Genomic DNA, 144,179 nt, shown 5'->3' on the forward strand with positions numbered 1-144,179 from the left:
TTAAATCACATTTGTGTAGATAGATAGATAGATAGATAGATAGATAGATAGATAGATAGATACATACATACATACATACATAGATGGATGGATGAGTACAAATGCAACTTAAATATATATGTCTTGTTTTGTTTTTCAAGACAGGGTCTCTCTGTGTACATTGGCAGTCCCAGAACTAGCTCTGTAGACCAAGCTGACCTTGAACTCACAGAGATTCACCTGCCTCTGCTCCCCAAGTGCTGGAATTAAAGGCATGCACCACCACCACCTGGCCAAAATTGCATTTGTATCCCTTTTCATTTTTTAAGAAGCTTCTACAATAGTAGGTTTTCTTGTAGCTTTTCAAAGGACCTTTAGCCGGGCGGTGGTGGCGCACACCTTTAATCCCAGCACTCAGGAAGCAGAACCAGGCAGATCTCTGTGAGTTCAAGGCCAGCCTGGTCTAGAGAGTGAGATCCAGGACAGGCACCAAAACCAAAACTACACAGAGAAACCCTGTCTCGAAAAACAAAAAAAAACAAAACAAAAAAGGACCTTTAGTGCACACAAATTTTAAATAGAAGAGTGCTTACCTAGCATATGCACAGCCCAGGATTTGATCTTCAGGACTGTAACAACAAAATAAACCGACAATGTTAAATTGCCCAGTTGGTTCATGCCAATGAAGGAGTATTTGAGATTGGAAAACAGCATGGAGAAAGGAGCTGCCTACCACTTCAGCCCTCTTCCTCAGCGACCATATTCCTACACTCTTAGTCCAAGCCACAGCTGATTGACCCCAAAGTAAAGCCACAGACTGACAAGTCAGACCTAACAGAACAAATACTTTTCAGACTTGAAGATAAAAAGTATTTTACAGTCCAAAATTGGTCATAAGAACAAAATGAGGTGATTCTGGTTACCTCTGTAAGATTCTTTATTTTTAATTTAAAAACAAATAATTTTTATCCAAATGCATTGCATAAACTAGTCTTTATTTACTTTCTGGCATATCCCTCTTTTTTTCTTAGATAGGCTCTCCTGAGCTAACCCAGGTTGACTTTGACCCTCAGTCCTTCTGTCCCGGCCTCCCGAGTGCTGAGATGGCAAGTGTACATGCCACACCCAGCCAGTCCTTCTGTATTCTCCCCTTTCTGTTCCAGGCTTATTTCCCTTTTTTCTGGTTATAAATTAACCTGAAGTTGTTGTTACATTTCCAAGGACTAGAACTCAACTGACTAGAACTAAAATAAAAGTCTGGGATCAAAGTTACTTTAAGGGCTTGATTACACTAACATCTCTTTTCGTATTACAGCTCCAGTAAATGGGCTACAGGGAGATCCAGAGCACAGACTGACTGGGTCTGAATCCTGGGTTCCCTTTGCAGAAAGAAGCTAGAGTAACACAACCTCTCTAGGGCTCTGTTCCTCACCTGTAAGATAAGGGTTAGGATTCTTAGCTCAGAATCTGGCAGAATAATAATAATTGTTATTGTTTATTCTAACGTAACAGCCAACCCCACCCCTATTAAAGTTTTCCAGAGTGCTGTAGTGCCCAAGACCATGGAAGAAGCCTCCAGGCAGTCACTCTCTGGATTGGCAGTCATGCAAAGGCCAAATGAATAACATTTGGCCTTTGGTAAAAGCCAGGAGTTAGGCTCAGTTTTAAACTGTACTTTAGATGCAACATGATAAATAATAAGAGGCCAGGCACGGGGATAATGGGTAACCTTGACTGAGCACTCACCCTGTGTCACACTCTTTGAAGCATTTTATGAGCATCCTCTGTATGTATGTGCACAACAATCCCATAGGGTGTTATTATTGCCATCCTATATATCACACACACGATTGTTTACACAGGGTCTCATGTAGTCCAGGGTGGCCTTGAATTCACTAAGTAGCCAAAAATGACCCTGGACTCCTAATCCTCCTGCCTCTACCTCCAAGATGCTGGAAATGCAGAAGCGTGTCACCACACCCAGCTTTAGGTCTAACTCTTATTTAATAAGAAGGCTAGGGTCACCTGACTCCAGAGGAACACAGCCAAGACAAAAAAAACAGAACAAAACGAAACAAAAACACGAGGTGTTCTCACCAATAGCTTTTGAGCACTTTCTATATGGTAGGTATTACTCTGAGTGACACCAATACATATTAAGAAATGTGTTGCTCACAAGCCTGAGAAGTAGATGCTACTGATTGCAACTTCTATGGGTGGGGCTTAGAGCTGCTGAACTCACAGGATGGTAGAGCTGTTGGTGGTGGGGTAGAGTATCCAGTGTCTCCAGATGCCCAGTCCTAAGCCTTCTCCTTAGGAATGCAGTGATAATTAAATGCAGACGAGCCATCCTCAGTGCTCCACAGATATTTACATCTACTGATGTCAGACACAAAGTGGTCAGACGTGGTCCCTGCTCCAGGTGATGGAGACTACGTGGGAGAAAAGTGATTTACAGGACAAAGCAAGTAAATAGGACAGTGTAGCACATAATTAATGTATAATTGGCACCGCTCAGGAGCCCCTCAGACGTGTCTACTTGATTTGACAAATGTTGCTTACATTTGGTTACAAAAAAGTAATTTCATTTAAAAATTAAAGTGTCTCGTGTCATCTGTATTGTCCTTGAAGTTCAGGATCGGGATGGACATCTAGGAGTAATCATAGCAGTCGGCATGACTCAGGTTTGCAGCTTCCCTACCGTATAATCAAAATGGCAAGACTGGTTGCACAACAGCCCCGGCAAGTCATCAGCTTTTGCACAAATCTGCTCAGCGTATGAGTTAAGGCTCATGGTTTTAAACAAAGCATTTCTGATTTCATCAGAAAGGAAGCAGTAAAAGAAGAGAGGGTGTCCAGTTAGGAGGGAAGTGCCGACCACAGCCTTCCTTTTGCCAGGCAAGGTACCTGTTCCGGATTGCTGTTGACCAATTACACTTTCAGGGAGTGTGGAATTCATTGTCTTAATGGTTATTTTACCAGGTGTAATGGGCAGGCTGTTTGTATTATAAGATTTACCTCTCCTCATTGCAAATGTTTTAGTAAATGATTTAAGCTATTTGGGGGTTTGGGGTTTGTTTTGCTGTTTGTGCGTACACATGCACATGTATATAGAGGCAGAAGTCAGCCTCACATATCATGCTCAAGAACTATCAACCTTGTTCTTTGAGATAAGGTCTCTCACTGGGATCTGGAATTTGCAAATAGGCTAGGCTGGCTGGCCAGTGAGCCCTGGTGACCTGTGTCCACCTCCCCAGACCTGGGATTGCAAGCGTGTGCCCTCACATTTAGCTTTTCAGGTGGGTTATAAGGTCAAACTCGGCTCAACATGCTTGTGTGCTAAGCACTTTACTATCACTACAGCCTATTTCAGTATTTTGTTTGTTTGTTTGATTGTTGGTTTGGTTTGTTTTTTGTTGTTTTTGTTTTGCTTATTGTTGTGGTTTAAAAAAAAAAAAAAACATGTAGCTCAGACTGGCTACAAACTCACTATGCATCAGAGAATGACTTTGAACTCCTTGATCCTCTCCCCTCCACTTTTCAAGTGCTAGGGTTGCAGTGTGCCACCATGCTCTGATATATTATATATTATAATAATATAATATATTATATATATAATAAAAAAGCTACAAAGATGCATAAGCAAGCTAAAACGATAAAAAAAAATCAACTAATAAGCCGAGTTATCATGGTTGACTTTTGGCATGCATTCTCCTAATCATAATGTTGTATATCTGTGCATTGTTTCAAACTGACCTTGACTCTTCCAGGCATGGTGGCGCCCTCTTCTTACCACAGCACTTGAGACATTGCAGCAAGAGGATTGCTACCCTGGACCACAGCATGAGACCCTGTGTCAATAAACAAACAAAAGAACCCTTTCCCCCAAAAAAAGAACAAAAATAAATAAATAAAATGAAGCAGCCTGGAATCACATGACTTTCAAGTTTCTATTCACTTACTTCATGAGATAAAATATACCCCTCTCTATCGTTTCTAATAGTTGTGTAGCATTCTCGTGTTTTTAACCAGTTTCCCAGTGTGGCATATTAAGGCTGTTTTTTGACTGCTCACTAGTGTCAGTAACGCTGAAAAATGTACTTGGGTACATGTCGGTAATGCCAAAATACATTTCTGGATGTGCAGTGGGTGAACAGGATATATTTATATAGCTGTAACTATACATGGATATTTTTTTCACAAGAGTTTGCAGAAATGGTACAGAGGACCCCTTGTACGTTTACTTCCCACAGCCTCCTCAGAAATGGCCTCTTAGAGAACATCATAAACATGAGACAACTAACACTGGCACAGTATGAACAGCAGGGCTAGAGATTTGCTTGGGACTTAGCAGCCCAGTCATTGTCCACTATTGACAGAACAGTAAGATGCATGCCTGCCTAATTTTCTTCTTTCTGTTCTCACAGAAACTGCCTTCAAAGTTGCCTTCTAGTCTCCGGAGAAAACATGGATGTGCCTAGCAGGCTAGCCTACTGAAAATCAAGAGGAAGATTCTCACTGGAGGCAAAGATGGGCAAACTACTCTTCATGAAACGGAATGGACAGGTTCCCAAACGCCTCCAGTTACCCTCGGATCTCTGTTAGTCTCAAGGTGAGGAAGTCTTCCTTGCGCCACTCTTTCACACCCGACTTCACCAATAAACTCCAGTCTACAGCCAGTCTTCGGCGTCACGCTAGCACTTGCCAAGTCTCCCTTTTCAGCCGTAATTACACAAGCATTTACTCTCACCTGCAAATTATAGCAAGTGAATCCCTTTGCTCATTTGCAGAAGTATTTTCGAAGTTTCCTTTTGAGACATTTTTTTTTATCAGAAAAGTGATTTAATGTTTTTTTTTTTTTAACTATATTACTATGAGGAGAGGCACAAAAGTGGATGCAACTGTGAGAAGGGATGGGTACACTCATTAAAGTGTTCCAGTCGATAAAGAACTGGCTGGTCACACAGACCGCCATGTTCTTCCTTGAGGTTAATTTAGCAAAGAGTGAAAAGTCTTTGTTTTTTTTTTGTGTGTGTGTTTTTGTTTTTTAATGATATCTGCTTACAAAAAAAAGAGGAAAAAGAGGAGGAGGGGGAGAATCCTACATCTAGTAAGCACTTCTTGTATGCGTCAACAGACTCCTCGGAAGGAATCCTTGAGGTGGATCCCACCAGTAACATCAACTGATATGTAAGGAATCCAAGGACTAGAGGAATGAGTGGGCTATGTAGTACCTGGTGGAGCTGGGACTGAAATCAGGTTTACCCGACTCCTCGGTCATGCTCCTGACATGGATTCAAATTGCTTCTCATTACCCTTAAGGACCACAGGTCTTCCTGAGAACATTAATAATAACTCGTTGTCTTTGTCACAAGCTTGGACCACTTTCTTGCAGGTCTCATGATTGCAAAGGAATACCCTAAAATACACTCCTTACCTGAAAACATCCCCTGATGGGAGAAGAAATCCCTCAGGTAACTTCATTCCAGGCCTGCATCTTTCAAAAAAAGACAGGATGTCCAACAGGCAGCCAGACCTATGTGCTGCTGCCTGCTTTCACATCCACTGTTAGAGAGGTGCCCATTTTCTACATTCATTCTACTCCCTGAAGAGTTCCAAAAGTTCCAAAGAGTCACTGGGAAATCAAACCACGGGGGCTGGTTCAACATCAGGAAATAGCACAGCTATATTTAAATATTTTAATGCATATGCAAATTTATACTAGGCACTGAAGAAAGATTGAGAGGTGCAAGCCTCTACCAGAATGCAGAGAGAGCCAAGAGAGGGGTCCCTGTGTCACAGTTCTAACTCCAGAGAGCTAGAGTTCATGGGAACCCTTTTGATGAATTTAAGGATTTATTATGAATGATTAAGTTTATGGTAGCAATCCTGAGGATACAAACACTAAGAGCAGAAAATGAAAATGACTAACGTGGGTCAGTGAGATGGCCTCACCAGCAAAAGCTCTTGCTCCATGGGCCTGACCACCTGAATCTGCCCCCTGGACCACTTGGTGGAAGGAGGGAACTGACTCCTAGGGGTTGTCTTCTGATCCCCACATCTGTGTCATCACATGCACACACACACACACACACACACACACACACACACACACACACACACAGTATGGCATACCACTAAAATTATAATTTCAAAGTTACATCCAAAATAAGTGCACTTCTTTTGTGATATAATCTTCACATTGAAAGAAGTTCTTTTAATCTGAGAGAACAGCCAGTTCCTTGAAGGTAATTTACTCAGGGGCAGAAGTTAGAGACAGGCATTTTGTATGGAGCCCCCTGTCGATGAATATGATCAGATAACAGGGCTCATCCCAGGAACATCACCCTTGATCAGTAAAAGGAGAAGAGAGATGAGAGCTTTCTCCATTAGCTACCATCACTTAAGAAGACTCCTACTTCTGGATCAGGATTCTATGAGTGTGATCAGGTTTCCAAAGGTGACCCACATGGAACCATCAGAGAACATCTGGAAAGTTCTAGGAAGAAGTATGTATTTGGCAAGATCTTGAGACAAGACACTAAGTGGCACCTACCTGAATCTGGTGCAAATTCTTAGTTCAAGTAAAAGGTAGGCTTAGAGCATTCAATTTTGACTCCAAAGATGTGTCTGATACAATACAGGTTTGATGTACAATGGCCTAAATATGATTTTTTTGTTACAGTGTTTCAAGTTGGCCTTGAACTCACAATCTACTGCTTCAGCCCCTCAAGGGCTGGGATTACAAGCACAAGGCACTATGCCTGATTTCCAAACACAAGCATTTTAAAAGCATCATTCATTCATTCTCTCATGCATTCATTCTCCCAGTCACAAGTTCATTCTCATACATTTATTGAGCCTCAACTACATACCAGTCTCATACTTGGACAAGCAAATGCTTCCTTCCCTTCTGCTCCATTTGGGAGCATTGGACATGAAGTGGATGATTAAAGTACTAGGCTGCAATATGAAATCCTTTATGAAAAAGAAGATAGGATGACAAATCCATCACTCACAGAAATCAAGATCACTTCCCAGAAGAAGAAGGGGCATTTAGTTAAAGCTCAAAGTCACAGAGAATGTGAAATATAGGGAGAGAGAGAAAAGGAGAGACAGACAGAGAGACAGAGACAGGGACACACAGAGAGAGAGAGAGACAGAGAGAGTGTGTGTTAAGGGAGAATGGCAGTTCCTCTGGAATACAGACAGGATATGTTCACACAAGCTCAGGCAGATAAGCCAGATCCTACACGGTCTTACGGGCCAGAAGAAAGACTTGGATTTCAGCCTAAGGCCTGTAGGAAGGATGTTGAGTAGGGGAACCAAACGATCAGATCTGCCTACTTTTAGCATGCATTGACATGTAAATACACGCAGCATAAACTCATAAGCACTGTGCAGATATTAAACAAGTGGATAGCCTGGAATCGCCTTGTAAGGCATGCTGATGGTGTGAGTGTGATGTAGGGGGCCTGGAGTCTGGGAAGGAGGCAGAGTTCACCTTTTTGTTTGTTTTTTAGGAACTAGCTAGTTGTCTGATTTGATGCCAAGGTAGTGCTTGGGAAAGCCAGAATAAAATCCCCATCTAAATCCATCCCTGTCTTCCAACACTTCAAAAGAAAAGGTCTTTTTGAGACTACAGTCTCTGTGGGGGGTGTTAGGGACCACCTACAGGTGTGATTTGAGAGCCCCTCCACCCCCATCCCACCTCCACCACCCGCTCCCAGTCAGTGTAAACTTTCTCTGTCCTGTGCCAGTGCCCCAAAACCTACCATCCTCACTCTGTGGCTATGAATTTCCAACTGCCAACCGCACTAGAAAAGGGTAACTCACTGGTCTGCCCTGCCTTCTTAGAACCCAGTGGATGTGATTGAATTGTCTCAGGGATGGTGGACTCCAAAGAAATTTTGAGACCCCTGACTGTGCAGAAACAGGGAGGGGCTGTGAAATGGGGTACACTGAAGAAGGTGAGAGTCAAAGCACCCCGTTTCCTTTATTCTGATTTTCTCAGGTTGCTCCCAAAATCTGCTGATGGATACATGTGGTGGACTTTGTATGTAAAAGTGTACGGACTTATACAGTAAAGATACATGAATAGACTCATGGAACATACAGGGTTTTATAACATGAAAACTCGGGTTCAAGTCATATGTTTTATGGCTCTGGAAATGTTATATCACCTCCCACCTAGAGTGGCTTAAAGTTTTCTCACTGGTGTCTGGCATACATCAAGTTATCTGTAGCATTTCTGTTATTGTTTTACATAGTCCATGTTTACATATGCATGTTTCTTGTACAAGACCGTGTGTGCATGTAGGTGCAGGTGAAGGTATGTCAGGGAGATAGAACGTGTTTAAGAATCAGAGAAGGAAGGAACCTGTGAAACTCTGCTACAGAAGTGCTAGCATTGGCGTGTGCTTTCTAGAAGGCAAGGGGACTGTAGGGCCGTTCACAGAGGAGCCGAGTAGAAAGGAGGATGAAGAATCAGCAGAGCGCTTCAGACTGATCTCGTGGGCAGACACGGCAAAGCTGAATGGGATGGGATGCTGTTGGAGCTCAAAGTGGGGTTTGGAAAAAGAGTTCTCTGAAGTGGACACGTGTGGGAATGTCCTGAGACGTTACAGCCTGAGACCAGAAAAGAAGACTACCGCATGTGCTTCTTCCAGACATCTCCTTCATTCTGAGCTTCATACACGTTTGATTTTTTTTGAACTGACATGGAAGAACACAAGAAAGACAAATGCCTGAAGGCTTCTTGATTCCCTCTTAAGATTTCCCCAGGAGCTGTGTCTAAGTGATTTCCTGTGATAAAGAATTATTGTCAGGCGGTGGTGGTGCACTCCTTTAATCCCAGCACTCGGGAGGCAGAGGCAGGGTTCTGTGAGTTTGAGGATGCAGTGGTTCAGAAAGGAAAGTCCATTGTCTTAAGGCAGAAGTATGAGTCCCTAGGTTCAATCCCCTGCTCGACACTCCCCACCCGAAAGAATTGTTATCCCTATGCTTAAACGTAAAGGATTTAATAGACAGATAGACAGAAAGAGGATAGGGAACAAAAAGAAAAGAAAGGGAAATTGATTTGTATTTGGGGGTGGGGGACAGATTTTCACAATGCAGCCCAGGGTGACCTCAAAATCATGATCCTCCTGCCTCTGCTTTCCCAGTAAAGTAATGATTACAGGTGTGGACCACACACCCAGCCAGAAGATACCAGAAGGAGGAGGTTATGGTGATGGAGGAGGAAAGAAGGAGGAGGTGGTGGAGAAGTAGGGAAAGGAGGAGGAGGGAGAGGAGAGGAGGAAGAAAGAAGGAGGGAGAAAGAAAGAAGAAGATCCAGTTTCTAGTTGCAGCTTTACCCTCACTCACCAGGCAACTTGAGAGAATCTCTTGATCTCTCTGGGCACAGCTGTCTCATCTGCAAGGCATGCTGATTGGTCAATCTGAGTCATTATCTCCTGACTTCTTGCCATCCTTGACATCCCCGATGAGGTCAGGTGTCCTCAAACCCTCTCTTCTCTGAAAGCCTGCTCACTCCACGACACAGTAGTTAAGAGCACAGACCTCCCGGCTTCCGTCTGATGACACTGGTTGGTCGGATGACCTGCCTCCCATCCATCCCAGTGTCCTCATCTGGGCGGTTAAGGTAAACTGTAGTGGTGTCCTCAAGTCAGTGAAAGGGTCAAGCAGGCAAGTGCAGGTAAAGTGTTTAGAATAGTACTGACACACACACAGGGGGCCACCCTGCTGTTCTGCAATGTCATCACCTACCTGTTCAATTGGACTGCTTTGCAACTTCACATGAACACATCACTGATGAATTAAAAAACGGAGCTTTAGCATCATTTAAGGGGTGTGGAATGACTACAGGAACTAGCAAAGGAGATCTGGGATCATTCCTTTTGCCTTTTAAAAAGATCTTCCTGTGCTCCAATTTTCAAAGTATGTGCACGCACACCCCACTTTTCTTTTCTTCTTTTTTAATTGGAAGAAACCGAGCCAAAGATTACTGAAGCCTCTCTCATCTCAGCATTCAAGGAGTGATTATCACTTTTAAGACCGGTATTTTACAAGAGGCTACCTTATCTTTGAACCACAGCTATCATTAATATGTTTGACCTTCTCAGAACATCCTCATAAAAGTTTAAAAATAAGCATGACCCCTTGGCATGTTTCTTACTAAGCAGCTTTAAGCTGCTCGAATTGGGGGAGAAAATGGCGAAAGTGGGTCCACAAACTGTTCCGCTGCTTGGTCCTAGCTGCTGCGACATCCAGGATGGATCAGCCCCCGTGTGGGGGCTGGCAGGCAGCGGCTGGCAGTGACAGTGTTAACAGCCTTGGGTAAGGTGATCCCTTGAAACGGGAAGGACTTTGTGGAAGTTTTCAAAGCTTGGCAGCTCGACTGCCCAGCCCTTCGGAGGAAAAGAGGCTGGCCGGTTAGAAGGAGCAGCCCCCTTGAGCCCAGAAAGGGGCTAGCACATTGCAGCTGAAATTATAGGCACAAGGTTAGTGGTCCCATGCACCTCTCCAGCGCGCTGACATCTTTGGAGAAGAGGCCCCCACCCCCACCCCGACCCGGCACCGCCGCCCCAAGGCGCACTATCTCTGTTCAGTGCACCTCACTTCTGCTCTGCCAGCTGCTGGGGGCCACCGGCCCTCCTGCCAAGCCCACCCGGGTGTCGGCGGTCCAGAGCCTGGGCGTGGCTGACTTGTACCCGGGAGACTTCTCAAAACCGGAAACTTGGTTCTCGGGCATCCGAAATGAAACTGTTTATAAAGGCAGGATTGTTTTCGGACCACACACACACACACACACACACACACACACACACACACACACACACACCTGCCCGTTCACGTTGTTTCCTCTGGGTTTCTGTAGGCTGTGACCACAAGCCTGAATTCCTTTCTGCTGCAGCTGAAAGCCGGCCAGTACAATTGTCAAAGCAGCTAAACAGGCCACAGGACTTCACCTGGTAGGAGGAAGAATGTCTCTGGCGCGACACTAATCTGGGGCGGAGGAAGGCATGGAGGGAGAAGGGAGAGGGACAGGGAGACAGAGTTAAGGCAAAACAATATTGGGGAGTAGGGATTTTTTCTTGTATATTGCTCGAACAAAATAGTGGAGGAAAAGCTACTGGGGGAGAGAAGTCTACATCTGCATGTGAGTCGATAAACACTTCCCTAAGCTCATTTGCTGTGCTGCAGATACAAGGAAAACAAGACGATCTGGCGGGGAGGTAGGGAGGTAGGTGGATATCCTCACAGAAACTGTATTGTCAGGGCCTTAGCCTAAGTTAAGATTGACTGTGTTCCAGGCAGGAGAAAGCACCCCGCCAGTCCTTCCAGCAGAGAAGTAGCTCCCGCCTCAGCTGGCTGGGTTTTCTCTCCTTGCTAGGGCCCTCCACTCAGAGGCAATGAGCATTCAGTCACTGTGCAGAACTAACTCCCTCTGATCCCTGCAACAGGCACAAGTCTTCTATCCTGCAAGACTGAATCAGAATGAGTCACTTGAAGCTCCCGGAACAAAGTACTTGCAGCTGCCTCTCAAGACACTGCCTCCATGTAGGTGGGACACACCTCTCAGGGCAGTCACATTTTTTTTTCCTCCTTCCTTCAAACAGGCAGGAAATTCTGATGCTCCCAAAAGACTGGCTCTACCCGCTCAGCTCTCAGCTGCCCCTACAATGTGAATCCTGCTTCTCCAGCTCGGGACTCGAGTTTTAAAATAAAATGGATGATTTGACGTTACTTGATCTCCTGGAGTGCCCTGTGTGCTTTGAAAAGCTCGATGTCACAGCCAAAGTCCTGCCCTGCCAGCACACCTTCTGCAAACCATGTCTACAGAGGATTTTCAAGGCCCACAAGGAGCTGAGGTGCCCGGAATGCAGGACTCTGGTATTCTGCAGCATCGAGGCTCTGCCCGCCAACCTGTTGCTGGTTCGTCTGCTGGATGGTGTGCGCTCGGGACAGAACTCCTGGAAAGGGGGCTCCTTTCGCAGGCCTCGCATACTGACCTTGCAAGACCACAGGAAAACCAAGACCAGCCCCAGAAGTCTACAGGCCAGCCCTTTCCGGCTGGTGCCCAGTGTCAGGATCCACATGGATGGGGTAAGAGAAAAGTTGCTTGCTATTACCTTGTGCAATTTGGAAGTTGGTTATGTGTATTCTGAGAGCTAGGGAACAGACTTCCTTCATGTAGACAGACTTCCAGCAGAGTGCAAGAGATGATTCCCCAGAAATCAGTTTACTGAGACACAATGGGAGCTCCGAGCCTATCTAATCCATCCGACAGTTCATCTCAGAACTTTTAACACTTGCTGGATTCTCTTTAGTTTTTGTCCTGAGGGAGTTTAAGTGCTTGTAGATAATCCTTTTCTGGTCTTTCACATCTGCGGCTAAGGAACCAGACCAGTGTATGGGAAATGCCCTGGGGGTGAGGAATAAAGAAAATAAATTCAACTACAGGTTGCTTTTGAGATTTCGGAGAGGTTTCCCTACATCAGGTGTTGATTGAATTTTACCTAAGTCTGTCTTCCCATCCCTTGCATAAAGTGCCATTGTGATGATGATCATTCATAATCTGTTTGAAGCTATAAGAGATACTTGACACCCAAAATCACACAAGAGGGAATTGTCTCTGTGAGTGGACTGATGGATGGTAAAGGCTACAATACATAATAGAATAGATGTGTATAGGAACATTGCCAATGTGTCTCTACAAAGTGAAGAGAACACACAAAATGCCTCCTGGGCAAGGGCTACAGTACAGACCCAGTCAAATGCGTATGTACTTTTGGATTACTGATTAAAGTTCCCCAAGTTCCTCTGTCTATCCCTGATAGCACACCCCGAGGACTTGATCTGGGCTGCTATGTAGGAGCACACCTCAGGAGGAGGACGAAGTCCTGTGAGTCCAGAGGGGTTGTTTGCATTGTCATCCCTGGACTCCCAGGACCAGAATGGACACAAAGCTATGGCTTAGATTGTTGGCATACTTAGGCAATCAAAGACTCATTCTTTGAAGTCCTGCCTAAAGCAAGCTTTAATGCTGGCAGCAGGGTCCCAAGCCTGCTCTGAAGAGTGGCAGTGGGTGGGAGCGTTTGGCACTGGGCTCCCTCCTCACACGGAAGCCTTGCAGTGTGCATTCACATCTGTTTCCTAAGGTTTTCTTCGGAGAGTTCAGTCTCTTGGAGTTCACTGCACCTTTAAGCCACGCATGTGGTAGGGTTGTGTGTGAATATTCAAAAAAAACGAGAGCGGGAAGTTGATGTGGTTTCTTCAAGAAGGTTTTTTTTTTTTTTATTGCTGTTGTGTTTTCTGTAGGAGAACACATTCCAGAAAAGGGATGGGTGCTCACTCCTCTGTAGGTCTCCTCAATCAATCAGAATCCACAGGCCTGCAAAGGTAGAGTAGGGAGGAGAACAAACTTTGTTCAAATCTCATTAAGAGAAAGGATGTCTGTCCCTGGGTTGGCAAATCCCCCTTGAATTCCCAACACCTAGAAACCTCTTCTCTCCCCTTCCCTATAAACATCTGTCTTGCCTTTCAGGAGGGGGGCATCATTCACTAAGGAAATGTTGCCTGGAGGAAGGCAGGACCCCTCTCAGCAGCTTTGCCTACTTCTGTCCAGGTGTTCATCTTCCCCATGTTGCTAAGGAAAGTGCATGCACAGTTGCCAGGGGGGTACAAGAGTCACAGAGTGCTTCTCCACAAGGGGGATCGAGAGCAGAAAATAGGAAGACATCAGGATAGTAGGTGTCCTTGAATCTCTTCGTGGGGACTTGGAACGTGGGGCGAAGGAGACAGTGATGGCTCTGTGCCTGGTCCCCAAGCTGCCCTGGACCTAGGCCTGTCATCAGGGCTAAAGCACAGACTCAAGTCCTTGAGGGCTCATGCTTTCAGAGAGAAGCCAAGTTAATAAACATGTTTTCCAAAGAGAGGAGCTGGCAGCCTACCACTATCGTCCCGTTCATTCATTTCTTTCTTTGAAGAGTTCATCTCATGCCTCTTGTCTCTTCATGGGGATATGAGCAAGCCCATTCCTGGATGTTAATACAATGTCATTCTACAACTTGTTTCTGCTTGTAAAAATATAACTAGCTTTCCTGTAAGTATGAAACCAGCATGCCTTCCAGTTAAGGCATGGATGGTGCACTCTGAGAGTGGACTTGCAATATCAGTCAAATCCCCTGGAGTTATTTGCCCTCTCTGCCTCAGTTTATCCAACTGAGCCAACATTCAATAATATTTGCTCCCCTCATCCCTTCTCTAAGACACTGTGAAATTATCTTTGCAACATGCTGTATCACCATGGAAAACATCTGCCAGGGAAATGCAAAGCACCATCATTATCATTAATTTAAACGCACAGTATGACTTTGGGCAAGCCACTTAAGCTGGCTGGGTCTCAATTTAAAATTCTGTAAAATGGGAAAATGTATTATAAAATCCTAGAGCCACCTTGATACCTAACTAATTAATGTTTGCAAAGCACTCTGAGAGCCTTAGATGAAAGGCATTGGAAGATTGTTATCATAGTAAGTATCACTATTGGCTGTTTATTGTGCCCTGCCATACATGAGGCATTCTGCAAAACACAGGAGTTATAGCCCTTGCAGGAAAGCGGAACAGGCATTGTTATTAAACATGAGTCTATGGTGAACCCAGACCGGAGTAATACTAACTCTAAGTACTCCCCTGAGCAGGGAAAATAATCTGTTGTTGTAGGGTACCATTTTGTAAAACACATCTTTCATAGGCCTCCTTCACAGCCTGGCACGCTGAAGGAGTTCATTTTACTTCCTACCCACAAGCTTTCTAAGCCCAAAGTCTGTTCTGCTCGCCCAGGCTCATCCACCAAACAAGCTCATCAAGATCTCCTTGTTGGCACAAAGAGGCCTGATGCCTGTTGTGCCAGCAAGTATGTTAGGGTGGAACCAATAGTCACACCTCATGCTGCCAGCCCAAGAGAGAGAAAAATTAGCCCATTGTGCCTACACATCTAAATCCCTCCCAAGCTGATTGTGTAAAAAGAAAACTTGAGAAGTGGCTGCAGGCTTTTATAGCATGCAATTATTCCACGCAGATGGGGAGCTCTGGTGGGCTCCTTATGGAAAACAAAAATCCCTCTGGTTCTTAGTCCAATGCAGCCAAGCCAAAGGAATTGGACAAGCCTTCAAAAGGATTGTGAGTTGCCAAAGAGTTTGTTTCTCTTCCTCTTCATTCTGTTTAATAATATTTCTGAATGAAGACAGGTAATAGAGGTTTTGAGAAATTAAGAATCCAAACCCTGAGTCTGCTCCTTCAATGGCTGTGTACTTTGACTGAGTCACTTAAACCTCGGGGCCTTCAATTCCCCATCAGCAAATTGAAGATAATAGTAGTACCTACCTCAGAGGGCTGTTGTGAGATATAAATGCAATGATTCATATCCATTAACTCTTAGTGCATTGACTGGCTTGCGTTGAATGCTCAATAAATATTAGCTGTGATTGTTGTTGAAGTGACTCAACACTTTCTACTCAAAATTACATGCCCTCTCTCACCCCCTTGTGAATTAGGTGCCACCCCAAAATGGTTCTTGGTGCCCTGATTATCTGGCTTGTATTGTTTTCTTCCAAATGATCTATGGCCCATAATTCAGGTATGTGACTTCCCAGCTTGTGCTGGCTTTGAAGCTCCATTCCAGAATAGTTTAAAAAAAAAAAAAAAAAAAAAAACTGATTAAGTGTTTAAAACCATGCACAGAAAGCAAGTATCTGGTTATAACCTCCCAAGTAACACTGGTTCTTTATTAGCTTGGCATTTTCTCTTTTCTCTGCCACTCTCTCTTCCCCATCAAAACTGTCACCACCCTGGGTCTCTCAGGGCTGGACTTTCTCCCTGCATTGTTAAGCATGGTGGCAATCACACCCCATATCAGCAAGAACACACCTGCTGTCACCACACAGAGACCAGGTGGCTTTGTCATAGAAACTTATTCAGCTGCTGTTGCAAGCAACTGAGGAGCAAAAATGAGGTCGAAAAAGCACCTAAGGGAGCTGAGGTCAGGCAGAAACCACAAGGTGGTGGAGCCCCTTTCTTGGGTCTCAGAAGTGTTCTAAGCGGCAATACAGATGGTGGGTTTTGCTGAATGTGCAAAGAGATTAAATCATTCCAGTCCCTAAAAGCAGCAGGCAGGTGACACCTGGGACGACCATATGTAGCAGGTAGAAAAATTCAGGTAGGTAGAGGCTGCCACTGAGAAATCAGGAGACACGGGTCAGTCTCCGGCTCTACTCATATTTATTTGCGAAGAACTTCGGGAAAACATTGGGTCCCAAATGTCACTGCTGTCATGCCCCCTCAATGCACCAATTCCTAGTTATAACCCACTCTCCCTTTCTTTGCCAACTGTGTTCAAGGATTGCTGCTCAAATGGAGCTAGCTGCCTTTGTGCTGGGGTTTAGTATTGGTCAGCCGTGAAGCCTTAGGCAGGTCACGTCACATCTGTCATCAGTTTCTGTACTGTAAAAGGGAGAGAATAACGGCGTGCATACAGCGTAAGGTCACGATGAAGTTAAAATGTGATGATGCACATTGGGAGCTTAGCACAAGGGCCTGGTACCCAACAGGTGCTAAGCCATGTTAGCCACAGCAAATCATAAAGCGCCACCATAGCAAAGTCTGCTGACAACAAGGCCCTCTAAAACAAGAAGGTGAAGCTTATGTGAGCTCACAGAGACTGGAGCAGAGAGCACAGGGTCTCCATGGGGCTGCACCAGGTTCCTCTGCAGATATACTAGAGCTTTCAGCTTAGTACTTTTTCAGGACTCCTGAATGTGTAAACAAGTGGGTCTCTGATTCTTGTGCCTTCTCTGGGGGCTCTTTTATTCTTCTGTTGGTTTGGCTTGTCTAACTTCGATACAATGGTTTTCATTTTATCTTATTTTGTTGTTGTTGTCGTTGTCATGTTTTGTTGTTATCTCCCAGAAACCTGTTCTTTTCTAATGAGAGACAGAAAGGGAGTAGATCCAGATGAGAGAGGAGATGAGGAGCAACTGGGAGGAGTAGAGGGAGGGGAAACTCCATTCAGATAAAAAAAAACAAAAATTAAAAATACATTAAAAAATAGAAAAGTCTGCTGGTACTGGGGGGGGGTGAGGTATATACATAAATATTGAAAAATTAAGTAAAGAGCACTTGGGGGGAATATCAAAAGGAAAAAGTGTTCTCAAAAAGTCAGAGCTATCAGGACAGCTTATCAGTAGATGCCAGGGCTTGTGGGCTGGGGGCAGGTGTGGCTGGGCCAGGGCAGCGTGAGGAATTCCGTGGCATGACACAATTACTCTGAGTCTTGATGGGGGTGGTAGTGCGATGTGTATGCACTAAAATCACAGAAATGAACACCAAGAAAATAGTCAACATACCATATGATAAATTTTCAAGGGATATTGAAAAGGGGGAGTGCGGTCTGCACACTGTTCTTGGCGCTGCCTGATTCCCACCAGGCCTCCTCTGATTTCCTCTCCCCTCCGTGCGCTCGGGACCAGTTCAGTGACGGGAAGGACTCTGCCATCGGCCTGATGATCAGAGTGATTTTTGCAGGGGGCTCCTCCCTGTTTTAGTGAGCCCAGTGTTGCGTGACCTGCAGTTGGCTAAAGGTGTCTGGCTCTCTCCCCATGGGTGGCCTCAGCTCTGAGGAAGGTGGGTGGGGCATAAAGTTCTCCTTAGTCAACATCAATTATCCACCACAAGGGAAACGCCACCTCAGGATTAGCATATGCATATTTTTGTGTTGCTTTACTTTCTGCTTATGAAAGGATGCTGCACACATGTCTCATCATACTATAGAGAGGTTCGGGAGAGAAAGTACTTGTGTAGCTCATGACCCATGAAGAGCAGCCTCAGCTGACCCATTCCAGGGTTCTGCTCAAACAGATGAAATACACGATCCTATCTTTTGCATTCTTCTCATTTTTGCTAACTCCAGAGACCAGCCTTTCACACCTGGGAACTGTAAATCCTCAGTGAATGTCCCCCAGAGCACCAGGTCAAACCTCAAAGCTAGAAAGTTCTTGTCAGAGTACTGTTGTGATTTCAAAAGACTAGGAATCTCTAAGTGGGAGATAGTCATAAAAACCAGTTCTCGAACAACTCTTCCCCCTCCTCCTCTTTGGTGCTGGAAATGGAACCAAAGGCCTCATACATGCCTAGCAACCCCCAATTACTGAGCTACATCCCCCAGCCTCTCTTGTTTGTTTTTTTACTTTAGGGGAAGGTTTTGATAAGTCACCCGGCTCGTTTTGAGTTTTGAGTTTACTCTGCCTCAGATGGGCCTTGAGCCTGTAGTCCCCGTCCCATCCCCCCCCCCCCGTCCCCCGTCCCCCGTCCCCCGTCCCCCGTCCCCCGTCCCCGTGTCCCCCCACCCCCACCCCTGGCCTCAGCCTCCCAGGCAGCCAGCGTTGCCGGCTTGGGGCACGCCGGCAAACTCATTTCCCAAATTTCAATGATACTAAATCGCTTTCTCCTCTCTTTCACCAGGACCTTAGTGATAGAACAAACTTGGAAAAGTGCTGCCCCAGAGTTCCTATGCTCGGTTACGGCACAGACCATAGTTTTAAACAACTCTGAAACCCACTATCTCCGTTCTCTGTGATATTTAGCTCCTACCGGTTTCCAGCCACAGGAGCTATGGTAACCTTCACCGCGGAGGAAGGATATCGGCTTCCCAGGGCTACCTCTCCAACTCTGACTGACTGGCTAGAAACCCAGCTGTCAGCATACAAGAACAAAGCTGTATATGACAGATGTGTGTGTGTATAAATCAGATATTGATTGTAAGGTGATATCTATTATAAGACATACTATCTGTGTACTTATAGCATACAGGGGGGGGAAGGACACATGGCCATAGCTACTCACAGTAACACACATCCGATTTTAGGAATGCTCGGGTGTGCTAAAAGCAGTCTTGCCTCGTTCCATTTATATAAAGTGAATGGTAATGATTTGGAGGTTAATGAAGATGTTTAGTGTAATTGTGTGTAAGTCTATCAAAATTCACCACCCTATATACTTAAACGGATACATCTTTATACATGTTATAATTCAATAAAGTTGATTAAGACAAAGAAGACTTGGACTCAAACTTACAGTCTGTGAGAATGTCAGGTAGTGAGGTAGAGCATTTTGAGGGGAGTGAAGCTTGGTCGATACAAGGAAACTCCCTACGAGATAGGTGTTTTTAAAGATTGAAGGAGGACGGGGTCAAGGGATGAAAAGGCGGGGTCTGACCTGCACATTCGGCTGTAAGGAAAGGCAGGACTGTGATGTACTGCATTAGAATGGAAGCTGGAAGAGAAGGAGGAAACAGACGGAGAGGAGGCACGGTGTCCTGCCTTCTTATCAGGGTGACTAGATACCACTTGAAAGGTGTATGTCAGTCACTCCCCGTATAAAATCTTTCCAATAGCCATGCCAAACTGGCTACATGTCAGCAAGTAGCCTTTCGGTTATATCGGCAGAGACTTGATAGATTTGATACAGCCAAGTGAGATACAGTTAAACAGTGCTCCAAGGTGGTGTTCCTCAGTGCCCGCCACAAACAGGCCCTGTCCTGACAAGTTGCGCTAGGAACTCTTGCTGAATCCATCTCAGATTTCTGTCAAGGCTCCAGCCTTTCTCCAAGACACCAAGAGAACACAGAACTCATCTGTCAACACTGTGCTCAGAGCCCCTAGCCTACAGCCTAACCCGTGGTAAGAACTCCAACGTGTTTACTGAAAGTTAGAGTAAATAAATAAATGAGTTCATGTCTCTGGTAGACTTCATGGAACCACGGGCTAGCTCCTTGCAGTGCAGAAATGAGCCCTTGATGAATTAAGCCATTACAGAGCTATGTGAGGAATGAGCTGCACACTATATTAGGTGCAAAGCACATGGTGCCTGAAATGCTCTTGACGTGAGTCACCTCTTTAAATACCTTTTTAGTGCTGAAAACACGGTGGGTCAGGTTCAGAATCACTTGGGTCATGAATTGCTAACCTGAAGACAGGAACTGCCACTCTGAATCACACACACACACACACTCCTTGGTTCTTGATAGGTGCACTTCATCAGAGTTAATTGGCAGTTAATCCCACAAGGGAATAGACTCCAAAATAATTTACCTGAGTCCCTTCCCCCAGCGCCTGGTGTGTGTGTGTGTGTGTGTGTGTGTGTGTGTGTGTGTGTGTGTGCACATCTGATTGTGTCTGTGTCTGTGTATGCCTGTGTGTCTGTGTCTGTATATTTCTGAAAGGGAACAGATGTCTTAGTAGCGTTTTAAAATACATATTCCAATTTTTTGGTTACTTCTGATTAGGCTTTCCCTAGGATAAGCAAACAAGACAGTGTTGTGGCGCCGAAGAAAGGCCCTGACATGTACTGGTTATGTGCTTCTGGGTAGGTTACTTAGCAACTCTGAGAATTGTTGGTATCAGATAGAAATAGCAGGGCACACCTCACAGAATGATTTGGAGAATTGTCAATGAGACCGTGTTTATAAAGTACCCACCCAATGGTCTGGCTCCTAGCAAGGTTAACTGTGGTTTTGCTCATCCAGGTAGCCTCATGTATCTATTAAAAATGCTATCCCACTTACCATCTAAATGGCTTTTCTGTGCTGTAAGCATGGAGGTAAGCGTGATCCTGAGGGCGGGGAATACTTTTCAAGTACAAAGACTAGAGTTCAATCCCCAGAACCCATGTCAAAATCCTATGCATGGTGGTGCACCAGGGAGCCAGAGGCGGGAGAATCCCCAGGGCTCACTGACCTAATTGGTGAGCTCCAGCCTAATGAGAGACCTTGTCTTTTATACATCTATATTTTTTTATTTTGTTTATTTTTATTTCATGTGCACCAGTGTTTTGCTTGCATGTATGTCTGTGTGAGGGTGTCAGATCCTCAGGAACTGGAGTTACGGACGACAATTGTGAGCTGCCATGTGGGTTCTGGGAATTGAATCTGGGTCCTCTAGAAGAGGAGCCATCACTCTTAACCACTGAGCCATCTCTCCAGCCCAAGAGAGCCTGTCTTAAAGGAAGTAGATGGCCTTCCTGGGAATGGCACCTGCGATTGTCCTCTGGCCGCCACACACATGCACAGGTACTCACCCACACACCCACACATTAAATAAAATAGTGATCCTGGTGCCACTTGAAGGCTAAACCAAGGAAAATTCAAGGGATTGTCTAGCACTGGGCCTTATATTAAGCTCTTGTAGGCATATGCCGCCTTTCTCTTTGACTTCAGTGAAGATGAAGGCAAATGAAATGTGACCCTTGTCCTGAACGAGCTGAATATGCTAACCATGGTGATGCAGTCAATAAATCCTAAAAGTAGCACAGCGTGCTAAGGTAACATGGGTGAGGATTGGTCCACTCTGCCAACACAGTCCGTGTAGAGTGGATGGCCTGCGTGTAATTCCTGGGGCAGAGCACTTCAACCCACAGACTCTCATTTCATGTGTTCTTAATTCATAAAAACGAATTCCTTGTTGTGCATACGGGTATTTTCCCTGCATGTATGTCTGTGCTCCAAGTGCACGATACAGTGCCCGCACAAGCCAAAAGAGGGAGTTAGAGGCCCTGGCACTGGAGCTACAGACAGTTGTGAGCCACCATGGAGGTGCTAGGAATTGAACCCAGGTCTGCTAGAGGAGCAACCAATGCTCTTAATCGCTGAGCCATCTCTCCAGCCCAAAGACTCTCACTTCATCTAGATGCAGCCATTGACGTGAATGCTACTGGAACCTCTTCTTTATCCACAGTAGTTCCAGGCTCAGCTGGTGCTGGTATTACTATTTTAATAGGAGAACATGACTGCAGATCAACTTTTAGCATCCCTGTACCAGCTATGGGAGAGTTCAGGGAAGTGATCAAGGTTGCAATTTTTTTAAACTAAATTTATTTCTTTTACATCCCAACCACAGTTTCCCCTCCCACGCCCTCCCCCATCTCCACTCTGCTCCCCTGCCCCCCCCCACAAATCCACTCCTCCTCTGTTTCTGTTCAGAAAGGGGCAGGCTCCCATGGCTATCAACAAAGCATGGCATATCAAGTTGCAATAGGACCAAGAACCTCCCCTTGTGTTAAGTCCAGGCAAGGCAATCCAGTATGAGGAATAGGTTCCCAAAAGCCAGCCAAAGCAGTAGGGTCAGCCCCCGCTCCTGCTGTTAGCAGTTGCACAAGTAGGTCAAGCTACACAACTGTCACATATATGTAGAAAGCCTAGATCAGTCCCATGCAGGCTCCTAGTTGTTGGTTCAGTCTCTGTGAGTTCTTATGAGCCATGGTTAGTTGTTTCTGTGGGTTTTCTTATGATGTCCTTGACCCTCTGGCTCGTACGATCCTTTCTCCTTCTCTTCAGCAAGATTCCCTGAGTTCAGTCTAATGTTCAGCTTGGGTCTCTGTATCCATATCCATCAGTTACTGGATGAAGCCTCTCTGATGATTACTGGGGATAGTCACCAATCTATGAGTATAGCAGAGTATCAGTAGGCATCATTACGTTGACATGTTTTTTCTCCAATTGTGTTTGGTTCTATCCTATGTCTCTGGACCATCTAACCTCTGGGTCCTAGCACTCCAGGCAGTGTCTTGGGTGGGCTCACTCTCATGGCATGGATCTCAGACTGGACCAGTCATTGGGTGGAGACACTCCTACAACCTCTGAGGTTGCACCTTTTTTTAACTCTCATGGTCTGGGTCACTAATTATCTAAGCTCTAATGGATGACATTGAGTCTACAAACTTCAGAATACACTGAAGCATATATGCTGAGTTTTGAGTCCTGGTCCCCTGGCCCCAAGGCTTGTGGTTTGAGAAAATGTGTCTTTGGGTACCATTCACATACATAAGCATTCGGGGTCAAGATAAAGTCTAAACAACTTAGAGCATTCAGTATAACCCTTCCCCCAAAGGGCTAACAAGAGGACACTTGCCTGGAGAAGGAGAAATAGAGCAGATAATCCCACAGATCTTGAAACAGACCACCCAAGCTGAGGGCATCCATCAAAGGGCCACGAATAGGAGGGCAAGAATGAGACATTCTGCAAATCAGGAAGTTGACCTCACGTGGCTGGGATCACTCAGGGGTCTGTGTAGCTTTCATTCCTCTGGGAGTCCAGTCCTCCATCTCACACCCCAGGTCAGTCTTATGCTCTTCATGAGATTCCTAGGGTCCCCTGTTGTTACCGACTCAGCGTCTACAGCCTGCACAATACTGTCTCTTTCCCACTGACCTTAAGCTCTATGGGTAAGAAAGCGACCTATCTCCCTCTGTATCTAGTGCAACCACTAACTGCAATCATCACTCACTAAGTAGTCATTGAATGCAAAATGTTTAACATACTGTAAGAAACCACAGTCAGATTCATCAGCCTCAAGGCTGAAGAATTCCTGTTCACTTCCCCCTGAGGCTAGCAGAAGGATATATAGCTCCCATTTTTTCTCCCAGAATCCCTACCAGCCACTGTCTGGTTGACAAGGGTGTTTCTTGACTTAGGTCCAGGTGTGCTAGAAATGGCATGTAAGTTCTTGCAGAGGATTCAAAGGTAATTGGATTTCCGAAGGTTTTAAAAAAAAGAAGTCAAACCAGAATGGAATGGAGCAGATTTGCAAGAACACCACCAGGTGACTAGCATGTCTTCTCAGTAAGTCATCCTGGTTTTCGCAGAATTAGGAATGATATCACCATACATATAAAAGTATTTTAATTGGTTACCAAGGCAATGCAACAGAATCACTGGGCACAGAACAGGAATAGAACTGTGCAGGGCCGTGTTCAGGAACGCTGTTTATCTGCAATATTAACAAGCTGCCTGGGTATGACAAAGCCAGGGTGACAATAAATCTTCTTTGGGACTTTTGCTTAATAAATAAGAAAAATGGATCAGGGAAAGAGAAAAACTCTCTTCCCTCTTCTCTCGAGAAGCAATAGAGGTGGTCTTCCAAAACTCAAGTGTCTTCTTGGAGTGGAGAATTCCCATGGATGGAGGAAATCCAAGGCAACTGGCTCTGTGCTTAAGGGAAGGTGGATCCAGGTGAGAGGATGGAAGGGACACCAGAGCTGCCTCCCTCCTGAGAGAGTAGATCAAGGTTACATTCAGGATGCAGGAACCAGCGAAGTCACAGAACAAAATTTTCCCATCCCTTCCTTCTTAGTTCCCTTTATATTAGAAAGAAAAATTCACATTAAACACCATTATCATCATCATCATCATCATCACCACCACCACCACCTTGGTTTTTCCTAAACAGGCTTTCTCTGTATAGCCCTGGTTGTCCTGGAACTTGCTCTGTAAACCAGGCTGACCTAGCTCAAAGACCTATATTACTTATAAACTGTATGGCCATGCAGACTTCTTGCTATCTAGTTCTTATACCTTAAATTAACCCATTTCTATTCATCTATACCTTGCCATGTGGCTCGTGGCTTACCAGTATCTTTACATGTTGCTTGTCATGGCAGCTGCTGGCAGCATCTCCTGACTCAGCCTTCTATTTCCCAGAATTCTCCTCTCTCTTTGTCCCACCTATACTTCCTGCCTGGCTACTGGCCACTCAGCACTGTATTTATTAACCAATCAGCACAACACATTCACAGCATACGGAACATCCCACAGCACTTCCCCTTTTCTTTTTTTCAAAAAAAGAAGGTTTTAACTTTCACATAGTAAAATTACATATAACAAAACAATTATCAAGCAAGAATTATAGTTATAATATCTAGTTTATTTGAATTTGGCAAAATTAAAGAAGATAACCTATCTATCCTATATTTGTGAGTCTAAGGTTCCATATCTAATTTATCTTTTATCATAACTAAGGAAAATTATAACTATCTAGTCTTCAAAGACCTCAGAAGGATATACTATTACCTGAGAAATGGGAGAAGGACACAAGCAACTTTCGGGAGTCTAGTGAAAGTAGACAGAGACAGCTGGCAGCCAGGACAGTTGTCCAAAGTTCCTCTGTAAAACTGGGGCATCTGTCTTCAGCCCACAGGCATAGAATTTCTCAGTTTCTTCTCTGTGTCCTGTAGAATGTCTGGCAGTTTCCTCTGAGAAGCAGGAACCTGAAGGACCATTTCACCAAGCAAAGTTCAGTGGTCACCTTCCTATGGGTCCTGCATGTCCAGTCGATCAAGCAGTTCTGGCAAGAACAGTTTCTTGCCCAAATGGCTATTTTTGCCAAGAAAATAAACTCCATATAAAGTGTCTTCAATGCCCATTCTCTCTGAAGTAAATCGGTGCTGCCAGGAGCAGACATGTCTCACTGTCCAGAAAATCTAAATTTTTAAAACATTTTAAATGCCATATTCTGTAGGTCTTTGAAGTGTTTGAAGATTACCTACCTAATTGAATTATATCTACATATACCTAGAAAACTTAACATGACTATAAGTTTGACTATCATAGAAGATAATTAATCTGTATTTTTAATTATCCATTACAATTTAAATAAGTTACATAAACATGATACCTCAAACAAGAGCAGAAATACATATACAGTATAACAAAATTAACTTCAAATTTGTATCAATAAACTAAAATCTACAGCAATGTAAAACATTTGTAAACAAGTTGTTCTTTAAAAGTAGGTTCATCAATCTACCGTTTTATTGTATCATATCTAAACAATTCCCTTTTCTTCTTTAGGAAGAGATTGCATTTATAATCAACCTGCTTTAAACGCGCAAAATAAACATAATTTCCTTTACTCCTCCACTATTCTTTGGAGGTCTGCAATATTTCTCATTTTTCAGATGAGAAAAACAGACTTGAACCTGATCTGCCTGAAGCTGAGGCTTAGGCACTGAGCAGGGCAACCAAAGGGACCAGGAACACAGGATGTTTTCCTGTGGAGCCTGCACAATCTGGCATTGCTGGTCGCTTCCTGCTGGCACCCATCTCTGAATTCTAATGCTTCTGAGAAGCTTCCAGAATGAAGCTTAATCCTTGGCTGTCGCACCTCCATGGAGATGTGTTGTCTTAACCAGGACTGCTTGATCAGAAATTTAAGAATCTCAGTCATAAAAATGAGTCTAGGTGAGTAGGGAAGGAGATAAAAACAGGTGAGATTGGGGTGAGATAAAAGAGGAAAATAGGGGAGAGAGGTGGGAAGGATATGCAGAGGCCTAGATGTTGGGGGGAACTGGGCATGAGGAGAACAGAGGGGGAAGCCAATCAGAAATCAGATGTGCAAGAAAATTGGGGGGAGATATTTCAACAGGAGTCATGACAAGCTCTGGTCCAGAACTAGTCTGCTTTCTCCCCAAATATAAACAGTTAGAGCAAAATATTTATGTTCCGTTCCCTACAGAAACCTGTCATCTGGGCAGGTGGCAGGAAGCCAAGCCTGAACGTCAGGAAACTCGGCTTCTACCCCTGTCTCAGCTGCAGAGCAATCATGGGACTTCAGATGCATCTGTTCGCCAGCAAACCTTAGCAATGAACTATGGTTTGGAGAGAAGTTTTAAATTCTCCTTCTCAATAGTATAGCATTCCAAATTTAAATTTTCCCCTTCCAATTTTAGAGAATATGTAGAAAAATATAATTTTAAGGAAATTTTTAATTAAATTCAAAGTTTCTCAGGAAAAAAAAATTATCAACCATCTTGAGCCCTTCCAGTTTTCAAGGGTCTAGGATGATTTAAGCCACAGAGCAGTACCTTTTCACAACAGGAAAACTAAGACTCAGGAGAAGTAAGACGCATGTCCAAGGCCACTCATGTACACTAACTCTAAATCCACACTCTAGTTCAGTGTGTCGCAACCCCATGGGGTCAAACAACCCTTTCACAGGGGTCACCTAAGACCATCAAAAAGCACAGATATTTACATTATGATTCATAATAGTAGCAAAATACAGTTATGAAGTAGCAACAAAATTAATTTTATGGCTGGGGTCATCAAAAGAGGAGCTGTATTAAAGGGTCACAATGTTAGGAAGGTTGAGAACCACTGCTTTAGACACACCATGGGATTTCAGGGTGAAGCTCTGCTTGCCTGTGCAAAGAATATGTGTAGCACACAGCTGTTTACTTACCATGCATTCATGTATTTCTCTAGAGTCCTGTTACTAGTTTAAGTCTTGGTACTCCCCAGCCACACACGCAGGGTCTATGTAAGTCTTCTCATTCTTATATTCTGGAATCTTACATCTGAAAGAGATTTTGAAGGTCCTCTAAAGACAGCTGGCTACCTCTCCCATGCTTCAGTCCTGTCTTTGGTTTCCCAGAGAAAGGTCCACCTGCAGGGACCGAGTGTGGTCTGTTCCCTTCCACCTCTTCCTGAAATGTCTTCCTGAAGTGGAGTCACAAGACACATCTGTTCCATCTTAAATAGGAGCCTAGAGCTTTTTGAAGGCAACTCAGAGCACGTGCATTTTATTGTCAATAATATCTTGTTTTCAATCTTATTTTTCCAACTGAAGATTTCATTGATTTCAGCCAATGATCTAGTTTTAAGTATTGTTGACACACAGGGCAGTATAGAGCAATGGTTAGGAGCACAGGGCAGGGATGGGGTGGGGGAAAGGCTTTAAAGTCGTCATAATTGGCTTCAAATTCCAGCTCTTCTTCTTCATTAAGAATGGAGATAACATACAACACACCGTATACATTCAAGTACTAGAAAAAAAAAAAAAAAAAAAAAAAAAAAAAAAAAAAAATAAAACACACCATACATCAGTTCTGAGAAAACTGATATTTTCAAGGAAAGACCCATGTTCATAATATGTGTTATTAGATTTTTTTTTATTGCCACAACTTCTTTTTTTCGGGGGAGGGTTCTTTTTCGAGACAGGGTTTCTCTGTGTAGTTTTGGTGCCTGTCCTGGATCTCCCTCTGTTGACCAGACTGGCCTCGAACTCACAGAGATCCGCCTGGCTCTGCCTCCCAAGTGCTGGGATTAAAGGCGTGCGCCACCGCCACCTGGCCACAACTTCTATTCAAGTATTCATCTTATTTTACTGTGTGTGCCTGGTCCAAGGTCCTATTGCTTTCTGTTTAAATCACCCATAAATAAGCATGCTGGGATTTTGTGCCCTGAAGCACCTCTGAAGCAGCGCTACACCACAGGTTCAAGTCCCTCCAGCAAGAAGCACCGCACTCCTAAGAGAATCTCTCCATTTTGGAGAATATATTTCAGAGTGTGTGTGTGTGTGTGTGTGTGTGTGTGTGTGTGTGTGTGTGTGTTGTGTGTGTGTGTGTGTGTACTGCTATAAATTAAGCTCAGTGAAAGGAAGAAATTCTGCATTTCAGTAACAGCAGCAACTGACTTTCATCAATGACAAAAGTCTATACCAAGTGCTCTCTGCAAACTGGACACTAAACTGGGCACTGGTATATAATCACAAACAAGACAGACTGACATGTGCTCTGTTAGGATAAGCAGAAAGAACCGCAACATACACACATGCACACACGCACGCACGCACGCACACACGTACAAGCACCGGTGTTCTTACTTGGGTCCCCTCGCTGATTGTTTAGAAGATACAGAAACACTGTCAGGGCAGTGGAGACATTGTCTAGGAAAGAGAAGATGAGCTTTAAGGATATACAGTGAAGCCAGCTGCAATCTGACACCGCAGCTTAGTCCTCCGGGTAAAACTGGGAGCTGGTAAGGTCTACTAACAGGTGATAAATATGGTGGATTTATAGCCCCCATCTATGAGCCGTTGGTTAAAAGTGGTCCTTGGGAGCAAACCAAGTTCTACAAAGAAAAGAGTTCCAACAAAATTGCAGGTATTGACTATTGGAAATGAGCTGACTCCTGCATACATGTGGTCCAAGTACATATACTTGGGCACAGACCCGTGCACATAAAATAAATATTTAAAACAATAACTGTAATCTGAATAAAGTATGACTTTTGGTTAACAACTTATAAATACTAGTTTATTAATATTAAATCTACCATCTGGATGTAAATCATTAGCCACAGGTGTAATTGGATACAGGCTATATAAGAAATCTTCGTATTATCCTAGTTATTTTTTGTGAATCTAAGCAAAGTTTTTTGTTTTAAGTAATAGACCAAATATAAGAAGATATAAATAAGATATAAACAAGGAAATATAAATAAACCATTATTCCAACTCAAAGTAATAATTTTTGGTTTTGGTGAATATTCTTTTAACCATTTTTTGATATATAAATCTTTAACTATATTTTAATAAGAAATTATCTTGATCTTTCCATATCTACTATTTAGTAGTCTGCTCCCAAAATATAGTAAGCCTATGAATAAACATACTTGCGTAATATTTTAGATGGCTTCATATTGAATTAATGACCTTAATTTACTGAACTAATGCTTGTCATTGAATAAGCATTATGATATCGTAGAATTTTTGTTGCTACTAGATAGCTACAAAGTGATTGCGACATCCGTTCTTGTTAGTTGTTGTCCTGTTGCACGTAGTTTAAGATCTACTATGTCATGCTCTACAAAAAATCTCAACAAAGATGTTAACATATTAAATAACAAGCGTGTTATCTCTGAAATCAGTGGCTCTCTTCTTCTCTGTTCTCTATCATATAACTCAGTTTTCCAGACTTAGAGAGTTTGACTTGGTCACTATTTCTGATTTTTATTGGTGCTATAAATATGCTTGTCTGATATACTCGTTGGGGGTATCTCGAGACATTTCTCTGTGTGTTTTGTCTGTCCAGGCTCTGTACAGGCTGTACTCTGCCTTCTTTAAGGTGTAACAACGCATATTATCTTCTTATCTGATTCTATCAAATATCACTCCTTACTATTTGTTGGTCTGCACATTGATTATGATGTGTTTCAGCTAGTGCACTTGTGTGTGTGTGTGTGTGTGTGTGTGTGTGTCTGTCTGTCTGTCTGTCTGTCTGTCGCGCGCGCATGTGTGTGTTTGATTATTTACTTGGAGTTTGTAGAGCCTCTTAAATCTGTATATTGATGTCTGTTTCAGTGATGGGAAGAAACAGTAGCTCCCTAAAGATGCTCATGTCTTAATCCCTAGGGAACAATCCATGTTAACATCATAGATTAATTTGGGTCACTAATCAGATGACCCCGAGTGAAAAGATTGCCCTTGGATTATCCTTGTAGGCCTGACATAACCAACTGTTCACACAATGAAAGTAGCAGATAGAAGAGGTGCTCAGAGTGAGCTGATGTTGAAGAATTCAGCCCATTCATGCTGACTTTGAAGGTGGAGAAAGGAGGCCTGAGCCAGAGTACAGGCCGTTCCTGAAAGCTGGAAGCTGCAGGGAGGTGAAACGCCCCCTAGAGTCTCCAGAAAGCGGTGCGCCCGGCCCACATCTTGAGTTCAGCCCAGTGATACTCTTGTAAAATTTCTTACTTCCAGGACTGGCGACAAAGTCCTGTTGCTCTAAGCCAGTTACTTGTTAGGACAACTACAGAGACATCACACAGTGCTCTCCAAAAGTTCTGCGAAATTCTTCAAATACGATCCCCAAATACCATCTTTTCCTTGCACTCTATCCTCCATGTCTCTTGACTCCATCTTAAATATTGAGTATCTTTTTATTTTGGTGATTACTTAAAAACTGTTGACTCTGGTTCTACTGTACATTAACTCATATATTTATCCCTATAGATAATTTTTATATAAATGTAATCGAGTTATATTATGCACATCTTTAAAAGAAAGATGTACTTCTACTCAATATTTTATTATAGGCTTGAAATTTCCATTTTAGAAGTGCAATAAAATTATTTTGACCAAAAATAAATTTTCATTTTCTTTATAGTTGTCTTAGTTAGAGTTATTATTACTGTGATGAAACACCATAACCAAAAGAAACTTGAGGAGAAAAGGTTTATTTGGCTTATGCTTCCATATCACAGTTCATTATCAAAGGAAGTCAGGACAGGAACTCAAGCAGGACAGGATCCTGGAGGCAGGAGCTGATGCAGAGGCCATGGAGGGAGGCTGCTTCCTGGCTTGCTCCCCATGGCTTGAAGGCTCAACCTTCTTTCTTATAGAAGACAGGACCACCAGCCCAGGGATGGCACCACCCACCATGAGCTGGGCCCTCCCCCATCAATCACTAATTAAGGAAATGTCCTACAGGCTTACCTACAGCAGGATCTTATGGAGGTATTCCCTCAAGCGAGGCTCCCTCCTCTCTGATGACTCTAGCTTGTGTCAATTTGACGTAAAAATAGACAGTACAATGGTCATCTGTTGAAATCACTTTTACTGGTTCTCTTCAGTCTGTCTACCCAGTTCTGGGTGTCCAAATATACCATTAGAATCCCCTTAGGTTAATTAACATGGTACATAAGGATTTTCTGATGATTGATAAATACATATTTATGTGCTTATGTATGTTTACTTCTGTTTTGAAAAAAAATGACTTTTTTATCTTAGGTTCCAAATGTCTCATACCTTAGCCTCAATTTTACTTTCAATAAAGTTAGTAATTTAAAAAAGAAGAAAGAAAATGAGCTGACTAAATTAGAAATGGTGAAGGGCTCAGAAGAGATGTTAGCAACACATATTAATAGCACACATCACTTATGTCACACGATGCAGTCTGTATGCGAGCTTGCATCACACTTACACACATCAGTATGCATCACACACACACACACACATGCACACACACACACACACACACACACACACACACACACACACACACACGCTTGTCATGCATCTAAAATCACAAAACAGAAGACACAAAGCCCTTTGTTGAGAGTGGGGAAATAAAGTCTCCGCAGAGGACACATTTACGATGATATTGAAGAATGACAGGCAGACAGCTCCATGGAGACCAGAGAATGAAAGCAGAACTGACTGCCTTCAGCCAAGAGCAGAGTCATGCTGGAGTGAAATCCAGATCCTTGGAGCTGGCTCAGGAGACTTCACCCTAAAGACCTGGGGCCAGGCTGTCTTCTAAGGAGGACCCATCTAACAGATTCTTCCCATGATTCCCTGAGGCCTGGTCTAAACTGGGAGCTGCAAGGGCAGTCTACACCATGCTTTCTGATTACTTTCCTTTAAAATGCAAGTGATAAGGAATCATAAAACGCAGGTGTAAAAAACTCTTAAAGAAGAGAGGGTAATAAAAAGACATCTGCTCCGATGTCTTTCCAAACAAGTGTGGAGTATACTGTTTAATGAGAGAAATGGAGATTCCAAGGTCACACCGTTTGCCAGTGAGGTACACAAGGAACAAACCCTAGATTTTCTTACTCTCAGTCACAGCTCTTTGAATTCTCCCAACCTGCTTGGTCTCTTCCACAGGCCATTTGGTTTGTTTGCCTCCAAAGCAAGTGGCACCCTAAAGGATATGTTTGAAATACGAACATATGGAGATTATGGGTGATGCTTGGCAACAGGGTGCCTTCAGACCTCCTGAGCTCAGCAAATAGGTGTTTATACGGCCTCACAGTTCATGCTGATTTTGAACCTCAAAGGGCAGTTTTTTAAGTAAGACTCCAGGAAATGGGTAAAGGATAAGCTGTCCAGAGAAACAGCAATAAAGTTATCTTTAAAATGTAATAGAGATGCCATGAAGAAGGTAAGCATAAGCTCTTAGGGAATATCCCTTTTATCTATTATCTAAAAACATGTCTTAGGCAGTATTTACCCAACATAACTAAATTCTTTGTTTTTTTGTTTGTTTTAATTTTAAAATCATTTCCAAAGGATAGCCAAAAAAAAAAAAAAAAAAAAGGATGTTAGGCAGTCACAGAGTTTTAGGGAGGCTTAGAAAAATCTGCTGTCCTATGAGGAGCAATTATTCCAAAAGACCCCTGCTGGCTTCCACGTCAGACCTTACTCACACTAAGAACAAGGCCTCCCCTTGGTCCTAGTCCCAATGGTATATTGGAAGTCAATGCACTTAGAGTAGGGAAGGAGTCTTCCCTGATACTTTTTTTTTGCATTACTAATTCCCAACTTGAAAGTCAAGTTAGGTACATCCCACTGACACAACCTAGATCCCTAGCTAACAGTGAAAGTGATGATGCTTGCATGCTCAGCTTCCCAGTGTTGAAATAGATCCTACCAGCCACTAAAACATATGAAGTGGGTGCAGGGCACTCAAAGCAATCACAGGCAGGTGTCACACACACACACACACAAAATCAAGGCATCAAAGAGCTGAGAGTCACATAATTCCAGCACCACCACCCCAGAAAGGAAGCCTCTGTCAGGAAGCCCCAGCTGAAGAGAGGGAGGAGGGATTCTATGAGCAAGTGGGGGAATAGAGGTCAAGATCATGATAGGGAAACCCAGTGACAGCTGACCCGAGCTCATGGGAGCTCACGGACTCTAGATCGACAGCTAGGGAACCTGCATGGGACTGACCTAGACCCTGTGCATGTGGGTGACAGTTGTATAGCTTGGTCTGTTTGTGGGGCCCCTAGCAGTGGGACCAGGATCTGTCCCTGGTGCATAAGCTGGCTTTTTGGAACCTATTCCCTGTGGTGGGATGCCTCTCCCAGCCTTGATGCTGAGGGGAGGAGCCTCAACTTGATATGCCATGCTTTGTCGACTCCCATGGGAGGCCTTACCCTTTCTGAGAAGTGGATGGGGGGAGAGGTAGAAAGAAGGTGGGAGGACAGAGCAGGAGGAGAGGAGGGAGGGGAAACTGGTTGGTATGTAAAATAAATTTAAAAATTCAAAAAAAAAAGATCTACTAATCTGATACTGCCCAGAAGCTTTTTGTTTGTTTGTTTGTTTTTTCGAGACAAGATTTCTCTGCATAGTTTTGGTGCCTTTCCTGGATCTCACTCTGAAGACCAGGCTAGCCTCAAACTCACAGAGATCTGCCTGACTCTGCCTCCCAAGTGCTGGGATTAAAGGCATGCGCCACCAACCGCCCGGCCCCAGAAGCTTAATAATACCTGGATCTAAATCCAAACACTCTTTTGTGTCTAAGATTGACAAAACTAAGAAGAAATCAAATCCTATCTCCCCCTGTTTTCTTCAAGTCTCCAATATCTGTCACCTGGACTTTTGCTTAAAGACTACTGCCCTACCTCACTTGTGTTTAACTTCTGGTTTCTATTTTATAAGCAGGAAAAAAAGAGGTAGACTATTTGTTAAAAAAAAAAAAAAAAAGGAGGGAGGGGCTGGTGCTGTTACCAGTGGAACTCCCTGAAATAGAAAATGAGGTTCTCACCTTTGAAGAATAGTAACAGGATGTGAAATTGCTATTGGCACTTTAAGATTCATTAGCAGGGTCAAAATGTGAATCAAAAGAACCCAATAGGCAAAGCAGTTAGCAGTACTCTGTTTCGCTGGAAAACAAGGCAGGCATTTAAAATGCAGTCCCTCCAAGAGCCTTCCCAGGTAGGGTCGTATTTGGTAGCAGCAAGACACTGATGGAAATTTTATACAAATGCTGAAATGAGTTTTGCTAACACAGACTCCAACAGTGAACACTGCCCAACCTTGACTCTTGCCAAATTGCCCACGGAGAGAAAATGAAGAGGGCAAATTGATAACATTCTTGAAGACAGCGGGATTCTTCAGGAGCCACCATCTTCCTGCATCCATCTTCATCTAGCTGCCTCATGACAATCTCAAAGGGAATGTAGTCTGGGGAACCCGGAGGGCGTCATCTTCAGCTGCCACAGGGGCAGTTTCCCTTACTTCGTGACAGATAGAAGAATGTAATGACTAGTTAGAGTTGTTTTGTTTCTCACAAACTTCTTTGTAAGAACCATTACCTCTTTCTGGCCCCAAGGAGACTAGAGAGCTGAGGAGAAAGGATATTTCCAAGGTAGATGAAGGAACTCTTCTCAGGATTCTAGCTGCAGACCAGAAACTATTTGAGGATTCTTTGGAATGCAAGTTCTTGAATACTTAAAATACAATCAGCATAAGGAGTGGTAAAAGAATCTTAGTAGCTTTGATTTAAAGAAATTTCAGCAGTCACTTGGCCATGGACAATAACCGCAGGGGTTTTATCACTAACTGAAGTAATGAACTAAGGTGACCAATTCAGAAAGAAAGAAAAGTTGTCCAAGTCAGATGTTAATACCTATTAAATCAATTTATCTAGGGAAATTTTCTGTGTTGACTCAGTTCATCACCTCTGTGTGGAAGGAATTTTTCAACTGTAATTTGCATAATTTCTCCTCAAATAGACTAAGGGAGGAAAATGGAGGAAATGATTTTCAGATTGGCCGTTCCATGTCCCAGATGAAGAAGGGATCCTGAGTACTATAATCTGGCTCTGGGTCTCTCTCAGCTCTGTCTGCTGTTGCTTGGTTCATTCCCAAGCAGATTCTTTGGGAACAAGATCCCCACAACCAACATCTACAGCTTTGTTCAAGGGCTTAATTATAGAGAAACTGTGGTGTCTTCCATGACAGCTCTACCACACACACTCCAATTCTCTTTGCTGGGCTCCTACATGCCTCTGGGAACCACGCCGGAGTACAAGGACTACTATGATTGGTCAGAATGAAATCATGTGGTCGCTCCTAAAGCCAAGAGGCCTGAGCGTGGTTCGTTAGCCCACTGATACTTCATGAACTAAATAGAATTTCTAAGGAATAAGTATAGAAAATGGTGCACCAAAGGAAGAAATTCTATGTGGATGGACTCTCTCAGGAAGAACACGGTTAAGTCCTGAGTGCGTTCTCAGAGTTAGTTAATACTTCAAAAGGAAAATAAAATTCTGTGAAGCCTTATCTGGTTTTCTATCCAACCCCCTTACCACCCCACAACTCAGGCCACTGAAATCCTGCCCACAGCTTTTAAGCTTTTGTTCAAATACCACTCGATTAGGAAGGAACCCCTTTGGCTTCCTGAGACTGTCTACCTCTCAGACCCTAAAGCAAGAATCACTTGGCCTGTTCACTCATTCTCTGGCCTGCTCTTATTGTCTTATATAGGTGTGGTTATGGTCTTTGTCCTGCCCCCATGCCACCATCATCTACATTATAAAATAAAGTGAGGGAGCATGGAGAAGGAAGAAAAACACCTGCCGGGGATAGTGCTTCTTCCATGCTAACAATTGACCTCCCTCTTGGTTACTTCTTATTATGTCTGTGTGTGTGTGTGTGTGTGTCTGTGTGTGTGTGTGTGTGTCTCTGTGTGTCTGTGTGTTGAAACCAGTGGCTTTAGGGATCCCGCTTCTCTATCTCTCTCTCCCTCTTCCCCTTGAGATGTCTCACTTAGCCTGCAGCTAAGCTAGCAGCCAGCACTCAAGTTATCAGGCCCAGCCCTTTGTGTGAATGCAAGGGACCAAACTCAGTGCCTCATGCTTGCACAGCAGCATTCTTAGCCACGGAGTCCTTTCCCCAGGCCCTTGCATTTGCCTCTTACAGGTTTCTTACTCTGGAGTTCCTAACTGGCAATCACTTCACAATATTCAACTATTCCCTTTAAAAAAAGATCACTTTGCAATGAAATAAATGCTAGTGTGACTGTGCACACAGACCCGCACAAGTTCAAGCCAGACCAAAAAAAAAAAAAAAAAATTCAGCAAGAGAAAGGGGAAGTGGGTACAGAGCCCCATCCCTACCCAAGAAGCTATTTGCAATTGATTCCTGCTAGAAGAGGGGAGGCTCCTTTGTTTCAGTGGCATGGCGCTGGGTACATCACCCATACTCTAGGACAGGCCCCGTGCTTAGCCGTAGTTGGACAACCCAAAACGGACACCATGTTTTTTGTGTGTGCTTTTTGTTTTGCTTTGGGGTTTTTTGAACCCCAAAAAAGAACATGAAGTTGGATGGGTAGTGAGGTTGGAAGGATCTGGGAGGAGTTGGGGGGAAGGAAAAGAATATTCTCAAAATGTATGGTGGAAAAAGCCAATAAAATTATATTTATAAAAAATTAAATCCTGAATCCATGCTAGATGTATGAATTACTAACTATGTAGAGTTAGCTATAGTTTCTGACATCAACCTTCCCCTTGTTCTGCTGAGAAAGACATCCAGACAAGAAGGGAGTTAATACTAGTAAGGTCATAATAAACATTTCATACTAGAAGGTTTTACTCTGTTATTGTATTTATTTATTTATTTATTTTGAGACATGGTCTAGGATGTGTAGAAAATGAGATAATAAGCCATGAGCCATGTAGTGAAGCATAGCTAAGAAATATGAGTTAATTTAAGTGTAAGAGTTAGCTAGTAACAAGCCTGGGCTATTGGCCAAGCATTTATAATTTATATTCAACCTTTGAGTAGGTTATTTGGGACCGGATGGTCAGGACAGGAAACATCCACTTACAGAGCATGATTCATTTTAACTATTGCCCAGGATGCTTCATTTCCACATAAACCTCTCTGCTCTGGGGATGATTAGACTCCAGGTCCATCCCACCATTTGTCACTAGTTCCCAATTCCATCAACGACAGAGGCCTGGCCCAAATAATGCTAAGTACCTTACCCACCAACTCTAGGGTTCTCTAGACTCTCCTTTAGTTGCAGAGTTTTTAGTGTGTGTCTGCTTATCGATGAGAAGTCCCTGAACTTTGGTCATCATTAAGCTGCAGGCTGTAAGCTGACTTGCCCTAGTCCACTGCAACTGTGTCTCCTTCAGAGTCCACAGCAGGGCTTGCTTTGGTCCTCACAAAGCACACTCGAGTAAAAAGACATCTTGTATTCTGGGAGAATAATTAAAGAGAATGGCAGATTCATTTTTAGGCTTTTGTTATTTCTGACAAGACTGTTAAAAACAAAAACAGAAGAACTAGCTTTACGTGACCAAGCATACTATTTTTTTTTCCAATTTTCCTCCTAGAAATGGCATGGCCCTGTTTTGTCAGTGGCGTTTACCCTCAGGCTAAGCTGATTGGGCAGACAGACATCAAGTGAAAAGTGCTGTGAGCCCCCTCAGTTCTGTGGGGCCTAGGTCAGCCCCAGAAAAATGGGCAATCGACAGGCTGTGTTACAACTCAGAGGTGTTCTGAGACACCATCCTGTCACTGGCTGGATCCATCATTGCTTTTGGACTAGGGTTATGGCAGTTTTCTATTAAACTGAGAGGAGATGAAAATGGGGATTCGATGGTATTCATTTAAACAAACATTGCCTATTACGTAAGGTGCTTAAGATTTGGCATTGTGGGTTTTCAAAGTTGAAAAGAATCAAGATAATTATTATTTATGCTAACTATTCTAAATATCATTCACTCTTTCAATAAATATTTACTTATCAACCACCACATGCCAGACAGACTGTGAAGCCATAGGTAAACATGGAGAAAAATGGAGATGTGGCTGGTCTCTGTTCTCATCAGAGAGGTGTCCAGCAGTAACACACACAAATAAATAGATCATCTTAAAGTGTGGTTAGAAATAAAACGGGAAAGGCCTGGGTGCTCTGGTCTATTTCATGAGGAATATTTGGGGCAGGACTTAAGCAGGAAAGAATTAAAATTAGCATCAAGGTTCAAAAGGTGAACTTTCTAAGGAATTGGGGATAGGTCAAAACAAAAAATAAAGAATTGAGCAGAAGTGTCCAAGACAAAGCCGGGGGAAACTCCATGAAGGGGAACTGAGTTGTGAGAGGATATGTCTTTGTGAGGAAGGAAAGAGGTGTCATAGGGGAAGTGTGAGGACCAAGAACCTACCCAATTAAAAAAATAGGGGTGCCATTGAGTGATTATAAACCTGAAGGATATTGTCCAATTTGCATTTTGTAAAGGTCGTTCTAGCCACCTTCATGAAAAGGGGAGGTCAGAGCGACACAGGGAGACATAGTAATGATATCTGAGGTCTGAAGACTCAATCTCAGTGGTGATGGTAGTACCCAGGGCTGTAGAAATGCACAAACCGGGCATGTATTAGCATTATGGACATCCCTGGCATACTATAAGCACTCCATAAATGCTCATATTAGTGTTTCCAGGCCAGTGTACCTTACTTGCATAAGATTTCATTTTTTTTTCTCTTCTGAGAACCCCAAGAAAGTAGTTCTAGTTCCCAAGGACAAAAATAGGCTTTCCATATCCAGCACTGGTCCCCCCACTGTCTAGGAACACGTGAAAAGGGGGAACTATGGTCTGGCACCCACTGTGGGGGAACACGTGAAAGAGGGGAGCTGTGGTCTGGCACCCAGAACAACCTCTGGGACAGATGAAGGAATAATCCCATTCTTTAGAAGCTATGATTCATAAGCGGAGACTCAATGAGCCATCAAAGACTTTTACAATTTAGTTGAAAATAATGATGTGATAGAAATTCTAGTATGAATTGAACCTTTTTTAAGGCTTTTGTTTAGGGGACTACTTTAAAACTATAGGTAATGATGTGTCCTTTTATTGGTTACATTTTGGTGTGTTTGTTTTTTTTTTCTGTTTGGGTGTTATTTTACTGTTTGGGGGGTTGTTGTATTGGGTTTTTTGTTTGTTTGAGACAAACAAAACTGAGGTGTTTTTTTTTTGTCTCAAACTGAGAACTTAAAGCTGAGTGGGTAGGGAAGGAGAGAGGATCTGGAAGGACTTGAGGGAGGAAAGAACATGATTGAAATATATTTAAATTTAAAAATTGTTTTAAATAATAAAAAGTATAACAAAAGTAAAAAACAGTAGGTAATGTGGAAAAAGACGCTAAATCTTTAAGTAAACTCTAAGTTCATAGCTGATTCCTCTCTGTCCATCTATGCATTTTTTAAAAAATTTTTTAGATTATATTTTATTTATTTATTTGGGGAGTCAGAACATTTGTGCCATGGCATACACTTGGAGATCAGGTGAATTCTAAGGGTTCAATTCAGATCAGGCGCTGAGTGGCTTCACTCACTGAGCCATCTCGCCAGCCCCTTAGACATTCGACATCAGTCTGTGAGCGCCAGCTTTGTACTGCACTGCTCTGTTAACTCCATTGAGAATCAGCAGGTGCCTCAAGGGAAACAAATGGACCAAAATGCCAAGAAGAGAACGATATTTCCTGAGCCTCTGTAGTGTGTGTGCCTGAGGGAGGCACTCGTTCCTCTGCTCTCTGGAGGAGGAAAGTGATGCTCCATGAGTCGTGGGTGTCCACGTGATTATAGGCACTGTGAGTGACAAGTGAGGATTATGGGCCTGTGTTGGACCATGATATGAGACTTGTTCTGTCTTTCCCAGCCAATCATCAGACCTTAACTTCTTTCAAGACACCCATGAACTCCCAACACCAAAAAAAAAAAAAAAAAAAAAAAAGCCCACCGGGATGTTTGCCCTATGGCAATTTCCTGAAAATGTCCATAGTCTTCTTCAGAATTTCAAGAGGGCCCATATCCCTGAAACGCTAAAAATTTGGTCTACTCCCTCAAGATTTAAAGTATTTTATTTATTAATTTAGTAATGTCACTGTGAATCACTAGTGAAGTGTTTAACAGTGCAAAGCCTTAAACACCATGACATTGTTTGTGAAATAAAAAGATAACTTCAGGAACACCCCAAACCACATGCATAGGGACTTCAATAATCTTGTATCTCTGTTGGCATGTTTTAAATCAAGCAGCCCCAAGCGTGCTATCAAAGTGTGTCCACACAGCACAGCTAAGCACAGAAGGCAAGTGGTGGGACACATACATATACTCTTCTTCAAAACCATGACAAACTGTATGTTTGTGTACCTATGTGGGGCTTTGTGCTCATAGAGAAAAATTTAGGACATCATTCTACTCTTATTCCATTAATATGAATAATTTTCACGATTTTATGTTAAAACTAAAAAGAGGACCTCGGGATATTGGGCCAACAAAGTGTTTGCTACACAAACATGACCTGAGTTGAGATCACCGAGCGCGCGCGCGCGCGCGCACACACACACACACACACACACACACACACACCTGTAATTCCAGCTCTGGGGACACAAAGACAGACAAATTATTGAACCTTGCTGTCTGGCCAGCCTAGGCAAATTAGAGAGCTTCAAGTTTAGTGACAGACCCTGTATCAAAAATCACAGCCTAGTCTACAGAGTGAGTTCCAGGACAGTTATGGCTACACAGAGAAACCCTGTCCCCTGTCTCAAAAAAAAAGAAAAAAATCAATGGAGAGTGACTGAGAAAAACACTTGACACCAACCTCTGTCTTCCCCGTGCACACAAGCACAAATGCAATCACCTGCACCAAATATTACACACACACACGTACACATATACAAAAACACACACACACACACACACACACACACACACACACACACACACACACACACGTCATTGTGCCCTTTGCCTGTAATCTCAGCATTTGGAAGGCTGAGGGAGGAAGATTGAGAGTTCAAGACCAGTCTGGGCTATGTAGCAAGTTACAGGCCATCCTGGGATGCAAAATGAAATCCTGTCTCAATCTAAATAAATGCATCATCTACAAAGAAAAGAAAAATTAATTTTAAAGATATATTTTATTTCACCTGATTTATCATAGTATTGTTTCAACATATAATAATACAAAAACTATTAATGAGATATTTACTTTTTTTTTCCATCTTAGTAAAAAAGTGTCTTCAAAATCCAGTTGAAAATTTTTACCCATAGTACTGCAGTCACACATGACTGGCAGCCGGCCTACAGTCCAGTCTAGAAGCACATTCATCTAACTGTGGGTTCAGGTTGTCTCCGGTGAAGAGTGGGATCGGGAAGAAAGCATCAGAGCAATTTCTATTCTCCTGATGCACCCTCTAGTCCAGTGGTTCTCAACCTTCCTAACGTTGCTACTCTTTAATACAATTTCTCATGTTGTGGTGACCCCCAACCATAATACTATTTTGTTGCTACTTCATAACTGTAATTTTGCCATTGTTGTTGTAATGTAAATAAGCATCTGTGCTTTCCTGTGGTCTTTGGTGACCCCTGTGAAATGGTCATTCCACACCATACCCTAGGGGTTGCAACCCACAGGTTGAGAACCACTGCTCTAGTATCTTGATTTCTTTATTTAGAACATTTTAAAGGCTAGGAAATGAAGACGTGAGAACAGTATGTGACTTGTTTGCCCACATTCCCATTGCCTGTCAGGGCTAGCACTGAAGTATCCGCTGGACCCTCTGTTCCCCTAACAAACTGAAAAGAGAGTCAGTAAAAAAACAAGGAGATCTGTCTGTTCCCAGGCTACAGCATGAGTTCTGTGCCACGGGGACATTTTCTAAGAGGGAAGTGAACATTATAGATTGGGTGTATATTAGAAGAAGTTCCAATAACTTATGAGCATGTAATTTTCACTGACATGGTTACAAATGCAATTTGATCTTCACATTATTCCAGAGAAGTTGAAAATAGAGGAAAGTGAGCTTTGGGTCATTCTCAAGTCATCAGGAATATTAATGGGCACTGTGTTCCAAGGCCTGTCAAGCTTCAGCACTCTGTCGCCTTTGGGGTTCTTTTGGCTTGGACTGCTTCTTCTCTGACCAGATCTGCTTTCTCTGCCAAGAAACTATAAATCCAGCCCAAAGCAACCTATGACTATCACCTTCATGGCTGCCATAGAACTTGAAAGCCCTACAGAGACTCATAATTGTTCTGTCTAAAAATTAAGCCCTTGAGCTTGGAAATTTTTTTTCTACCACCAAAAGCAGGCTGGTTGGATTTATTGATTTGCAAGAAACTGAAGCAACAAGCCAAAAGACAGTAGTCTGCCTGGATTTTGATGTCATAAGACTGCTGCTCTGGTTGTGGGAGCTAGTTGAGGGAAGAGATGAGTGGCCAGTAAATGTGCATCGTTTCACCTTCAGAATGACTGTACCAAGATGGCAGGCATGGAAACTGAAATCTAGAGTAGATGGGTCGTTTTTCATGGTCTCCCAGCTCTCCAGTGGCCCCAAAGTTCATGTTTACTGATTAATACTGTGCCAATCACTGGGATGAGAGAGACTAAATAGAACTATAAAGTACCCAGGTTATAAAATAAGAATGTAGGTGTTGGAACACCCTGTCAGTCAGTCCACAAGAACTGGCGGAATGCCAGCAATAGCCTGCCATGTGCTAGGTATCAAGTACTGAAGAAGCAAATGTTGTGGTTTTGCCTGACTCTAGCAGAGCATTGATTGTCAAGGCTTTCACATCTAGGATGGGCAGACTGAGATACCAGCCCCACAGTTAGGACAGAAGATGTAGACAGAGAAGTAGCAATATCAGAGACTAACAGTCTGTGTGTTTAGTACGTCTTAACTACAGATACATGTGCCTTCTTTCTCAGTCCCATGAGAACAGCATACAGTTAATATTATTACCATCCTCCTCATCTTAGGGGAGGACACAGGCCAAGGTCACCTACCATGAAGTAGGATGTGAGTCAGATCTTTTTCTCTCTAAAGAATAAGATGCATGGATGACAGAGATAGATGGGTTTTGTTGGAACTTTTCTTATACTACTCACAATCCAATAACCTTGAGCATGCTATTTACTTTAGCATCAACTCCTTTGAAAAAGAAAATAGATCAAGGAAGGAAAGAAGGAAGGAAGGAAGGAAGGAAGGAAGGAGATGAAGAAACATTCTAGCATCCTACCAGGATAGTAAAGGCTTTAATTCTACTTCATTTTTACCCCTTAGTCAGGTTGGTTTGTCACCTTCTAAGAGACTGTGAAAGCAAAGGTGTTTGAAGGATGTGGAGGTGTCTCATTCTTTTTCTGTGTTGTATAACAAATCATCACAAATACAGAAGCATAAAGAGGGAACATGTTCAAGCTCCCCATTTCTGTAACCAGGAGTCCTGTACAGCCTCATCAGCTGGATCCCCTGAAGTTAGGACAACAGTCAAGATGGGTTTTCATCTGAAAGCACAACTGAGCATGGATTCATATCATTAGAATCCATGTATGCATATCCATAACTTACTAGTGTTGACTGGAGGCCACTGTAAGCTCCCAGAGATGATTCTCAGCTCCTTGCCATACAAACCAGCTAACATGTCTGTGCACTTCTTCAGAGCCACCAGCCATGGAGATATCATGTAACATAGCTCCAACAATATCACCACATAATGATGTGACCATGGACTAACCCTAGCTGTGAGACCTCATGGCTTTTGCTTTGTTCTCATGGCTAGACGAAATTCACAGTTCCTGTCTACAGCTGGGGGAGGGATCACACAAAGAATGAATAACTTTGCTGGTGGCAGGGATCATGGGGGCCACCTTAGAGTCTGTCTGCCATAGATAAATAGGAATCAAAAAGAATGGGCAAGGAGAAAAGAAAAATAGAGAATGAAAATGTATGTACACATACTATATTTATTTATTTATATTTATATACAGTTTATTAATGTCATGCTGCTTGTAAGGTAATGTGTCCATTATTCACATACATTTCCTCATTCAATCTTCCTCCAAACCCTATGTGGCCATTTTATTATTATGACCACTTTACAAGAGATCAAGCCAGGGCTCAGCAAAATGAGGCCAAGTTTCCAGGATCACACACATAAAAAGAAGCAGGGCCCATGCTCGTTTCTGTTAGACCATAAACCAAGCTTTCACTGTGTGCTTTAGTCTGAGAAGTGGGGTAAGTAAGAGAAGAGAATAAAAGGGAGTGGAGGAAGGAGCAGGAAAGAACAAAGCTTCTAAGCCATTTGTAAATTCATTCTGGAAAGAGGTGGCAATCAGGGCCTGGGGATGTTCGGTGGCTAGAGTTCTTACCCCAGATGCAAAAAAAAAAAAAAAAAAAAAAAAAAAAACTAGGTTCAATCCCAGAACTCAGAGGAAGAAGCAGGAAGATCAGAAGTTCAAGATCAACACAGTGAGTTGCAGGCCTGCCTGGGCTACATGACATATTATCAAAAAAGATGGGGCATGGGGGGGGGCGCAGGTGAGAAAAGAAGGAAGGAAAGAAAATAACCCATTAATCTACAATGAACTGTCGAGTTTCTGCACAAACCATGCAACTAAACACATAAACTCGAACTAGAGCTGGTTGAAGCCTAGTTAAGGATCATGCTTCTGAACCTTCCGGGCCCACCTTAGCTTTGCAGGACCTAGAGCCAAACCCTGCAGCCAAGCTGTGTGCAGAAACTTGGATGCCCAGCTCAAGCAGGCAGCGCCTTCCGTGCACGTTCTGCCAAGCTTCTGCAGGAGCACATCTGGGCTCCAGCGGCAAGGCCAAGGACTGGGTTTGTTTTTCACAGCTCATTTGCAATGTCCCATTCTATTCCTGGACACTGTCCTTCCCGACTGACATTAGAGCTCCATTTCTCAACAGCCACTTTAACGAGATGGTTCCAGAAGTGCTGCTCAACGTCAGTCCTGGGGAGCCAGCACTTTCCAGCACCTGCTCGAAGAAGGATAGCTGGACATGGCATAGCTCTGACTCCCCTCTTGGTTGGCTGAGCCCCTGTCTTAAAGGGATAGCTGCAGATGCCATGGGAAACCGCCTGCAGACACGGGTGACTCACAGCCATGCAGGGGAGAAGAAGGGATTTGAACCTCAGATCCCCTCTAATATCAACACAGGACAGGCAAATCAGCTAATCCGGCACCCACCCTAGCTGCCTTTACTCTAACATGACAAGGAAAAACAAAAAACAAACACTGGTTCCCTCTATGTCTGTCTAGTTCACCTACCCAGAGGGAAAGCCCCCCAAAAACTACATTCTGTGTGTCTCAGGCAACCCTGCTAGAACCCAACCCACTGATAAACTTGTTTTGAGTTCCAACTTTATGCAGAAGCATCAGGACCTTAGCACACAGAAAAGCAAACAGAAAGCATTGTGTGTTCTCATACCCTGGGTAGTGTCTGGCTCAGCTGTTTTCCAGCTGTGGGGCTGCCATCCAATCCTGTTCTGTATTTCATATCCCTTTTCTGTCAAGGGGAGAGAGCAAAAGGCCCTCCCTCATAGATCACTGTGAGGCTTAGAATATGTACATCATTACACTGAGACACAGTTGCGATTGGCCACTAAGTGTTACTCTAATAGGCACTGACAGGCATGATTGGCAGGAGACTGATCTATAGCCTATCGTTAGCCTTCCTGAGAGGCAGGGTTATATCTACACACATCTTGTGCATAGGAATTCTGACTACTTACTCACTGACTAGCCCCAGCCTCTAGAGCAGTGTGGTCATACACAGGCACTTGGTAAATTTGGTCTAACCTTCTGTAACCTTTACAGATGGGAAAGTGAAGTATGGAAGAGGCTACAAATGACTGTTTTTAAACCACCCACTATAGCTGGGATTTGAGTGCAAAGCACCCTGGCTAGAAAGTCCTTGTTCTTTTCACAGCAGCATCTTGTCACTTATAAGTGATTTATAATCATTTATTGAGTATATTTTATTTTTTGTGGGATTTGGGGAGGGGTTAGTTTTTCGTGTGCGTGTGTGTGTGTGTGTGTGTGTGTGTGTGTGTGTGTGTGTGTGTGTTGAGTTTATTAAACACCAATTATGTGCTCAGGGATGTGGGATTTATAATGAGTAGTAAGTTTTACTCCCTACTCTCGAGAAATTGAGATTCCAACTATCTGCAGGAATTCTACTCCAGAACTACGGATACAGCTCAGTGGTCAGTGCTTGCTTGCATTTGCAAGACCAAGGTTTGATTCCCCAGAACTGAAAAGCAAACCAACCAACCAACCAACCAACCAACCAACCAACGGTCTATTTCTAAGAGCTCCTATTTCTAGAATCATGTTCTCTGACTCCCTAAGTCCACACAAGTACAAATGATAAAGGCCTTTGGTACATTTTAAGCGGAGGGTGCCTTTTCTGTCTCCCAAATGAGAGATTGTAAAAGTGACCACTGAAGCCCATTGGTCTTGTCCATTTCCTTCTAAGACTTTGGCTCGTGTTACTTGAGAGGAAATTTTTGCAGGGAAAGCTAATAGCACAAACTTGGAGTGTCAGGTCACCTCTTAAGTGTTTCTAGATGCCATGGCTGTCCCAAGAGAGTCTTTATGCATTTGCATACAGAAGCTACTTAGAAAAATGCAGCCATCATTTCAGGAAACATGCCATCGATTCAGAGTTTGTCTCATTTTCTTTTCTGGTTATGTTTCTATAATATTTGGGAGCCAGAAGGAGTGTGTGTGTGTGTGTGTGTGTGTGTGTGTGTGTGTGTGTGTGTGTGTGTGTTTTAATCAGCTCTAAATTCTTGTGTTGAATCCCATGGGACAGGGTGAGCAATCACATAATTCTGTCTCAATAGGAGAGAAGTTATAACTAGTTCACTTGGGGTAATTATAGGGCAACTTTCTGCCAGGATTTAAAGATAGACTTTGAAATGTTTATTTTTTTTCACTTGCCTACTGTTATGTGTAGAGAGAGGTTCCAGCTCCTGGGACACCTGCCAGAGTTAAATAAGGGTTAGCTAGAGAGAGAGGCACTGAGAGTCAGTTCTTGTCTTCCTATGCTCAGGGTTCTGGGGACACAGATTCTTCCTATCACATTGGTCTCTGTAGAGACCTCAATAGAATTATGACAAGATGCACAATACACACCTTCAGAGGTGTGTGACTCTGGGCCAGCAACTACATCCCTGGGAACTGGTAAGATGTTTAAATTTGGGGTCCCACCTCAGACCTACTGCATAAGTAAACAGGTGAGGAGAGCAACCTGTTTGAATAACCCCAAGATGATTCTGGTATACTCCAAAATGTGAGCGTCATTTCTCTAGTGCTATGGTGTTCAGCTTAGTAACTTTGTCCCAAGATTTAACTCAAGGAAGAGCTGACTTAAATGAAGCATGTTCATACACAGCCACACAATTCATGTGTGCTTAGTCATGTGCAGTCATGGGGCCTAAGACATGTAACCCAACTGATCTCTGTGTCTGAAAGTTTAACAAGTGGTTCAGGGGGATGCCACATCTGTTCATTTCCAAGGCATCAATCAATACCTCTCCTGCCTTCAAGCAATCAGCATGCTGTCAGTCAACTGGAAACTTTCAAGAAAATTCAGCAATTGGTTCACATAAGCACAGGGAAGATGATTCCAACTCACCACTCTCAAGACATAACTTCTTCATCTGTTCTGTGGATAGACAGCAACAGTATCAACTCACAGGGGTTATCAGAGGATTGAGATGAGAACATAGGGATGATGCAAAGAAAGTAATGGTAGCAGAAATGTATAGAGTGCTTCCCTCTTCCAGGTACTTAACATGTACTGTCCTATTGAGAGCTCGCAGCCATGAGAAGCATACTGATAATTCCTTTTACTTCATGTGTGAGAAACCTGGACCCAAACAACAAATGGGAGAATGAAATGTAACTCCAAAACCCAAGGTTCAAAGACAGTCTAGGCCAGTTCACCAGTCTAGGCTTTCAGTCTGCTATTAAACAACCTGCTCTACACAATTGCTTCCAGGAATTCTAACATGATTCTACAGGAAAAATTCACAAAACTAAGGCTACCAGGTCCATGGCAATAGGTAGTTTAGATCTTGCCTAATGTACACAAATTACCACTCCAACATTTTAAGCTCCCAGAATTCCAGAAGAGAAGTGTCTGTGCATACCTTTATCAGCACTGACAATTCCTCTGATTTTTGAAAGCTTTTTGTTATGAGAATTTGTAAATAATTTGAAAACAATAATAAGGAATGTTGAGTACTCAAGCACATACTCACACAGCTGTCAATCTGATGGTCTTTCATAGACCATCTACACTCCATCCACTGTCCTCCAATTAGAATGGAATTGAGGCAAAACCCATACACTATACTCTTGCATCTTCTAAGTGAGCATTTGAGCAGTTGCCTTTGAAAGATCAAGATCTACTCTTGAACACAACTTCCATATCATAATCACATATGAACATTCAGTCTTGGCAGCAAACACTCTCAAACACTGAGCCATCTCACTGGCCCTTTGTAATTTTTTGATAGATGTTACTTGAATCAGGATCCACCAAGTTCCATCTGTTGCAGTTGGTCAATACTCTTAAGTTCTTAAATCTGTAGGTTTACCCCCATAACAAACCTACTCTTGTTTTTCACACACAAAGATTAGATTTCCCTGAGACTCTCCAACCTCCTGAAATTTTCCTATTGCATCCCTGGGCCATCAGTGCATATGTTCACCTACTGCATCCCTGGGCATCATTGGTTATGTTCACCTACTGCATTCCTGGGCCATCACTGGATATGTTCTTCAGTCCCTGAATTTCTTGTAACAGACAGGTACAAACATATGCATCCTATACAGTAGCACATTTGGCCTGTCTTTATTTACATGATTTGAAGTAAATAAAATTTGAAATTCAGTTCTTACATTGGACTCCCTACAAGGCAAGTACTACTCACTGTACAGCAGGTTCCCCTCACAGTAGCAAGTTTATTGACCAGCGGTGCTTCTTGAAGTTTCAACAGCTCCTCTGATGCCTGTCACCTCAATTTTTTCCCCCATGTACACTAAATGGCAAAGATGAACACTCTGCACCTAGTTTTACATGCATGCTCAGGTCATATAAGAGACGCAAGCAGTATGCGCCAAATTCTACTCCTGTCTGTTTTGAGTGGCAGCATCTGTGTTTACAGAAGGTGATTAGATGCTATAAGGAGAGCTTTCACTATGTGATAAAGGGCCAGCAGTTCCCCAGCATGCAAGCAGCCTGGCTCTTTCCTGCCTCCTCAGATGGAAATTGAGAGAATTTGTGCTATCCGTAAAGCTCAGCTATTAAAAAGGCTTGCTGCTTCCAGAATACCTTTTTCTTGCAGGTGTCTCTGGAGGTTTCTTCCTTGCTGTATTTTTGTCTTGGCATGGGTGCAGAAAGCATATTACCTAGCACACTAAGCAGGTTTCAGCTTGCTCCTGTGACACTTTGCAAAGTCTGGGGGTTGGGGATGGGACATGTCAGAGTACATGATTCACCCCATGGAGAATTCTAGCAGGAACTTAACCAGCTCCTAAAAAAAAATCTCAACAAATGGGACCTGAGAGATGGCTCAGCAGTTACGAGCACTTGCTGCTCTTCCAGAGGACCTAAGATCACCTCCTGTAGTGGTAGCTGTTCCAGCTTTGACCTGGAAGTACTGCCCCAATGAGGCTTCCGGTAACTCCCATGACTGCCTATGACCTGCCCCTGGAGTGGGGTCAAGATGGGAGCCCTTAAGACCCGAGATCCGGATGTGCCCAGTCTCTTGGTTTCCTGTAATCCTGGATGCTGGATGGTAGACCAAACAGAGTTCTCCAGAGAACTCCGCTGGACAGTACTCCACCTCTCCCGGATCCTGTAACCAATCCCTTTACTGGCTGTAAGTTACCCCCAAAATAAACCTCCTTTTTAACTAGATGGAGTTGCCTTGATAAATCCCCCAATAAGTTCCCAGCACCCTCATGGGGCAACTCACAACCTCCTGTAACTCCAGCTCCGAGGGACCAGACTCCTTCTTCTGGCATCTACACTCACACAGATACACACATACATAAATGCAAAGAAATGTTTTTTTTAAATGAAAGAAACCTCAACCAGTTTACAGGGACTGGATATTTGGGATTTGTAGTAGGAAACAATGTGGAAATTTTGAGGTTAAGATGTCATCATTAATGAATTCCTTTGTTTTAAAAACGTTTATTGGGTCAGACACTGTGTTAGGCATTAGGAACGCTAGAGAGATAAACAAAACTTTCAGACCCTACTAAATCTAGTCTAGTGAAAGAGGCAGGTAAATACACAAGACACTTTAATGCCAATTGGCAGATGCCATGGTGGAGAATGTCATTAAGGCAAGTGAGAAGATCCTTAACAAGGGTGTGATGTTTAAGCCGAGACCTAAACAAGTAGCAGTTGGGCAGTAGAGGAAGAGGAGGGGGAGAACATTCTAGAAAGTACTTAAGACATAAGAAATCCTGAGTCATAAGGAGTACAAAAAGAAGCTCCAAGGGACTGCAGCGGGCAGTGTGAGAGGAAGATGCCCAGAGATGGTGGACACGAACAGAAGAAACTCAGCAGTGTGAGCTGAGCCAGGTCACATGTCCTCATGCCTCAGTTTCTCCCACAGCCACATGGGCATAATAACATCATACAGTGCTGCATCTAGAACCAAGTGACCGGGGTACAAAAGTGCGATGCAAACTGTACTTTAAAGTCCTGCTGTGGAACGGCAATGGTGCTGGGCTGTGGCGGTATTTCACCTCTGAGTGTCAATTCAAGGATCCCTGCACAGGTGCCTTGGAACAGCTTCAGTGACGTCACATAGGTAAACAAGGCAGGAATGCTCGCACTGGGAAAATTGGACACGTACTCAAACCGAGCCTTTCGGCAAAGGTTAATTTACATATTGTTTTGAGTGTGTGTGAAAGGAATGAGAACAGGAGAGACCCTGGACATACTTGCCAAGAAATGCCTACCCACAACAAAGAGCGACGCGGATCTGGTGTGACTTTTGAATGCTACTATTCTCTGTCATAGGAGACAGGCCCACCCAAAGTCAGGCCACAGGGACAAGACTGGGAGGGCCACTTCCTCATGCCAACCTGTTCCCTGTCATGGCAGAGGAGTGTCAGTGACACCCAGCCCACGGATAGGAGCTTGAAGCCTCTCAGGTCAACAGGTGCTGAGAACTGCTTTCTTTGGAGCATGTGGCTAGCAAGAAATTGGATTTCAATGTTCTGAATCGGCGGAAAAAGATAGGTCCTTGTTGTTGCCTGCTCCCTTCACTGAAACTGCCATCTGTCAGCTTCTGTCACTCAGCATGGTTGCCTGCTCAGGAGATCAGGGACTTAATGCAGAGAGGCATGCTGGGAAAGAAAATGTCCACTACAAGCAAGAATCCCCAAGGCAGATGCCTCTAGAAAACCTTGAACAGGTATATAATTCAAAAGTACGTTCAAAATGATGGCACCTTTTCAATGGGCAGTTTTTTTTTTAAATGCAATATTTGTCTGTGGTTAGCATGTCTGTTTAGTCCCCACTTTCAAGGAAATAACTAGCTGTGTATGATGTGGTTTCATAGGGGAAAATGCTGTAAACAAAATGCCGGAATTTGAATGGTGCTCAAGAGGGACGGCTTGTTTAAATGTTCACTTGACCACTCACTTGTTCAACAAATTAATGAGTGTTTACTAGGCGCTGGTAGAATGTCAGTTCCATAAAGGCAAAAGTTGGGTCCGTCTTACTATTGTGGATACTCAAAAAAAAAAAAAATGTCTGCTGACTGCATGAGTGTACATATCACTGCCAGGTACAGAGAGGATGAGGTAAATAAGTTAGTGTTTGCTGAACAGAACTCGGTCTGATATGCGGACAAATGAGCTAGCAATTACAACTCAGGGAGACAAGATGAGTGCTGTACTAGAAGACGTATAGGATGGCTCACACAAAACAAGAGGTACAATCTAGCAGGAAGAAAAAGAAGATGCAGAAGAGTATGTCTTAATAGGTCCTGTGGTGGTTCATCTGCAATGTCCACATACCCGGATTTAGAGTCCCCTAGGAGACCACACCTCATACTCACAGGCATCGGTGTGTACACACACATGCAAGTCTCAAAGACACGTAACTTTGTTACAACAGATGTTTCCAGTTGCACTGAAACATTGAAGAGAGCTAGACCTCTCTTCAAAAGTCACTTTCCCCGCGTGGTCTGTTCCAGGGTTGTAGGGGCTATGACTGTTTCTTTCCCTGCCACCATAGCCTGTCCTGGTGGTGACACCCTCACTGGAAATTCCAAGAAGGACCAAAAACATACATAAAAACAGAATAACAAACTGAACTGCCTTCGACCCATGACTCCAGTCCAACATGAATCATTGGGACAATTAGATTTCATCTCACCCATTACCTTTGTGGGGAGAGGATTTTAAAGATACTTCTAGAGTCTTTCGCCTTTAAAAGCTCTGTTATCTTTAGAGTTGGAGGAAATAGTTTTTTTTAATCACTTTTTTTTTTTAATCAGAAGAAACTGGGTGCAGAGAATTTACTCCTTCATCCAAGGACATGGTGAGCGAGCTCTGGTTTCCACATAGAGCCCACCTCTAGCACTTCAGCCTGGATGGCCTCATTCTCAGAAATGCCCTGCTGTTGCCTGGGCTCTGCTGTCATTCACTGTTCCAGATGCCTCCACATGGAGGTGATGGGGAGCAGTAAGTTAGGGGATAAAGCCAGAGGAGAGCAGCCAGGATGTTGTATTTTCTTAAGCTAGGGGAAAGGTGGTAGAGTAGGATGGCCACTTAGCTTCTTTTTCCTCACTCTGCATGATAAGTTTGGCTCATTTCTCCAGCCACATGGAAAAATACATATCTGAAGCATGCCACACTTGTTGGAAAAGCTTGCTGTAGAAACAGAAATAATGGGAGAGAGCAGATCTGCTTCCTAGCCTGAGGGAAATGATGCTTTCCCAGTCTTTCAGGCTGCAGGGCACCTCCTACCTGTAGCTGGAGTTTTCTCCAGTCCCACCCAGGCCCACAGCCGCTCAGACCCAAGTAAACACACAGAGACTTATATTACTTATAAACTGTTTGGCCATGGCAGGCTCCTTGCTATCCGGTTCTTATATCTTATATTAACCCATTTCTATAATTCTATACCTTGCCACGTGGCTTGTGACTTACTGGTATCTTTACATCTTACTTCTCATGGCAGCAGCTGGCAGCATCTCCTAACTCAGCCTTCCACTTCCCAGAATTTTCTTCTCTGCTTGTCCCACTTATACTATACTTCCTGCCTGGCTACTGACCAATCAGCATTTTATTTATCAATCAATCAGAGCAACACACTCACAGCATACAGAAAGACATCCTCAACACCTATCTACCCAGGGGTGCCTTCTGCCCTCCTAAAGGAAGAGATGGTGAGAGGCACATGTGGTTGGTTTCTAAGGAGTTCAATGCTGTCTCTTTGACCATCATCAGGATTTGGCACATAGCCCACATCCAAAACAATCCCAAGTTATTGGCTGAGAACCAGCTTGTCTTTGGAGCCTGAGACACGGCCATGGACATCTCGCATTATCCTCAATGGTAGATTAATGAAACCACTCCAAATCAAACTTGGGGAAATGTTTCAGGAGAAAACAAAAAAAAAATACATGAATGGCAGACCTCAAAAGGCAGGGACAGATTGAGCAGCCTGCTCTCTGCCCACATGACACAAACCCCTGCTTCCCCTTCCCCTTCTGGCTACAGGCACTCAGGAAATTGGGGGGGGGGCTGGAGGGCAGAGAGGAAGAGGGCTGAGTATTTGGCTGGTGTCTTGGAATTGGGAGGAAGGATACCATGTCTCTACGTGGCAGGAAATGGGTACATAAAGGAGACCTGTGATGTCCCTGTACTGAGGTGGAGGCTAGAACAAAGGGCCTCAGACAGAAAGACAGACAGACACACATGAATAGAGAGAGTGGAGGTTTAGATACAGCTGTAAGGACAATGCTAATCTTCCTTGCTGCCTCCTTCCTATCTCAAGGACTCTCGGTCCCCTAATCTTTTCTTTCATAGAAGGTACTCTAACTTGCAATTTTTTTCATATACATTTGCTTTTTGTTTGACCAAGTGGACTATAAGATCAATCAAAGGTTTTGTACAACGCCTGGCATGATGGATTCTCCAATTATACTTGTTGAAAGAAAAACAAACTTATGACAAATAGAGCTGAGAAAGACAAGTCAGGAGGTGTTAACATCAGGTTGTTTCCTCCTTTCTCGTCCTTTGGGCAAGAATTTCTAAGCATCCTGATTTATGTGGTATTTATTATTGCCACACATTCCACTAAAGAATCTGCATGGTTTGTCTCATTAGTCCTTTCGACATAACCATAAGGAAGTGTGTCCAAGGGCCCCAGGACACCTTCAGATCAACAAGTCACTGGGAATTGGTGAAGCTGGTCTATTCCAGCTAAAGGATACAGAATAAAATAAGCAGTGGAAAGGGGCACATGAGGCAGAGTCCAAAAAGGGTGCCGTATAGTGCTTCCACAGGCCCACCCCCCACAAAGGCAGAGAGGCATGCCTGTTTCCCCTTCAGTGAGTGACTCAAGACAATCTGCCCTGTAGGGATGCTCACCTGAGACTGTGTCTGGAATCTCACTGGAGCCATGTAAGGCAACTGCCGCCTATGAGTTTACCATAGTCTCCAGCTCCTCCAGAGATCAGTTTCTTCTGCTTGTCCTCATTCCAGCATTAATGACGTTGCTACCTTGACTATTCAGCAGTGTGTCAAACCTACGCATGCAAACCAGCACAAAATCCTAAATTCATTTAAAACACTGTGAGACTTGTGTGTGCAGGTGTATGTGTGCACGTGTGAGTGTGTGCGTGCACGAGTGTGTGTGTGTGTGTGTGTGTGTGTGAGAAAGAGAGAGAGAGAGAGAGAGAGAGAGAGAGAGAGAGAGATTTTCTGTTTGTAACTCAATTGTATGGTCCTTGAGTATGAATTTTGTAGATGACATTGTCATGTTATTATGTAAAAGGTTGGGCACACCTGATTCAAATGTGGCCTGAGACCTCCAAATCTCTCTGAGCAAGCACCATAGTCTAATATCTTAGACATTACCTCCCAGAGCAAAAAGTCAGACCTTTTTTTTTTTTTCTTTCCAAAACAAGGTTTATCTGTATAGCTGTCCTGGAACTCGCTCTTAAGACCAGGCTGGCCTCGAACTCAGAGATCTGCCTGCCTTGGCCTCCTGAATGCTGGGATTAAAGGTGTGCACCACCACCACCTGCCTTAGACCTTTTATTAGATTGTGTAAGGTTTGGATAACCCAGCTTGCTGGAGTGTGGTGAGCATAGGGAATAGAAGCATTGACTCTAATTTTTTAATGCTGTGCTCTAGGGATCAGGGAAGCCTTGATTTAGCCAAAGTCACAAAAGCTGAAATACAAACCAGTATCTTACTTGACTGAAACATACATGTTCTTCTACCATATAATACGGCTGTATGATACTTATGTACCCAAAGAACTCTTTGCCCAACCACAGCAATACTCGCAAATCCATACTTCTTGATTTTTTTAATCCACAAAATAATCCAAGAAATGAAACCAGCCCAGATGTCCATCAACAGATGAATGAATAAAGAAAATAGAGCACATATACGATGCATTCCTATTCAATCCTAAATAAAATCAAAATAAAGGCATTTGCAGAAAAAAATGGATTGAACTATAAATCATAGTGCTAAGTGAAGGTAGTTAGACAAAGAAAGATAAACACCCCATGTATTCTTTCATATGAAAGGCCTGTATTTTAATTTTTTATATTTGTATATATGGGAGATAAATCATAAAACAAAAAAGGGGGCCTTGAGAAGAGAAAGTGCGGTCTTAATGAGTAGGGGGGAAACAGATGCATGTGACATGAACGTAGACTGTAGCCTACCAGAAAGAGGGAGCAGTCGGTGAGTTCTCTCGTTTGTTCGCTCTCTCACCATGTGATGCCTGCTGCATGTCCTTATCCAGATGCCAAACAGAGACCAACACTGCACTTCTGAAGTTCAAGAACCACAAGCTAAATAATTTGTTTTCTTTATAATTTTTTTTTATAATTGCTTTATAAATTACTGCGTTACTTCCAGTGATAGCAATGGAAAACAGACTAGCCGCTGTTTCACTTAATCTCTGGTTCAGGTACTGCCTGTGGCTTCTCTCAGGGAGGCATATCTACCGGTTAAGAAATAACACCACAGTTTGCGTGTAATATCTGATCCAGACATCAGAGGGCTACAAGAATAAGGTTCATGATCCAAAAGTAAGAATTAGTCTTCCTCCATTTAAACATCAATTCTCAAGAAAGATACTAGTTGGCCCGAAATGGTGCTTATGCCTGCCCCCTACCGTCCATTTTGGGGAGCAGCAGAATCTGTTCTCTCTGGCTGGCAAGGGCCCCATGACCCAATGTGAGGTGTGACTAGACCAAATGTTATTATGTGTCTGCCCAAAGATGAAGACAAGCAGAAGGTTCCTCAGCAAGGGATTGCTTCACACACAGAGAGACAGCCCAATTGTGTTACTGTTACCTCTGCATACCACTGTTTATTTCTGAGCTCTGTCCATTGTCCAGCCACCCAAATCACGGCCCTGGGGCTTCAAGCCAACTGAAAAAGAGAACTAAGCCGACAGGTCTCAGGAACAATCCTGTAGCTTTTGTTTGTTGGTTGGTTGGTTGGTCGGTTTTTGAATCGCAAAGAAAGGAACGCTTTTTAGGCACATATAGCTTCCATTACAAGATGGATTATCTGCTCTTCCATCAAACACCATGACAAAGTTGGATAATGACCTTTGAGTCTTCCACTCTATTCCCCACCACATCCCACACCCCTGCACCTGCAGAGACAAAAAAAAATTATGAGCGATAAAAGCTGGTGCCAAGCTCACAACGGGTAATAGCTGATGCAGAACTTAGAGTCATTTTCCCTGGAGGGAACAGTGGAGGGCCGGATAGAATCAACCATCTGAGACTCTTCAGGTGCTTAGCTTTTACATGAGGGCTCTGGAGTTCAATAATTCATGCTAATGCAGCCAACATCAAGGCAATTGCCTTCACACTGCATTCAGATTTTGATTACTAAACAGTCCCAGTGACTTTTATAATGGGAAAACACTCTGGTGACTCTAGCTGGAATGGGAAGAGTGTGGCCGAATCACCAGGGCTTTGGGGTCAGAGGAGCCCATCTTTCTTGGACCCGGTGTACACTGGCTGGGTGAGGAGCTTGTCTGGTGACATTTACCATCTCAGAAATTCTTAATCATTATTAGGGTGACACCACTTACTTCACAGGGTTGTGGGCCACAGGACTGAGATTAACAGATGAAAAATTCAGTACCATGATGTAAGAAAAACTTCAGTGACCTGAAAGAACCCTGAAGAGTGTCCATTTCCTCCTCCCTCCAGAGTCGGTCTCTGTCTCCCCCACCCCTCTCCCTCACCATCCCCTCCTGCCTCCCTCCACCCTGGCTGCACATGGAAGACAGTGTTTTCTGTCACTATAATGGGAGTCCCAAGAATAAACAGGGGACATATTATCCAGAAGGAAGGACGAAGATGGAAAGCCTCTTGCTGAATATAGACTCTGTAATTCATGTCCACAGTGCTTACTCGTGTTGAGGAGGAATAGAGAAAAGAAGTGAGGAAGAGGGAGACAATTAGCACCAACGCGGACTTCCAAAGTTGAGGCAGTTTCAAAGGAATTTAGGCGCTTTAATATAACTTTGCTTTAATACACTCCCTCGGTCCTCATTAAAATGCGTATGCCACTTGCGCTAGAAATATCTTCCCGGAAGGAAAAGAAGAAAGTGGGTTAGTAATTTACAAGCTTATATCAAATCTCCATTGCCCCTATTTGATTTAGGAAAAGATGTAGCTCAGATGAGTAGCATCAAACCTAGATGGTAAGAAAGGTTCATAAAAATTAAAACGCAGATACAAAAAAAAAAAAATCCTACTCCAAGAAAGACTAAGCAAATAAATCAGGGCTTGGGTCTGGGATATGTGTTTTCAACATCTTCCAGACTTCTGGTACCTGTAAACTACAAATTTTATTTTGAGAAACATGAGCTTAATGATTAAGACTGTGGGCTTAAAGAGACTCTTAGGTTCAAAACCTGAATCCACTGCACCTCACTTTGTGAATTTGGGCAATTTTAACTTTTCCGATTTCAAGTTTTCTAAGTTTTGAAATTTGAATTTATTTATATATTTTTTTCAATGGTTGCTGTGAGAATTAAATAAAATACGTTATGGAGTAAGGGTATCTGGTACGTACGAAAAATAATACTATTATATATATTACCATTATTGTGTAAAGGGCCTGGATTTTTTTTTGTTTGTTTTTTTTATCATTTCATTCTTTTCCTTTCATAAATCCAGAAGAATAATGCTTTAAGATAAAAGTTTATGTAGTTTTCAAATAAAAGTTTAAAAGTGAAGTAGTCAGGGCAATATAGCAGAGCCTCTTTCCCCTTTTAGAAGTGGCCTTCATCCTCATGATTCAAGATGGCTGTCAGAGCTCCTGCTGCATCCCACACAGCAGGATGGAGCCAGGGAAGGGAAGACACTCTCCAGCTGCCAGGAAGACTGAAAAGTGTAACCAACCAGTATCCCACGTAGTCGTTTGCCCAGAAAACTGTGGCTTGTGTTTTGATGGAAAATTGGAGGGAAGGAATTTGGAAGGACAGGTATTGATCCCTAGTGTCTCCAAACCAGGATGCCTCACAGATTCTTATTTTTTTTCCTGGGTATCCTCTGCTCCCAGCCTCCTGCATGCTGGTTCCTGAAACGGCATCTTCCTCAAGGCAGGTCGTAATTACTTTTCCTAATCAATTTGGCTAATTTTCTTTCCAGATGCCTTCCATAGCTACACACACCTCACCAGTAAGCTTTACTCCATTCTTTTCCCCCCAATTTCGACTAACTTTAATAGGCAACATAACCACTTCGTTATAAGAGTTTAAAACCAGAACTAAACACTTAGGAGAAAATTCAATACCCAAAAACATTGGCCCTTGGAAATAATCTCAGTGTCCTGAGGAGCAGATATCTAACATTTCCCCAAGCAGATAAGTTGATATGTGATGAAAACCTAGTCTGCACAACTGTCTTTGACTATTATTACACTGAACAATATATTGAAAGTGATGCTCCACGCTAAAGGTTATAGATCAATATTATCTCCTTTAATGATGACAGAGCCCTCACCAAGTGAATGTGTTGTAATACCTTATTTAACCACTTCCACGTCTTGCTCACTTGCCCTCCAGTTTCCTTCCCCACAGTGAGCTGTGCCCTTGTACTTCTCTCAGCCCCAGGCTCTCCTTAAAATATCCACAGCTCAGTTACCCCATCGCCAAAGGGATTCGAGCTCTCCTCTCTACAATCTACTTGGAATTCCATTTTCAAATGAGCGTCCTAGAGCCAGAAAATTCAGGAAGACCTGAATTAAAGCCATCCTACTCACCTGGGAACAGCAAAATATCCCAGTGCAAGGGAGCCATTGCATATAAACATCCCACTGCCCAGAAAAGCACACACAAATATCTCAGGTGAGAGAAAGGCTTTTGTTGGAACCCAAGTTGTTAGAACTTTCAGTGTGCCAAGCCAACCTCAAATAAGACCACACTGAGGTTATGCCTATGTGGAGAAAACAGTCTCAATTAGGAAAAAGAGAGAGAGAGAGAGAGGGAGAGGAGGAGGAGAGGGAGAGAGAGAGAGAACATTTGACTGAATAAATTATTTAGGCAGATGACTGATCTGACAAATGATGATTCACAAGCTGATTTATTTTTTTTCAAAAGCTATGATTGATTCCTGAGTAATTGTTTCCTTGTCTCAGTTGAGTTTCCTAATGATCCAAATGTTCATGAGGTCTACAGTTTCTGAAGAAGGCTGGAGACAAATTATGCTTCTCACAAACCACTTCCTATTTGCAGGTGGTTTCCACTTCCATTTTCTTCCCATCAGTGCTGAGGAGCACGCAGAACTGGTGTCATCAGCTCCCCATTATACATGATGCTAATAAAGGAAGACACTCACTGAGCACATATTATATTCTAGGCAAGATGGTAAATGCATTATGGATAGTCTTTATTGCTCACAAAAGTCCTAATGAGTTAGACATTCTACTAACACCCTGTTTTATACATGAACATAGTTCAAAAAATATTAAACAAACTTAATCACACAAGGAGAGAGAGAGGTACAACCAGAATGCAAAATCAGTATGGACTCAGAAAGAATCACTGACTCATTGTACTGGCTGGTTTTATGTCAACTTGATACAAGCTAAAGTCATCTGATAGGAGGGAACCTCAATTGAGAAAATGCTTCCATAAGATCAGGGACATAGGCAAGCCTGTAGGACATTTTCTTAATTAGCGACTGATATGGGAGGGCTCAGCCCATTGGGGATAGTGCCACCCTGGGCTGGTAGTTCCTGGGTTCTATAAGAAAGCAGGCTGACCGGGCAGTGGTGGCACACACCTTTAATCCCAGCACTTGGGAAGCAGAGGCAGGTGGATCTCTGTGAGTTCGAGGCCAGCCTGGGCTACAGAGTGAGTTCCAGGACAGGCTACAAAGCTACACAGAGAAGCCCTGTCTCAAACCCCAACCCCCCAAAAAAGGCTGAACAAGCATGGAGAGCAAGCCAGTAAGCAGCACTCCTACATGGCCTCTGCATCAGCTCCTGCTCCAGGTTCCCGTCCTGACTTCCTTGGATGATGAATGGTGATATGGAAGTGTAATCCAAAGGGTTTACACCCTTTGCTCCCCAAGTTGCATTTGGTCATGGTATTTCATTACAGCAATAGCAACCCTGACTAGGACACTCTGTCAGACTCACAAAGCTGTGAGTCAAGTCTAAACCCCATTCCTGCTATCAGGATTAAGAACAAAAGCTCTAGACTCAGGTAGCCTGCATTCAGAGCTGATGTTTGCTGATATTTACTGTCCCCCAAGTGTGTCACCTTAGGGAAGTGACCAAACCATGGTGTCTCAGTCAGCTTCTTCAGTAAACGAGATGGTAGACTTCGGTCTCAAAAGGTTACTATGTTGTTTCCATTTCCTAGATATGGTGAATAGAGCAGAAATGTCCCACACCTGAGACTTGGGGAACATTGTGGAAAGGGGGCAGAGAATGTAAGAGCCAGGGGATCAGGGAGTTTGCTGTGAGATTGTGTCTTCTACTCAAATCAGAAGCTGTTCCCATGAGGTCTCACCAACATGCTACCCAAATAAAAGCTGAACAAGGATGATGCCACTGGTTTTTCCAGATAACTTTGGAGTGGGATAAAAGGTACATGCATATAAACATTGATTTAAAATTCTTTCTGGTATACAGATAAATAGATAGATAGATAGATAGATAGATAGATAGATAGATAGATAGATAGATAGATAGATAGATAGATAGATAGATAGATATTATATAGATAGAGATAGATAGATAGATAGATAGATAGATAGATAGATAGATAGATAGATAGATAGATAGATGATAGAGATATTCAATAAAGTGCATAGGTCTTAGAAATAAGTGGGGCCAATCAAATATAGCCACAGATGAAACTTTAAACGACGATGTTGCTAAGGAATGCTAAAATGGATGGAGAAAAGCCCATGAAGCCTCAACCCTACACAAAGAACTATTGGCAACCAGGGAATGCTGGGAGCAGGAGAGGTGGTCCTCCCCAGGGAAGAACACACCAGTTGGTTGTTTCATGCCCCACAGTCAGCACTGAAAACATGCATGCAAGTAACATCATCTGGACTGACCTGGTTGTACTGGGGAATACAGATGTGCATGCAAAAACAACTGCTGAAAGAAGAGGCCATGAATTTGAGGAGAGTGGAGAGATTCGGAGGAAGGGAAGGGAGGGGAGAAATGTAGTCATTGTATTATAATCTCAAAAATAAAAAAAATCTTTGTCCAAAAAAAAGGAGGGGCTTACTCTGATGGTTGCTGTTCATTGAAAATTTGACAGGCTCTAGAATCATCTAAGAGGTGGACAGCAGGTGTTGAGTGTACCTATGAGGGTTATTTTGATTACACTAACCGATGTGAGGAGACCCATCTTAACTGTGAGCAGGACCGTGACTTGGGCAGGAGATGATCCTGGACTGTGTGAAATGGAGAAGGAGAGCTGAGTACTTGGAAGCGGTCATTGCTGTTTCGTGACCAAAGCTGTGATGTGAACAGCTGCTTCCAGCTTCTGCTGCCATACCTTCCCCATCGTGGTGGGTACCGTGAACTGTGAGCCAAATGAGCTCTTTCTCCTTAAAATTATTTTTGTCAGAGTACCTCATCACAGGACAGGAAAAGAAAATAAGGCAGCTACCTACACCAAATGAGCTGGATGGTCCACACACAGCGATCACTAGCAGCTGGTGTGAGACCTTCCAGCCCTCCAGCCCTCCACTCACTTGCTGTTTTCTGGTCCGTGCCATTTGCAGGTGCCTCGAGCCAAGGCCTTGTGCAACTACAGAGGGAAGAATCCTGGTGACCTGAAGTTCAATAAAGGAGATGTCATCCTCCTCCGGAGACAGCTTGATGAGAACTGGTACCAGGGGGAGATCAATGGGGTCAGTGGGATCTTCCCGGCCAGCTCCGTGGAAGTCATCAAGCAGCTGCCCCAGCCGCCACCACTCTGCAGGGCCCTCTACAATTTTGACCTTCGAGACAAGGATAAGAGTGAGAACCAGGACTGCCTGACCTTCCTCAAGGTAAACGCAGACCACAGACAGACGATGGGAGAAGCCACAGTCCGTTGTTTAAGATTGCTGATTTTTTAAAAGAGTATGCATGTTACACATGAATGCACATGTGCATGCGTCTGCGTGTGCGTGAGCGTGTGTGTGTGTGTGTGTGTGTGTGTGTGTGTGTGTGTGTGTGTGCGCGCGCGCACATATGGAAGCAATGTGTGTGTATGATTTCAACTACATGGACTGTGTATCAGTCAGTGTCTTATTGCTGTGAAATGACATATGGTAACACTTATAGAAGAAAGTATTTAATTGGGGCTTCAACTGTATTTTCAGGGTTTGTTGTACCATAGGTGTTCAAATCCCCTCATAGAAACCTAAGTTGGGGTTACCTTATTAGTTGCTGCTGTCACAGGTCAACATGTAAGTACATGAAGTGGTACTGTTATAATTCCTCAACGAAAGTCCACAAGCCCATTCATTTAGCAATTTCTTTTAAATATATTTGAATATACTTTCATTTTATGTATGGGAGTATTTTGCCCACATGCATGTATGTGTACCATGTGTGTACCTGGTACCCGTGGAAACGGGAAGAGGGCATTGGATCTCTGTAACTGGAGTGACCGATAGTTGTGAGCCACTGTGTGGGTGCTGGGAACCGAACCCAGGTCCTGTGCAAGAGCAAGTGCTCTTAACTACTGATTCATCACTCCCTCCCCGCATCTGACAGTTCAGCCACTGGGAACAAAGTGGTGGAGCAATGTCCCTCCTTCCGTTGAACTGGGAGTCTAACGGAAAACACACACATCAGTGGGAAAGTGTGACAAAGAGCCCAGAGCAGGGGACTTTGTCCATTCTATCACCGTGGAACACCGACGCTTCATTAGAAAAATCTAGGGTAGTCCTAAACCCAGCATGTCCAAATTCAACCAAAGATCTTCTCTCTGCAAATGTTGTGTGCGTGTCTGTAATCTCAGCATTTGAGATACTGAGGCAGGAAGATCACTAAATAAAATAAAAAGAAATAAAAAAAAAAAAACAAGAACAAAAAGCAGACAGAGGGTGTGGGAGCTAGGGAGATAGCTCAGTAGTTCAAGGAGAAAACCAACTCCCACAAGTTGTCCTCTGACTTACACACACACACACACACACACACACACACACACACACACACACACACACACACCATGGGATATATCACACACACCGGAGAAAGATTTGTAACAAAAAGTGTCCTATTAAGGTATTAAGTAAGACATCATTTGTATAAAGTAGGAGAGTAGACAAAATGAGGGGACAGTACCAGAGGTCAGGATGCTAGAGTGTGGGAAAAGGCACAAAGGGGTGCTCGGTCTCATACTTTGATTTGGATGAGGCTTCATAGCTATAATTGACTGTTCCAGCTCACTTCCAAGATTTAAGCACTTTATTGAATGCATAAATGGATGTCTTGAAAAGAATTTAAATCACATATGCATATATCTTTTATCTTACTACAAAAGGATCTAGAAAAAGTGTCAAGCAAGCTATTAGCAGTGGCCGTACCTACACCGTGGTGGACAGAATTCACTTGTTTTTCTTATCGATATTTTGAATGTTTCTGCAACTTTTGTAGTGAGAAATTTTTGAATGAAAGCTGCTTTATTTTTGACATATTAAAACGGAGTCAGTTCCAAAACGTCTTCAAAATGAGAATGAAAGTCATTCCCCTTTGCCAGGCGAGAGCTGTATCACCTATGGCTTCTCTCTTGACTTCTCCATCAGGTTAGTTTAAACGAAAACCACAGATTCTGCTTGGAATATTCTGAGTTTTCCTACCAGGTTCCACTGATCCTCAAATCCCTTCCATTCCTCTCGGAAATCTTGGTGACTCAAACGCTGCCTTTTATGATGGCAGAGGTATTTCCCACACAACCTTCTCAAGAGCTATACCCTTTGCTCCCTGCTACGAACAGATTTCATCACCTGAAAGTGAAGGGTAGAGCTGACTTGAGGCATTCTCTTTCAGGATGACATCATCACGGTGATCAGCCGAGTGGATGAGAACTGGGCGGAAGGGAAGCTGGGAGATAAAGTGGGCATCTTCCCCATCTTGTTCGTGGAGGTATGTGAGTCTCCCATCTACAGCTGACTCAAGCATGCTCAAAAGCGTCTGTGTGCCCGCCCCAGTGACGCCTGAGGGAAATTCCTATTTAACCTGAGGCTTAGAACTCACTGGAACCTCTAAAGAAAAATTCTACACAATGACACTCAGTTCTGGTGAATATGGAGAAATGGGTATTTTCTACTGTTTCTTGGAGTTTAAGGTAGTCAAATTTCTCACATTGAAATGTAAGTTCACCCATATTTAAAAAAAAAAAAAACTTAAAGTGTGCACTGCTTTAACAATGAACAATTCCACATCTGAGAACTGGCTATAAGGAAATATTTAAATAAACAGGTAGAGTTGCTGATACAAACACACAAAATGTTTACCATAGCATTGTACACAATAGTGAAATGCAGAAATAACCTAAATAATCAACAGTGAAGACTCACTTTGTCAGGGAAGGACAGAGTCTCACTGTGTAGACCAGGCTGGACTCAAACTCACAGAGATTCACCTGCCTCTGTCTCCTGAGTGCTAGGATTAAAGTGTGTACCACCACTACACCAGGGCTACTCTTTATTATGGGCCAGAAAATTTTTATATATACCATTTAAATGTTAATAATATTGTGAAATACTAGATATTATTGGAAAATATATGATTTATTGTAGAGTTGACAACAAATTGAATAAGTATAGATTTTTCAAATCCTCAAGATGAGAAAGTTCTGGAGATCTGTCCAAAACAATATGAATGCACTTAACCCTGCTGAACTAGACACTTAAAACGAATGAAATATTAGAAAACACATAAAACAATGAAACAAAGTTGAACTAAGTTGAAAGCAGCTCTAAAAATGTGTGTTTGTGTGGAAAAGCGGGGAAGAGATTGCAATGATGTGCAACAACATATACCAACATACTGGGACTGGTGACCACTAGATGTAAAATTCCAGATGGAAGCCAGAGGTTGATATCAGATTTCTTCCTCTTCAGCTCCCCACCTTATTCTATGAGAGTCTTGCAGTGAACCTGTTTTGACAACACTGGCTGGCCAACTAGCACCGAGGATCTGCCTGTCTCCACACCCCCACCAGCAGCACTGGGGTTTCCGGCATGTGCCACCACACCCAGCTTTTATACAGGGTCTAGGGATCCAAACACAGGTCATCACTTTTGCCCAACAAGCCCTTTACCTACAGAGCTAATTCCCCAGCCTTACTTCTGTGGATTTTTTTTTTTAAATGACTTTAAAAACAAGCTAGGCTATCTGTTTCTCCAGTATAATTACCTAACCTCTGGTCTCGAACCTCACTAGCCACGAGCCTCACCCTAGCTTGAAGCAAGTCATTGCAAATTCAAAAGAGATCTTTCATTGTTTAACTGTCTTCACTGAGTGCTTACCATGCATAAATGTATTAAAAGTGAGTATCGGAGAGCTATAAAAAGAAGTACCGGGCAGCGTCCCCACCCTCCAGCAGGGTGGGGGAAATGGGACTGAGGCATAATTGGGGAGAAGAATCCAATTCTTCCGTGCATGGAAGCCAAAGCAGGTTCTGCAGCAAAGGGTGTATCCTAAGCCTTGTCCAGCTTTCAAGGTGTTGGGTACTTCCTTCACTCAGCCAGTCGAAAGTAACCAAAGGGTGGAGGGAGAGTGAAGAATGGCCGTGCTCTAGTGTGCACTGACAGGTATTCTCATGCCTCATGCTTTGTCTCTTCCTGGTTCACCTGCCTTGTGTTTCCCACCTGTTTGAATCTCACTCATTTTATGTGGCTCTGCTGGGAAGAAAAAAAAAATGTCCAGAACATGTCAGCAGTCAAGTGAACCTTGACTGGTTTCTGTCTTCTCTAAACATGTGGCAAGTGTGTTGGTTACATTTTATAGGCCAGCTAACACAGAACAGACTCTCCATTTAAAAAAAAATAGCTTGCCCAGCTTATGTAAGGCCTTGGGATCCAGTAACAATACAATAATTTTTAAGGCATTAAATTGAATAAGTGAAAACCTATTTGAAGGTGGTTAGAAAAAAAATAAACCTGACCCTGCTGTCCTGTGCACTCATTTATTTAATGCTTCATTGGCACCTGCTCCATCAGGTTCCACACAAAGTTCTAAAGATACAGGGTAGATACAGGTCCCTCATCCCAGAGAGCACACCGTCAGGCACTCGGGTAATTGATTACAAGGATGATGGATGATGCAAGGAGTGAAGTGGAGGGAACTGTTAAGGGATTGTGATGTTCGACTTCATCTGGGAGGTCAGTGAATGCCAGCTGAGCCAACTGAGAAGCAGTTCAGGCTCAGTACATAAGTATGGAGGAGGAAGCAGAGGCTGGGGGCGTAGATGTAGCAAGAGGACCCAGAGACTACCAGATCCAGAGCTAAGTCACAAAGCCAAAGAAGTAAATTGTAGTAATTACAAACCATTTTGTAAACAGAAAAGACGGGGTGATGCTGGCATACTAAACAGCCCCAAAGTCTCAGTGGCTCCACAAAGAAAAATGCTATTTCCTACCTACATTGTATTTTCAGCACAGGATGCTGAGTGGTTCCACTCACAGTCACCTGGGAACACACACTAACAGGGCTGGGCAGTCTTTTAACTGTGACATCTGGAGCATGTGTCCTTCCTAGTTGCCATAGGAGGGGAGAATGGATTGTGTATTCACAGCTGAGAGCCTCTGAAGGAACACCACTCACATTCACTCACTGCCCATTGGCTGGACCAGTCACAATGCTCCAGGTCAGCAGAAGAAAGGGGACCTCATGGGATATATGGTGAAGATCCTGTATATCTTACTATTATAAATTTGGATTTGACTCAGAGATCACTGATTTGATCAGACTTGGTTGGTTTTGTCTAATTGTTGTTTTTGGTTGGTTGGTTGGTAGTTAGTTGGTTGATTGGTTGGTAGCTGGTTGGTTGGTTAGTTGGCTTGTTGAAGTTGACTTATTTTGATTTCAGACAAGGTCTTGTTGTATATCCCATGCTAGACTGAAACTGAATGGACAGCACAGGCTAGCCTCGACCTTCCTCAGCCTCCCAAGAGCTCTGATTGCAGATGTGAGCCATCGGGCCCAGACTCTGGTTTCTGGGATACAATGGAAATAACAAATTTTAAAAAAGAGATGAGAGAGAGAGAGAGAGAGAGAGAGAGAGAGAGAGAGAGAGAGAGAGAGAGAGAGAGAGAAAGATGAGCAGGCTGCTGCATGGTTCCGTTTGGAAATGATGTGACTCTGACTGCTAGACTGGAAACAAATTGGCAAATTCAAATTCTACCTCTTATGAGGATTTGGGAATTGCAGAGGTGGAAGACATGGGAAAGAGGGAATGACCTAGGGTGTCTCCACCTTCTGACTTGTGTGCCTAGGTCAGTGGTGGGGCCATTTGCTAGGTAGAAACAATAAGGGTGATTAGGGGAATGTTCACTCTCCCTGGACCTGCACTAGGTACCTAACTGAACACATTGGAGGTGGGAGACTTTGGTCTGATCTCCTGCATTATTTTGAGATGCTTCCTTGTAGCTCTGGGGTGAAGGGCTAAGCATTAATTTCATCACCTGTTTCTGAATACTGCTGTTTTCAAAACTTCTGTATTTAATGATTATTCATTTGGATACTCTCACTACCCATTTACCTCTAAAATTAGTAATTACAAGAAGCCTCAAAATTATCATTAAATAGCCATGGCTTCATTTGTTCTCCTAATTGCTAGGAGGGAGGAAGAAGATAATCAAGTGGTTTGTCTAATTGGGAACCTACTTTTCAAACATTACTTCAAATCTAAATTGAGCTGTTTAAAGCAGTACTTAAAGTTTTGACTCCAGTAATTTCATTAAGAGCAGCACATGCTAAGAACTCTTTAAATAAAGTTTGTGTTGCCAGTGCTGTGCAGAGCGATTGAAAGGAAGGCTTTCTTATAAGGATAACATGGACTTTTTTGGGTACATAAATAAGACTGTTCCTGTTAATGCATCATTTGATTTATTGAGTAGCACCCTCACAAAGGATGGTCAAACAAAAGCTGAGTTTCTCCCCATTCTTGTCTGGACTTCTCCACAGGGCAGTCTCAATTGTGTGAACCTCGTCCAGCCCAGTGAACTTCAAGGATATTGTTTCAAATGGGTGCAAACCTAAGAGCCGCACAGTCCCTGCCCAGCTGAGCTGTCAATCATGCCGGTGGAGGACAGGGCAAAAGCAGATTCTCACAGGGCCCTTTGTTGGTGTTACTGATAAAATAATAATAATAATAATAATAATAATAATAATAATAATAATAATAAAAGGTGATGGTGCTGCCCACCTGGAGACAGAAAGGCAGGGCACATAAGAAAGAATTAACTTGTGATATCATGGCTGCAGACGGCTGTAAGGAAAGTCACTCATTCCATTTGAAGGGTATCCGTTGTCCTCCTTCCTGCGCAAACCGTGGAGGAACAGGTGCTGTGGGGCCTTGCCAGGCCTTGTCCTTAGTCCAGGATACCATTAGAGCTCGCCAGAACAAAATAGATATCTTGCTAATCAGTATCCCTACTTCTCAGCATTACTTCTGAAGAATGACATTTTCATTATTCATATGGAGTAAAAACCTGCTTTTTGCTTTTTTAAATGTATCTGGATCTCTGGTTTTGGTAACTACATATAATTATATAAACACGTTATAGTCAATATATAGAAAAGTTCCAACATGCCCCCCAAATTCCTCATGCTGAGCCATCTCCTCTGTTCCTCCACCTAGTCACCAGTGATCTATTTTCTGCCCCTATGGCTTTCTTTTTCTAGAATGTTCTATAAATGGAACCCCATAAATTTTCTGCCCCTATTTTCTGCCCCTATGGCTTTCTTTTTCTAGAATGTTCTATAAAATGGAACCCTGTGAGCTTGGCTTCTTTCCTTTTGCTTAACACAGTTGACATTCATCTGTATTGTGCCATGTGTCCATAGCTCATCTTTTTATTAGTGAACAGTGTCTCAAAGCACAGATGTTCCAGAGATAGCATCTGGGGAGACAGTTCTGTCTGTTAAGTCTTACCATGCAATCATAAGGACCCGAGTTCAATCCCAGAACCCAAGTTTTAAGAAAAAAAAAAAATGGTTATGATGGTACACACTTGTCATCCCAGCACTGGAGAGGGGGAGACAGGTGGATCCCTGGAGCTCAATGGCCAGCCAGCCTCATTGGCAAACTCCAGGCCATTGAGAAACCCTTCCTAAAATCCAAGATGGGCAGCTCCTGAGGAAGAACGGCTGAGGGTGGCCTCTGACCACCACATGCATTCACACATACACACACACACACACACACACACACAAAAATCACTACTCAGTCAACTGGTAATAAATGGCGTCGAGGTTGCTTCCCCGTCATTGGCAACTCTGAATGAAACTGTGGTTTGAGCATACATTTTTCTTTCTTCGCGTAATTACCCAGAAGTGGGATTGCTGGATCAGATGCTAAGTATGTGTTTGTGAGAAACTGCCAAACCGTAACAGGAGCTTTAAAAAGCATAAATCAGATCATGTCACTCCTCGACCCAGACCTGCCAGGAGCTTCCTGTTACACTGAAAATAAGTCAAGGCCTCCTGAGTCCTTGTGCAATCGGGTGCCTGCCAAGCCTGTGGCCGACCCTCCCGGTCTCCTCACCTGCTCCCTTTCATCCTTCCTACTGCTTTCTGCCTGGCCTGTTCACGTCCTCATGTCCACACCACCGGCTTTCTTGCCACTTACCTCTGTTTAAACCACCCCCTTCTCAGAGGCTCTTCGTTGATCCTCCCCTCCCCCCCCCCCCAGTGTGAGTGGCTGTATCCCCCACTCACTCTCTCTTTGACCCTGGAAGACATTGCCATCTGACAGCTTCTCGTTTACTAGTTTACACGTGGGCTCTGTCACTTATGTCACGCCTTCGGGCCTCAGCTTTCTTATCTTTGAAATGGACTTTTTTTAAGTGCACTGGGGAGATGACTAGGTAAGCTCACTTGGCGAGCTCCAGCCAGGGAAAGACCCTGCTTGAAAAAAAACAAGGGCAATTTCCCCTGAGGAATGACAGCTGAGGTTGACCTCCGCCCTCGATACACTCACATGTTTACACAAATGTGAGCACAATAACACTAAGCACCTACTTGGTGAGTTTTTCCACAATGTGGCAGGCTTTTTCAAGACAAGGATCACCTCTTCTTCCAAGTCTTCTCTCTCTCTCTCCGCTATTTTAATCCTCTGCACATTGTCATTTAAAAAGTTCATAAAAGGGAACATTCTTTTTTCCCCTCTCTAGTTGAACGTCTAAATTAGAACGAGACATGCCGTCGCTCGGGAGAATGACTGGCGACTATCGTAATAATAGGAATTTAACTCATCGTCCTGAGATGGAAGCGTGGATTCATAGGAACCCTCATTTTTTTTTTCAACAGATTTCATATTTCCAAAGGCTGTAAGCCCCCAGGGCCCTTTAGAAGTAATGAGTCGGATGTTAGGGAAGGCTACAGTAACATACACTGGGCTGGCTGGTGCCAGATCCGACACACCATTTGTTACAGTTCCAGAAACTGTGCTAGCCAGCTGTTAAACAGCTGGCTTATCGATAACACTACACACTGGGGCTTTTCCATCCTTTTTGGTGTTTTTTTTTTTTCTTCCCTGGGTAATTTACCAGAACAACTGATGTTAAAGACAAAGAACAGGAAAGTGAAGATTGGCAATATTTGAAATAGGAAAAAAAAAAAAAAAAAAAAAAAACAGGTGTAGCAGAAGGATGAGTCAAGGTCCTGAATGTGTGTCTACTATGTCTCTTTTTTGTTTGTTTGTTTGTTTGTTTGTTTGTTTTTGATTTTTGGTTTTTTGAGACAGGGTTTCTCTGTGTAGTTTTGCGCCTTTCCTGGAACTCACTCTGTAGACCAGGCTGGCCTTGAACTCACAGAGATCCACCTGCCTCTGTCTCCCGAGCGCTGGGATTAAAGACGTGGGCCATCACCACCCGGCTTACTATATCTCAAAGCATATCAAATGTATGAACTTCAAATGGATAGAAGATAGAATGTGTTATTATTTTGACCAAAGGGTGGCCATCTGACCCAGCCACTGACCAAAGGATGGCCATCCGAGCCAGCAGCTGAGAAACTAGCTAGCATCAGTTGCCAATGAGTGTGAGACTTAGCTACTATACTATGTCAGAAAGTAACTCTCATCGATCCTCTTACCTCTGCAGCCAAACCTCGCAGCAAGACACCTCTTAGAGAAGAACAAAGGACATCAGTTATCACGCACGAAAAACCTGTCTCTGATGTCCTCTCCATCCAGAGGCAAAGCAACCAACACACTCACCCTCCGAAAGAGCCCTGGGTCCAGGAGGAAGGGGTCTGGGCAGTTCTCCATCACAACAGCTTTGAACACACTCAACCGCATGGTCCATTCTCCTGAAGGTCACCAGATGGTGGAAATCAGCACCCCAGTGCTCATCAGCTCTAGCAGCCCCTCTGTGCTCACTCAGCATGGGGACAAGGCAGACTTCCCTGCCAACCCTTCAGGACAGGTAAGGAGTAAATCCGCTGGCACCTTGCTGGTAGGCAAGAGAGCTTCCCCAGGTCACAAACACTGTTGGATGCTAAGTACTTACCAGGCACTCAGAATACATGAATATTAACTGAAGCCGTGTGTACTGTAGATATTTGTGATTGCATTTTATCCTTAAGCATCCTGTAAGTTAAATATGATTATTATTATTATGCCTACTTTACAGGTTAGGAAACTGAGAATTCAAAGGATTAAACAACTTGCCCAAATTCCCAGATGCTTTGCACTTTTCTGTTGTGTGGTAAACATAATTGCCTGCTCATCAGAAAACTTTCCTCTAAGGAGATGCTGGTAGACACTTTCCAGACAGGGTTTTGACGTCATATAAGACTCACTGTCATATCTTCTGCAATAGCCCGGGCATCACGTAGAAAGAAAACAATAGGACCTGTGGGTTAGCAGGTGTTTCTCAGGATAATGGTATAACTTGTAGGTCCGATATCCATTTATGCACTTTTTGCATTCTGTAATTTTTTAACGCAAGCCCCTTGCTCTAAAATGATTAAGAATTACAAGACGACAACAACAGCGTATTAAGTCAGGTGGTGGCCCCAAGTCACTCCTCCCAGTGGGCACCTAATGAGGTAATGGGCATAAAGCACTCAGTCTAAGGATGTCTGCACATGCTAAGCTCCCCATCAGCACTTGCTCTCTGTACTATTCTTATTATCAATCCTGCTCGCTGAGATGCTAAGAAGAAATAAGCCTAGGTGAGTTGCACCAATCCAGAAGTTGAAGTATTTCCGACAGCATGTGGCTATTTAGGCTGAAGGGCTCTTTAAGAGATGAAGGAGGAGAGGTATGAGGCAAGGTAATTAAGAATGTCTTGGGTGCTCAGCTAAAAATGCTCTTTGGATCCATGCAGGTGGCAACTTGCAAGGACAGACTTCAACTTGCACTGGTGTCTTTTTTTTTTTTTAAGAAGCTGTAAATCTTGTTTTTAAACATGAATTTCTACCTTGGGATTAAATGGCTTAATTGGACTATAATCCCTTTATAACAAGACACGGAAGAAGGAGAAAGTCAAGGGCTCCTCAAAGACCTGTGTACTGGTCTGCAAGGAAAACAATCACTTTAACACTCTATCTTATACCACTGTCTGAGTTGCTAACTGATGCAACTGATCCCCAACCTGTACTGCATCTCTCTCTGTCTCTCTCTCTCTGTCTGTCTCTCTGTCTGTCTCTCTCTCTCTCTCTCTCTCTCTCTCTCTCTCTCACACACACACACACACACACACACACACACACACACACGCCATATATACTCTCCTTATTTAAAAAAATTCTAACATGCATTCTAAACACATTTTTATGAGTATATACATGCCTTGTGCCCAGAGTTGTTCTAACACACACACATACACGAACACACGAACACATGAACACTCTAAAACAAGAACCTGATGACTCACATGAAGCTGGAAAGTCAGAAGTTTCTAAAGCATTCTTTATATAGAGGCATGGGTATAGAAAGTGCAGCCCACACTCTGTAAAAATAAGTGAGTGAGCTCAGCCATGAGTTGGCTTTTCAAAAGATGTATCCAAGAGACCTGTTCTCTGTGCCTTTGAAATTTTTATTCCTGGACGTTTACCTCATCTGCTAAGAGGGTGAACCAGAGTGGGAGAATCCCAGTAGTACTCAAAACAAATTGCATTTCTTCCAAATATGCACGAAGAATGATAATTCCAAACCACAGCATTCATGGGGAATCACTGGGCAGTACCAATAGCCTTTTGTCGATGCAGATGGTTGTAAATGGTGAATATTTTTGTATAGATGGCACAGGTGTTGTCAAAACATATTCAGAAGCCCCATGTACAGCTCTCTAAAGTGGGATGAGGACCCTGATGGCACCCACACTCTGATGGCCTTAGGTGGTTTAGGGACTCAGAAATTAATAACACAAAAGAATAGGATAAACAACCCATTCCTTTTACAGTGTCCATGGGGTATTTTAAGATACCAAGATCTCAGCTCGGTTCCAGCCTATCTGTAGCACCCCCTCCCCCACAAGCACTAGCTACTCAGAAATAGCCAATAAATAAGGAAAAAAAGAGAACAGCCTCAGATCCTGTAGGAAGTCACCGCCTCTCTTGTAAGTAGAGAAGTATCACTTTTCTACTTTGTTGTAGGAAGTGCCTCTCTAAGCCTTATAAGTGATATCAATTTTATGATCACATAGGAAAGATGGAAAAATGTTTGGATACTTGATTTAAATTTTCCACATTTAAAGATCAGTAAGTTAATAAAGGTGCATACATAGACATGGAAAATAACTACAAAGGTGGGCTACCATACAGATTAGATCGTGGTGATCCTAAGTGAATACATGTGTAACCAGAGCATGCATGCATGGCAGTCCTGGAACTCACTATGTAGACCAGACTGGTTTTGAACTCAGAAAGATATGCCTGCCTCTGCTTCCCAAGGGCTGGGATTAAAGTGCACCACTATGCCCTGCCAAGGATACTTGAGTATTATTCTGTTATGTGACTATGTAGTAAAAGGTCCGGGAAATTTTTTTAGGGGGGTTGTAAAACATATCTAGCTCCCACCTACAAGCCAAAAAACTGAGGTTGCATAACAAGAAGCCATTTTACAGAATCAGCCTAGAAGTCATCCCAGTTAAGTGCCCTGGCTCCCTCTGTGAAGAAACAAGGCTGGAATTGCCCAAGTCTTCATCACATAACTGTTACCTTCACACCAAAAAAGCAGAGAAAGGGATAGCATGTTCTCTTTGTCTTCATGTCTTCCTACCTGTGGGAAATCACTTGCCAGTCCTGGCTAGACTCTGCAGTACTAACCTGAAAGATTCAGCACAGCTGTGGGCTGGACATGACCGCACTTGAGAATGACTCGGAGTCAGACCTGAGCACTTGGAGCACTGAGCACTGTGGGTGTCTCATCTTCCACTGTGGGTGTCTCATCTTCCACTGTGGGTGTCTCATCTTCCACTAGGGTCTTTCACCCCAACTTGGTGCTCAGGACTGCATGAAAGTGTTTTTACTGAGTATTAAGATAATCTCCCCCTTGGACTGACTCTGTCAGTCTGTCTCTCTCTCTCTCAATGCAAATTTATGCTTAAGATTCTTAGTTAGCCCCACCCCTAAGATTATTTACAGAGATAAATGATGCTAAGATTCCTAAGTTAATATCTCTCCAATATAAATTTCATTCATTCTACATTTCTTACTCAATGAATTCACATTCACAAATGATGTTTGTAGATCACATTAGAATTGTGTAGTCTTGAGGAATTGTAGGAAGAAAGAAAGTTTGCATTGAATGGACACCCATTATCAAACATTCTATTGCATACTATCATTTTCTGTCCAGAATACCTTTTATGAGTCTTCATGGGTACTTGAAACATGTTTGTTAACTTTTTGAGAACATGCCCCTTAGGAGAGATATATCCTTAAATTATTCTCATGGATTATCAGTTGATGTATTAGAAGGAAATCATTGACAGGCATTTGAAAGCAGGAAATGAAGCAAGGCCCCACCTGTCTCTGTTCCACAAGACACCACAGGGTGAAGGACAGCTATTGCCCAAGTAGTAATCGGTGCTGAATGGAGAAGCCATGCCAGTCTTTGAACTGGGCCCCTCTCCTCATCCCAGGCTGAGGCTTTAGACAAGTCAGTAACCATGCTGAGCTCCAGTCTCCCATCAAAAAAGGAGCATGTTTGGGCTGGATGATCTATGTGGGAGCTTGTGCCTGGGGAAAACTGATTCTCCCTCTTTCAGCAGCCATTGACCACCCTTCATCTAGGGATGGGACCTTGTAGAATTCCCCTTGTCCACATTGGACAACCTATTGTTGAGATTTTATGGGTGCAGCTATCCTATCCAATGGGCTCAGCCCTGGACACATGTACATTCAAGCAAGACTAGATGCTTCCATAAGTATTATTTATACACAGAGAGGGAGGAGAGGTATAGATGTAGATGTATAATAGATGTATAATAGAGAAGAGGTCATGAATTTTGGAGGGAAGTTGGGGGGACATGGGGGGAAACCGAGGGGATAAGGGGTGGGAAAACTGTACTTGGTGCTCATGTATAAAGTTCTCAAAAAGAAAAGATAAAATAATTAAAATATTTAATTTTTAATAAGTATACTCTGATTTATAAGGTTGCTGGGAAAATCAAAAGAGAGTAAATGTAGGTACAAGTACTTGGCTCTCAGTTTTATTGTTTCTTTTCAAATTTTCTTAGTGATAAGTTGCCATATTGCAGTCCAATCTTTGCTATGCATTTCTAAATGTTTTTACAATGAAAATTTTCAAATCTATATAAAAATTTAAGAAATATTATAGTGAGCCAACTCAGGCCAATTTCTCCCCCTACCCTTCCTCCACCCGACTCCTTCGTTGAATAAATTGAAGCCCCAACTTCAGGTCAAATTATCTGTTGTAGTAACTGTGCCTTTTAAGATATTTTAGCACTATCATAATATTATCAAACAGCAAACAAAATTGTCTTTTACATTTTCAATATCTCATGTTTCCCATTTCTACTCTTGCCTTACGAACATTCTCCTCAGTTGATTTATGCAAATGAGATACAGATGACGTAAGCACTTTTCATTGGCTTGATACTCCCCCACATTCATTTCATTCTATATTCTAACTGACCTTCTCATCCCTCGCACTGTTTGGGGGACAAACCATTTGTCCTCCTGAATTCAAAAGATTCTGGATACTGCCAGTTGCAACTTCACAGTGGTTTTTAATTTTTGTTTGCTTTGCTTTGTTTTGTGACATTGTTTTATGTAGTCCATGTTTCAAGGTTTATCCATATAAGCAACCTGTGTTTGTACTTTATTAGTACTTTTTATGGCCAAATAACATCCCAATATATGGAAATGCCATAAGATTTAGTTCACTGGTTCATCAGCTGGTAGGCATTTGGATAGCTTCTATTTGTCTATTATCAATAATCCTGCTAGGAGCATTTGCCTGAAAGTTCTTGTCTAGGTTCATTTTCATATGCAAATAAACCTAGGAATGGAGCTGAGAGTTCCTTCATATAATGGTTCTCTTTCACAAAATTCTGCTTGCAAAACTCACAACTATTTTCCAAACTGAATGCACATTTTACATTTCCACCAATACAGCACAATGGTTCCAATTTTTCCAGTTTTTATCAACATGTGTTTACTGTCTGTCTTGTGAACGATAGCCACCCTAGTGTATATGAAGAATAGTATCTCACTGTAAAATTTTGTTTGTATGTGTTTGGTTTTTCTGGTTTGGGCTTTTTGTTTTGAGACAGAATCTCACAGGTCTTTAAACCTACTATCCTCCTGCCTCAGCCTCCCAAGAACTGAGATTACAGGTACATGTCACTGTGTCTTACTACAGTTTTAATTTGCAGTTCTCAGATGACTAATGACATTGGGCAAGTGTTCCTAAATTTACTGAACAAGCATTCTTTGGAGGAAGGGCTGCTTGTGTGTGTTGTCTGTATTATAATTGGGCTATTTGTCTCTTTTTAATTGAGTTGTAAAAGAATTCTTTACATATTCTACAAAAAGTCCTGCATCAGATATATAACTTACAAAATTGTTCCCATACTGTGGGTTGCCTTTCCACTTCCTCCATAATATTTTTTAAAGCACAAAAAAAATGTTTTCATATGATGGTGTCTCATGTATCTACTCTAGGAAACTATTACCTAACCAAAATTTAATATGTAACTTTATTTTTCTTTGCTGGTGTTTTACAATTTTATCTTTTACTTTTGTGTCAAGGGCAGTTGGTTTTTGTATATGTTATGAGATTAGAGTTCAAATTCATTCTTCCCATATAGATATATAGTTGTCCCAGTAATATTGATTGAAAAGGCCATTACATCCCCATTTTGTTAACTTGACACTTTTGTTGAAATTTAAATACTTAGCACAACACATCAAGAGACTTGGAACGTTTGATTGCATCTCCTTTCGAATTAAAATGTGTTCGTATTGAGATGTCACCAGCCTGCTCCCCTGGTTATCAAACCCCCCATTAGTCTTCCTACCTAATGATTTGAACATCATTTCATTCTGGGTGGCAAAACGGTGACACTCCAAATCCATCCTTCCTGCTGGGTTTCTTTTGAAACTGCAACACTTCTGTAATGTTGGCTTCTGCTTCCGAGAGCACCTTGTGTGTCAGACAGCACCCAGGGAGCTTTCCCTGGGTTGCACCCTGCACCCCACACCTGCGTGTCAGATGCTCCTAGATCAGGGACTCCAAAGCTCGCACGTCCTTGACCCTCATTTGTTCCTGAGCATTCTCTAGCTCAAAAACAGGACTCATTTCTCACCGATGTCCCGCCTGGCATGTTTGCCATAACTGGACTGCTAACCCTTTTTCCACTGGCTGTTGCCAGCTGGACTCACATTGCCCTGACTGTCCGTGCCAATCCCCTTGTTTACATCCTTATCATTACCCTCAGGCCGGCCCAAGTGTCCCAGGTTTCTTGGCTGTGTGTTCACCCCTTTACCCTCTCCAAGGTCTAGTCTCCACACTCAGGCCAAGGCCAGGAGAAGAAGGCCTGAGCTTGTGCAATCTGGAGAAGAAATGGCTTCAAGGTTGGTGTGGGGATGAATGATGACCTTTACTTCCCAAATGTGACTTTGCGTACCAGAATTGCATGGCTGTGCTCAGAAGCAAAAAGGAGCATAAATCAAAGTATATAGGCTGTGGGAACATACAATGAGAAAGCTCTCATATCTTCTGAACTGTTAGACACTGCATACCAAAATCATTAGAGCAGTGGTTCTCAACCTTCCTAACGCACAACCCTTTAATACAGTTCCTCATGTTGTGGTGACCCCTGACCACAAAATTATTTTCGTTTTTACTTCATAACTGTAACTTTGCTATGGTTATTAATTGTAACGTAAATTTTTTTTTGAGGCTAGAGGTTTACCAAAATGGGGTCGCAACCCACAGGTTGAGAACCACTGTACTAGTGGACCCTAGGCATTTGTGACTCTCATGTTTTGGTTTGGTTTTCAATTATTTCTCTTACACAGAGAGACAGATAAGAATCAAAAGTCAAGCATTTGACTCAGTCAGAGCTTTTTGCCATGGATCTTGCCATCTCATATGACAAAATGTCATCTCTAGGTGACATTGAACTAATGTGATGAGCCTCGGTGTTCTCTTCTGCAAAATGGGCTAAATCTTTCCATGAAGAGTCTCTGCCAGAGTGTGTAGTAGCTCAACAAGCTGTAGCCATTGTTCTTCCCCAAAGCAGGGCTTTGAGAATGTCATTGCGCCAGGCGGTGGTGGCGCATGCCTTTAATCCAGCACTTCGGAGGCAAAGCCAGGCGGATCTCTGTGAGTTCGAGGCAGCTGGCTACAAGTGAGTCCAGGAAAGCGCAAAATAACAGAGACCTGTCTCAAAAAACCAAAAAAAGAAAAAAAAGAAAAGAAAATGTTTAGAATTAAAACTGGATTATTTTAGCCGGGTGGTGGTGGTGCACGCCTTAATCCAGCACTCGGAGCAGAGCAGCGGATCTCGTGAGTTCAGCCAGCTGGCTACCAAGTGAGTCCAGAAAGCGCAAAGCTACACAGAGAAAACCCTGTCTCGAAAAAACAAAAAACAAAAAACAAAAAAAATAAAAAGAGTAGGAGAATGTCATTGCTTTAAGAGTCGAGAGATCCCTAACAACTGTTAGCAAGGGTTGGGGGGGGGAACTTAGTCTTCTTTTACATATAAGAAAACTGGCATGAAGTGGTCCTTCCTTAATAGACTCAGGCCTCCTCAACTCATCAAATAGACAGTGGATCGCTATCTAAAACAGAAACAAGGGACCTACTGTGTAAAATTTGATACCTAGCCCTTGAGCTGTGTCATCCCAGGTGGCAGTGGTGACTGTCTGCACAAGAACCCTGATGCATGTGACACCAATCGGGCCTAAGAGAATGGAATCCTCTTTGGTATGTGGCCCTCCAGGTGTCCAGCCTGTCCAGGTCTCAGTCTCCTCATCTGCTAAGGAGACAGGTGACATTGACCTGACAAAGAATGATGCAGCTTCACTACTTAACAGCAAATCTGAGGACAGGGAGGGAGGGAAGAGCCGCTCCTGTTTTGTAGTTTAGGATGGCCAGTGTTGGGATCCCTCCTCTCTGCTGCTCCTCTTCTGTAGTTTAGGATGGCCAGTGTTGGGATCCGTCCTCTCTGCTGCTCCTGTTCTGTAGTTTAGGACGGCCAGTGTTGGGATCCGTCCTCTCTGCTGCTCCTGTTCTGTAGTTTAGGATGGCCAGTGTTGGGATCCATCCTCTCTGCTGCTCCTTTTACATAGTTTAGGACGGCCAGTGTTGGGATCCCTCCTCTCTGCTGCTCACACACACCTTCACAGACAGTCACATCTGGTGCCATTCCAGCTACTGCAGTGTTCTTTCTCAGCCTCAGTGAGGTGAGGGTCAGGAAGGATTATTCATTCCCCTGAGACAAAGAGCTGTGCAAAACTCTGGGCTTTGGGATCCCCGAGATCTTAGAAGGGATCCCTCTGTTTCTTACTGAACTTCTTCCTCAGTTTTCCAAGTCCTGGAGACAATGACCTGGATTGAGCAATGGGAACTGACTCAGTGAACATCCCCTCTGTTGTTACTAGGTCAAACCAGGAAGCTAGAAGCATCCTCTCTACCTCTGCATCAGGGCCAACCTGTATAGACTGGCCTTGCTGGGAGTGTGAGTCCTCAGCTGTGCACTTCAAAGGAATGACCTGCTAGAGGCAGTATGTGGGGGCTTCCAGAAGCCTCTTTGCTTCCTTCACAGGCGGTGGTCATTCCAAAAGTGCTGGAGTCTAATTTGGTATTCTGTCCATGTGTCCCCTGGGACAATGCCACTTGCTAAACTCAGACCCTCAGCTATAATTCCATGTAAATCCATGCAAGGAAAACCAAAAATACACACAGGAGAAAAGGCTTTGGAAAAAGGAGATGTAGGCTGAGAGAGGACCAGCTCCCTGTCCATCATTCTACACACACACACACACACACACACACACACACACACACACACACACCTTTTAGCTTTATCAGTGAGTCCTGTCCTCAACTGGTGAATGTTCTAAGCCAAGAACGAGCCCTGTTTTCCCCTACAGCCTGTCAGCGGAGCAGTCTGTAAAGAGTTGTTAGCTACCCACTGTGTACCAAACACTTGAACCACACACAGATGTCACAGCAAACAAGGCACTTGATCACTGCGCTTAGGGAAGCTCCAAGCTCACAAGGTAGACGCATACTAAAGTATTAAATGTTGCGTTCATGGTTGTAAGTATACAAAATGCTATAAGGTCTGAGGGTGAAGCATGAAGAAAATCTGAGATGAAGGGTTGACCTGGTCTGGGAGGCAAGAAGGCTTGCTTAGGGGAAGCAGTGTTCAGGTGGAGACCGAGAGGTTTTAGCTGTCAAAAGGCCAGGGTCCTGCTGCAGCTTTCCCTGACCAGATTCCAATCTGCAAAGCACTGCATGGCCCCTGGTGCATGGTAACTTGTGTAACTTCCAAGCCCAGCCCTGCCCCGCTCCCCAGGGTCCTCTAGAGAAAGCCTCTCTGGTTTCTGGTGACTAGAGCAGGTTGGGTAATTAACCTCGCTTGCCTCTTTGATTCAGCACTTTTCCAAAGAGTGGTTAAACTTGACATCATCGCTTTGCCCAATTAATCCTGGCCGGCGAACCACTGAGGAGACCCAGCCCTGTCTGGGTGAAAGAGGGAGTGACCTAGACTGCACCTCAGCATTTTCACAGAGATTCTTGAGCTCTGAGGCTGAGTGCAGGGCTCACTGACGTCCAAAGGGACCTCAGACTCACACACCGTCCCTCTGGTGGAACTGGTCACCCTCTTGTGGCAATTTAAAAAAAAAAGCCTCCAGACATGGTCAAACATCCCCTGAACTCAGAGTCACCCCCAGATGACAGTCACTGGTGTGCAGAGTATAGACCAGACGTGTGACTAGTGTGAAATAATGGCAGTTAAGGCAAAGCCTGTGTGGAGACAAGTGCCCTGTCTGAACGCTCCAACAAGCCATGCTTTTCAGACACACGTTAGGAGACCATGGGAGCTTTGGGGAAACCATGGAAATTGCTTTGGGCAAATAGGTGTGTCAGTGTCCTGTCCCTGGACACGTGCAAGCACACTACCCCAGACCTGAAAGAATCTAGGGACCGAATCACCAGAATAGGCCCACTTTCCACTTCAACTCAATCCGGAGTCCTAGAGGAAAAGGGACTCATTTTGTGACAGATCCAGTACTATAATCCTAAATACCACTCCCACCTCTAGGAGTTGCTGGTAGATAGTATTGCTTCCATTTTAAATAAAGGAACTGCAACCCAATCGTTAGCTCAAACTCATTCAGTAGGTACCTTTCAAACATTGGATCAGAACCCAAGTTTGGCTATCTTCCCAAGTCTTTCCCTATACCAGCAGCTGAAGTGGGAATCTCAACCATCCACAAAAATGAGTTGAGCATGATTATTGGGAAGTAGACAGGCAAGGTGAGAAGAAATACTGGAATTGATTGGTCATGTCTGTCATGGCCCAGGCATATGAAATGAGGTATATATGCCATGGAACACATCTATAATCTAAGATTCCATAATTCTACAATCATTTTATTTGTCATTTTGGGGTGGCTGTACGGAGTTAGAGGTACATCCAAGTTTGTTTAACAAACAAGTGCCTCTGTACAGACCTTCTTCAAGAATGGAGTTTCGATGGGGGGGGCAAAGAAGGGGCAGGACTTCCTATTGTTTCCGTAGAAAAGAAAAACCTGTTCTCCATCACAGCCCTTGTGAACAACTTAGCAATTTTACTTTTGGTAAGTAACAATATTCTAAGAAAAGAAAACAATAGGCAAAATTTCTGAGAAAAATGGGGCATTTTCGTTCGTTTAAAACAATTGCTCATTGCATTTCAAAGTCCGAGTCTAAGAGATAAAATAACTGACCTTTCCCCCTTTCTTCTCACCTCAAACAATCAAGCAAGTAGCGGGAAACCGGACAGCTTGGTGCATGATAAAACCTGCTTATCTAGCAAAGGATGCTGAAAACACTAGTGTGTCTGTTTCCAAGACTCCATTCCCATGCTGACTACTAGGTAGGGCACTGGGCGCAGAAAGGAGACCAAATCTTTACCACTGGCCTGGCTCAGCTCGGGTGCTTGGCTCAACTCGGGTGCTTCCCTGTCTTCCTGCCCCTTTCCTCACAGCCTTTGGCTCTCCCTACGTCAGACTAGCTAAGAACACTTGCTGTCCGTAAGCTTCTGTCCACAAACATGGTGGGCCTGCCACGTGCCAGTTATTTATAACATCTGGGTAGAAAGTCACCGAGGCCTGGTTCCATGCCAAGCTTGGACATGCAGTTAGGAATCCCCAGACAGATGTGAGCAGGCGCACACTGGACCACAGAGAGTCTGCTGCTTGAATCGCTCACCTGCCTCAGCCCAAGTGGCAGAACACAACTGGGACCTGCCTGCCCTTCGTGCCTGAGCCTGGCCTTAGACACTTCCCAGCCAGCAACCTAAAGAAAGCAGTCTCCAGAGCAGGGCTGCCCGCCCACTGTTACACCTGGAAATCATCTTCCGCTCATTGGTTTACTTGACCTAAAACAATACTGACAATCAGCAGCCTGTGGGCCAAGTGCTGCCGGCTCCCTGCCTGGAACTGGGGTGTGTGTGTGAGGGGGCAAGTGGATCAAAAGAGTAGTACTGTATGATGGGTAAGAATTAACATTCGTTTTCAGTGTTCAAAAATGAAGTTTGTCCCCCAGGTAGGCTCACTCGCTGAATATTATCTGTGGCGGATTTCACACCACAATAATTGAGTGGGGTGATTTTGGCTGGAACCCAATGTAAAGCCGAAAATATTTCCTCTGGTACTTTACAGAAAAAAAAAAAAAAGTTGGGTGACCCTGAGCCTTGATTTTTCTTCTTTTGTAAGGCTTTGTGAGCATGTATGTCTGGTCACTTTGAGCCCTGTAGGGAGGACAGAATACTGAATACACAACCTGACTACACATCCGGGGACCTCTCTTACTTCCTACTTTGCTTGGGAGTTTGCCTTCGTGCTATCTTACAGCTTTTAACTCCGCAAGCCAGGGTAACTGGTGCCCTCCACCATTCCAGGGTTAAGTCCAGTCGAGCCTAGCAGGGCAAGAAATTTAGTAAATGTTAGTCGAATACACAAACGGACAAATGAATGAAGCCTCTTGGCTGTATCCGTGCCTGTGTGTGAGCCACTGAATGTCAACAAGAGACAGGATGCATAAACCCTTTGGTGATGGAGGGAGTCAATAAAAGAAAGATATGGATGAGTGTCTGAGTAAGGGAATTCTTGTAAAGGTAAACAATTGAATAAGAAATGTGTGAATGGAGGAGAGGAGTCTCTAGGTGGATGAGTGACAGGTGAATCTAGGCTTTGTAGGTCACACACAGGAGACAAAGGGTGTTGGTGCCACATTCAAGTGGTTTCATCATTTTGTCATCCTGGCTCATGCCTTGCCAGCAATTTTGAGCTTAATCGATACGCTCCCTTGAGGACAGTGTGCTCATGCTTTAATATTTAGGCTTTATCCCCAGAAGGGCAAAGTCACCTGCAACCCTGGGCCTCAGGCCAGGCCACCATGCTCCCTAGAGTATAGCCTCCCATATATAGGAAGAATATGTTCCCAACCCCAGTCCTTTCCATGTATATACCTGAATAGTACAGACCCCAAAAGGTAAGGGACTCCACAAAAGTACACATTCCAAGCATGAGGTGTGGGGCAATGTGTTAGTTGCGGATGAATTTCATAGCCAAGTTCATTGTAGCCAGATAGTAAAGCAGAGTCTAAAAGCAAAGGCCGTCAGAAACATTTCTCACTACCTCTCCACCTCCAGTTCCTTTAGAGACAGCATTTAATTAGCCTCCATCCCTTCTGCTTATGTTTGTTGTGCTGCCTGTGCTCTTCGGGGGGCAGGCATCATGAGGGCAGAGGCATGCACAGGGAAAGCCCCTAAGGGTTTGTTAGGAGTAAGTGAAACAATCCGGAAAGCTAACTCAGCATCTGCTTCAACCGGCATCCAGGACATGGTCCCTCACCCTCCAGTAGACCCGGCCTGACTGATGTTAAACTCCACCAGTGACCATCAGCATGCCATTTGCCCTCCTCGAGCTCAGGATTAAAATGTCTCTAAGGTCTGTTCTGGCTCTCACATACTGAGATTCTAAAACCAGAGGCTGTGGCTAGAGATATGGCTCGGTGGTTAAGACTATTTCTTGCGGGGGACCTGAGTTCAGTTCACACCATCTGTAACTCCAGCTCCAGCACCTCTAACATCCTCTTCTGGCCTCCATGAGTACCTGCACACATGTGCACCCACACACAAACAGACATATACATAAGTAATAAAATCTTTTGAAAAATAATAAAGCCAGGGGCTTTTGGTTCTTCAAGATTCATGTAATTAATAAAACCAAAGGCCCTTGGCCACAGCTCTTAAAAATAATATTGGACTATTAGACAGGGGATGACCATTTAACCTGGCCATTGACCAGGAGCAAAGCGGCCCTAGGTATGGTGACATCTGTTTTGACCAATGAGCATTGTGTGTGAACCAACCCAAATGCTATGACTGCCCTCCCTCAGGCTCTGCTCTGTTGCCTATGCCTTGTGAAATCCATAAAGTGCACTCATAAAAGCTGCAGGAGAGAGATGGCTGGGAAATGTCCCAGATGCTTTTGCAGGACTCTCGGAAACTGAGCCAACCCATCCTGGCTCAACCTAGCAAATGAAGACTGGAAGCTAGTGAAGTGGTTGTCTGTGGTTCCAGTCCTCACTGTGGTCTGTCCTCTGAGAACTCTCCAGCCCTATCACTGGCACACTTGATCCTACCTCCAAACTACATGTGCTGCCTCAGACATTACAGGTGACACTCTGGATCAGACTGTTCAAGTTAAGATCCTGCCTAAGTTCAGATCCTTGCCTCTGCTGACTACCTGGCCCTGTGGTATTATGTTCGCTTTAGCAATCTTGGCAGCAAAATGAGAATGAGGAAGAAATAGCACTTAGTTTGGAACACTAGAGGAGCAGAGACAAGTGGATCCTTGGGGCTCCCCGATCAACCAGCTTAGGCTATTGGGCCAGCTTCAGTCCAATGAGAGACCTTGTCTAAAAGAGAGGCAGAATGTCATTTCTGAGGTACTGACATCCAAGTTACAGGGTTTCTCTGTGTAGCTTTGCACCTTTCCTGGAACTCACTTGGTAGCCCAGGCTGGCCTCAAACTCACAGAGATCCGCCTGCATCTGCCTCCCAAGTGCTGGGAATAAAGGCATGCGCCACCACCGCCCGGCGACCTCCAAGTTTTATCTCAGGCCTCCACATGAACATTTGTACACACCCACTAACACGCACCATACAAACATGTATATACATGTGCACACACACAAATAGCACTTTTTTAACTTACTATAAAGATTACATGAAAAAATACTTAGGAATGTGTGGCCTCTACTGAATAGTCTTTGAACATGACCTTTTGTGATGGTTGCATTCTCAGAAATGTATTATGGTCCCTCCCATTCTATCTCAATGAGATGACACAGCCCTTAAAACAAGGGAACTGTACCTTCCTTTTCAAACCCTTTTCATTCATAGATGATGTCCCCTAGAACTCAGAACACTCACTGACTACAAGGAATTAGACATGCCCAACTGATACTCTGTATTATCAAATGCCTGTCTATCTGAATCCTTGAGTACTGGGCCAGGTCCACCATTGAGGGAAATAATGCCTGTTCGTGGGAAATCATCCACTGGGGAAATAGGCTGAGTTAAGGAATATCAAGGGGAAAAAAATTAAAGTAAAAAGCAACACTACCTAACTTCCAATACACCTCAGTTTTCTTGTGTTGCCGTATCCTTAAGCCAATAGAAGAAAGAATTGGGTAAGAGAAGCCATCTCTTCTCTGTCCTACTCATCATCTGTCCCAGGTGATTTAGACACCAGTCTTCTTGGAAGAACTCAGTGGACATTTGTGGGATGCTCAGATATGCTCAGAAAGCTGGGGTACAAAGAGCAAAGTTATGTAACTGTCCTATGGATTTCTTCCTCTTTAATCAGGTTCGCGTTTTCATACCTTTTTAGCACAATGAGATTTAAAAAAAACTATCAGGACATTTGGAAATAGACAGTCTGAAATGTTTCAGGCTCTCTTTATCTTTGTTGGATACAAAAGAAGTCTGGAAGGTGAGAGGTAGCCATTGTCCAAACAACCTGGGGCTCTGAGCTTGAGTGGTTGACTCACTGACCAAAAAGGACAGTAGAAGTTTACTTGCAAGGCAACTGAATTTATTCAGTAGCTGCAGGCTGGACCATCTAGGCAGGGCCTGTGGGCCTGTGGGACAGCCAATTCAAGCTTCTTAAATCCAGTTAGAAACATGGAGAACAGGCTTCTCCTGGACTTCAGAGTTACACAAAACCAGCCCCATGCTTCCATGAAGAGGCTTTAAGAGATGGCTTTGGAGAAGATACTAAAAAAATCCTTCCCTGCACACACTCTGAGCTTGTCTCTAGAGAGGGTGCCAGGATGCTGATGGACCTTGCATCCATGCTCTATTAGTCCAGGGGGAAGGAAGGATTATTTCACGTTCAACCAAGGTCTCAGCCTGAGTATGAGGTATTTTTTAATGATCTCCCATAAAATACTTCAAGGAAGAACACTGTCCTGCCACCAAAAAGGTATCAGGCAGCTTCAGGTTACCACAGGAAAGCTATGTCTGTGATTTCTAAGGCTATGAGCTTATGTTTATTAAGGGAACTCAATTGCCCCCAAGGGAGCAGGGACAGCTGCTTTGATAATATAGGGAGTCCTGGTTATTTATTTTTTCCCTCTTCTCTTTTTCAAGGGGTAGGGGAGTGAGGAAAAGTATCTTGCTATGTGGCACAGGCATGCTTCAAAAATCACAATTCTCATGCCGGGCGGTGGTGGGGCACGCCTTTAATCCCAGCACTCGGGAGGCAGAGCCAGGCGGATCTCTGTGAGTTCAAGGCCAGCCTGGGCTACCAAGTGAGTTCCAGGAATAGGCGCAAAGCTACACAGAGAAACCCTGTCTCGAAAAACCAAAAAAAAAAAAATCACAATTCTCCTGCCTCATCTCACATGTGCTGGGATTACAGGCATACACTACTGGACCTGACCTGTTTCTTTTCTTCCTAAAAAGTCCTCACCTTTGTTTTTGTTTTTGTTTTAAATAACTTTAAGGAAGTGTTGTTGTTGGCCTTTTAACTTGGGAGTCAATAAACAATACAAATAGTAAAGTTTGGAAAGATCACAAAGATGGGCATGGATGGATTGTCAAAGGATGTCTGGGCTCTCTGAACTTCTCCCCCTCCCACCAAAAATTTTTCAACAAACTTTTCTTTTTGGCTAACCTCTCCAACATCTCTCCTGAAGTGAGACTCTAAGACTTACAAATTTGACAACTCATCATAGAAAAACTTATTAAAGTTCACCTAAATCAGATGGATGAGTTAAGGACCATACAGGTCTACTTGACTGTGATTGCATGATAAAAGCAACAGAGAAGATCCTATTCCCCAGGGATCTGAACTCAGAACCAGTTTCTAGGGGGGAAAAAAGTGTTGTATTGTCTCTTGACTGGTTTGAATCCACCCAACTCTCCATGCATGGCCATTTTCTTCAGTTGGAGAAATATACTTCACTGCTAATTTTTTCTAACACAAGAAGCTGATTTCTAAGGATGGAGGGTATTTTTGTTTGCATCAGGGTTGGGTAAATCATGGGAACCTCTAGACATTCTGACACATCTCATCTTGAGATGATCCTGTCTGGAAAATGTGAAGGCAAGATCCTGCTGCAGGCAGATAGCGTTATCAGCACATAGTCTACCTTGTACATGAGAAGAATGGCCCCACCATAATTCCCATGACCTAGCAGATCCTAAACAGACATATTTTGTGAATAAATACCACTGCTGCTAGGGGACCCAAAACAAACATGAGAGGATCTGTGCTTATTTAAATGTTGTGGTTACACTACAAGCTGTAACACTTCAAGTGGACTGTTATAATAAGGACAAAGGTTAATTAATTGATTACTAAGGACAAACCAAATCATTAAGGATTTGGTGTGCCCCGATGTTTCAAAAATATTATAGTGCCCACCATCTCTGCCTTGGAGCCCAAATCTTTCTGTAAAGGCAGCGGATCCTTGGGCTCAGGGAAGCGTAAGGAAGGCAAAGGGTGGGGGTGGCAGGGCAGGACTTTCTGTACCTGACCAAATAAGCCAGCTCAGGGGAGAGGATTTTTATCTTTGTTGTTTGACTTGTGAGTCGGATTTGGAGCTTTTTCCAAATATGCCAGTTGGAACCACAGCTGTAGAGAAGCACTGGTCCTCCACCTTCCTTAGAAGCTTGAGATGCATAAGACTAGCACACCCTACCATCAAGAAAAGATTCTTAGGGGCTGGAGAGATGGCTCAGCAGTTAAGAGCACTGACTGTTCTTCCAGAGGTCCTGAGTTCAATCCCAGCAACCACATGGTGGCTCACAACTATCTGTAATGAGATTTGGCACCCTTTTCTGGCCTGCAGGTATATATGCAGACTATATACATGATAAATAAATAAATCTTAAAAAATAGATTTTAAAAAAAAGGAAAGAAAAGATTCTTATATACAAGTTCCCAGACAGAAGGCCAGCTGCCCATCTTCTGTAAGGGAATTTGATCTACTGTGATTGACTTTTGGACCTCCTTTTAAAATTTGGTCCTACTGAGAAAGCTCTCTCACCTGCCTCTTTTTCTCTCTCTTCTCCCTAGCTAGCTTGCTTTCCATCTCATAGTGGTAACAATAATAAAATGTGTTGGGTCCATCTATGAGCCAGGTATGATACAAAGCACCCTCCATCCTGTGAGGTACCTTGTTTTCTCCCCCCAACCATGTGTGTGTGTGTGTGTGTGTGTGTGTGTGTGTGTGTGTGTGTGTGTATGTGTTGGGGAAGTAGATGTATGAATGTGAGAGTGTGCGTGTGTGTGGTATGCATTTTGGACATCTTTTAGAATAATATAACCATTAAAGAAAATGAAGAAAGGTAAGTGTGATGTAACACCATCATGTGGAGGCCAAGACGGGGTGTCTTGAGTTTGAGGCCAGCCTAGACTATAGATCCAAACCCTTTCAGAAAGGAAAAAGAAAAAGAAAAAGAAATATTGATTGACAGGAAGAAAGGAAGGGAATTGAATTTTCACAACAAAAACAACAACAAAAACTTGAAACACTGACAGGTGGATATTTCAGTTCTTGCACAATTTTGAGGCAATAATGTTTAAACACTTCCAAACATGAAAAAAAACTCCATGTGTTTCATGGGACTAGGATATTTTTTATATTAAAAATAAAAATAAAATAAATAAATAAAAATGTGGGACTGAGTCAATTCCCAGCATCTAAGAAGTGGCTAATCTGTCTGTAGCTCCAATTCCAGAAGATTTGATGCCCTCTTCTGACCACTGAGGGAACTGCATGCACATGGTGCAAAGACGTGAAAGCAAAACACACATACATACCAAAAAAAAAATGTAAAGAAAAATGGAAAGAAAATTAATTCCACTAATATATCATGTTAATAGGTTAAAGAAGAAGACCTATGTGACATTTTAAATAATACAGAGAAAACATAGTATGGAAAAATAATACATGTGTTAGCACTTGATAGAATTCTATATCTGTTTATTATGTGCTAGAAAATTTATCAAGTAGGAGTAAAATCCTTAACAGAGTTCAGTGAGAGGGATCTATCAAAAAATCTGCAGCAAATACCTGGTTTAATGGTGAAGGTTAGAACGGAACCCTGTCACATTTCTGATCAACCCCATCTAGGGGCCTGGCCAACAGACTAAGCAAGTAGTAGTAAAGGTTGAATTTGAATATTGGAAGGAAAATTTGTCATTATATGAAGATTATTATTGTCTATATGGAAAACTCAAAAGAATCTAGAATAATACATTGGGAGTAGATATGCCATTATCAAGGTTACTAGTCTCAAATTAGTATTTATAAACACATTTCTATACACCAAAAAAAGGAAGGTAATTTTCTTTTTGATTTTTGTTTGTTTTCTTGCTTGCTTATTTCAGAGTCACTCTCTCTAGCTCAGGCTGAATTGGGACTCATCATGTAATCTAGGTTGCTTTCAAACTCATGGCAATGCTCCTGCCTCAGCCTCCCAAGTACTAGGTGTAAAGTTACAAGCTTTAAAATGTAATTTTTTTTTCTGAGACAGGGCCTCTTATAGCCCAGGTCGGCCTTGAACTTGGTATGTTGCAGAACGATGAACTTGAACTTCTTTCTGATCCTCCTGCCTCTGCTTTCCTAGTGCAGGGATTACAGACAAGCACTAGAATGCCAAGTTTTCTGCAGTGCTTAGGATCAAAAAGGACAAATTAAATGGTGAATTGTGTCATGCTTTTAGCCAGGAAAACTCAGTACTTCTTTTTAAATGGTGTCTTGTCCAGGTGTGGTGGCCCACGGGTGGCACTCAGGAGGCTGAAGTGGGCAATTGGCATGGCCAAATAGTAACTTCCAAGCCATCCAGGTCTACATTGTCTCAAACAGTTAAATAAAAAGGGAGGGAGGGAGGGAGGGAGGGAGGGAGGGAGGGAGGGAGGAAGGAAGGAAGGAGAGAGGGAAAGAGGAGATGGAGAGGGAATAGGCGGGAGTTGAGGTGAGGCCCCGGCTGGCCTTCAAACATTATCCTCCTTTCAAAGCTTCCGGAGTGCTGGGGTGATAGGTATGTGCCATCACACCTACATTTCAATATCTTAAAGTAGTTATACTCCCCCAAAATTTATCCACAAATTGAACACCTCCAGAGTTCGTTTTCATGAAACTCAAACAGTAACTCTAACATTCAGTCAGAGCCACGAAAAGCCAGGGGCAAAGGGACTTCTACCGAGAAGGGGCGGGGTTTGTTTGGGGCGGGGCTTGAGGCCTGCTGATCAGACTCGTGGCTTCTTTCTTTCTTTCTTTTTTTTTTTTTTTAGACAGGGTTTCTCTGTGTAGCTTTGCGCCTTTCCTGGAACTCACTTGGTAGTCCAGGCTGGCCTCGAACTCACAGAGATCCACCTGTCTCTGCCTCCTGAGTGCTGGGATTAAAGGCGTGCGCCACCACCGCCCGGCTCTCGCGGCTTCTTTCTTTAAAACCAAGTCCCCGCCGTGTTCATACTTAGCTCCAGCTTCTTTTAAGCCAAAGGAACGTGCTAGAAAACCTGGGAACAGACAGTGTGGAGACGTGATTTATGGCAAACAGCTCCGCAGATCAGAAGCGAAGAATGAGCTCCAACGCTGGTCTAATTGGGTATCCATGTGGGCAAAGGATGAAATTGGATTCCTCCCTCGTCAAAAATCAATTCCATGTGGACTAAAGAACTTATATATGAATGGTAAAACCATAAAACTTTCAGAAGGCAACGTAGAAGCATACCTCACGACCTTGAGATTAAAAGGCATCTTAGCCAAGATTTTTTAAAAGTGAGAACTGTACGGCAAAATATTATATAATTACTTCCGTCCATCAAAAGATGCTACATAATAAAAAAAAATACAAGCTACAAGGGGTTTATATCTAAAAATAATAGAATTCCACAATTTAATGAGAAAAATAATAAATAACCCGAGGGCTTTGGAGAGACAAAGGATAGAAACAGGCACTTCAAGTAATAAGAATGGTCGGTAAACATTTGAAAACAGGGAAAAGGAAGAAACTCAAATTCATTGGCATTTCAGAGATGTGAATGTAAAACTACAGTGAACTAGCATTTCACCCCACCACAAGAGTAGATATTAAAGAGCTGAGGGTTACCTCATGCTGGCAACACTCTAAAGTAACAGGAATTGTCATTAGTTGCTGGCAGACGTGTAAATTGTTACGGCCACACTGGGAAACAATTTGTTATTACCTAATAAAACTGAACAGGCTCCTACCCTACGGCCCATCAATTCCATTCCTAGGTGTATATCCTGGAGAAACTCTTGTCCATGGGCACAGGGGACATGTACAGGAATGTTCAGAGCAACACTGTTCATAACAGCCCCAAAGTAAAAGCCGCCCGAATGACATATAAACGATAGACTAGTCCCGTGGTGGTATATTCCTGCCGTGAAATACGGGACAGGAGCCACAATACACACACAGCAAACCTCCCTGTCACGGAATGCACTTATTGCATGTCACACACAGCAGACAGAACAGAGAAGCGTGTGCCAGAGTGGGAGGAGCCACCCAGAAAAGCCCTGGAATGATTAGCTCACATTTTCGCACTGTGGCTACCTCTCGTGCAGTGGTTCGCAACCTTCCTAATACCGTGACCCTATGCTGTGATCACCAATCACAAAATTATTTCCTTGCTACTTTGTAACTTTATTTTATTTTGCTACTGTTATGATGTGTACTATAAACATATGACGTGCAGGCTCTCTGATATGCGACCCCTGTGGGTCACAACCCACAGGTTGAGAACCGCTGCTCTAGAGGTGGGGAGGGGGAGGGGGAGCCATGTGACTATTGAGAAAGATGCCGAGAGCTGCTAAGTACAATCGCCCGTTTCTATCTGTATTCTGAGTTGAGTGGTATGGATACACGCATCCCCTACACTATTATGTAAGTGGTACATAAAATCATCTATCTACTTGCTGTGCACATGAACTATTTATGATTTAGACTTTTAATAGGAAATAGAAGTAACAAGAAAGAGGAGAGAGTAAAGGACAAACACAGTGTGGCCAAAGAGACTGCGTGGCTGAGCTGAAGAGCAGGAGTAGAGGAAGGTGTGGTGGTTTGAATAAGAAGGACCCCCATAGACTCATATATTTGAATACTTAGGGAGTGGCATGAGGAGGTGGAGCCTCTGCTGCCTTCGGATCCAGATGTAGAACTCTGTCACCTCCCCAGCACCATGTCTGCCTACATGCCACCATGCTTCCCACATAACAATAATGGACTAAACCTCTGAACCTGTAAGCCAGCCCCGATTAAATGTTTTCCTTCCTAAGAGTTGCTGAGGACACGAAGTCTATTCACCCCAATAAAACCCTAACTAAGCAGAAGTTGGTGCCAGGATTATGGGATATTGCTGGGACGGACTTGACAAGGTTTTGGGGAGGCCTGAAGAAGGACTGTGGAACTTTGGGCTAGAAGAGTCATTGAGTATTAAGAGTTCAGTGAGCTCTTTTGTCGGAGATTTGAAGACAAGAATGTTGAGAGCAGTGCAGACAATGACGGCCTGGTTTGTGAAGGTTCAGAGGGAAGCAAAGATTCAACCAGGCCCTTTGTGTGAAGAATCTGTGGTTCTGGTCAGCTGGGGCTGAAGAATCGGCTGTGATTAACTAGAGACCAGGACCACTAAATCACCGTTGTTTTAATGGTGCAATCAATGCTGGATAGCTGGAGCTGAGAAATTACTGGTGATTAAGAAGAAGACCAATGTCGGCTGGTGGTGGCACATGCCGTTAATCCCAGCACTCCAAGAGCCAGAGGTAGGCAAGATGTCTCTGAGTTTGAGGCCAGCCTGATCTACAGAGCGAGTTCCAGGACAGGCTCCAAAGCTATACAGAGAAAACCTGTCTTGAAAAACAAAACAAAGCAAAAAGAAAAAACAAAACAAAAGGCCAACATCAATGAGGTGAAATTTTCTGTGAAGTGTTTCCTGAGAGCACACAGAAGCTGTGTTCCAGAGGTGGCCAAGGTTGTACCTCGAGCTGTAGCCAGACTTGGTAATGCAAGAGTCACCCAGGTGGTACTGATTTTGAAGGCACGGAGGGGCATGGAGAGCAGCTAAGGCTTGGCATTGTGAGAGGTCAGGAGAGGCCATTGGTGAAGGTGCAGCCTCAGTAGTAATTGAAGACCCAGAACTGAAGGGACCATGCAAAGAAGTTAAGGTTTAGCACCATAAAGAGAGCCTATGAGAGGATATTGGTGAAAGTGCAGCCCAGGTACAGCAGAAAACCCCAGCACATTGGAGATGCCTGTAACATGAATCTTAAAAGGTCTTATAATAAAAAACCCAGAGACAGATACTGGGGTGAAAGCTGAAAGATCAGAGATGCAAAACAACCAGCCACTAGCTTACCTCTACAAAATCCTCAGCCTCAAGAGAGCGAGTTCCTGTTTCCACACACCTTATATACCTGTCCTGCCATATTACTTCCTGGGATTAAAGGTGTGTGTCACCACTGCCTGGTTCTGTTTCTCTCTAGTACCGCGGTGTGGCCTTGAACTCACAGAGATCCAGAGACATCTCTGCCTCGCGAGTGATAGGATTAAAGGTGTGTGCCACCACTGCCTGACTTCTGTGTCTAATTTAGTGACTGGCTCTGTCCTCTGATCCCCAAACAATCTTTGTTGGGATGCATAATATATCACCACGGATGCCAGGACCATGGGATGACCACCAAGAACAGAAGGAGCTGTGGGGAGTGAATCCTGCCCAAGTTTGGAAGACAAGCTGTGTGTGATACAGAGGGCAGGGCTAGAGAAGTGACTCAGTCTCTTTGAAGGAGCCCAGAAGATGATGAGTGAATCCAAGATAGTGGACATTGCTTTGATCTAATTGTGACTGTGCCCTGGTGTTTCATTCTTAAAGTAAGAATGTATTTAATTTATTTTTGATTTTATGAGATCCCACATCTGAGAGATTAAATTTTAAGAGATTTTAGGCTGTAAACGAGACTTTGAATTTAAAAAAAAAAAAAAAACTGAACTTTAAAGTGTTTGAATTTGTAAAGACTTTGGGATGTTTTGAGTTTATAAAATGTTTTATATTGTGATATTGGTATTAATGTGTCATCTTAGGAAATGAACAAAAAAAGGGAAAGGTTGTGGCTTAACAGTGATGTGTTTGTGTGTCAGGTTGCCAAGAAGTTGATTGTGCTGGATAGTTTTATGTCAGCTTGACACAAGCTAAAGTCATTTGAGAGAAGGGAATCTCAATTAAGAAAATGCCTCTATAAGATCAGCACTGTAGGCAAACTTGTAGGGCATTTCCTTAATTCATGATAAATGAGGAAGGGCCCAGCCCGTTGTGGGTGGTGTGATCCCCTGGGCTGGTGGTCCTGGGTTCTATAAGGAAGCAAGCTGAGCAAGCCATGGGGAGCATGCCAGTAAGCAGCACTCCTCCATGGTCTCTGCATCAGCTCCTGCCTCCAGGTTCCTGCCCTGGTTGAGTTCCTGTCCTGACTTCCTTCAATGAGGAACAGCGACGTAGAAGTGTAAGCCAAACAAACCCTTTCCTCCTCAACTTGTTTTTTTGGTTATGGTGTTTCGTCACAACAATAGAAACCCTAACTAAGACAGAAGGTGAGGTTGGAAGGGGGGAAGCAGGAAAATATTCTAAGAAGATTCAGCCTTTCAAATGCTTGCCACACAAATGAGAAGACAAGTTCAGCCCCAAGAATCCACATAAAAGACTCAGATGTAGTGGTGTGTACTTGTAATCCCAGAGATGACTCACTGACTGGCCAGCCTAGCATGGTCAGCAAGCCCCAGGTCCCAATGAGAGATCCTGTCTCAAAACAGAAAGAAGTGGGGGGGGGGAGAGAAGGTAAGGGTTGATGAGATGGCTCAGCAGGTAAAGGTGCTTGCTGCCAAGCCTGATGATCTAAGCTCTGAATTCTACCCCCAGGACCTATATATGGTTTTTCTGACCTCCACTTTTGTGTGTGTGTGCATGCACGCATATGCACTCGAGAACACACACATGTGCACACACACACACACACTTTTTTCTTTAAGCACATCAGTCTATTAGACATTGGGAAGAATCCTAGATTAGGCAGAGTTCAGAGGCTTCTGTCATTGCTGTTCTGGTTTTAGCTGGAAGAAATGAAAAGGATTCAGATTCATGTTCTATAAGTTATTGAGTACCCTGCTAAGACGTGTGTGTGTGTGTGTGTGTGTGTGTGTGTGTGTGTGTGTGTTAATACTATCAGTAGTGAATAAGCAGGTTGGCTCATATCCTAGACTTCATTTTAAATTGTGCTTGTCCTAGTTAAGTAACTATTGTCCCCCAAAGTATCTCAGCTTCTGATGGAAAAAAATGGGGATTAATAAGCTACCTCTGGTAAGGACTAAATTTGTTGATACTTACAAGGCACTTAAAAGTGTGGGGGAAGAGCTAAGTCCTGAGTCTCTGTTAGATGTCCTGTTGTTTTAAACGTGCAGGCTTTCACACAGGGGCTGGATGGGATGGGACAGGAGAAGCGTATAGCTCTGCTGGCTCTAAGTTGGCACCCTGCCATACTCTGCTGCAATCCTTTGAGAACTCAGCCCAGGAATACTACATGGACAGGCCATAAGACACCTGCTCCGTGGGCTGGAGAGATGGCTCAGAGGTTAAGAGCACTCACTGCTCTTCCAGAGGTCCTGAGTTCAATTCCCAGCAACCACATGTTGGCTCACAACCATCTGTAATGAGATCTAGTGCCATCTTCTGGCCTGCAGGCATACAAGCAGACAAAACACTGTATACATAATAAATAAATAAATCTTAAAAAAAAAAAAAGACACCTGCTCCACCTCACTCTACCCAAGGCCATAAACCAGAGAAATGGCTGGGTGGGCTGTGCTGGGCATGGCTGTTGTTATGTGCGTCAGGCTGCTCTGTGATTTGCTCACCTACCTGGTTTGGGGTGCTCACTGGTTCTGTTTGGCTGTCTCTTCTGTCTGTATAGGTCAGCACATCTCACCCTGCACCTGCCTCCCTGGGATATTCCACAGCAGTGGTCAGTGTGCCCAGCTCCCAGCAACACCTCTCAGCTAACATGTGAGTAAAAAGCTCAGCACCCCCTCCTCCAACTCTGGCACCGAGATCTCACCTTTACATCCCTTTGCCACCTAGTCTCCATGCCCAAACCATAGCATCCAAACAGCTAACCCCACTTCCTTTTGCACCACTGATGGTGATGAGCACGGATGAGGAAAATGCAGATTAGAAACGACAGCATTGCTAGGAAATTGAATACTGAGCAGTCTTTATTGTCTCCCTTCAGGTTTAAAATATTGGGTCATAAATTAATACTGACTTACTATAATTAGTAAAAAAACAATAAATAGACTCAGCATTGGAGGTAAGAAAAACACTGGCAAATAAGATACACTTTGATAACGAGTTTAGGGGTGTCTCCCAGTCCTTAGGATCTCAAAGGACTACCAGGCATGGCTGACCTGCAGCCTACATGCCACATGAGACCAAACAGAGCTATGGATACAGCCACACACAAAACCATAAGCTGACAAAAAAAACACTATCAGATCTATTTTGCTTTTTTTATTTTTTGTAAACTCCATTATACAATTCTGGGCATAAATTTTGTAGATGACAACATCATGTCACAATGTCAAAAGCTTGGACACGCCTGGCTGAAGTGACCCCGAATCCAGCAAGGCAATCAAGTTCTTTCTTTAATGCCTCTCATGAGGCAGCTGTTCTCATGTCCTCAGCCTCAGCCTCACTGTTTCCCGGTGTCCTCACGACTGTGACTCATGCTTGGACGCCACCTACCTGACTCCTGTGTGAACTTTAGAATACAGTGTCTATTTTCTCCTCACTCACATTTTTTCCATGATACAAAACCCATTCTCCTCCACCTAGTGTCCAGCCAGTGGAATCACTGTGTGCAAAAATAATAAGGATCATCACCCCTGCCTCCGACTTCCTAACGTACACTTTACAGTTGGCATCCGGCTCTCTCCCAGGCCATTCCGAGAAGTCAAACAAGGCCCTCCTCGCAGTCCCGCAGAGGGGTTCAGAGAGGCTTTTGTGATGACTCTTGTCATCAGAGAGCCTTGCTGTCCTCAGAACAGCAGCAGACAGTAGTGAGAAAGCACTGAGGTAGACTCTCCCACCCCTCTCCCACTGACCCTGTCCTTCAAGTCTTTTCTCTGCTGGAGGCCAGTTCCCCATTGCCACAGTGCCCATGGTGGCCTGTCTGATTTCCAGCTATGCGGTGCCCTATGGAGTGGAGACACGAAGGCAGGATGTCCACTGGCATGCCAGCCAGGTGGTTCCACTTCTGCCTGCCTTCCCAAGGTTAAGTTTCCATTTTCAGCCGGGCGGTGGTGGCGCACGCCTTTCATCCCAGCACTCGGGAGGCAGAGGCAGGACAGATCTCTGTGAGTTCGAGGTCAGCCTGGTCTCCAAAGCGAGTTCCAGGAAAGGTGAAAAGCTACACAGAGAAAACCTGTCTCGAAAAACCAAACAAACAAACAAACAAAAAAAAAGCTCCAGAAAGAATGGCGGACGCCAGAACCATCACAGCAAGGCATCTGCAGCTTAAAAAAAAAAAAAGTTTCCATTTTTTGTGGGTTTTGTTGCTAGGTGCCGGCGGGTGGGCTATAGGGACTGGCCTCCCCCAGCCCTTCCTCAGCTCTGCGCCCTCCTCAGCATCCTCCTCCGCTTCCCTTATGTGCGGCCTCCTTGTGTTTCCAGGTGTGTAGCCCTGCACTCGTACTCAGCCCACGGACCTGACGAGCTGGACCTGCAGAAAGGAGAAGGCATCAAGGTGCTGGGGAAGTACCAAGACGGCTGGCTGAGGGGTCTCTCCCTAGTCACGGGGCGAGCTGGCATCTTCCCGAGCGACTATGTCATCCCCGTTTTCAGGTACATCTCCAGGGCCCTTCTGGGGCTGAGCTGAGGATGGACCCAGTGCTTTCAATAGAGCACAAGCCAAGAAGTAGCTTTTGCCTTCATATCCCATTAACTTACACACAAAATATTTATAACTCCCACCCCACCCCAGAGGTCTCACTGTTTTGTTTTTTGTTTGTTTTTTTTTTTTTTTTTTTTTACATGCCTGGAACTTAGCCAAGTTGGCCTCAAACTCACAGTCCTCCTACCTCAGACACCCAGGTGCTAGAACTACAGGGTGAAGCACAGCGCCCAGCTTTGCCTCATTTAATTCTCTGGCCATGCAAAGCGCCTGGCGTATATTATTCTCTAGATGAAGGCACTGATATGCAGTGAAATAGCCTGCTTAGGATTGCCTTTGAAGCTTTCTGCGGCTGAGTCCCAGACTTCCCACATCACATCTGACACCAAAACAATACCATGGACCGACTAATTGGAAAATGTGACCAAATGCCTCCCTGGAGCATCTCAGGAAGGTTCTCAGGACACTCAAGTAGGAGGCAGAATTTCCATGGATTCAGACCAGTGCTTGTCCAGCCATGCCCCGGATCAAAGACCAGTTACCCTGAAGGCGCCCTTCCTCCCAGCTTTCCCTGTGACATACCTAATCAGTGCCACTGATGGGGGTTTGTCCTGCCTCTTCACGCTGTGCCCATCAGTTCACACAGTCCTCAGACTGACTGTGATTCCTCCTACCTCCACCCTCACCTGCCCAGCTATGAGGCAACAAGGCCCTTGTCACCCACTAAGCCCTGTCTTTGTGTCTGGGTCACCAACTCCAGGAAAGGGTCAGACTCTGTGAGCATCAAGGTCCTATTGCCGCTTTGGCAGACCTTCTTTTAGGTGGAGCCCTGTGTCTGGAGGAGGGCAACCATGGTGAAAAAAGAAGAGACTGCAGCGTGGAAGAGACTGAGAAAGTGGGGTGGTTACCTGTGGAACACAAAGGACAAAGGGAGCATGACGTGTACCAGACTACACTGAGGCCACGAGTGGCACCAGAGGAAAGCAGGGGACTCAACTTAGAAGGTTCGGGTTCCATAAAAGGCTCCATTCTTCATATATAGCGTTTTCCTCCACATGGCTAGCTGGTGAGGCAAAGGATCCCTGTCTAGAAGAGAACAGACAAAGATGAGATCCTCAAGGACCAGCATTACATGAGAAGGGTTTTTTATTATTTGTTTTCTTGTGTGTGTGTGTTGTTTTTAATGTGACAGAAGTTGGGACAAGACATCATGGCTATTCCTTTCAATGTAAGATAATTAGAAGTTGTGGAGAATGGCAAACTAAAAGTGTATCTGATACTGTCATCTCCTCAAACATATTTATTGAACGTTTTTTGTGGATTTTATATAGATGAGCATTTTTTGCCTGCACATAGGCATGTGCACTGTGTGCAGGTCTAGTGCCCTCAGAGACCAGAAGAGGGCACCAGGTCTCCTGGTGCTGGAGTTACAGATGGTTGTGATCCACCATCTGGGTGCCAGGAACCAAACTCAGGGCCTCTGCAGGAGCAACCAGTGCTTTTAACTACTGAGCCATCTCTCCGGTCCCTTAATGTTGACTATATGTCAGATACCATACCTTTCCTGGACCTGGGAAAATATTAGTAAATGAAACACATACATGCACCCACCTACATGTGTGTGTGTAAGGATCTGGCCTTGCCAAGACGAAAGGAGAATGAGGAAATGGGAAAGTAAGCCAAGCTGATCTTGAAGAGAAGTACATTCCAGGCCACAGAAACAGCAAGTTCAAAGGTCCTGGGGTAGGAATGTACCTGCCGTGAAAACCAACTAGACTGGACAAGAGCAAATGAGAGGGAGCACAAGAGAAGATGAGGTCAGAATGGTAAATGGGGCCAAGTCATCTAGAATTCTTAGGTCATAATAAAGGGTTTGGTTTTTAACTTAATAGCAGAGTTTTGAGCAGAAGAGTAGCATGATCTAACCTGTGTTTAACCATAATCTCTCTGTTTGCTGGGTTGAGGATAAACTGTAGAGAAGAAAGAGTAGAGACAGAAAAATCTAGCTAAGAGAATACCCTAACAATCCTACAGAGAGGGTAAGTCATCACTCTGTCAGCATATGTGGTGGTAATTTGAAGATGCAGATTCCACAAACACCTTAAAGCTAGACGCATCAGTGATTTTCTCACACTAAATATCAGGTATGAAGGGGTAGAGGATTCAAGGTGAAGGCGAGGTTTTTCCCCACTCTGGTTAACCAAAAGAGAGTATCTCTTTTATCTGGATGACAACGATGAAAATACTAACAGATGGGTTTGAGCTGTGGGCAAGCAAACACTTACTTCACAGCCGATTACGTGCGAGGTGCCTATTAGTAACACAAGTAAGGATGCCGGTGAGCCACTGAGTAGACATGTCTAGTATTGAAGAGAGAGCCCTGGTCTTGAGATGCTATTTAAAGCCATTAATTAGATGAGATTAGATGAGATCATTGTGGTGTGATGGGGTGTCAAGAGACTAATAAAGCAGCCAGAAGCTAAAATCCTCAAGGAATAAGAGGAGAGGCAGACCTAGAGGGTAGGTGATTGCAACAGCTGCCATGGGTGGTAGACTCTGATGAGATGAACGAAAGCTAGAAGGTATTGAAAGAATTTGGAAAGACCATGAAAAAGCAGTGAGCGACAAGGAGGATGCTGATCTTCTGTAGGATCAGACTGCCAAGGTCTTTGCTTATACATCAGCCTTAGCCCAGATCCTGGGATGAGTCATCAAAGTATTAGTATGAATGAAAGTGATCATATATTTACCATCTCTCTATTTCTCAGGAAATATAAACTGAGGAAAGCCTTCAGTGTCTTGGGATAATTGGGATGTGTGGTCACCGTGTGCACATGGGATGCCAGCCTACCAGTGCTCCTGCCTCCATTCTCTCATCCTTGGTTTTCTCTTGGGTAGACACCCGGTGCCCTCCAGTAGGCCATGCAGTCTGTGCTCGCCCCTCTGACAGGGCTGCATGCCAGACTGTGGTGAGGTTCCAGTGCTAACAGGTTGACAGTGAGCTGAGCCTGTCTCCAAGTCTGCAGAAATCTGAACATGATCAGATCATGAGGTGTTAAGGTTGGGGCATGGTTTTCTCATGGGGAAGGGGCATTCCCAAGAAGAACAAAAGTCTCTGTTCCTAAGTGCTGTTGGGTTAGAGAGAATCTGAGTGTTATTTCCTTGATGGTATTTCTCATACGAAGAAAGCTCCCATTCTCACTAACCTTAGAGGTGAATGACATTTGCCAAATGTGTCCAGCTGGTTGCACCTAGCCCTTGGTCCTACCCACCCTTCCGAGTGTTATGTTTCATCCTCCCAGTCCTCAGAACTGGAACATACTGTCCTTTGTCACCTTTGTTTCTGCTATTGTTTGCAGGTTCTATGTGAGAACCCGGTAGGTTGGACAGCACCTGCAAGGCCCCTCTCTGCTCTTTGATACCTGTGTTCTTTGTTTCTGATCTACAACGATGACTCTGTAGTGTCATTAGTGCCTTTCGGTTTATAATGCCAGCAGTCCAGGGCTCAGAGACGTGAGGTGTCCCCTGGGCACTGAAACCTTTGCTTTTCCCGCATCATGCCCTGACAAACTGAGACACAGTTTAGGGATTAACTACAGCTAAGAACTGACCAGAGCTGAGCATTGTGACACATGCCTATAATCCCAGCACTCTGGGAGGCAAGATAAGAGGATTGGCATGAGTTTGAGACAAGGCTGGGCTATGTAGTGGATATCAAGCCAGCCAGAGCTACACAGCAAGAATGTCACAAAAAAAATTGACAAAAATGGCAAAGTTTCCATTTAAAATGCAATAAGTTGGCCTTTCTAACTGCCCATAGTGAAAAAAAAAAATACTCCAGCTACCAAAGTGTCTAGCTCTTATTAACCACAGCTAAACATCTGCTTCCCTGAAGTCTCTTCTCTTCTGCCCCTGAAGACATATGCAGGGTTTACAGAGCAGTTATCAAGTGTCCATCTGTCCAGCATCCAAACCCCTCCTTAACCGCACCAACATCCACTTGAGTCATTGTCCTGTGTGCTCTCAGTAGGCGGTGGTCCTCAACTTTCTCCTCATCCCACCCACAACTAATTTTTTTTTTCTTGAAGGTTGGTAGTACATGAGAGAGGGTCTCATGTAGCCCAGACTGGCCTTAAACTTACTTTATAGATAAAGCTGATCTTGAGTTCCTTAATGTTTGAATGAAAATAAGCCCCTATAGGCTCATAGGGAGTGGCACTATTAGGTGCGACTTTGTTGGAGTAGGTGTGGCCTTGTTGGAGGAAGTACATCACTGGGGATGGGCTTTGAGGCTCCAAATGCTCAAGCCAGGCCCAGAGTCTTTCTTTTCCTGCTGCCTGAGGATCCAGCTGTAGGTTTCTCAGCTCCTTCTCCAGCCCCATGTCTGCCTGCATGCTGCCATGATGATAATGAACTAAACCTCTGAACCTGTAAGCCAGTCCCAATTAAATGTTTTCCTTATTAAGAGTTGCTGTGGTCATGGAGTCCCTTCACAACAATAGAAACTCTAACTAAGATACGTATCATCCTGCTTCCATCCCCCAGTGCTGGGATTACAGGTGTGTGCCACCATGCCAGCTTAACTTGGCCAATCTTGCAGTCCTATTTGAAACTTTGAAACAGGAGCCAGGGAGGAAAGCTGGAAGTCATTACGGGGAGGCCAGCAGTAACATCTGATCCCTACTCTTGCCTCAGATCCACCACGGAACCTGAAGCTGCCCACTTGCATCCTGTTCCCAGGTCCTTCCCACCTGGCTCTTGTAGTCCCAATAAATTCCCTTCTATGTAATTAGGCAGGATGGTTCTTTACTGTAGCCTTCACAGACAAGCATGCCTGCCTTGTCTTGTGCCTTATGGGTGGAGGAAGGTGACAAGGAGCCATCACTGCCTGGCCTTTCATTCCCCACACAGATACTATAAAGATGGCCAAGGTTCAACATTTCTTCTTAGTAGGAGGCTGCTTCCCATGGCAAGACCAACAGAACTACTATGTGGAATGCTGTCTTTGAAAACAGGACAAGGTCTAATATCACAGACAGAAAGGGACACAGGGACCTGTTAGCAAAGCAAACCAGAATATCCACTCCTCCCAGTTAAGCCCAGAATGTCTTTCAGTGTTCTCTGGAAAACAAAGATCATAATGTCTTCAGGTTTGGGGTTTCCTGGGGATTAATTAATACATGTTAGCAAAGTACTTTGATGTTGGAAGAAAACGCTAGCTAAGTGCTAAGCTTTTTGCCAAAAGACAAAGAGGGAGTCAGCATTGGATGGGAAAAATCACAATTTAGGAGTTCCTGGAATTAAGCCCAGTGCTGAGCTTATCCCTGGTGCCATCCACGGTCATTCAAAGAAGGGACTGGTGGAGTAAGACTGACCTGAGCCTAATTAGCTGTGTTCTGTCCTTGCTTCTGTTGCTCCTGCTGGAAACGATTTGGGAACTAGTAATACTTCCACCAATAACTAGTCTTGCCTGTTGCCAATGCACCTTGCAGCAAGTGACGCCTAGAGGCCTCTTGCTCAGAAGACGGATGGATCAGCTGCATTCTGCTGTGGAAGCCAGTTAGTTGCTGGAGACCTTCACCACTTCCTAGGCCTCATCTCTAGAATACAGACTTGTTTTCTCACTAAGTGATTCCTCCGCTCTCTATTGACCACACCATGGAGACCAGAGACGGTTGACAGCTCCGTATTCAAGGTCCCTTGCTGCAGGCATCCGCTCTTAGAGCCCTTGGCAGCGTTTGTTTCTTGAGTAGCATTGGCCACAGTTAAACAATAGCTTGCCGACCTCACGCAACACTGACTCATTATTATAATACACATTGTGGCTTCTTAATAAGCAGAATAGAGAGAAAAAGAGAATGAAGAGGAATGAGGGGAACAGCCTAAAGAAAACCATGGAGGGTAGTGGGGGTTGGGGGTAGGACACCAGAAGGGCTTTCTACACCAGGGCCCTGGTGGAGTTCGTTATTTCTGTGGAATTATCAGGGGCTATTGTGGGTGACAAAACAGTGGGTATGGGTGGTTAAGAGTGACTACATTCATACGGTTGGGAGCTGTTTAAAAAAAGAAATGGGACTCTTGACTGAACATTTTCTTTCTCTATTTCTTCTCTTTAAAAAAAAAAAAAAAAAAACAGTTCAACAGCTAGAAAGACGTCTAGTTTTCCAGATTCTCGGAGCCCTACTGTCTACACCGCCTGGGCGTTACCCACCTCCTCTGTGTCCTCCCAGGGTAGCTTTTCAGAAGGTGATCCCCGGCAAAACAGACCCTTCAAATCTGTCTTTGTGCCTACTGCCGTGGTTAACCCTGCGGGAAGCCCACCTGGCCCAGGGACGTCGGGACAAGGGTCTCTTCGGAAAGGGCGGAACAGCATGAGGAAGAGTAAGTGGTGGCAGAGAGTGTGTGCCTAGAGGTAAATGGAGGGGGTCCCAACTGGGACACACTGGAAGTGGTTCACGGAAACAATTGGTTTTGAGCTGAGCCTCTGCAAAGGTTCAAGTCCCAAGGGATGAGTGCTTTTATTGAGTGTAGCCTAGACCAACTGAAGGCCACTGTCTGGTTCCACTCATACATACATGGTGAAGGGGGTGATACCAAACTGCATTGTAGCCAAGGGGGTGCTGCTTCTTACTAAGACCAGCCGAAGACTGACGTCTGCTTTTCAGACTGTGGTCTGGAGACACCCCTTGAGCGGGCAGGGGCTAGGGGTAGAAGACAAGATTCTAAAGACAGTATTCAGAACCCCTGTTTTCTACTATGTTAATTTTTTTAATATTTTTATATCTACTATGTTATTTATGTAATACATGCAGAGACTTTTGTTTTGTTTTGTTTTGTTTTTTGAGACAGGGTTTCTCTGTGAAATAGTTCTGGCTATCCTGGAACTCACTTTGTAGACCAGGCTGGCCTCGAACTCCCAGAGATCCACCTGCCTCTGCCTCCCGAGTGCTGGGATTAAAGTCATGCATCACCACTGCCTGGTGAGACTTTCTTTTAAGGCTATGCAAAAGTAAGACTCACATCCTGAACCCACCAGGTCCAAATTTTTCAAGATTGATAGACACCTTCTAGTCACACTCTGTGCACTGTTGTTCCAAGACTTTCTTTTTTTCCCTATATAACATCTACACTGAGCACATAGCAGTGCATGCAGATCTATCATTAATACCATGCTGTTGTTAATACCTCAACATATTAAACTTCTGCATGAGGTTTCACTTGCAGGGAATTCAGAAAAGATCTTGAAACCTCATTGTACAAAACAAGAAGGATTCCTTCCTGCCACAATCCAAGTGTGGGACATACGATTTGTTCTACATCCCCAACTTAAAACTGGCCCTGTAGAGTCTCTCCTGCCATCTCAACAGATGGTTAAACATGAGATGCAACCAACACTGCCGGACAGAAGAGTAGCACAAGCACCAGTATGTCGAAAGGGAAAGTCCCCAAGAACAAAAGAAAGCAAGTGTCTTCACTTACCTGCATGGCCTCTAACTGTACCGGTTAGGGTCCACAGACCACCCCACAAAAGACCACCACTCACATGTGCAAACGCAAGAGAATTTATTTCTCCAGAGAAGAATTCTTGCATGCAAGAGTCAGCCACACAACAAAATGGCAACAACCCCCAGAGAAGCTCACAGGCTCCTCTTATAGGGGATTAGGTCATCCTAAACATGATTGGCCAAGCAAGCAGCGGCCACATTAATATGTTTCTGATTGGCTGGGGCTATAAGTGCTGAATCACACCTGCTATACAATATCTCCTTCCCCGCCACATCAAAAACAGAAACTGAAACAGAAACTGAGATCTAAACAGAAATTGAACTGAACTGAAACTCAGGCCTAGTAGAGGCTGGGGCCAGGAGAAGCTCACCATGGTGCTACCATGGTCTCTCATACCCACCCGTACCTCTTGTTTCAGCCTTCAGCCCCTTCTTTCTGCCCCCTACCGATTATTCACCATAACAACCTTGTACAAGTGACTGTCCTCTTTATTTTCCTCATTTGTAAAATGGAAATAATAATACCCACCTCATCATCCTCCCTGTGTTATACAACATTGGCATAGTATCTCTATCAGATTTAACTAATAGACTAACCATACAGTGTCTACCACATAACAAGCTCTTGAGAACATGGCTTTTTTTATTGGTAAAGTAACTTTAATTATTGGTATATAAATCTCTTCATTACTATTACAACTAAGCAGATTATCTTTGGTCCATCTACATCATGAGCTTGTCTAGGGTTGAAATGGTCCTTCAGTCTAGACCACTTAGCAACACCAAGAATTGGATTTCACTTATGATAGCTCACTTTTTTTTTTTTTTTTTTTTTTTTTTTTGGCTTTTCAAGACAGGGTTTCTCTGTGTAGCTTTGCGTCTTTCCTGGAACTCACTTTGGAGACCAGGCTGGCCTGGAACTCACAGAGATCTGCCTGCCTGTGCCTCCTGAGTGCTGGGATTAAGGGCGTGTGCCACCACTGCCTGACTGCTCACATTTTTTTATACACTGCCTCTTTATTGTTGTGTAACTCTTGATGGACCTGGAGCTTTGACTGCTTGTGTTGTATGCATATGTAATAAAAGAGCATTAGATCTCTTGAAAATTGGAAACTAACCAGCTAACCAGATAGGCAAGAAGTCAGATTTACCCCACATCCATGGAAGCCAAGGACATGTCTGCTTAGTGTTGTTTTGCCTTCCCTAATTCCAGAAGCTTTCCTTTCTCCCTTTTTCCAAGCTGAGGCAGGTCAAGCTGTCAGTCTCCCCAAAAGCTGGTGCAGCTCAGGGGGTCGTCCAAGGAAAAACAAATGTGTAAATGGAAAGGTCAGACGCGACAAATGCCGACATGCTAGCAGCAGCTGAGAACACACCTGGGCTCGTTGTCCACCATAACTTCCTGCTTGGTGAAGGTTTACAACCACAACACAGAGTGTAGCTTGGCTCAGGCCCTCTACGGCTTTGATTCAAACATGCGTCCAAGCCAGGCAGTAGTGGCGCACACCTTTAATCCTAGCACTTGGGAGGCAGAAACAAGCAGATCTCTGTAAATTCAAGGCCAGCCTGGTCTACAAAGTGAGTGAGTTCCAGGACAGCCAAGGCTGTTACGCAGAGAATCCTGTCTTGGGGGGGGGGGGGGGGGGGAGAGTATACAAGAACTGTTAGGAAAGACCATCATCAATAATATGTGGTTCTTCAAATGCTTGGAGACCTTTTGAGACTGGCCCCACAATGCTTCGCAAGAGTAACTCCTAGACTTTTCTCCAAAGGCAAGAAGCCTCCCATTTCCTTGGTCGTCTATAGAGCTTACACCTAAGGGATGGGAGCTCCTCCTTAGAGGCTCTTGGGGAGGACTTGGTTTCCACTAACTGAGAAGGGACTGTCTCAGTAAGGCACAAACCCACACCTTCCGACTTTTACATTGCTCTGTCCGTCACATAATAGTGACAGCCAGTAAACATCTGTGACTTCAGGCGCTGCCTGGCAGTTTGTGCATCTCGTAAGATGCAGTCCACACTCTGCGTTGTGGTTGGGAACCTTCTCTGAGCAGGAAGTAAACAGGGACAATGAGTACAGGTAGTGTTCTCAGCTGCTGCCCCACCCCCACGCTTAAAGTTTCTATTAACCATTTCTTCAGCAAGTGAATGGCGGTGGTCTCCTCTCCCTCTTCGGCTTTCCTTCTCTGCTGTCTGCTCACTTTCTTCTTCTTCTCCTTCTCCTCCTTCTTCTTTTTCGGCCTGCCGGCCTCTGGGTCTGCTTCTCACTGTGAAACTTGGTGTGTCTCTTTCCCTAGCCATCCTAAAGGGCTAGAGGAAGAGAGAAGGTGCGGTGGTGGGGTGGGAGATGGGGGTGGAGATAGACACAGGTAAATTGAAGCAGCACACCTTAGATACCTCACACAGCATTCAGCTAGACATATATACCTGCTGCCAGTCACAGCAAATAGCACTAAAAATAAAAGACTAGTTCACCTTTGAAGGACCCCAGGAGTGTGTGAGCCCAGTCACATTAGGAAAGCCCTTACTTATCTATTCTGGGAGAGATCGGGACACACTGCATACCCAGCCCACGTGCAACCTGCTGATGCCTGCTCTCTCATCCCCCAGATGGATCCTTGCAGAGAGCAGTCCACTCAGGAATCCCCACTTTCATGGTGGGATCCCTCAGGCGCAGTCCCACCATGGTGATCCGGCCTCAGAAGCTCCAGTTCTGTCGGCCACAGGGAATGACCTCTTCCCCAGCACCCATGATGGTGGACATGGGGTCTAAACCCATTTCCCCTGGGGAGCCTGCCCCGGCCTGCATCAGCAGAGGTGGCAAGACCAGGAGCCACTCGGCGGCCAGTTCCCTCATCATGGAAGGCAAAGAAATACCCGTCAAGAGTGAGCCGCCACCCAAGCCGCCTGCGTCTGCCCCACCCTCGATCTTAGTGAAACCAGAAAATTCCAAAAATGGCATGGAAAAGGTAGGAATGGAGTGACAGTGGGAGCCTGACCCTTCAGCCTCCCAGAATTGCACACCATGGACATTGCCAACCACACTGGCAGCCGCCAATAAGACCTTCACACACAACACACCCTACCCACTCATTGCACCTTCTCCTAGATAAATGTACTCCTCACTCCCTTGACACATCCTTCTTTTATGATCCAGAAACGGCCTGGAGAAAACATGGCATGATTTGAATTACCACTCTGGTTAGGTGCCTCTGGCCAAAACACTTCACCCTTCTGGGGCTTTGTTGATTCGTTCATTATTTACTTGTTTGCCTAGCCATAGAAATAATAATATAGGGACTAGAGAGATGGCTCAGCAGTTAAGAGTACTTACCGCTCTTATAGAGGACCTGGATTCAGTACCTAGCACCCCTGTGGTGACTCAGAACCACCCACAACTCCAGTTCCAGATTTGATGCCTCCTCCTGACCTCTGCAGGCACATACATGGTGCACATACAGACATGCAAACAAAACACACCTATAAACATAAAATAAAAATAAATCTAAAAAAATGTTAGGTAAATAAAAATAAACCTAAAAATCTGATGGCCGTACAAGGGCTTGGAGATGACATTATGTAAAACATGTGCGGTACTTATACCGGGCTTGATACATACTTTTTCATCAGATGACAGGAACAACTTAGACAAGGGAGAATCTGAGTGACGTCAAAGTCACATCGAATGATAATTCTAACTGCTAACTTATTGGGACAGCTGTGATGTTCATCAGATCTGTTAACATCTAGTCTGGAGATTTTTGTGCTAGAAGACATGGATTTTTATAAGATCCTTGAAACAAGAGAGATGATGAAAAGGAGAAGGTGACATTAAAGGAACCAGGTGATGGTCATCACAAAATCCTTCGGCTTACTGAGCATCACCACACTCATCAGTCATCTCCCCCCCCTCACTACCACCCCCACCACCGTCCCACCATCACCCACTCCCTACAAAATGGATGGGATGGAGTTCCCTCCTATTTGTTAAGCCTTTACTAACTACTAAATATGCTAACAGACACCGTGCACAGAATTCCATGGGTTCCATCTCATTAAACCTCGATCACAACCCTCTGAGGTAGGGATTGTTTTCATCCTCATTCAGAATGAGGAAGCAGAGGCCTGGGAACTTAAACGACATTGCCCAAAGGCACACAGCTGACATCTGTATCCGATAGGAAAGCCCAGGTTCTTTCCACGAAGCTTGTGCAGAATTGCATTTGGAAAAGCTCATGGTGAATGGCAGAAGGGTTTGGAGTGTTTATTCCAACTTCCGATGCTCATGCAATCTAAAGGATCCCGTAACCCAGTTGTCCAATATCCCAAGTCATCAGACACAACCCCCAAACTCCGAAGTCCCAAGCTCCCACTGCAAACAGTGAGAATCAGAAAGTATGGGAAACTTGGGGACAAAAAGGAGAGAGTTTCGTGGAACAAAGAAGTAATTCCTAAGAAGTACCATAGAAAGAACACTTTATTAATCCCTGGGTCAGTGACTAGCTAAAACAAACACCTGCAGTTGCCAAGCAAGACGCACAACTACCTAGGAGACAGGAGAGGCAGCGAAGAGAGAGGGGGCGTCAAGCAAACTGGAGACACTGCCTCATATAAAGGGAGCTACTCCTCGGCTCAGCCAGGTGTCGCCAGTATTGATAGGCCCAGAGTTCCAGATCTCAGGGTACTTCTCATGTTTCCGTTTAGGTTTGGCTGGGGTTTTGAGACAAATTTTCACTATGTAGTTCAAACTGGTCTGAAACTCACAATCCCCCTGTCTCGGCCTCCAAGTGCCTGTGCTACCACACTTGACTCTGAATCTTCCATCTTTTAAAGACACACATGATATGCTGGTCTGTATATTTGTCTCTGGTCTGTATAGTTGTCTCATGGTCTTAATGAATGGGGATGTCAGCCAATGCTCTGAAGGCTAGATGGTAACAGCCGGTGTCCAGGGAACCAGGTCTGTGATGAGCATTCTTAAGGCAATTTTGGAGACCTCTAAGAGGGGTCTTCAGGAGAACTGATGAGGAAGAGCCAGGCCTGAGATAGACCTTAAGGAAAAGCAGAGGGGAGAGAGGAAAGGTGAACTTGTATTTTCTAGAAGGGTCCTTTTGAAGACCACTGCTGACTCTATGTCTCCCAAATTATTCACTCTTACTCTTAAATCCTTCTGCCTCAAGAAAGGCCTCCTTAAGGAGCTGCCTATTAGATGTTATTCCACTGCCTCAGCGGGTTACTCTTCTCTCATCACAGCACTGGTTATAATTTCCTAATGGCCAGTATGGGTTTGTTCACTCAGATCCACCATACTTCACAGGGTACATTACATGATGCACAGTAGACACACATGCTGGCTGAATGAACACCATGTAAATGTGGCATTTTGAGTGGAGACAATTGTAGGGAAAGCACACAACTCTTATCAAGGGGGAGGGGCCAGAGCACACATCTCACCCACACCCACAGCTCTGCTTTCTGTTTTACAGCAAGTCAAAACCGTGAGGTTTCAGAATTACAGCCCTCCTCCCACCAAACATCATACCTCTGGAAAGCGCGAACAGCCAGCCGCCTTGAAGGGGTCCCAACCTGAAGCAGTCCCCTCAGGAGCAGAGATGACTGTCCTATTCGCTCATCGCAGTGGCTGCCACTCTGGACAACAGATGGACCTTCGGAAAAAGTCAGCGACGGGCAAGACCATGCCTCCAGTGTCCACTGCTTCATCCACACAGACCGTATTTGCGAGCAAATGATTCTTTTGGTGTGGCTTTTCTTAGACACAAAAGAGGTGAATTACATGTAAATACAGCCTGCCTCCACTGCAACGCATCCTTCTGTTCTTCGAAGGATGAGTCTCCCTCATCTCCCATTTCAACCTGAAGAAATGGGAAGTGGAAACTCCTGTCCGAGTTGGTTGGCTTTTTCTTCCCACCCCACCCCCACCCTCAGGGTGGGGGTTTCTCTGTGTAACAGTCCTGGCTGTCCTGGCTCTCACTCTGTAGACCAGGCTGGCCTTGAACTCACAGAGATCCGCCTGCCTCGGCCTCTCGAGTGCTGGGATTAAAGGCGTGCGCCACCACCGCCCAGCATTTTTCTAAACTTAGTGATTTGATAACAGCCAAAGAGTAGGGCAATGTTGATGTCTGTGCCTTCCGAGTGCAGGGTTTGGCCTCTCATCCTGTGTGCTCATTGTAAAATGTCTTTGTATCCTAGGACAGCCAAAGGATGGCAGTGCTGAAATTGTTCTCAGGGCCTCTTTAACCTCACCACCATCCCGCTCTCTTATCATCCTATTGGAAAAGCCTCTGCCATCTTCTGGGGCTGAATCTTTTTCATTCCCGAGTCACCACTCCAGCTGCAAAGGGGGAACTGGGAGGGGGGGGGAGGGCGGGGCTATGGTACGAGATGGACGTATTGGACATTATAAGAACCCACTAAAACTGAAGGGAGTGACTTTCTGAGTTTGCTACAAACAAGGCCAGAGAGAATGCTGACTACCAAATGCCAAAAGATTATCATGCGTTAAGCTTCTTGGCCTGTTTCTTCCCATATATTTCTACACAGTAGATAAGCAGGGAGCATGGAGAGGCAGATAAGGGACGTGTGTGGTATTATAGACTTTACATCCTTCCCCCTCAAAGCAAAATGTGCTTCAAAGCAACCTTGAATGGGCAGTGAGTTTAGATCTATGTTCTGATTCCGTTCCAACATTTTTGTTCTCCCTGGCTCCTAATCATTTGGGGCAGATGACTCATTTCCCCTATGGGACAATGGGGGAGGGCAAGAAGGGGTGTTCTTGGAGGAGAGCTGCGGCCAAAGGAAGTGGACAGAGAAGGCTTGAGAAGGAAAGGCAGATAGGAGGAATAAAGGAAGTATCATGCATGCAACAAATACAGAAGAGACGGGCAGGAAGGGAGGAGAGAGTGAGCGTCTCAGGGGAGGATATAAAACAGGTGTGGTGGAAGCCATGTTTACAGCACTTACAAAAAAGGGAAAAGGGGGCCGAGTCTGCCATGGAGAAAGGGTCAGAACAAAGTGACTCCACACTGAGTGGGCTGGAGTGAGCAGGTCCAGCCCAGGAGCCTTGTGAACAGGGCGGGGGGAGCAGGGGAGGCAGCCCTAAGAGTCAGGGCCCGCTCGAAGACAGCCCATTAGTTCTCATTAAATGTAATTGTTGTGACTTAACATTCATCACAGGCCCATCAGTGTGGACACTTTGATGCATAAATGCCATTTGCTACTAAGGCTGGGTGCCACTTAAGAAAAAAAAAGGCAGGTCTAATTAGCCGTTTACCACAGACAGTTCTTGCCGGTCTCTGGATTGCGAATATACATCTTTTACCCACCCACACACTTGGCGAGCTGAGTTATCTGTAGGCTTTTCCAGACATTAATAGAATAAAACAAAACCATAATCCTGCCAAGGAATACGACACGTGTGCCAGAGTTCTGGAGCCGGTGAAGCCCACAGTAGCATGTTACTCTTGCATTTCTGTGAGACTGTGATTCACGTCGACACCATGAAATCAGCAGGCTCAACTCTGTGCCTTCTTGACTCAGGACAGCCATCCAGATGGAGAAATGGTCCAGTCACAAGGACAGAAACTGTGAATTGTCCCAAGTATGAGCACCTGTGCCTCACCTTTACCCCAGAAAAGCATTCTCATTAAGTGTAGCAAGTAAGTCCCTCTGTACCCAGAGTGGCAAATAGCCAGCTAATGAGCCAGCTAATTCTTTAGCCCATTCTTCGGGGGCAACAGGTCCAGTTAATTTTTTTTTAATGTTTGTGGCTATCAAGTAGATTGTTTAAAGGCAGCAGAGCAGAATGTCTATGAAATAGAAATGCACGTGGAACATGAAACAGAAGGTTTTCACTTCCCACTATCTCTACGGGATAACCTCCCTGAGAAATGAGCATAGTTACAAGGATGGCCACCTCCATGGCAGCCACCGAGCCTCCCATCCATTCTCACAGTCAAATGCCTCCCAAAGCATTCCACAAGAGCTTTGTGAGTGCTTGAGTGGGATGGGCTGATAGTTCTAAGTAAAAGTTGATTTCATGAACACCTTTTTTTATGAAAATGGAACTTTATTCATGTATCAGCTCTACCATAACATTGACAAGTATATTCTGACAGTTGATTGACAAAACCCTATTGTGTTTTCTCCAGGTATATTTTTTTAATGTTCTCTCATACATTACCTCCTGACGACAGTTTCTCCTTCCTCTACTCCTCCCAGTTCCCAGCACACACACCTCCCCTCTCCCTCAGATCCACTCTTCCTCTGTTTCCCCTCAGAAAAGGGCAGGTCCCCCAGGGATATCAATCGAACACAACGCATTAAGTTACAATAAGACTAGGCACAAACCTTCATATCAAGGCTGATTGAGTCAAGGGATCCAGTGGAGGAAAAGGGTCCCAAGAGCAGGCCAAAGAGTCAGAGACAACCTCCACTCCTATTAGAAGCCCCACAAGAGCAGCAAGCTACACAACCATAACATATGCAGAGGACCAAGGTCAGACCCATACAGGATGTCTGAGTGTCACTACTGTCTCTGTGAGCCCCTAGGAGCCCTGGTGAGTTGATTCTGTGGGCCACGTTCTTCACGAGCATCTTCCACTCCTTTATTCCACCAACACGTGTCTGACATTTACTTCCACACTGGATACAGCAATGAGAATCACACACTCATCTTTTTTTTACACTTACAGTAAAACTCTGTGGGGCAACAAAACTGTTCCTATTATAAAGCCAAGGAAAGGGAAACTTGAAAACTGGCCATAGACTGGCTGAGGCAAGGCTGAAAACTCAAGCAATCTGATGGGGAAGTCCAGCTGGGGACTGTAGTAAATGAACCAAAAGGCCACCCTTCACTCTAGGACAATGAATGAGTCCCAAATGCTAGCAGCAACATAGTGCAATTTTGTTTAGAAATTCAGAAAAGAAACAGTTCTGCTGAACACAGAGTTCAGGGTTCTGTTGATCACTTTCTGGGCAGGCTATCCCACTTAATCACACAGGCATTCCTTTTCATCAATAGGGGTGATAGTGCCAACCTCACTGCACTATTGTGGAGATTTCCTGAGATAATGAGTCAACTGCTAGACTTGGTTGTTTTTAAGAAAATGGGACTGCTGAACCTGGTGGCATACACCTTTAATCCCAGCACTTGGGGAGGCAGAGACAGGAAGAGCTCTATATGAGTTCAAGACTAGCCTGGTCTACATAGCAAGTTCCAGGCCAGCCAAAGCTAGATAGTGAGACCCTGTCTCAAAACACACAAACAAAATCAACAACAACAACAACAAAAAGGACTTTAAAATTCATGTGGGAATGTCTAAAACAAAGGTCTGTCCAGCACTGTGGAGTTAAAAGGAAATCCTCACAGCCTAGTCTCAGAGCTCAGAACACAGTCTGAAGCCTGAAGGAAAGGCAGGAGAAAGAATGAGCCGCAGAGAAACGGGCTTCTGAGTAGAAGGAAAGCTTTGGCAATTGGGCATCATGGAGCCATCAAGCCAAGCCCCACTGACAAATCTGCCCCTTAGTAGAACATTCCAGAAAACCAACACTCCAAGTCTGAAGTGAAAATTCCTTCCTGTGCACACTACACCTCCCAGCTAAGAATCCGAGGCCTTGGAAGGTGCCCTGTTGTTGCTTCAGGCTCAGACCCTGGCACCAAAGGGGTTAAGGGTAGGATTTGTTTGGAGGAAGTGAAAGGACAGTTGAGAGATGACAGTGGACCATGCCTGAGGGCCATATTGCGGAAAAAGCTAAACAGCATCAAAATCCTTCACCAGAGCTCACCTTCCTTTCTCCCATGGGTTCACCCTCATCCCCACCCATCTCCAAGGCAGGAGAACTCAAGCAGAAGAACTTGGAACAGAAGAATTTGAAGCAGCGTCGACTTGGTGAGTCAAAAAACTGACCCGGTGACTCCGAGTCTCAATATCTCTTGAAAAGTCAGAATGTCCATCCACATCAGGTCTACTGGGTTGCAGCAGCCTAAAACAGCTGGGTCAGGATCAAGGTGGCTTCAACGAAATAGCCACGGATCTGTCGGCTGGCCAGTCCCACGGCCTGCTTCACTCATGCACGTGATCCATGTTTGGTTTAGGCATACTTCCCCCTTGCATCCCATCCCTGAAGTCATAAACCCCTCGAAAGTTAGAGCTGAACTAATAAAGATGAGTTGTCCTAGGGTTCTCCGATCTCCCTAGTATAGTGGCCTTAATCTGGGACCTTGAGAGTCATAGTCAGCAATCTTTAGGTGAAAACCAGGCACTCTTAAGTTTTTAACAAGCCCCCCAAGTGGCTCAGAAGAACATAAAGGAGGAGGACCTCCTCCACCTCTGTCACGGGCAGGAGCATGGCTACACCAGTTCTTAGAACATTGAAATAGGTCTGTGCCAATTACTGAATGGCAGATGCTCAAAACTCCTTGCAGCTCCTCCCCATCCCACACCCAGATTCCCACCCCCCCCAGACCCTCTCCTCCCCTTCACGACCCAGCATCTAGCCAGACCCATGGAGTTCTCCACCATCAATCCCTTCTCCATTCTGATTGGCTAGTGCCGAGAACTGAAAGCCTGGCTGTTGCACTGTGATACAGAACAAGGCCAAAGAGGTCACCCGAAAGGAGAGAACACTGCCAGAAAGCCCTGGAGTCTTCCCAACCCCATCCTGGCTCAGGAAAGAAGCTGACTAGGTGAAGGTGACCTACGCCCCTGAGCCTGCCTCTTCCGGCTAACACAGCAGAGGCATAAGCAACGCGTGTGTGCTTCCCAGCAACGCCTCACACATGGTATTGGCAGGTGTGGAAATCATTGATCTCAAAGATGACCAGGCATCCACCTTTATCCTTTTCACCCCTGCCAGCCACAGACCTGCCACACACCTCCAGACTCCCTGGGAAAGGAGGAGCTGGGACAAGAAGGATGGCAAATATACCCTCACAGCTCCCCTGCCAAGACCGCACATTTGGCAAAATGGCATCACCAACACTGGATTCACCGATGCTTCCCTTGTTTAAGCCTCGAAAGGAAAAGACTCCAGTCTTCCCTTTTGTTGAGAGAATATTCACAGGTCCAGCCACTTCTGATATGACCATGAAAGATGGTTGCTTAGGGTACGTGTTTGGGAGGAAGGACTAAACTGGTTAGCACCGGAGATTCTTGCAGCAGGTTGGTGTCATTGGGGATAAATCACACAAGGACATTTTGCTTAAAATAGAGCAATCGTAAATGATCAAGCTGTCTGCCAGAGTTATGTCCTAGACCAGAGCAGAAACAAAATGTTCCCAGGAGGCCCTCAGTCCACTGATCTACACTTTGACAAATAGAAAACTGCAGAGGTGGGATCCAGGGTACACCTTCAAATAAAACACCAGGGAAGTGGGGAGCAGGAAACAGTATGGCAGACAGTGGAGTTATCCATCAGTCACTTTGGGCCACGCTTTAGAAGTGATAGGGACGCACCAGCTAATAGGAGACAAAAACAGATATGGCTCTCACAGTGTGGGGTTTCTTGTTTCTAGATTGGGGCTTCTTTTGTTATTTTCCCTTTTTATTATTAAATGTCACATATATACAAAATAGATTTAAACCATTTTACGATTAGATGAGATCATAAAACAACCATATCTGGTACACAGCTTTTTAAAGCACAGTAATTGCCAATACTATTGAGGTCCCACTGTGTGCTCTTCCCTCCTCTCTCCCCCCAACCACAGTCCTGAGTCCCATGCTTATCTTTGCCTTGTAATTTTCCCACACACGGGGTGAGGGTGGTATATGGAATTCTCAGCACTCCCTGCAGAGACGCTCAGTAAACAGTCAAATGAATACCGCAACACGATGCTGTAAACATTCCGAGTATTTGCAGCCCCATCTGGCTCTTGCCACTGGGATTCCAGGGCTTTGATTTGTCGACGGGAACAGATGAACTGACGTGTCTGGTTTTGAGATTGGTGCTAGCTATGGGGATTTTTCAAGAACTCTTCCAAGAACAGCTGTTTGTTGTTTCTAAGTTGAAGCAATGCCTACATTGTTTGAGAATGGGATTTTGGGGCACCTCTCTTCTGAGCCTCTGAGTAGGCAACTAGGGAAACCAAAAGAATCTGAAATTAAAAGTGTCTTGGTGGTGGTGGTAGTAGTAGTGCTGCTGCTGCTGCTGCTGCTGCCACTGAGATGATGCTGATGACAATGATGCTGATGACAAAGATGCTGATGATGACGATGCTGATGCTGATCTCGATGATGACAATAACATCAACAAATTCCCATAAGAACCCTGTGAAGTTTGCAGAGAAAGTCTGTTTTGGTTCCCAAACTGCAGATCAGAAGACTGAGACGCAGAATGTTGTGGTTTCTTGTGTAAGGTCAAAAAATCAGTTGGATATAGAGTGGAAACTGAAAAAAAAAAAAAAAAGCAAAGCAAAACAAATAACAAACAAAACCGCATCCAATATAGAGGATTGTCGTCATCATTTACTCAGCACCTGCAATACGCAAAGGGTTTTACATGTTTCATGCATTCCATCTAAACCTACCCTGCCCTATGAGAGGTGTTGCTTTGATATCACACCATTGTAGAGAGTGGAATTAAGGCTTAGGGTTCAAATGACTTGTTCAAGGCCACAAGGACCATAATTCAAGCTCTAAACCCAAGCCTCCATCTTAAATCACAGCGTCCCTTGTCTTCAATGGCAGCTACACACACACTTCTAATATAGTTGAGGTTGGAAAAGATAGACCAAGGGTCAGTGTTGCTGGGATCACTAAGATCAGGCCAGCTGAAGGCACATCTCAGTGGGTCAAGCCTTCCCAGAGTAAAACAAAGTAAGATCTTGTCCAAGAGGCAGGAGTGAGATGCTGAGGTGATGATAGAGCGGTGAGTGTGGCTGCCTTCTAAGAAGTCTTGAGCAGAGGGAAGTCAACTGAGAGGGTTCTGCCTGGAGGAATGCTGAGAGCAAAGCTAGACCTTCCCTAAGAGCTGCCAGCCACAGCCCAGTACAGGAAACAGGACGCAAAAGCACAGTGGCCATTTTGCATTCCCACATCACTCCCTCTCCCTGGTATTATTTCTGGCTTTGCCTGTCCTCACACTAAATGACACAAAGCAGATTCCCAGAACAAGAAGGATATGATTTCTGAAGAAATCCTATTTTCATCTCCTCTGAGAACAAGAGGGCTCACGGTGGTGACATCTTCCAGTGTCCCATGCTAGTGTTTATACAAAGTTCAAAGGCAGCCCCCTCCCCACTTTAGAGGTAAGCTGATCATGCAAACAGGGTCACTGCTGACAGACAAGCACTGCAGCCTGGTAAGGACTGGGACGATGTCAGCCAGGATGCAGGGAGAGAGCAAGAGGCATTTGCAGACGTTACTTTGTGCATGACCTGCAGTTTGTGTGGACACCTTGGAGCCAATACCAGCTTGATGGGCTGACTTAATGGAAGCTACTGTGTGACATGCTACCGTGACATTAGGGTGTGACTGCCATAGATCACTGGGATCCTGCAGGCCAGAGCCATCCTAAGGTCCTTCCCATGAAAATAAAGACTCCTGAACCATGTGAGGGGGTTGTCAAAGCTATTTATTTACATTCAGGAGACCCGCACAAATAAGCACACAGGAAGCCTAAGCTTTAACACACAGGTGTAAAGTGTGCTGTCCTTGAACCGGCTGGTGAGGATTAAATAATGCCCAGTGTCATTAGCTCTGTGCCAAATGCACAGAAAGCACCCTGTAATGCTGTCATTATTATCCGAGTGCATTTTCTCATCTAATCCTCAGAACCATCCCATGAGTTAAGTACCAGGTTCCCTATTCACAGATCAAACAACTGAAGGGGATAAACCATTCGTTCATCTAAGGCCACACTTAGGAAGCAGCAGGCGACCTCTTTTTACCTCTCAGATGAGCTGGTGAACACATGAGGTTGCTGTAATATGACAGTGACTTTGAAATGCATTTCAGTCTGTGGCCCTCACCAGTCCTTCCCAGCTATCTCTGTCCCCTCACCAGCTCATCTGAAGGAGGTTTAATGTTTAGGGCTGTCTCTATTTCAGAATGCAGCTCGTAGGTTCACTGGTCCCCCCTAGGGACTTTCAGCTTCGTAGGGTAGACACGACTTGTGACATGTCCATTCTGATTTGCAAATGGGTCTGACAGGGCAAGCTTCCTGCTGGCTGATGATTTTAATAGCAGCTCCTCCTCTTTGATACCAAGTAACAGAAATCAAATGTCTCTGGCACACCGGGTAGCTCAGAAGATGACGATATTCTTTAGTTAACCCTTGCTGGATGGGCTGTCCCGGCCTATGGGATCTGGACCAAAATCTCTATCATCTGATTCCCACTTAGAGTCAGAACACTTGCTTCCTGGATTAAATATATATATATAATCTTTCCACATCCTTGGAGGGAGCACACAGTAAACAAACAAACACAACTGTTATAGGACAGAGGTTAGGAAGGAAGCAGAGAGATGGGACAGAGATGGCTGAGAGGTGTGAGCAGTGTGGCCAGGGAAGGTGTCTCCAAGAAGGTGACATCGAAATTGAAATGTGAAAGGTAGGAAAGAATCAGATATGCAGTATGGAGAAGAGAACAGGAATAAAAAAAAAAAAGTGCCGGGAGGCTCCCGGGCCGGGTTCCACTAACTGTCCTCCATTCAGCAAGCATCTTTGATCACACAGTAACGATTTCTTTCTCTTTTATTGGAGACAGAGTTTCTCTGTATAGCCCTGGCTGTCCTGGAACTCACAGAAATCTGCCTGCCTCTGCCTCCCGAGTGCTGAGATTAAAGGCGTGCGCCGCCGCCGCCGCCGCCGCCGCCGCCGCTGCCGCCGCCGCCACCACCACCACCTGGCTACAGTAATGATTTCTTGAAAGGACAGTGGGAAAGGAGATAGATCCTCTTTTCTGACAAGAGAGACCTTTGTAGGAAAGACCGTCTTGAGTTACCATGGCAACATAAAGGTTGTTTCCCTCTTCTTCACCTTCACCTCCACCCGTCAGTCTGGGCTCCATCTCTAAAACAAGAAGCTTGGTCCAGGCACCAGAAACTTCAGGGTCTTAGGCACTCATTTCCCAGCGAACCAACTCCCAAGGCTCTTTACGACAGTGACTGCACAACTCTGTCAGGGACTTTCAGAAAAGTCCAAATCACCAGTGATTTAGAACTGTGTGTACAAGCTGGGCTGTGGTCTCCTCGCCTTTGATCCCAGCACTTGGGAGGCAGAGCCAGGCAGATCTCTGTGAATTGGAGGCCAGCCTGGTCTACAGAGTGAGATCCAGGACAGGCACCAAAACTACACAGAGAAACCCTGTCTTGAAAAAAGAAAAAGGAAGGAAGGAAGGGGGGAGGGAGGGAAGGAGGGGAAGAGAGGGAAGAGGAGGAGGAGGAAGAAGGAAGGAAGGAAGGAAGGAAGGAAGGAAGGAAGGAAGGAAGGAAGGAAGGAAGGAAGGAAGGAAGGAAGAACTATGTATACAAGCATGAAATGTCATCTCTTTATTACAGTCAGGGTAAACTTACTGAAGTCCCACACCCACCAATGCACTCAGAAAAGACTCAGTGATGACAGTCTCTGCCCTTCCTTGCCTTTCTTCTTTTCTCTCCTCCTCTTTCCCCAGTTTCTCTGACATTGCACCTAAGGGCCCAGGCTGTAGAATTGGAGCACCTGGGTTGCATACAAAGAATGACTTGCTGTGTGTGTGCCTTTGGGGAGTCTCTCTGACACTCAATTCTCCCGTCGAGGTAATGGGATTAATTTCTGTTGTTATCTCTGTTTTGTAAACTAAAATGTATGATTTTTTTTTTTTAAGAACTCTAGGAAACCGAAACAGAGTATTTTCTTTTTAATGGCAAAAGGGAACTCTGGTTATATGTGCAACAAGGAGCCACCACTCGGTGATCTGTTCCCATGTACAGGATTTCCATCCTTTAATCAAGAAGCACGATCATGATGGGTAGCCTTCAAGGAGTCTCTTACATTTATAATACTCTCTTTGAGCCAATAATTCTAGAACCCCTGCTATGGGCCAGTCTTCTGCATGCTTTACGTGTATTGACACTTAAAACACTCCCTGACAACAGAGTATTATCACAATCCTTGTGTTACCAGCAGGGAAGGTTAGGATACAGAGATTAATATCCACAGGATCACAGGCTGGGGACTGATGGAGTTTAGGGGGGAGAAAAATGCAATCCACATCCAATCTGTGGCTGCCAACTGCTCACCACCTCATCTAAATGATCAGTGGAAAGCTTGCCTCAAACATCGGGATTTGTCTCTTCAGCTAGGCTTGCCTTCTGAGCACTCAGTAAGTAAAGAGTTACACCCTGCCCAGTCTTGAAAGCCCTAGCTCTAAGAAGGGCTGCTTCGAGGTCCTTCGTGATTCTAGCCTAGGAAAATGCACATCTCCTCTATTCCTGGGGTTTGCAGGTGCCTATTAAAATGTCAATTGCTCTCAGAGTCTGAATTCTTTCTACATCATTTGGTTCAACCTGGAATGTCAGACTAATGCAGCAGTGGCCTTCCCTTGAGATTCCTTCCTTATGACTTCCCAGGCCTTGCACCAGCTCTCAGAAACACTACACCACAGCCAATGTCGTTAAAAAGGCAAACAAATCAATCCGATTTTCATGGAACCCACCCACAGTGTTCTCCAGTAACCTTGCCTTCCCTCCCCCGCAGTTTATACCAAGACTGATGTGCAGATCACAGTGTAGACAAATTTCTAAACAGTCTTATTAAGTAAGAAACACAGAGCCAAATACAGAGTTAAAGCCAAAGAGATCAGAGCAAGAGCCACCTAGTTTTAGCTTACCACCAGCAGTAGCTTCCCCCAAGAGAGAGTTTCTTCCTGTCTGACTTGTCGTTTTATTGCCTTTCTGTTCTGCCTTCTCATTGGCTCTAAACCCAACCACATGACTTCCTCATCACTGCCTGCCTATACAGACCTCCAGGTCTCCATGATTGGTACTGGGATTAAAGACTCATGTCACCACGCTTGGCTGTGGCCTTGACCACACAGAGACTCTGCCTGCCTGTGATCAGGATTAAGGGCGGGGGCTACCACCGCCTGACTCTGCTCAATGGCTCGCTATGACCTCTGATCTCCGGGCAAACTTTATTTATTAACATACACATAAAATCACATTTCAGCACAAGTAAAATATCACCACATCACAGTGGACATTTTCTGGATTGAGATGGCCCTTTACAGACAAAAGGTTAGCATGGCATCCATGCAGGTACCACGTTAGAGACAGGATGTACCTGAGACAAACTGAGTTCTCCTGTAAGAGCTAAACTTCATGAATAACAGAATGCAACATCTGCCTACGTTCTGTAGTGAAGACGACCTAGCACCGACTCCTGAGAAATTCAGTGACACAGTGATACAGAATTCAGCTGGGGATGCACAGGCTCGTATTCATGCCTGCTTCCTCTGCTGAATGTGGAGCAGCCACCAGGCACCTCTGGTGGCTATGGTCGCCATTGTGCTGAGTGGAGCGTGTTTGCTGGTGAGTAAGGAAGGGCTAACTGAGCACGTGGCCCCTGAAAACTCCAAGAAGCTTGGCTTTGAGCCCTGATGGACTGTTGGGGAGCTTGGGCTCCTCATCCTCTCAGGCTCTGGAGCCACAGAGGATAGTTCTTTGGAGACAAGGGATTTGGGTAAGAATCTCAAATCTGGCCTGGGGCGGCGGCGGCGGCGGCGGCGGCACACACCTTTAATCCCAGTACTCGGGAGGCAAAGGCAGGCGGATCTTTGTGAGTTCAAGGCCATCCTGGTCTACAGAGTGAGATGCAGGAAAAGGCACCAAAGCTACACAGAGAAATCCTGTCTCCAGGAAAAAAAAAAAAAAAAAAAGAATCCCAAATCTGGTATGGCAAGACCTCCCAAGAACTTGGCTTACAACATCTGTCCTTACCACATTTTCCAAAATTAAGCCAAACCAGCCTATTACCTCATCACGAGTCCCTGGTTAGAAGTCAGGCTTTAGGTGAAAGTAGGTAGGGACGTGGAAAACAACATCTTCTTACTTCCTGCTTTGCTGGATTTTCATGGGAACTGGTGGACAAACTTAGACAGCGTGTGCTAGAGAGCAAGTCTTAGAATGTGTCAGATGTCGTTATTTGTCTGTTTGTTCTTACACTTTGAGTGGTGTCCTTTCTCCCTTCAGCACGGCCAGCTGGGACTTCATTTGCGCTGCAGATCTTAAACAGCTGTCCTACCAGGGTTTTTTTTTTTTTTTTTCCAATTGTCTTATTTTCCTTCATCGCATGCTCTGGCATCAGTCCTTGGTACCAGCCCATTCCTAGTGTGCTCATTCAGGCCACTTGCCCTCTGTGTATAAGAGGACGCCAGAGATGCATGGTGGCACTTTGTCCTAAGCCAACGCCTCAAAAGACTGGGCAGCAAAGGGATGGTTGAATGGAGCCCAGTTGGTTACATAAGGATGGCTAGGATGCAGGTCGGGTTTGGGATTCGAAATCAAATGCTTGAGGCCTTGGAAAGTCTAAGAGCTCATGAATTTTAACTTATTTCCAAAATAATTTCAGGCTTACATAAATGTTTTCTAAAACTGTACAAAATATTCCCATGCACCCTACCAGTAGGTTCCCAAAACGTTACCATTTACCGTGCTGGTTTTGATTTTTTTTCTTTTCTGAACCATTGGAGAGGAGGTTGGGGAACAAATGGCAACTTGTGGTTGTATATTTCAGAGTTCACTTCCCAAAGACAAAGGTACACTCATACACAACCTCAGTGCAGCTAGAGAAATCAGGACATCGGCTTTGCAGGGTGCTATTAACTAGTCCAGATCTTATTCAGTTGCTGTACTAGTTTTTTTTTTTTCTTTCAGTTGTCCTATTTTCCTTTATAGAAAATCTTTACAAAACCCTTGTCTAGGATCCCTTCCAGATCCACGTATGGAGTATGGCTGTCATAGCTCTCTAGTCTCTCTCAATCCGAAACAGCTCAAGACTGTCTTTCATGATCTTGGTATTTTGAAAAGTAGCATGTGTTTTATAGGATGTCTTTCATCCAGGCTTTGTCTTCTATTTCCTCATCATTAGACACAATCATTCACTTTGGACAGTAACAGGATAATCCAACCGATCAGATAGGATCTCTGTATCCATGCTGATATAAAGAGGAAAAAAAAAAAGAAACCTCTTTGTTACAGAATACAAGCGCTAAGTGTAGAGAAACTGGTGGAATTAAGACATCGCTGCTTGGCCACGACAGGAATAGTTGGTTCAGACAAGAACCATCAAGAGATGTTAACAGTAGTTGGGTCCCAGCTTGAAGAAGCAGGGGGCATCACCTCACAACAAGTTTATTAATCACAAAGGAGGAAATGGCAACCTTATAGTTCAGGGATCAAAAGATCCATCAGTTTCACCAGCACTGGAGAAACACAGTCCTAAACACCCCCTGATAAGACAGACTCTTCGAGAAGAAAAGACCAATTCCTACCCAGACTGCTTGAGTTTTAAAGAACTATAGTTCTTCCAGGCTGCATCCCTGCCCTAGTAGATTCTGAAATCTGTTTCCACCTTCACAGAGCCTGTGTGCTAATCGGCTCCCAGAAAGACAGGCACACTTAAGATGCTGAAGGAAGCAAACAGCCGCCTGGATAGAAGATTCCCATTGAAAGACTGTGGGGCATGAAACGTTCTTCGAACAACAGGGATGGCACCAGAAGACCAAGAGCCCAGCCTCCAAGACAGGAAGACATCTTTCTTTTGTCCCTGATGCGTGATAACCCAGGAGGGAGGAAAGCAAGGGAGCCACATGCTGTTTGTTGTACGTTTCCCATCCCACCCCTCCCGTTTTACTCTCTCTGGTGTCTACTCACTGGGATACCTGACCTCGTCAATTGTCACAGCTTACACCTCACCAACAAATGAAAAAAAAAAAAAAAAAAAAACCCATCCTATGCCTTGCAGCCCTGTGTCTGCCTGCCTCTGCAGCTCATGCCTGAGGGCAATGCAGGGGCTGACTTGCTTAGTCTTCTCTCAGGTTTAATCCAGAGAGGTTGCTGCTTGTACACAGTGTCCTCTAGGCACCATCCCACTTGTGACTCTCTACCAAGAAGCCTGCATGCTTAACCACTCTGCCTTTTCCTGTGATACTTTCTGACTCAGAGGAAGTCTGTTAGAAGAGTGCTTCCTAAACCTTTTCCACTTGAAACCTCTTTGCTCGAGAACTTTTTATGCAATTCTGGGTAGATAGATAAATTTTAAAAGGTGTATAAATCAAACACTGACAATAAATCATAAAGAACTTCATTTTAAAATAGGTCTTTGGTATACATGTAATTTTACCATTTATTAAAGGCTAAAGCAAATCTGCACACTAATTAGTGTGGATGTGCCCTTTGATTGGTACATAAAGAATTGAATTTTACCAGGCATGGTGGCACACACCTGCAATGCCAGAACTTGGGAGGTAAAAGGATCTGGAGCATCGGGAGTTCAAGGTCATGCTTAGCTATATAATAAGTTCAAACCCAGTCTGGGATACACAAAATAACACAAAGCAAAAAAGAAACTAATTTTGGTTAGGAATTTGATATTGAATGTCACAGTATCTTCAATGTTTTTAGAGTTGGTCAATATTTTGATTTTATGATCATCAATGCTGAGTGTTGCTTTGCAAAAATACACACTACATAGTGGCAGAACTATGTTTAGAGCCATTTTATAAGCTGTTGGGAATGCCATTCTAATCCCAAACTGAAATTAAGCAACTTTTATGAAACTACCAACAACCCACACAGCAATTTTGAAAATGAAACATTCTAACACAATGCAAACCAAAGATAAGAAAGGATGGTAAAAAAAAGAAAGAAAGAAAGAAAGAAAGAAAGAAAGAAAGAAAGAAAATATTAAAGATCTTTGTTTTCCATAATAAACAGGAGCAGAAAATGTTGCGCGTGGGCTAAAAACATTGAAATCCATCAATATTCTCTAAGCCAAGGTTGGCATTGAGTGGCCCATCTGCACACTCGGTCACATGTTCAAAACCAAAGCCACAGTGAGGTCACACAATGAATGCATCATGGGCAAGGGCAGCCAGAAACACTTCTAATTCATTATGCATTTGATTCTGAATTGCTTCTTGTGTTTGGAAACCACTCGTGATTACTGCATTTTTCATAACCCCTTACGTGCAGTTACGTTAAGTCCCAGACGGGGTGGCAACCAACAGCTGAAGAAGCTGGGTGTTACAACATAATGGTCAAGGAAATCAAGAACTGTGCCCAAGAACCTCAGATAGAAAACCCCAGGATTGCATAAGACAGATATCACAGAGCATTGTGTCTACAGAGGGGCTATTTAAGTAGAAACAACTGTATGTTTATAAAGCCATTATAAAGGCAAGCCAATGGAAGACAGTCTATTCCTGTGTGAGTTTGTGTGAACATGTGTGTGTGTGTGTGTGTGTGTGTGTGTGTGTGTGTGTGTAACTACAATCTAAAATAATATTTTCAAGTTGCTTGTGATAGCCTGAGGGAGACATTGCTCAGATAAATAAAATTCACAAATACTTTTTTTTTTTTTTGAACCATGTATTTCCATCTCCTCCCTTTTTAAGACATTGGTAAGAATGCTGTTTTTAAAAGGACTCAGTACCATAATTATCAGAGGTAACGAAGGAGTACCTCTGATAATGGTTGTTTTAAAGTTGGGGGTCCTAATTCGACACTGAAGCATCCTTCTCAGTCTTCCATCCCGTCCTGCTTATAAACAAGAGTGAACACCAGCCGAAGTGTGATGAGGGGAGGGGTGGGCTTTCACACTTTCACAGAAAGTTTCCTTCGGTGTGACACAAGTCTGTGCAACAGCTATGTGCCGCCAATACTTAAGTCCCAGCGAGTGTTCTTGCCAGGGCATCATCACAGAATTCCACATTGGGGAGGAATTTTGATGTTAAGAAAAGCTGAGTGGAGACAAGCGTTCCACACAAAAATTAGGGGATAATGTAAGTTAGTCCCCAGGAACCAGTGACCGTATATCTACAAACAGCCTTGTCTTCCCGGTCCCATTGTCCACACTTCCTATTTCACAGGGAACAAAGATGGCTCCCAACTCTCAACAGTGTGAGCAGCAGGAATTTGCTCCACGTTTTTACACATGCTATTGTTTTGTTTTGTTGTTTCTAGAAACTTTCTATGGATCATATGAAAGGTTTCATATGATTTAGTTCATCTTTTGAACCCAGGTTAGCCAGTAAACAAAATTATGTAACACCTAAGATGAAAAAAAAAATATCCATTTATTACTAGCCAAACCTGGAAACTTGGAAAATCTCCTCGCTTTCTAAGGTATTCATGTCCGGACTCAGTTCCATCATACAGAGTACAAATAATCATGGGTCAAAAGGTGGTAGGTGAGCAAAAAAAAGCAGTATGGTTGAATATTACAATAAAGTCAGCCATGATTTGGCCTACGATAGATTTCTAACTATGATAGTCTGAGTGCCTTCTAAAAATCATCGCTTCTTATTTCTGCATTTGGTCAAGCAGAAGCAGTGTCACTTAGGTGGAAAATGAACCAAGAAAATAGACTGGAAGAAATATTAATTCCTCTACAGATTTTTAAACAGAAATGCTATAGAGTCTTCTATCTTTGCTTACTTCTTTAAAAAAAAAAAAAAAAAAAATCAAAAAAAAAGCGGTGGGCTTTAATCCAGCACTCAGCAAGCAGGAGATTCAAGCAGCTGCTAAATGAGTCAAAAGCCAAAGCTAACAGAGAAATGTCTACTTATAATAAATAAAATAAAAGACCAAAGGGGGATACTTTTGAGTTAATATGTTTGTAAATAATGTTCATAACAGGGGTGTCATGCAGAAAGTCATTATGGAATATGGGATAAATAAATTCTAGCTATATGAAATATATAAACAGATAAAAATGATTGCACTAGAAAATGGACACTCAAGGACATCCAAACTTTTCATAGCTTTGTTCCAAAAAGTTAAGAGTATCCAAAAAAAAATGCAGCTTCTGTCCTTAGTTTATTCTGTAAATAGAAGAGCTGTTGAGGAGCTTTCTGTTGGCTTGTGTCCTGGGTTTGTGATGCATGACATTCTGTGCAGGTTACTTTGGAATGCCTCTTGCCTGTGTGTTGGCATTCGCAGCCCCACAGGGAGTCATCAGAGACTTGTTCCACAGTTTGCCTCCTGGTAAAACCGAGAGGAATTTTTCTATGATAAGCAGACTGTGCCTTCACCGTTGGGTAATTTTCAGATTTGTAGCACAAATTTCACAGATTGCATAGAGTTGGGAAGTTCTTGTCTTGCATTCTCAGACCACCTGACAAATGGAAAAAAGCCAACAGTAGCACCAGCAGACCTATACACAGTGTCCCCTAGGGCCATACCAGGGCCAGGGTCTCTGTTATGTCCAACTCACACAGCTGGTGAGTGGATGCAGCTGATGGATGTTTAATATCAGTTATTATCTGTCACAGAAACAGCTAGTACTGGATAATGGTGCTCATAGGGAGCACAAGTTTTCGTCAAGTTCTTTTTCTTGGCCTTGACAAGTTCTTTTAGAGAAAATCATGAGTTGTGGCCCAATGCCATCTCCCTTCAGGATTACTCTGTACTATGTGCAAAGAACTATCGTATAAATCCCGTTTCATGTTCTATAATCCCGTGGTAAATACAGTGTTTTCAGAGCCCTGAGTTTGACCTGTCTGGACCTGTCTCTGATGAAACACTAAGTTTGCTCTTTGCTGATCAGAAGCAGCAAATGGGAAAGGGCTCCCTAGGGGAAAGGTCCACTAACACACACCCTTTCTATCAGCAGAGAGGCAGGCTGCGCCCGAGTCCTGGGCATGAGCCGCCATCTTCCCTTTCTTCAGACCGGATCCGTTGTGTGAAAGCGCAGAGGTTACTCCAGGTTTCCTGGCCAAAGCTAAGTACGTTGCCAATTTGAGCCCATGAAGCCTGGTAGGTGTTTTAGCGTGAAACAATGAAAACAGGGTATTTTCGTTTAACCATCTTCTCCACCGCATCTGCTTTTTTCCCATTGTTGGTTGATCACAGATTAAATGTCGGCACGGATCATTTAATCTTTCCCCAAGAGGTCCAGCTCCTAGCAACTGCTCTGAGCATCCAAAAGTGATTTTGTGGAAATGATTAGGGACAGAGAGTTGTCGTGGTCACGTGTCTCTTCACAGCAATAGAAACTCTAAGACAATGACTATCTTATATTTGTAGCAAACTGTACTACTTTCTATTTATAGTTGGGGCATAAAGTTTCTTAATTGCTGAGCTATCTCTCCAGCTAGATGTAAACTTTCTTCTAGAATTCAAAAGGAATTATTGTATGCATGTGGGTGTTTTGCCTGCATGTATATCTGGCAAAGGTGACTATGAAGAATTCACCTCTGTAAAAAAGATTCTGGTCTGAGCAACCATGTGGGCTTAAGGAGCGACAGGGCCTTGGGAAGGTCACTTGCATTTCCGGGGCCCAGGCCTCTTTTCTGAAGTGTTCATCAAGAAGAAATATTAAGGGCTGAATAACTCAAAATATTCAGAGCACTTTGAGCTTGTTAGTGTTGGGCCATTGAGATAGCTCAGTCAGTAAAAACACTTAACGTACAAGCCTGATCATTTAAGTTCCATCCTGTAACCCATGATAAGACTCCCAAAAGTTGCCCTCTGGTCTCCAAATGCACTCCATGGCACACGGACACCACGAGTGAACATACAACACAATACGCAAGAATAATAATTAGCACAATTATTTTTTTTGAAATCAGAGTTTTACCCCTTCAGAGTATTTGCTATATCCACCACCCAGCTATGCTATTAACTTACTTTATTTTGAATGATGGCAATTCTCCTGAGTTAGTCCTCCAAGTGCTGGAATTGCAGGTGAGAACTATCATGCCTATTTAACTGACTCCATTTTCACGGAGAATTTAATTTTAAAAGAAATTTTACAGGCCTTGAGAGATGGCTCAGACATGAAAGCATTGGCCCTTCCAGAAGACCCAAGTTCATCTCCAAGCACTCACATGAGAGCTCACAACCATCTGTAACTCCATTTCCAGGGGGTGGATGCCTTCTGGCCTCTATGGGCATCAGGTATACAAATAGTATACAGATATACATGCAGGCAAAACACCCACACGCATACAATAATTTCCTTTTAATTTTAAAAGAAAGTTTACATCTAGCTGGAGAGATAGCTCAGCAGTAAAGAAACTTTATGCCCCAACTATAAATAAAAATTCATACAATTTGCTCCAAACGTAAGATAGTCATTGTCTCAGGGTTTCTATTGCTGTGAAGAGACACATGACCATGGCAACTCTTATAAAGGAAAACATTCAATGAGGTGGCTTACAGTTTCAGAGGTTTTGTCTATTATCATCATGGCAGGACATGGCAGCATGCACGCAGGCATGGTGCTAGAGGAGGAGCTAAGAGTTCTTACATCTTGATCCACAGGCAACAGGAAGTGCTCTGTCTCACTGGGTATGGCCTGAACATATATGAGACCTCCACAGTGACACACTTCCTCCAACAAGGCCACACCTAATAATAGTGCCACTCCCTTTGGGGGCCATTTTCTTTCCATCCACCACAGCCATAAATTATCAATAGTGTCATTATTGGGTAATCAGCTATTACCAAGCTCATTAGGTTTTTTACCTCTACTTAAAAGTTGTCCCACTATTGCTACATAGATGGGCTCATTCTTGAAATTGCTCTTAGGTAGCTCATTTGGTTTCAGGGCTTCTAGCTAAAGTCCTCGTAGGGATTTTCTAGTTAACTCATTATGCAAAAGGACAAGGTTTAATTTTCGCTTGTTTTTACTTTTATTTTATTTATTTATTTATTTTTGGTTTTTTGAGACAGGGTTTCTCTGTGTAGCTTTGTGCCTTTCCTGGAACTCACTTGGTAGCCCAGGCTGGCCTCGAACTCACAGAGATCCGCCTGGCTCTGCCTCCCTAGTGCTGGGATTAAAGGCGTGCGCCACCACCGCTCGGCTGTTTTTACTTTTAATATATCTTTCATCTTACCCTTACGGTACTTTCTCTATAGTTCCTAAAAAAAAAGTTTCTTTCTCCAATCCTTCTTTTGGTTTGGGTGTTTTAGTTTATGATATTATAAACTGTTCCATTTGTGTTTATTAGAGCTAGGTTTACTTCAAGGTGTCCATTGGTTGTGAAGTCTTCTGGGTGTAGACCAGATGCTTTATGGAGGTTAAGCTATGCTATGATTATTATAAGCACACTTTCCAGTATGTTTACCTTGTTATGACTTATAAACTCATAAACTTGTTGGCTGGTATTATGAATTTATGTTCCATTCATTTATGCCCCCTCCCCCCCCAAAAAAAAGCCAGGCAGTAGTGGCACATGCCTTTAATTCCAGCACTTGGGAGGCAGAAGCAGGGGAATCTCTTGAGGACAGCCTAGTCTAAAGAGTGAGTTCCAGGACAGCCAAGGCTACACAGAGAAATAAAAAAATAAAAAATAAATAAATAAAAACAAAGGAAGAGAGAGAGAAAGACAGAGAGAGATAGACAGAGAGAGAACTAGTGTATTTACTGAGTCCTTAATGCTACTCACTCCACACAGTACTACATGGCTTGACTTGTAGTGCAGGATATTGGCAGGACCATGTTTCCTCCACACCTCTGGGCTGGATTCTCCCTTGCCTCTTCCAGCTTCAGCATCCCTAAGCAGTCCTTGCCTGGTAGCATCATTACTTCAGTCTCCCCCACAGTCTTCATGTGACTTCACATGTGTGTCTCTACCTCTCCCTCTTCTTTAAAGAACACCTGTCATGCTGGATGAGGGCCTCATCCAGCTGACCTCATCTTAATTTCATCACATTTGCAAAGACTGTTTCCAGATAAAGTCTCCTTCACAGGTACCAGGGGTTGGGCTGCAAGCTATATTTTGTGGAGTGTAGGAGAAGCAGGAAATACAATTTAATCCGCAAAGTTTGCCCAATTGTGATTTTTGAGCCTGGAGCAAGGAGCCTGCAAGTTTTGGAGAAGAGTTCAAGATCAGCACCGACTTCAGACTTTCTTCTTGTGCAACTAAGACTCAAGGAGCTGGGCCAGGGCAAGGGCAATGGCTTACTGTTTCAAAGACACGGGTACCTGCTTAATCACGGATACATCAACATCACTGAAAGTGGATCGATACAATAAAGATACATGGGAATTTTTCTAGCCTCACAGTCACCTCTCAGGAAAGGATGGCATCAGAAAACTAGGTGAAAAGTCAACCTCCCAAAACCCAGGGTACTGAAGGGACACTAGAAGGTACTGTGCAGAGCTGGACCGAAGTAGCAGAGTCAGAAAATACTCAAGACCTCAGGGGAATCCACACAGCAGGGGCAGCGGTGAGTAAATCATTTATTCTATTCCAGTGAGAGCCTAATGAATAAAAAACAATCTGAGACAGGTTGGAGAGGAAAGGGTGGGAGAGGGAGGGCAGGGGTGCTGTCAAACCAGGGTGTCCTTGGGTGCTTGCACTGCACAGATTTCGTAGAGCTGGGGGGTTCTCATCTTGAGTTCTCGGGCCACCTGACAGACCGAGAAAGGCCAGCAGCAATGCACCACCATCCAGTCTTCACAGAGTGTCCCCTAGGGCAAGACTTGGTTACTATTGGCATTGATACAGGACTGTTGGTTTCTCAAGGACCTGAGTAATGTTACCTGCTGGCCCATCCCACCCTCTGCTTCCAAGATCCACCAAATCCTTAAGTCAACACTTAGGACACTGGAAAGTCGAAGTGTCAAGCAGTGGCTGGCCAATATCTGCACTTCAGAGCCCTGCCCCTTCGATTTTTGACACGTGTTTCTTACTGAAATCTCAGATTTTTCTTTTTAGTGTCTCTTAGAATCATCATATTTATCTTCTGTAGTAGGTAATGAAAGGAAAAGTATCAGCTCAGGACCCCAAAACTAAGTTCTCAGCACAAAGATTTGTTTGGCCCAGAAGGACAGAGGACAAGGAATAAGAGAAAACACACAAGAGATAGAGGACCAGGGAGAAGGGAAAGGGAACAAGGGAGAAGGGCAGGAGTATTTATCCCTGGGGAGGGGGGACAGACAAAGGACTGCCACTGGACGGGGAGAAGACAGACGTGGCACATAAGAAAATGGCAGCTTTTAAAGGTAAAATGGGAAACCCCGTGTTAGGGTGAGGTGTTTAATTTTAATTGAGCACGTTAATTAGATGAGCTAAGGGGGCTTTTGATTGCTGGACTTCAATATTTTCATACCTGGACCTTGGTGGTCAGCCTCAGGAGGAGGAAGTGACCACATAAAGGAACAGACCTTGGCGGCTAGCTTTAAGAATGCAATCTAATGGTTTTTAGCAAGGCAGAGGAATCAGGGAGAAGGGCAAGGACTGCCAGAGCCACATACTCTAGTGGGCTAGTGTCCCTTCAGGTAATAAATAGAATGGTCCCAAATCCCCATAGTAAAAAGGGGTGAAAGTGAAAAGGAAAATCTCCCCCCTCCTCCCCCAGAGCTGTCCCCAGCCACTCAACTACCTGCCTGGGGACAATCATTGGTTACCAGTTACATTTCCAGGCAAACTGTATCGGCCTAAACATATACACGTATCATCCTTATGTGTGAATAGTTACACAAGTCTGTGTCTTGTTTTGTTCACATAGAAAGGTACTGTAGAGATCACCCCACAAAATACCTAAATACTAGGTGTGTGAGAGAGAAACAAAGAGAGAGAGCATCTGTCTGTCTGTCTGTCTGTGTCTATCTGTGTCTCTGTGTGCCTGTGCCTATGTATCCAATGCAGAAGTTTCCCTCTGTGTCTGTATGTGTTGTCACCCACCTCTCCTCACCCTCTCACAGACTCCAGTCTTGGCTCTACTAGAAGTTAAGGATGCCAAGGAACCACCAAAGTAAATTGTACATGCATCACATGGGCTACACTTTAAGTTGGACCTCACAAGTACTTAGGTTTGATTCCATCTGCCCTGTCTTGAAGTAATAAGAGACTTGGGTGTGGTTTTATTTTTGTAGATGGGAGGGGACAGTGGCTACAACCTCCTCTTTCTGTGCATCAAAGTATATCCCAGGAAGCGTAAGTTAGCCCGTGATTTGACCAAAACTGTTGACCAACAACCAGCATTATTATTTCCTTTTGGAAATATCCTTCATTATACAGCATTTCAGTTAAGTAATAACTTCTAGCAAATAATGAAATCAGAACTTTCATTCTCCACAGTTTTCCATTAAATGTGAGATTTTTAGGCATCTTCACACACACACACACACACACACACACACACACACACACACACACATTATATATATATATATCCCCTCTCTTTCCCAATCACTTTGGGAAATCATAGGTTTGAAAAGCATCTAAGTTCTCATAAATATTCACACATGCCTCAATTGCCCTTACCTGTATCTTATGTCTCTCTCTGGTGCCAATTCTCAATGCAAAGGTAGACCCTGGTAACAGTGGCCAACAAAGACACTCTCCATAATGCCTGGCAGTGTCACACTCAAGACACATGGGACAAAAGAGACCACAGAAACCTGTCAATTGCACATAAAAGTAAACCAGCATTCTCAGATATTCAGGGAATGACTTCCCATTTTAAACAGATTCGCAACCCTGTGCCATCAATTCAACACTGCATTGTCTGCCTGTAACCAGGGACAAAGAATGAATAACAATTCTCAAAACTCGGAGCTAGAAAATTGCCATTACCAAGCCACATCAAAACTGTGTTCTTTTGTTAAATATTGCCAAAGCTGAACCTGACACAATTCTGTTAGTGTTGATTATGGCAACTGGATTTTTTTCTGTCAAAAACATTAAGTAATTTTTGAATCATAACTGATACTTGTTATGCTTTTCTATCCAATTTCATCATGGACCTAGAACACTAGACTATTCTTGGATAATGAATATCCCTTTCTATAAAAATGATAAAAAAAACTTTTGGGGAGGCACTGAATCTGCTTCCTATTCTTACCAGGTTTTTATCCTATTTCTCAAGTCAGAGGTTATTCTAATTTTTTGTTAGCTTCACAGAGCCACTGACATTTGTCCATTTTAATCTGTAAACTATTAGGCAACTGGACCCTTGAGTGTCCACTGGAAATGGTTTCCACTTATTACTTCATTCACCATTCACTATTGGTATGGGTTGCTACACAGACTGAGTAGACTTTCTAACATGGATTCTATCTAATGATGTTTGAGGCCACAGAGCCTTTTGGGAATATAATGGCTGTTATCAACTTGCTCCAGAAGGGAAAAAAAAATACACACACATGGGCAGGCAAATTGTGCATTCCTTTTCATGGAGTTCATAGAGTCATTGAAAACTATTAATGGGGCACAAGTTAAGAGCTCCTGGCGTGCAGTTAAGAAGTTACACCACCTGAAACTGCAAAAAGATGACAACCCCAATGACTTCAAATAATCAGGACTATGAGCCAACAAAAACGCCATGATAACCAGTCTTGGGAAACATACTGACTTATTTAGGGTTGTCATTGCTGTGATGAAACACCATGGCCAAACCGATTTGGGGAGGAAAGTGTTTATTTGGCTTATGTTTCTAAATTTTCTTCACTGAAGGTAGTCAGAACAGGCACTCAAATAGGGCAGGAACCTGGAGGCAGGAGCTGATGCAGAGGCCATGGTAGGGTGCTTCTTACTGGCTTGCTCCTCGTGGCTTGCTCAATCTGATTTCTTATAGAACTCCAGACCACCAGCACAGGGATGGAACCATCCACAATGGGCTGGGCACTCCCACATCAATCATAATTAAGAAAAGGCCCTACAGGCCTGCCTACAGCCCAATCATATGGAGGCATTTTCTTAATTGAGGTTTCCACCTCTCAAATGATGTTAGCTCATGTCATGTTAACAAAAAAAAATGCAGCATACATGCTAAACATTTTAATCAAGAGGAATTTTATATATGAAAATGCACAAATCTTAAATGTTCACTTTGGGTGGCATTAATAACTGCATTCACCAATATAATAGGAAATCCCACCCTTACCACCCCTACTTCTGGGAGAAACACAGCCATGATTTCTATCCCTATAAGTAAAATTTGCCCTCTCTCAGCTCAAGAGAATCACATTTACTTTTATAACTGTTTTGTTTTTGTTCAATATCATGACTTTTTTTTAGGTTTACTCATGTTGTTATATGACTCTGTAGTTTTTTACTGTTCAATAAGTAGCATCTCATTGTATGAATATTCTACAATCTGTTTGTTCTCCAACTAATCAACATTTTATTGCTCCATTTTTTGATATCAATACCACTATGCATACTCCCAGGTAAGACTTTATTTGGACATACCTCCAATTCTGTGTGTGGATATATGCCTTAATTTTATTTGAGTAGTTTCCTGAGAGTGGAACTGCTAGGTCATATGTTTAATTTTACAAATATAGAGAAATAGTTCTCCAAAGCATTTGTACTATTCTGTACCCCCTCTGGCAACATTCAAGACTTCCAAAGGAATGACATCATTGCCAGCATTTGCTATTGTCAGAATTTTAATTTTAGCCATTGTAGCATGTGTGAAGTGTTAGTCACCACAGCTTCTGGTGCCCCAGATACAAAGGTACCATGTAGCTCAAAGTATAGCCTCAAGTAATTCTGAGACATTTTAACCTCAATTAAAAAAAAAAAAATTCTGACTGGGGATATGGCTCCATGGTAGTGTACTTGCCTAGAATGCACAAAGATCAGTCCCCAGCACTAAAAAATAATTCCCAAGCAGGACAGGAGACTCTGTCCAGCACTGACAACTAGCCTGAACAGTTTGGAAAACAGCAAAAGGTCTAGCAAACTTGCAGCAAGCACAGAGGGCTCCCAGCACCTGCAACCTTGAATTAGGGCAATTTGAAATCAATGGCACATTCTGTGAAGATTATGAAATACTGTAAATTCCTGTAAATAAAGCAATTAATAAAAATTTGCCTAATTGTAAGGCTGGCAAATGAAGCACCAGATCAATTCTGTTCACACGTCTCTGAGCTGTACCACACCCTGTAAAGAAGTTGATTGTGCCGCAGCATTTCTACACCATGTTAGTACCCACATTCTGGGTTTTTTGTTTGTTGGTTGGTCAGTTGATTTTTAATCTTTCTGTCAGATAACCATGCTATGTAAGTGTTCTTTTTAGATACTTGTCTTACTTTTCTACTGAGGTGACAAAACACCAGGATTGCAGCAAATTCTAAAAGGAAACATTTAATTGGGGCTCATGGTTTCGGGGGTTAGTTAGAGTTCATGCCCATCATGATGGGGAGCATGACGACAGACAGGCAGACATGGTACTAGAGCAGCAGCTGGGAGCTTACATCAGATCCACAGCAAGAGGCAGAGAAAGAGCTAACTGCGAATGATGTGAACTTTTGAAACCTCAAAGCTCATCCCTTAAAAAAAAAAAAAAAAAAGTGACACCTCCTCCTACAAGGCTATACCTCCTAATCCTTCCCAAATAGTTCCACCATCTGGGGGCCAAGCATTGAAATGTGAGCTTATGGGGAGCATTCTCATTCAAACCACAATACTCAAATTCAACCACCTTGAGCTAGAAGTCAGCTGTGGTTTTTTAAAAAAAAATGTATGAAGCTCAAACTTTTATTTCACAATAGCTAATGTTTATAAAGAGTTCGCTATGTGCCAAGCAAGCTCTTGCTGAAAACATTTTGCACATGTTAGTTCATTTAATCTTTGAAATAATCATATAAACTAGGCACTTTTTCTTTTGTTTAAACATTTTGCACGTTAGTTCATTTAATATTTAAAATAATCATATAAACTAGGCACTTTTTCTTTTCTTTTTTTTTTTTTTTTTGTGTGTGTGTGTGTGTGTGTGTGTGTGTGTGTGTGTATATTGCTGGCTGTCCTGGAACTCACTATGTAGACCAGGCTGGCCTCAAACTCAAGAGATCTGCCTGCCTGCCTCTGCCTCCCGAGTGCTGGGATTAAAGGCATGTGCCACCACTGCCTGGCACTTTTTAGATCTACATGATATCCTGCCCCATAACCACAGTACTTGTGGTACTGAGACAGTAGGATCATGAGTTCAAGGACAGCCTGGGATACACAGGAAATTCTAGAAGAGCCTGTGCTTACTAAGACTCTATCTCAGAAACCCAATCGATGCATAAAATAGGTCCTCTTACTAGTCCCATTTTATAAATGACTTCACATACTCTCCATAACTAAGTAATTGTCTCTAAGTTTATTAATATTATTAGTGAAGGGCAGAGACCAGATTTGAACTCCAGGAGATTGATACGCAAAACTGTAGTACTATACATATGTCCATATGTTCTCACGTTTTACATTTCTTTCCTATCATAATGCAAAAGGGTTTGTGTATTCCAGGACAGTATGCCCATTATATTTATCCCTGTGGGATGGTCTGAATTCATGTGAATATTTTCAGGACCCTCTGAGCCAAGTGTCACTGCTCTGCATGGGGAGGAATGTGGTCGGAGATGAGAACACTCAGACTAGACCCCAAGAAGGGATGCACAAGAGTAGAAGGATGGGATCCTTTTTCTGAAGGGGAGGCTCTGCAGTGATAGCGGAGGCCAGGGTAAGCATCTAGAATGTGGGAGGCACTCTTATAAATCCATAGATAAAAGAAAACAGAAGAGAAAAAAATGGCACAGGGCATGAGTGGGTAGCTTGCTGAGAAGGAAATACCAATGGCCAATAATAATGTCATTAGAAAGGCATGTTAATGCTATCAGAAGCCACTTGCTACTCACAAGAATGCCTCATTTTTAATGTATGTTTGAGGACATAAAGTAACAATACATGGATGTGGAAATTGGCCTAACCACATTAGATGATAACTTTGCTCAATCTATTAAGACTTAAAACACTCCAGGAATGAATAATTTCACTTATCAGGGCCTAGAGCAATGCTTATGCAATTGCACAAAAAGACAGCTGCAAGGATAGTCACTGCAGCACGGTCTAGATCACAAAATCTAAAAATGTAAATGTACGTCGGTAGGCTAAAGAACAAACAGAGCAGGAGCAGGCAACCACTGAGAACGTGGTAAGAGGACTGGAGAGGTGGCTCGGTGGTTACAAACGCTTGCTGTGCAGCCATGAGGACCTGAGTTTGGATCCCAGCACCCACGTCACAAGCCAGCATACATACCTGAAATGCCAGGACACAGAGACAAGAGGAGTGGCGGGGCTTGGTGGCTGCCTTTCTAGCTCTAGGTTCAATGAGAGGCCCAGTCTCAGAGGAGCATAAAATGGAGTCTAATAGAGAGGATATCAGATGTCCTCCTCTGGCCTCTGTCCATGCACACTGGTACCCACACCTGCATACGCCACACACACCACACTACACACACACACACACACACACACACACACACACACACACACACGCGCGCACACACACACACACACACACACACACACACACTTTTTTAAAAGAATGATTTTAAAAAATCAGTTAAGTACCAATATAGTTAAGCCTCTAAGACTAATTTGAATTTAAACAAATCAAATTGCATAAGTTTAATACCATTTACACTTTGCTTAAAGAGTTACAAAGCAGTAACATATATTGCTAATGGATACGCAGGTAAAATACCTGGAAGGGAATCTTCCCAATTGATTCTTGTTGCTGCTCTTGTTTACAAGCCCAAATTGGTATTTACAAAGAGACAAGGATCCTTTTTCTGTAACATCTCATTTTTTATAAGGTGAATGTACCAACAGCATATTAGTCATATATTTTCTTCTTTTACGGAGCTCAAGGTCAATAGGGATTTGTGGCACACATTCAGTCTTTTCCTTTACTTCCACAGCCTACCTAAACCCAGGCCTGTTCTCTATCCTTGTGTGTGGATTGCCATTCTTCCAACTCACAGGCAAGTCAAGACAAAGACAAGAAGCCGTGGTGTAGAGGCCCAGAGAGCAGAAGTAGGCAAGGCGGGTGGAAACTTGAGCACAGCACATTTCAGATCAGTTATTGCAAGGGAGCCGAGCCTTCCAATAATAAGATGCTCTAGAGAGGAACAAAGCTCATGCATGCATTGCCAGTGGGAGTGTAAACAAATTCACCTTCCAGAAGGAAAGCCACTCGGCAACGCCTACCAGAATTTAAAGAGGCATGTTCGGTTTGGTCAGCAAGTTTACTCATTAGCAATTACCCAAGACAGATATCCTCACACTATGCAAAAATGGCATCTGAACAAGGACAGTCACACAGCATTGGTTTGCATAAACCACATAAAGGTCCACCAATAGGAGTTTCTGCATAAATAAACTGAGGTACAAAGGGATTCATAAAGCAATTTAAGAAATTAGCTCCAGATGTGCATTTGTGGTATGATCACCTGAATGTGTGTGACATTAAAACAAAGGTGTCTAGCAATGTGCATGTATAATTCTTCCATTTATGTAAATTATGCACAAATATAAGGGATCTGGGGAGCCGGTGTGGGGGAGCGGGGAGCACCAAAACATCCACACCTATAGATACTGTTCTGTCCTTTGGTTGTCTTTTTATATTTTTCTTTTTTATGATCATTAAATGGTGTTTTTAAATTTTAAAGTATATTTTCTTTTAAAATCTCTCCATAGATGCCTAAGTATGTGGACTCTATCTAGACTCTTAACATAGGAGTAGCTGCCTCCAGGGAGAACAGGGTAGACAGAAGGCAGGACACATACTGGCTTCTCACAGGTTCTTGGATGGTGACACCCAGCAGGTGAGATAAACAGAGGTTCAGTGTGCCTTTGCTCTGAGCCAGAGGTCAGTCCTGAAACTAGAACTTCTTGACAACTGAACCAGAGCCAGAAAAGACCTCAGTCAACAAAGGGGGTTTCCTTTCAGATCATTCTTGTTACAAGAGTAATGTATATTCTTCATGGAGATACTGAAGATAATTTAAAAAATGAAATGCGTATGTTAGCCTGCCATCTGGAGACATCTGCTGTAAATAATAGTATTTGTATCCTTCTATATTTTTCTAAATGCTTTCACTTCCTCCAGATGGAACTTGATGAACACAGTTTTGCACTCACTCGGCTTCTTAAACCCAAAACCATATGCAAGCCAGGTGTGGTACCATGCATCTTTAGTTCTAGCACTCAGGAGACAGAGGCAGGTGGATCTCTAAGAGTTCCAGACCAGCCTAGGAAGCACAGCGAGACCCTATCTCAAAAAATAAATTAATGAATAAAAACAAAACTGTACACAAATGATCTTTTTACTCATTAAATGTACTCTACTACATGACTTTTCATAGGTGCATAATTCAGTGGATGGATGCAATAT

At 43.8% G+C, this 144,179-nt stretch overlaps 2 protein-coding genes across 4 annotated transcripts in view; one reads left to right on the forward strand and one right to left on the reverse strand.

Moving 5' to 3' along the window:
* Positions 1–10,377: 10,377 nt before the first annotated feature.
* Sh3rf2 (SH3 domain containing ring finger 2) lies at positions 10,378–113,657 on the forward strand. Of its 3 annotated transcripts, none has more exons than XM_028881710.2 (10): positions 10,378–10,481; positions 11,601–12,087; positions 62,719–62,988; positions 64,979–65,074; positions 72,262–72,585; positions 98,358–98,449; positions 100,115–100,285; positions 106,471–106,715; positions 110,446–110,804; positions 113,322–113,657. In XM_028881710.2, the coding sequence occupies exons 2-10, from the start codon at positions 11,710–11,712 to the stop codon at positions 113,583–113,585; spliced, it is 2,199 nt and encodes a 732-aa protein (XP_028737543.1). In that variant the 5' UTR covers positions 10,378–10,481; positions 11,601–11,709; the 3' UTR covers positions 113,586–113,657. The 3 variants fall into 3 exon arrangements, with proteins under 3 accessions (XP_028737543.1, XP_028737540.1, XP_028737542.1); XM_028881707.2 differs by lacking the exon at positions 10,378–10,481 and adding an exon at positions 10,732–10,952 and having other exon boundaries at positions 11,445–12,087; XM_028881709.2 differs by lacking the exon at positions 10,378–10,481 and adding an exon at positions 10,732–10,952.
* A 21,595-nt stretch (positions 113,658–135,252) lies between these two features.
* Positions 135,253–144,179, reverse strand: part of Plac8l1 (PLAC8 like 1) — a 15,974-nt gene continuing 7,047 nt past the window's right edge. Inside the window, exons 3-4 of the mRNA XM_028881711.2 lie at positions 137,276–137,412; positions 135,253–135,477 (exon numbers count right to left, since the gene is read on the reverse strand). Of these exons, the coding sequence (XP_028737544.1) occupies positions 135,337–135,477; positions 137,276–137,412 (278 nt within the window). The 3' untranslated portion in view covers positions 135,253–135,336. The remainder of the gene's footprint in view (positions 135,478–137,275; positions 137,413–144,179) is intronic.

Source organism: Peromyscus leucopus, chromosome 19, assembly GCF_004664715.2.
Source record: "Peromyscus leucopus breed LL Stock chromosome 19, UCI_PerLeu_2.1, whole genome shotgun sequence".
Lineage (NCBI taxonomy): Eukaryota > Metazoa > Chordata > Mammalia > Rodentia > Cricetidae > Peromyscus > Peromyscus leucopus.

Excerpts from the sequence above, each read along its gene's own strand:
- Sh3rf2 (XM_028881710.2), top strand. The coding sequence starts at position 11,710 with ATGGATGATTTGACGTTACTTGATCTCCTGGAGTGCCCTGTGTGCTTT. Across the intron at positions 12,088-62,718 it reads TCAGGATCCACATGGATGGG|GTGCCTCGAGCCAAGGCCTT; the intron begins GTAAGAGAAAAG and ends TGCCATTTGCAG. Across the intron at positions 110,805-113,321 it reads CCAAAAATGGCATGGAAAAG|CAAGTCAAAACCGTGAGGTT; the intron begins GTAGGAATGGAG and ends TCTGTTTTACAG.